General features: G+C 41.4%; 2 long non-coding RNA genes and 5 pseudogenes across 13 annotated transcripts, besides 4 other annotated features; 5 read left to right on the forward strand and 2 right to left on the reverse strand.

Moving 5' to 3' along the window:
- Positions 5,439-5,996: an enhancer, noted in NCBI's record as "H3K27ac hESC enhancer chr10:38644965-38645522 (GRCh37/hg19 assembly coordinates)". NCBI's record gives its function as "activates a minimal SCP1, AML or CMV promoter by ChIP-STARR-seq in naive H9 embryonic stem cells {active_cell/tissue: H9 hESC(naive)}" and the evidence as "EXISTENCE:reporter gene assay evidence [ECO:0000049][PMID:30033119]".
- HSD17B7P2 (hydroxysteroid 17-beta dehydrogenase 7 pseudogene 2) lies at positions 5,782-27,907 on the forward strand (annotated as a pseudogene). The gene is made up of 8 exons (NR_003086.1): positions 5,782-5,891; positions 7,714-7,917; positions 11,642-11,740; positions 12,898-13,012; positions 14,836-15,031; positions 19,355-19,411; positions 20,477-20,575; positions 27,387-27,907. The product of NR_003086.1 is annotated as a hydroxysteroid 17-beta dehydrogenase 7 pseudogene 2 (transcript).
- A 4,517-nt stretch (positions 27,908-32,424) lies between these two features.
- SEPTIN7P9 (septin 7 pseudogene 9) lies at positions 32,425-52,329 on the reverse strand (annotated as a pseudogene). 2 transcript variants are annotated; one of them, NR_027269.2, is made up of 4 exons: positions 51,971-52,329; positions 41,385-41,519; positions 40,243-40,308; positions 32,425-32,657 (listed from the first exon to the last, which is right to left on the reverse strand). The product of NR_027269.2 is annotated as a septin 7 pseudogene 9, transcript variant 1 (transcript). The 2 variants fall into 2 exon arrangements; NR_148868.1 differs by lacking the exon at positions 40,243-40,308.
- Positions 51,469-52,340: an enhancer, noted in NCBI's record as "NANOG-H3K27ac-H3K4me1 hESC enhancer chr10:38690995-38691866 (GRCh37/hg19 assembly coordinates)". NCBI's record gives its function as "activates a minimal SCP1, AML or CMV promoter by ChIP-STARR-seq in primed H9 embryonic stem cells {active_cell/tissue: H9 hESC(primed)}" and the evidence as "EXISTENCE:reporter gene assay evidence [ECO:0000049][PMID:30033119]".
- Positions 52,341-53,212: an enhancer, noted in NCBI's record as "NANOG-H3K27ac-H3K4me1 hESC enhancer chr10:38691867-38692738 (GRCh37/hg19 assembly coordinates)". NCBI's record gives its function as "activates a minimal SCP1, AML or CMV promoter by ChIP-STARR-seq in primed H9 embryonic stem cells {active_cell/tissue: H9 hESC(primed)}" and the evidence as "EXISTENCE:reporter gene assay evidence [ECO:0000049][PMID:30033119]".
- Positions 52,567-84,740, forward strand: LOC101929540 (uncharacterized). 9 transcript variants are annotated; one of them, XR_007062117.1, is made up of 10 exons: positions 52,567-52,952; positions 57,033-57,142; positions 58,205-58,336; positions 61,630-61,845; positions 62,729-62,794; positions 64,946-65,004; positions 66,084-66,606; positions 72,170-72,400; positions 75,221-75,285; positions 84,702-84,740. It is a non-coding gene; the product is annotated as an uncharacterized LOC101929540 (long non-coding RNA). The 9 variants fall into 9 exon arrangements; XR_007062122.1 differs by having other exon boundaries at positions 72,170-72,325; XR_007062119.1 differs by lacking the exon at positions 84,702-84,740 and adding an exon at positions 84,230-84,525.
- Positions 52,656-52,905: an enhancer, noted in NCBI's record as "active region_3275". NCBI's record gives its function as "activates an Ori minimal core promoter by ATAC-STARR-seq in GM12878 lymphoblastoid cells {active_cell/tissue: GM12878}" and the evidence as "EXISTENCE:reporter gene assay evidence [ECO:0000049][PMID:35858748]".
- On the forward strand, positions 73,027-73,130 carry RNU6-1118P (RNA, U6 small nuclear 1118, pseudogene; annotated as a pseudogene).
- On the forward strand, positions 77,548-101,555 carry LINC00999 (long intergenic non-protein coding RNA 999). The gene is made up of 8 exons (NR_024497.2): positions 77,548-77,698; positions 84,532-84,655; positions 86,492-86,608; positions 86,946-87,153; positions 88,260-88,324; positions 94,819-95,009; positions 97,066-97,123; positions 97,217-101,555. It is a non-coding gene; the product is annotated as a long intergenic non-protein coding RNA 999 (long non-coding RNA).
- Positions 103,409-105,241, reverse strand: CICP9 (capicua transcriptional repressor pseudogene 9; annotated as a pseudogene).
- SEPTIN14P10 (septin 14 pseudogene 10) lies at positions 107,081-109,668 on the forward strand (annotated as a pseudogene).

Consider the following 144,179-nt stretch of genomic DNA (forward strand, 5'->3'; position numbering starts at 1 on the left):
TTTTAATTCTTGCTGATTTGTAATCTGGCCTTGCTTGGATATAACAGGAAAGATACTATCTGGATAAAGTTCTACAGTTTTAGAGAGACTATTAACACACTAATGTGTTCCTTTGTCATGAGCAATACCCTGACTACACTGCTTCTAAACTTTCTGATTTGTTTGGCTGTTTGGCATCTGAAACAATCCAAGACAAACTTAGAAAGATTAGGCAACACAAAAGACAGTAAGACCTGTTCATAGCTTGTTGCCTAGAAAACCAGGTAGCAGGATATTCTAGATGCTTCCTGCTGCTTCTACGTGAGTAGGATTAGCACTGGGGACAAAATAAGGAGTTTAGAGTAAACCAGTATTTCAGTCAAGAGTTAGTTGGCACTTAGTTAATGGCACTGGAAATAGCTTGTGGAGAGAACAGAATACAATGGTATAGACTCCTAATGTTTGATAAAATACTATTTTCAGCGTGGTAGAGAGGTTTTATTTGCCTAAATAGCTGTTATTAAATGGAATAACAACCACATTAGACCAAATTAATTGCAAACACAGCGGCAACCTGGGGAGAAGTTGAAACTCCAGTTTTGTGGATTACAGTTTTGAGTTTTATGATTGACATTTTTAAGTCCCCTATTTAAGGGGTCAAGATTATAACAATGTGTGTCTTATTAAGTCTCCAGGTCATTGTGAGCACTTAATAAATATTTGCTGAATGTTGTTTTTTTGAATGAACATAAGATAGAAACAAAAACTTCTCATCCAATTAACTAGAGTGAACGTAGGGAGAATTGTTTTGCTGTAACATGGAGAGTTTATTTTCAAATGAGGAAAGAGAAAAAATTACTCAGACTTGTTCCTGGTGAAGTGCATTCTCTGTTTGTATACTTTTTGATGGAGAAATTGATCTATAGAGCTGCTTAATTTTTTGAGGCATTTAGACAGCAATGAAAGGTAGTTCTCCACAGGACACCGAATCAAAAGGAGAGACCAGACTCTGGCCTCATATCCAGCCTATTTGAAACAAGCTATCTAGTTTCTCCTGCAGACACCTTGTCAACAACATGCAACAGTGTCAGGTGCCTTGCAGGAAAATAATCTGAGTCCCAAGCTAGCCTGTGCTCATCCACAATCACAATGAACATGTCAAGGAAGAATTTGCAGAGACTCAAGGGAAGCACAATGGGATAAGGTAATCACTTTCAGTGAAAAACTGTTTTCTTGAAAACAGGCTTGGACACAATTGAAAGCTGGCTTCCTGCAAACACGCCAAGAGTCTGTAATCTAGCCTATCCATTTTATGTCCTTTATTATTCATGGTATCCTATTCTTCTACCTTGTTGCCTGGTAACTTTTTCTGAGGACTGAGTTTCTGCAGCGATGTGGTGCACTCTTCCTGTGATGAAGAAATATCTGGGCCCCCTTCTGCAGGCTTTGGAAGATGATGTGTCTTGTCAAGGGGTAAAGGGCAAATGGATTTAATTTCTGCTTAAAACTATCATAGACGTTCCAAATAGAATATGTAAAATTTCTCTGTATTAGAAAAAGAAATGTGATACCAATTGTATATTTCCTTTTCTTTATTTATTCTCTGTAAGTCTGTCAGATGATAAATTGTAAATAACAATGATTAAAGAGTCATGCTACTGATGGATCTCCCTTTCTGTATAAACAGTGCCAGTTCTGGGCTTTGTAACCTTTGCTCTTTATAGTCTTACATCATTCCTGGGGAAGTGATGGGGCATGGGCCCAGAGCTGGGGTGTATGTGGTGTGGACACCTGTTTGTGGGGCTTTCCAACAAAGGATTATTTAAATAGACCTCTAACATATGAGTTGACTGTTTATTGGGAAGAAAGCATCTTGGTCTCTGATATATCCAAACATACGAGACACTGGGATTTTACGTCCTCACATTAATTAGTCCAGTTCTGGGGAATCCAGTCTAGAATTAACTGGTGATCCCTTATCGTTATGGTTACCGACTTGTCTTGTTTGATACACAGAAATCCTTTTTAAATCCAAATATAGTCTGTCTCAGACTACCCGCACATGCACAAACCAAAAAAAAACTATGAAAACCAGAATTTAGACTCAGTCATTATACTAGAGATTAGAATGAAACGACCCCAAACAACCCATTTCTTACCTGGTCTCTGAGAATAAGTTTATACTTTTAGTTTTCTGAGAATACTTCTCAGAATATGTGAGTTTTCTGAGCACATTTTTCAGCACGGGGCATGGTAGATAAATCACAGGCCAAGGTTTGGCAGGGATAGATGGGATCATTGTGTACCCTATTGTTCTTCTGATTTCCAGGAGAACAGAATGAGCCCATGCAAAACATAAACTTACGATGATTAAAAAAAACACACCTATCCATTCACTCATCAATAAAAACATATTATGATGGTTATCAAGCTGTGTCCTATGAGTGATAAAATATTTGTAAAATATAAAATTAAATGGCATCTATTGTGAACTCTATTCTAGTCTCTCTGAGCACCTCTAGCAGTTCAGCCCATCTTTCAAAAGTCATAACACCTTGAAAGCAGCAACTTTAGTGGAGAAAAAGGAAGAAGAGAGCAGTTTCATCACTTGGCTTGAATGAAAATCTTGGGGAAAGGAGAGACAGACGGTCTTGCTCTGAAGCTGTCTGGACTTCACTTAATTCAGTCTGTCTTAGGCTGGCGGTCATCCCGAGACTGCGGTAATGCTGAGCCTCCACAGCCCAGGCCCTCTCCCTTCTTTATAGAAATGATTTTTTTTATGGGACAGCCACACAACCTGGTCTTCTTATTCCTCATCACCTCTGAGCTCTAGGACATTTTAAAATGAGTCTTTGGGTCTAGACTCTCACAATTAGGCTTAATTTTACTCCATGACTTTCAGAAAATGTTGTTAAATTGTGGTCTCTTTAGAACAGTTGAAAGTGGGATAAGCGTAGGAGCTGAGTTCGACCCCCATGATATAGAAATTTTATTGGCCGGGCGCGGTGGCTCACGCCTGTAATCCCAACAATTTGGGAGGCTGAGGCAGGCAGATCACTTGAGGTCAGGAGTTCAAGACCAGCCTGGCCAACACGATGAAACCCCACCTCTACTAAAAAAAATATACATATATATATATATATATACACATATATACACACACAAAAATTAGCTGAGTGTGGTGGTGTGTGCCTTTAGTCCCAGCTACTCGGGAGGCTGAGGCAGGAGAATTGCTTGAACCCGGGAAGCGGAGGTTACAGTGAGCCGAGATTGCGCCACTGCACTGCAGCCTGCTGACAGAGTAAGACTCTGTCTAAAAAAAAAAAAAAAAAAGTTTTATTTAGGAATCTAATGTTCTAATAACCAGATTTGTTCTTTCAATCTAATTTTCTTGATATAGGATAAATGATTACTAAGTAAGTTGGTATCATTAATCAAAACCTCTAGAATCAAAAGCCAATATAAATTATCTCAGTGTTTTATGGATCATTGCTGTTCATAAATAATTAAAACACTGAAAGAGGCCATTAAATAAAGTATGTTCAGTAGCGTTTGATGTATGATACACAGTTTTATTCTGCATGAGCTGGGGCTAGTGATGGTCCCATTACCAGTCTACTACAAATACAGAAACCTAGAGTAAGCATTAGAAACCTTTATAGCAGTTTTGTCACTGGAAGGAGGGCCTTGAGTGTGAGTCATCCAGGTTTTTGGCCATTTGGAACGAAAAGTTGGACAAAATGCACAAAGTAACAAAGGTGAAGCTGCGAAAGCAAAAGCAGGGATTTATTAAACTGAGAAAGCACTCCACAGGGTGGGAGTGGGCCTGAGCAAGTGGCTCAAGGGCCCAGTTACAAAGTTTTCTGGGTTTTAAATAGTTCTTTTGAGGTCCCTATGCGCTACCCCTTATCTGGATGAAGGATTTGGTTTATGGCTAAGTAAAGGCTGAGGTGAATTTGTGCCCTATGCAGATGATGGCATGGCCCATGCTTAGTGGTTGGCCCACAGCCAATCCAAGGCACTTTCCCTTTCCATCTGAGACACGGTGGAAGTGTGGCAGGCCACGTCTCACTAACAACTGTTTCAGTACTGACTAAGTGGTTAAATATTGAAAGCCAGTGCCCTTATACAAAGGCTGGGGTGTAACAAAAGCCCATTAAGAATTTTGCCTAGGCCTTTCCTGGGCCTCTTAAAGCATACAAAATAAAGAAAGAATTCTTAACAGGACCCCTTTAGGATTAAACAAGTTTTATTGTGGTCTGAAGAAACTCCCCAGGCCTCCACAAACAAGTTTATTGGGGGGTCTAAGAGAACTCCTCAAACCTCCACCACTTAGCAGGAGAGAATACAAGGATAATCACCCCAGCACCTGGACCCATTTAGGTTAAGTAAATTTACTGAGGCTCCAGAGGAAGGTTTTCAGGACTCAGACCTTAGTTACAGATTAAAAGAAGTTAATCACTTATGTCTTTAGATAAATGCACACTTACACGTAGACAGTTCGCTTAGAAGGTATATAAGCTCTGAAAAACTGTAATTTTGAGTTGGTCTGGCGATAATTTCCAGGCCTTCTCCCTGCAACCGGTTACAGAAATAAAAACTCTCTTCCTCCCCAGCTCATCTGCATCTCGTTATTGGGCCTTGAAAAATAGCAGCCCAACCCTCAGTTTGGTCTGGGAACAGAAGGTTGTAGGGAGAGTAGCCTTTGATCCTTTGCTACTGGGGAGTGGGGAGATGGGGTTTTTCCTTCTGGTTTAGCTTTAGGAAGTTGGTGTTAATTGGCCCTAGGCTCTCGGCCCCCAGACCCAGGTGTTTTCCTTTTGATCCAGCTTTGGGAAGCCAGCACCAACTGGTCTCAGATTCCCTACTTCCAGCCCTTGCTGTTTTTCCTTGATTGAGCTTTAGGAAGTCAGCACGAAGTGGCCTTAAGTACCCTGCCTCCAAACCCTATTCTGCCTCATTTTGGCAGAGTACTTTTATATGTCTTGGATCTAATAATAAAATATCGGGGCTTGTGTTTTGTATGCCTTTTGCTTTTCTTTTTCTAGCACTTTTTTTTTTTGTATTTTCTAAAAGCACCCATCTGGAATGGCTTGGAGACAAAAACAGGTCCTTTAGCACAGTTTGAGATGCACTGATACAGAAGGTTACAGCACATTCTCAGTACTTCGGCGAATGAAGTTCTGAGATTCTGGTTCCACGCCACATTCCAAGTTTTGAATACTGGTAATTTAGGTCTGATTCTACATAAAGTTCTTAATAAAATCAGTGCTCATTTTCTCAAATAAGTTTCTTTAGAGGAGGAGGTCTGGGATCAAAAGTTGGGCTGTGAAGTGGCACAATGCCTGGATCTGTACATCCAAAAAGGAGTGGAAAATTAGATAATAATCGCCCAACTTTGGCTCCTAGACCCAAACCTTTTCTCTAGAATGGGCACTGGTGCAAATACCGTGAGGCCTTCCTGCAATGAAGTGCCAATCTCAGGCGCCAGGGCACAGACCCAGTGCGTGTCACAGATCCTGTCCTGAGTGCTAGGCCGGGTGACGCCCCCACCAGGATTAAAGATCAGGGGTCCGCTGAGCCCTAGGAAGCAGTGACAGACACCTGCGCCAAGGCGGAGCGAGAAGAGCCTGGAATGGCTCCGGGCTTTGCGTCACGCAGCTCCGCCCCTCGGCCTATCTCACCCGACGCCGTCTCCGAGGGCAGGGAACGGTTGGCGGACTGAGATTGGAGGGATCAGCTCAGACTCGATGACGCAACGGGAGGCGGGGCGTGGCCGTACTCTGATTGGTGACGGGTGAGGCGGCCCGAAATCGTAGGACTTCCGAAAGCAGCGGCGGCGTTTGCTTCACTGCTTGGAAGTGTGAGTGCGCGAAGATGCGAAAGGTGGTTTTGATTACCGGGGCTAGCAGGTGAGGCTCCTTTGTGTTGGCAGAGGCGGCAGCGGATCAGGGGTCCGAGAGAGCAGGGGTCTGCGACCCTCCACGAACGGACCCCGGAAGCGCCCGCCCCTGGCTTTGCCTAGGTTCCCCGGAGTCTGCAGCAGGTGTGGGGCATGTCGGCCTCTTGAGGTGCTCAGTAACTGGTGCTTTGTATTAAACATGACAGTGAAAAGGAAAACTAGAGCATCAGTAAGTGATGAGTGTCGCAGTGATGATCCTGAGGTTATCAAGGCAATGGGGTACTCAGGCGGGCTCCGCCCCTTTTCCATCTTTGCCTACTGTTCGTATTTATCGTCAGTGCCCAATAGTTTGCTCCTGACCACGTGATCATGTCTTATACTCCAGGTGTTTTGTCTGTACAAGCCTTTTGCCTACAAATTTGGACACCCATGAACATTAGGACGGTGGAGAGAAAACAATCCCGTTTCATTTAGCTCAGTGCTAGAGAGCTAACATACTCTTCAGAAACCCAGAGAAAATTAATCTTTTCCTATGAAGGCATGGTTGGGGTGCAGAATAACCAGCTCATAATAATTCCAGGGTTGCTCGTTTAGTCTCTCAGCCTCTTCTGTTGCTTGTTTTACCTGTCATTTGCACTTCTGTGAAAAATGTGTGGAGGATGAAGCCAATCAAACCATTTTTCTACTAGTTGCATTTGACATTTTTAAATGATTAAGACAGAGGACATGTTAAACATTTAAGATTGATCCACTTTGAATTATTTAACCACATGCATATTAACTAAGCCAGCTTGGTAGGTGTCTGCATTTGGCAACTTTTTAGCATACCCTCTCAAGTGACTTTAACCGTTGATTGGTGCTTCTTATGTGGAAGGTACTGAGTAAGTCAGAATTGATTTTGTCTGTTCCTTTTACATACATTGTGATATGTGCAATTGTATATTAAATGCCTACTGTTCTCATGTGAGGACAAATAAATATTTTTGATGCTTTGTTGTTGGTGCTAATAGATTACTGATGGTTCCAGGCTCTTTTTGGGTTTTAACTATTAACATATTTGCCTGGAATCAACTTAAGTCTTGAAAGAGAACTTATTACCCAGCTTTTCATCGCTATCAGCCAGGCTGGTCTGACTGCTGTCACCACTCCTATGCGGTTTTACAATGCTGGTTTTGAAGTTCTTTGTTTCCAAGTGGTGTACTCATCTAATATTTAGTGTATTCCTACCTTCTACTTAATCATGTTGAGTTCTTTCTTTTTCTATTATTTAATCATAGTTGTTGAGAGGGATTTGTACATCCTGCCATGTTACTGATGCCTCATCCTGAAAGATTCATCTCTTCCTTTATCAGAGATTTCTGGTGCTCCTTATGGTGTTTATGATACCAATAGGTGGTAGAGCCCTTGCCCCTGAGGAGCCTAGAGAGCAAAGTCAAAATGCACATAGGAAACAGCTAATAAGATGCTCTTTTGAGCCCTTACTGGTGATATATTAAATCATTTTCATGAGTGGCATAATAAGTACAAAATGAAAACCACTGGCAGGATAAAGCCCAGTAGTAGAAAAACTAAAGAACAATTCTTGTTTTCAGTCCAGTTATTTTGTCACTGAAGTTTTTCAAAACGAGAAAAACACAAACTAGGCTGTGTCTCAAGCAAGTGACTATTGGAGTGTAGGATTCCTCCCTTCTTAAATAATTGTTGAGTCTTTTCTTTCTATCTGGGCTTCTCATTGGAGGTCAAGTTGACACAGTTTTCTGAACCAGAGAGAAATGCCTCTACCTGATGCCATCCCAGATAACCCACATCTTGTGTCTGAATTGTCCTCCCAGTGGCATTGGCCTGGCCCTCTGCAAGCGGCTGCTGGCGGAAGATGATGAGCTTCATCTGTGTTTGGCGTGCAGGAATATGAGCAAGGCAGAAGCTGTCTGTGCTGCTCTGCTGGCCTCTCACCCCACTGCTGAGGTCACCATTGTCCAGGTGGATGTCAGCAACCTGCAGTCATTCTTCCGGGCCTCCAAGGAACTTAAGCAAAGGTATATCTCTTGCTGATGGATTTTTTTTTTCTCGTGTGATTGTGCAGCATAACACTTAATAAAATAAGAGAGGAAAGAAAAACCTAAAAAGAAACAGGTGCGGTGTAAGCAGTTATGTTGAAGAAGTCTGTATAGGGTGACCCACTGTGTCTCAGTACCACGTTTTCTTTCTTTCTTTTTTTTTTTTTAAAGAGATAGAGTCTTGCTCTGTTGCCCAGGCTGGAGTGCAATGGCGTGATCTCGGCTCACTTCAACCTCTGCCTCCTGGGTTCAAGTGATTCTCCTGCCTCCACCTCCTGAGTAGCTGGGATTACAGACATGCGCCACCATGCCTGGTTAATTTTTGTATTTTTAGTAGAGATGGGGTTTTACCATGTTGGTCAGGCTGGTTTCGAACCCGTGACCTCGTGATCCACCCACCTCGGCCTCCCAAAGTGCTGGGATTACAGGCGTCAGCCATTGCGCCTGGCCAGTACCACATTTTCAATCTCAATCATGATCATAATTATTTCATGGAGACTAATTTATAAGTACATCCTGATGTGTGATCAGTTGGTGCTGGGATTACAGGCATGAGCCATTGCACCCAGCCAGTACCACATTTTCAGTCTCAATCACGATCATAATTATTTCATGGAGACTAAGTTATGAGTACATCCTGATACATATCGATCAGTTGGTGCTGGGATTACAGGTGTGAGCCATTGCACTTGGCCAGTACCACATTTTCAATCTCAACCATGATCGTAATTATTTCATGGAGACTAATTTGTAAGTACATCCTGGTGTGTGATCAGTTGCACTGCCTTACGTTAAGGTAACTCCTTTGACATTTGAATTCATTTTTTACATCTTTCTTCACATAATGAATTCATTAAGTAGATAAGGCAAGTAGTGAGTGACATTTAACAAGTGAAGAAACTGAGACACAGAAATAAGGGTAATATGCCTGGGAAGGTCATCCAGTCTTATATTAGTTGGGTGGGTCCAAGACCCCAGGGCTTCTCCCTGCTTCCTAAGGAGTATTTTTTTTCCCTAGGCCAGTAAAGATTTGTTCACACCTTCACAGTAATTGGCATGTAATAGACATTTGATCAGTAGTTGGTATATGAAGGAATAGAGTCCTCAGATGTATAACTCCCCTGAAAGTGAACACAAAATTGCATGTAGGTGCACAATGCATTTTTTGGGCAGAGAGGGCTTTTTATTTATTTATTTGTTTTTAAATTGTAAGAGGAATTTATGATGAAAAAAGTCCAAGAACCCTGCACTAGTCTATGCTGCCCTAGGGCTATCTGGAATAATTAATTTTCAAATATTGAGGCACTTAAGAGACAAAGAACTACCTTGTTTCCTTGGACAGTAAAATGAAATGGGTAGAAACAAGGAAGGCCTTCTTGATGAAGACGTTTGCTGAATAAAAATACTTCGTATTTTATGTGAATTGATAATCATTTGCATTTGCCTGTTCCAAATGCACAAGTTACAAAGTGAAAGCTAGTTTTCTTCACTCCAGCTCTTCTCAGTGTGGCCTTAGTCCTTTGTAAATGTGGTTTCTCTCTCCAGTATTGCTGAGCTATTAGAGTTTTCTACCGCATCTTAAAGAAAAAAAAAAAAAAAAAACCTGAGGAGATTTTCTAGGTTCTGTTTTCACATAAATTTTGATATATTCCATATCCCCGACTCCTCCATAACTTAAGCATCTCCAGGGCTGTGAAACTGTATACTGAATGTCCTTATGGAGATAAAAACCATGAAGTTGAGAGAAGTTATGAGTTTTAAATCATGTTTACAGGCATTCTTTTCCCAAACTTTCTTAGCCAGCTGGCTTCTTACCTGCTTTGTTTAGATTTTGTTATATTTTCTTATTTGGAAGAAAAGAACCTTCATTTCCCAGTTAATAATATCCCATTCCGATGCAGTTTACTTTTGAGACCCAAAGTTTTAACATTTATAGTACTGACTATTCCCAAATGCCTTCAAAGGTTCAAGATATTCGGTACTTTATCGCAAGTTTAGTAATTTAGTATTTCGTAAGATATTTAGCAACTTAGCACAGATTCAAGGCAGTGAGGCTGTGGGGCAGAAGGGAGCACTTCAGGTGATAAGTGAGTTGTCCCAGGTACCTGTCATCAGCGTTTTAGTGAAGTTTTGAGGTATTTATTTAGTCCACAAAACAGCCTTTTTTTTGAGATGGTTGGTGTTATTCAAGTTTAGGAAATGATGGTTGTAGTGATATTCACAAGTTTGGAATATATGAAAGTGTCCAGAAAGATTCTTACTTATGTCAAGAAACTGCACCCAGTGGCTCAAATGGATCTCTTCAGTTCTAAGTCTGAAATAAACTAGAGCTAAAGAGAGCTCGAGAATCCCTTCTAATGGCTCAAGTAGCACCATCCCTGACACCTGGTCTTTCCATCTGTAGCATTCTCTTCTATTACATAGTGCAGATGAAAACTATTAAGAAATAGTGATGCTGTTTTATCCATATTAGAGCAATGTATCAATTATTTTATTGATGAGTGGTATGTCATTTTACTGAAGCCAGAGCTTAATTTGATGTCTTTACTAAACATTTCCTCTCCGTTCCTAGCCAAATATGTTAATATTCGTAGATAAAAGTTGGCAAATAAGGTAATAGAACAAGCAACAATGGATGAACTCACACTATCTTTGTGGCACTTACATGATGAACTGATGGTAATAATATCAGCATTTTAAATGGTCAATTTAATAATTTGAGTCATTTGTCAATTATTTATAGGATGATCAAGAAATGGTTGTATGTGATCCGTGTTGAAGACCATGTATGTATTTCAGGGTCCTAACTTTAGAAGCTATGACTCTTAATATCTTGGGTTATTCAGAGACAGTTTGGCACATAGAACTCTAGGAGATATTCTGAATATTTATGGTGTCTGTAAGTATCATGAGAGCAGGCTTTACCTGCCTTGAACCTAGTTCAAAATGAGTACATTTAAACCTATATAAGTCTTAGATGAAGAGTCTTAGATGAAGACTTACATAGGTTTAAAACTGAAAATGCTTTTTCAACTCAGCATTTCATATCCCTTCCATGACAAGTATTCAGGGGGGAGCCCAACAAGATTACCTTACCCCCATTCATCTTTTATAATCTCATTGTATTCTTACGAACTTTCATCATTTTAGGATGCATAGGACTTGTCCATGAACACTGAAAGGTTTCCACATGGATCTTCTGTTTTATTATATATTTTGGCATTCAGATTTCAGCATTAATAGATCAGGTCAGGTGAATATCAATAGTATATAAATTTTACTTGTCAACCAGAGGAGATGTGGATTTTTTTTTTTAAAAGCAAGAGACTTTGTAAGATGAGGAGAGTGGGTTTAAGAGTTAGAGGGTTGCTGCAATTCCTTATTGAGAGGACAGAGCTGGAAGGAATTATTGATCAGAGGTTTTACTTAAAGTCCACGATGACTCCACAGATTCTGTTTGAAGCCACTACCAAAGAAAGAATTCTCAAATGTTTACTGTAGCTAAAGAAAAACTGTTGAGAAAGAAATGCTGTAACTCTAATGTGCTATAAATTCTTCTGAGCTTGCTGTGGCTAATTTATTAATTTAAAAAGTATTTTTTGTCTTTCTTAGGCCTCCTTGAATCTAGTCACTCTAGAGATAGAATACACAATCTTGTCCTGATGTTTTTACTTGCAACTCACAATCTTGTTTGGTGGTTTAGTTGCAGGTTTCAGAGATTAGACCGTATATATCTAAATGCTGGGATCATGCCTAATCCACAACTAAATATCAAAGCACTTCTCTTTGGCCTCTTTTCAAGGTAATTTTCATTTTATGGATGAACTGATTGGAAGGAATGTGTTCATTTTTCTGCCTAGTTTTGATGGCGTGTTAAGTTGGGGGGATGAAAGGTAAGGGGTTGTTGAAAAGGTTGAAGACAGAAAAAGGAGATGTTGCAACCATTATCATGAAAGAAAAGCAATCCTCTTTTGTGGGGAGTGCTGAAAGTCCCATTTTTTATGGTATTCTAAGTCTCCAGGACATTCTAAATGGTTTAGAAGGTCATTTTTTGGTCTGCCTGGATATGCCTATTAGCAAGAACATTTTGAAATTAGGCAGAGTTCTCAGAGAGACTCCAATTTCCAGGAAAGTTACTTTGAACTATTTCCCAGATGTATGTCAGGTGCTCTGACAAGTAGGTTGGGGAAATGCAGACAACTAATGTTTCCTGGGAGATTCTTGTTACTCATTAGTGTAGTGGCTTTCCAAAATGTTGAAACACAACCAGGAGAATTCTTATTTATAGGAATAAATCTTACTTTGTGACCCAATACACTTATTCATAAATAGGCATTCTTACTATGTGCTGCTTACTATACCAATGCTTTTGCTTTACTTCTTTTCCATTAAAAGACAGACAGACAGACAGACACACACACACACACACACACACACACACACACACACACACACACACTCTCTCTGTCTCTCCCCACATTGATCTTGACCTACTAAATTGACCTCCCAGCAGAACACTATATTAATATGTTTGAAGAATTCCCAGTTAAACAAACAATCTGTTTAACTCTTTTTTTGACAGTTAAACATACTTCATGCACAGGAAAACTTTTTTCCCTTTGGCATAGCTTATTATTCCTTTAGAACAGTTTACCTGTAACCTGATTGGGAAAGAGGTGAAGAGAATTTTAGCAGCAGGTTTTTGAGAGACTCAAGTTCCTATTGGTAGCGTGAGCTATAAGTATGTAAGTATTTCTGTGAATTAGTGGGGGGAAGGAGGGTCTTTGGCATTTCATTTAATACAATAACCCAGTCTGAGAAATAGGTATTTTTATTCCTGTCATTACAGAATCAAGGGAGGTGTAGTTTATGAGTCGGGGGGATGGGTTGGAAAGTGTTTTCAGTATTTCCAGTTAAAGAAGCTTTAAAAAGTCATGCAATTATCTTCTGCTGTTTCAGAAAAGTGATTCATATGTTCTCCACAGCTGAAGGCCTGCTGACCCAGGGTGATAAGATCACTGCTGATGGACTTCAGGAGGTGTTTGAGACCGATGTCTTTGGCCATTTTATCCTGGTAAAGAAGCTGTGGGCTTAATAAGCTAATATTTGGTGTGATAGTTCCTGTAAAGCTCTGGGCACAGGGCATTATTATAGTTGAGCAGCCAGTTAACTGATTTAATCTCATGTTTGAGTTTTCTTGATTGCATTTGCCTTGTTTATTGTGAGCATGGAATACTTCTGGAAGCTTTCCTAGTAGATTTTTCTTTAATAAATGTACTAATAGTTTTTGATTTACAGAATTACTGCAAAGATAGTACAGAGACTTTCTGTATGCCCTACACCCAGTTTCCCCTATTATTAACATTTCGCATTGGTATGATGCATTTGTCGAAATAGATGAATCAATTCTGCTACATTATTATTAACTAAAGTACACACTTTATTCAGGTTCTGTTTTTGCCTAATGTCTTTTTTCAGTTCTAGGATCCCATTCAAGATACTACATTACATTTAGCAGTCATGTCTCCTTAGGCTCTTCTTGGTTGTGACAGCTTCTCAGACTTTCCTTGTTTTTGATGACCTTGACAGTTTTGAGGAGTACTGCTTAGGTGTTTTGTAGACTCTCTCAATCGGGATTTGTCTGATGTTTTTCTCATGGTGAGACTGAAGAATGTGGTTTTTGGGAGGAAGGCCACAGAGGTAAAGTGACATTCTCATGACATCACATCAAGGGTGTATTCTTTCAGTATGACTTCTCAGTGTTGATATTAACCTTGATCACCTGGCTTGAGGTCATGTCTGTCAGGTTTCTCCATTGTTAAGTTACTTTTTCTTTCTCCCTTTTCATACTCTACTTTTTGAAAGAAAGTTGGGCCGGGCACGGTGGCTCCTGCCTGTAATCCTAGCACTTTGGGAGGCCAAGGCAGGCGGATTACCTGAGGTTGGGAGTTTGAGATCAGCCTGACCAACATGGAGAAACCCCATCTCTATCAAAAAACAAAATTAGCCGGGTGTGGTGACGCATGCCTGTAATCCCAGCTGCTTGGGAGGCTGAGGCAGAAGAATCGCTTGAACCCGGGAGGCAGAGGTTGCGGTGAGCTGAGGTCATGCCATTGCACTCCAGCCTGGGCAACAAGAGTGAAACTCCATCTCAAAAAAAAAAAAAGAGAAAAAGAAAGAAAGTTACTATGTGCAGCCAATGCATACTGGCTAGTGCTCTACCTTCTTAAGAGAGTGGGTTATCTACAGAAATTATTTGGATTTTTTCCACAAGGGAGATTGTCAGTTCTCCTTTATTTATGTCTTTATTCAATCATTTATTGTATCCATATGGACTCATGTTTATGTATTTGCTGCTTTGAAATTATAAATACTATTTTATTTTCCTGCTCAAATTTTTTCAGTTTTGGCCACTGGGAACACTTTCAGTTGGCTCCTGTATCTCTTTGGCACACCCCCATTGTTATGGTTTTCTCTTTTTGTTTTAGCTTTCATTTTGAGCAGTTTCTTACTATCTGGCACTACAAGATGCGTCAGACTCATCTTGTGTTTTCCTTGTTCAGTCCTAGAATCAGCTACTTTTCTAAAGACATATGTTTTCTTTTATCAGAGAATGGTTATTAGAAACCAAGATCTGGGTGCTTATTGCTACTGAGATATCAGTGTCTTCTAAACCCTCTCTGCTGATAGACTAAGAGATATATATGTACATACTAACTCATGTATGTATACATATCTATAAATATTTTTCTGTGTAACTAATTCATGTCTCTTTTAGATAACTAGTTAATACTGATGTCTCTGACCCTAATCTCTTACCATACAGTACAGTGGTTTCAAAATTTTTATCTGTATTCTGTCAGTATATTTTAATACTTTTTTTTTTCTTTCACCCAGATTCGGGAACTGGAGCCTCTCCTCTGTCACAGTGACAATCCATCTCAGCTCATCTGGACATCATCTCGCAATGCAAGGAAATCTAATTTCAGCCTCGAGGACTTCCAGCACAGCAAAGGCAAGGAACCCTACAGCTCTTCCAAATATGCCACTGACCTTTTGAGTGTGGCTTTGAACAGGAACTTTCAACCAGCAGGTAAGGCCTGTCTCAGTGACGGAAATGGCAGAGGAGGGTTCTCTTAATTACCTGCTGTTGATTTCCTAATAAGGTAGCTGGCTTTCCACTAACTCTTGTAGTTTAGATTGATATTTGGTGTATATGAAAGTGTTAGGGCAGAGATAATTGGCTCCTGACATTATAGTTATAGGTAGTTCATTCATCATTCTGTGGTTCTTCAGGAATTCTAACTTATGTTAACAGAGTGACACTACTAAAAGTGATAATAGCTACTGTTTTGGTACTTGCTGTGTTTCAGGTGCTGTATTCGTCTGTGTATGTCATTAAATACCTGCCTCATTACATGGAGGTGGGTCTAAGTATTACCATTTTCAGATGAGGACACTAAATCTCGGAGAACTTAAGTCATTTACCTGATGGTCACACAACTTGTAAATGGTAGAGCTCAGAATTGAGCCCGAGGCTGACTTTATAGCTTGGACTTTTCCCACTGTACCATGCTGCCTCCTAGTGTTTGTCATAGCAGACGTTTATAGGACAGTCAAGTAGTTATAAAACCTTCTAGATAGTGGTGGTTTTAGCTAAGACTCCAGAGCTCTGTCTCTATGAGGATCTCAGTTTATGGGATGTTTTTCAGGGGATGGCGACCCTTGTTGGTCATACTGAGTCCTTGTTGCCACTATGGTTTGCAGCTTACTGCTTCTTTGTATGTCTCTGTTGCCCAGGTCTAAATTCTGACCTGAAAATCTCCAGTCTTCCCCTTGGACATTTTCTTTTGTTTGCTTTGATTAACAGCGTTGTATGAGTATGGGGCTATGGAGAAGTTTAATTTCACTAACATTTACAAAAGACCTATCATGTTTAGGGCACTGGGCCAGGTTTAGGGTTGAGGAGGAAAGTGAAATAAGAAGATGATCAAGAATTATGTTTTACTTCAACGGAGCTTCTTGGATCATGAATTAGACATAGAAATATAACTCTTACGTGATGGTCTAGACCTGGCTTATTCTGGAATTGCTACCTTTATCAGGTGTTATTCTGTGTTCTGGCTCTTAGAATGATGCCCCCCTTTTTTTTTTTGAGACAGAGTCTCATTCTGTTGCCCAGGCTGGAGTGCAGTGGCACAATCTTGGCTCGCTGCAACCTCTATCTTCTTAATTCAAGTGATTCTTGTGCCTCAGCTTCTCGAGTAGCTGGGATTACAGGGATGTGCCACCACACCCAATTTTTGTGTTTTTAGTAGAGACAGGGTTTTACTATGTTGGCCAAGCTGGTCTCGAACTCCTGACCTCAGGTATCTGCCTGCCTCAGCCTCCCAAAATGCTGGGATTACAGTGCTTGCACCCAGCCTGAATCATGCCTCTTATAAAGTTGAAGCTAAGAGCATACTTTCTAGAACTGAATTTGAATCCTGACTCTTTGTAACCCTAGGCATATTATTTAATCTCCCTATGCCTCAGTTTCCTCATCTGAAAAATAGGGATAGTAATAGTGCCTGCCTCACAGATTTATTGGGAAGATTGACTGAGGGGGATCTGTATGAAGCACTCACAGCAGTGTTTTGTATTCAGAATGTGAGTTTGTATGTACATGTGTCTGTACAAATATGTACATGTGGATATACATGAGTGTGGGTATGTATTTGTGTGCCTACCCATGTGTAGCGGGTTCATATGTACATGTACAGGTTTTGTGGGTGTGTGCACATGTGTTTGTGAATGTATTTTTTGGGTGTGTGCATGTGTGTAGGTGTCAGTGCATGTGGTCTGCACATGCATGTACATGTTCTTGTATTGGCTGTTAATATTGCAGGTTGGACTCAGCATGTTGGCCCAATTGTGCACCTCCTTCTGAAGTTTCTTGAGATGTTTAAAAACTTGTCACAACTGCTTCCTGATACTCTGAGAACTCCCTTTTAGAGGGATTAGCTTTTCCTTTCATAAAAAGGTCTGGGATTCTATTTAAGTCTCAATTATCAAGTAAGCTTTGGGATTTTATCTTTTACGAAGGAGGGAGATTTAGCTATTGCTTGTAAAATCTGTTGAGATTGGTTCTCAGCCAATGACTTTTTCTTCTTGGCCTTTATGAGGAAAGAAGCAGCTGAGAAAGAATAACATTACAGGATTCCTTTTGAAGCCCTGTGTTACTGGAAATGTTGTCAGGTTCTATATAGACTGCCTGATAGACTTTAATTATCCATGCATGCTCCCCCACTCAAGCTGTATAGAAATATTCAGGATCATCACAATTAATCCCTATAATTAAACAAATGGAAGGATACAGTCTTGGTTAAGATTGTCTTCTTCTTTCTTTTTTGTTTATCTCTCAACATCAGAGAATTATATACGTTGGAAACGCTGGATTTTAGTTTGAAGATTTCTTTGTTTAGGACAGAATAGTCCCCAAGTGATCCTAGGAAGCGCCTAGAATAAGAACTTTTCCTTAGCTGTTTTAGCGGCAGAGTACATTATTTGCTTAGGAAAAACTTTTGGACTATCATGAGGATAAGTCTTAGCTCTTGACTTTTTTCTAGAGGATTGTTGGTAAATCAAGGGGATTCTCAGGGATGGTTGATCCATGTCAGGCAGTGCCAAGCCTCTGCAGTACCAAATAAAGGATGAAAAGCCTCCAGGTTCTGTTGCTTAGGGTGCTGTCTGTCCGTTGAACTGTCTGTTAAACTGGCACTTCCTATTTTTTTATTTAAAAGAAAAAATGAGTTTAAAAATGATAAAAATGAGTTAAAATAGTCAATATCAAAATAAAGTAAAATGTATAGTATAAATTAAACTAAATAAAATAGTAAAACAAATCCCAATAAGAGGCATGATCCCAGGGCTCCAGGACTTAACTATAGATCACATAGGACCCTTTGGATTAACCTAAGCTCTGTGTTAATTGGGGCTCTCTTTGTAGGGTGGAACTTTCTAAAATGAGTTCTAGGCTAAGGACCTGATTTAGAGATCTTCAGTTGGAGAAAGTTTTGTGATAGCACATACAGCCTAATGCCGGGAGCACCCACCTCAAGCTAGAGGTATGGGTCTTATGTACTTGCAGGGAAACAGACACATACTTTAGGTTTAGCTGTCTATTTATTAGGCCAGAAACTTCTCGAAGGCAAGGACTGTACTCCGTACATCTTTTAATCTTAAATGCTCATTATGATTAAAAAGCTGATCTTCAGTTAAGCCAATAATAGGGAAAACTCAGATAACCAGGCCCTGCTTTTCTCCCCCAGCTTTAAGATTGGTTATTTTTTATACTGCAAGGTTCATGAGAATAGAGACTTTGTCCCACTAATTTTTGCATCCTGGGTGCCTCTCACAGTGGGTTCTCTTAATACATGATTCTTCAACATAAACGTTTTACCCAACTTCAGAGACAACTCAGAACATAAATTCTTTATTACCTGACTTCTGGCTCATGTACATACCTCTTTTATTAACTAGCATGTAGCTGGACTGAGTCAATATACACTGAGTTAAAGTCTCATTGCTACACCTCTCTGTTCCTAGGGTCTCTATTCCAATGTGGCCTGTCCAGGTACAGCATTGACCAATTTGACATATGGAATTCTGCCTCCGTTTATATGGACACTGTTGATGCCGGCAATATTGCTAGCAAGTGATGAATACTTCTTTTCTTAACTCATAAAAATCTCTTTTTGGGACCTAGAAGATATGTTTAAAGGTTGGGAAATGATTTAAGGAATTGAACCTGAATGCCATTTAACTTGAGGTTTTTGAACTTAATGTGAAACCTCTGCTTAATATTTCTAAGTGTTACTGCCACACCACCATTTGAGTGTCCACTTCTCTTTAAAGGAATGTTTCATTGCTCATGCACCACAGATCCCAAGAGTTCTGTAATCATATAATTTTAGAAAACCCATGTTGAACATTGTTAAACTGGACTTCTCTAAGTTTTCAAACTGATCCTGTGCATCAAAAGTTCCCAAGAAGGGGATAATTGTGTACTATGTAACTATACAACCATATTTTTGTTTTGTGATTTGAACGTCTTGCAGGACCATTGTTTCTGTGGCACATCTTGAAAAATGCTACTTTTAGGAATGATTCTCTCTTTAGGGCTCAGGAAGAAGTGTCTCTTCCTTAGGGCAGGCATAAAGTAAAGATCAGAAGTAAATAGGCCTTCATGTTAAAAGTAGTTGATTTGGAATAATGGAGATTAAATGATGTTTCTTTTTTGACTTCTTTATTTTTTGTTACTTAAAAAGTGTTCTATAATCAGAAAGGCAGGGTTTTTAAAAATATTTAAATGAATAATTCTTTCATGACTCTATTCTAAACCACCAAAAAATAACTGTTGTTTTCTTTTCTGCAGCTTCGCTTTTTTGCAAATGCATTCACTTTGACACCATATAATGGAACAGAAGCTCTGGTATGTTACTGAAGTTTTTATAACTTGTATGATGACTTAGCAGATGTGAATTATAGGTTCACTCGTAGTAGAAATAATTTCAACAGAAAAGATAATAAGAGAATAAGCTCTGTGAATAATTGAGGTCCCGTTTGGAACTAAAGTGGACTATAAGGCTAAGCACAGAACATTAGGAGTGAAGTTTGCAAGTTTAACATCTACCATGGCACTGGGCACCATGACTGTAGGGAAAGCACTTCTTTAGAGGCAAGATACACCAGCAGCTAGAGGAGAGACAGAGCAATGGGAAGCTGGAGGGACAGGCAGAGCAGGACGGTGACTGCACAATCAGTCTGTGATTTCCCGTGGAGAAAGAGCATTTTGTGGGTCAAGAGCCAGGACAACAAGGTTCAACACCATTCCCCTCTATAAAGATTTTCTTCCCTCTCTTAGAAGATCAAGTTGTTATTTTATTAGGAAGCCAGTGGAGTTAAATCACACGTGGCAAATGGGTTGCATGTGTCTCCTCATCAATGGCAGACATTACTAATGGGCTATAATACTCCTTTCTGCTATACACACGTGATGTCTCTGAATATTCTTCAACCCAGAGCTCCAGAGGCAGCCTCTACTAACGGTTCAGAATTGTCATACATAAAAAGTCCATTGTATCTGAGTCAGTTCTTTACATTTGTCTCCCTCATTCCATTGAACTCCTTCAGGATTTTTGCTATTCACTTTGGAAACCTGAGGACCTAGCATTGTAGTACTTAGTAGATTCTTAAATCTTAATTGAGATTAGCTAAGGAAAACATAAATGGAATTGGCTTTGATGCTCTTGTTTTGGTAAGTGTTACAGAAATAAATACATTTATTGTGGGAATACAAATTGGTTGTAGAAGCAAGTGCTTTTAAACTATATTTTAATTGGTTCTCAATATATTTGCCAAACCATTCACTGATGATATTTGAGAGGATGTTTATAATTTGTCTGGGGAGCTCTATAAAGTGCAGATAGTGACTCTCCACCAGCCTCACTCACCTTGGGCAGAAGAAACAAATCATTGACACATCCTTCCTTTCCAGGTATGGCTTTTCCACCAAAAGCCTGAATCTGTCAATCCTCTGATCAAATATCTGAGTGCCACCACTGGCTTTGGAAGAAATTACATTATGACCCAGAAGGTAAATGTGCTTACATTGTTGCACTGATGTTTGCTGTTGGGTTGATGAATTAAGCCCGTGTTCCTGACCAGCCCCTCAGCCCCCCAGCTTCGCTTCTCTGGGTACTCACTGTTCACCAGCATCACACGGGCCTGATTTTATTTCATCCTGCTCTCTCCTGCTTCTCGCACATCTTATTCCCCCGACTTGAGCTGCTCTCAGCCTCTCGATGATTGATTTGTGCTCATCCTTCAGATCAGTTTATCCCATAGCCTTTAGTGACCCCGTAGACTGGGCCTGGGTGCCTCTGTAATAGGCTTTCTTGACATCTCATACCTGTTGCAGATCATGCTTGTTCACCTTCGGGTTCCCCTGTCAGAATGTAAGCTCTGTGAGGAGGAGGGTCGTACCCCATTTCCTAGCAGGCTGCCTTACACACGGTAGACGCTCAGTAAATACGTTGCAAGTTGAATGAAATATGAAGTGTTTTTCTGTGTGAAGTTAACTTCCCTTTGAGTATTCAATTCTGCTTGTGACAATTGTCAGCTTTAATAGATGGTGTTTTGAGGAGGAACAGAATAATGTGCAGAAAAAAAAGTCAGTACTGTGTTTTTTAGACTTGGTATAATCTAAAATGAAATCAAACATAGAGTTACATACTGGGGAATAAGAAAATTTATTTTAAACTAAGAGAACTACTTTGTTGTACTTTTGTCATGCGTAAGGTTTATTTCAGCCCCTGATTTTCCACTGTCCAGCCTGTTGTGAGGAGACATTAGCATAAGATAAAATGAGATTGAGGTGACTGTTATCGCAGGTAAGTCAACTAACTGGCATTGATCTTGGCCTCTGTTAGTAGCATGAGTTAAAAGGGGAGCCATGCACTTGGCTTCCTGTGCTATCTGTTCACTAAAAGTGAACCTTCCAGGTTTTTCAAAATATGTTCTGTGGGATACTAGTTTCCTGAGAAGATTTGCAAGAAGTAGTTCCTCTAGCAAGTAAAATGGAACCATGCTTCATATTACATTCCCCTCTTTCAGAGACTTGTACAGCATACATCAGCAAAGTAAAGGCTGTGAGAAGTTGAAACAGTTAAGAAATGTGTGTGAAATATTTTATCCTGCTGTTTTCAGTACTTCACCATGAATTTTTTTTTAAAGCAAATTTTACATAACCTGTAACATCCCTTTGGGGAATTCTATTGTAAACTAATAGCTTACTTTAGGCTAGCAGGGTGTATTTGAACTTACTATCTATTAACTTAGAATGAATGATTTGTTTATCAAGGGGAAAATGTTTAGTTGTACAAACTGACATACTCATTAGCATTTTATGGAAATGCATTGAAGAAAGTATTTTAACCTTTGATTAATTTGGGGAAGTCAGCTTTCTCTTCTGTTAAAAGATGGGGTTGAACTAGAAGAGTTCTGTAATGCTTCTTCCAGTTCCATTATGGAAAAACTCTAACTTGATTGAAGATAAATGTTACTTTCTTTCTTTTATTTTAAATTATTATTATACTTCAAGTTCTAGAGTACATGTGCACAACGTGCAGGTTTGTTACATATGTATACATGTGCCATGTTGGTGTGCTGCACCCAATAACTCATCATTTACATTAGGTATATCTCCTAATGCTATCCCTCCCCACTACACCCACCCCACAACAGGCCCCAGTGTGTGAGGTTCCCCTTCCTGTGTCCATGTGTTCTCATTGTTCAGTTCCCACCTATGAGTGAGAACATGCGGTATTTGGTTTTTTGTCCTTGTGATAGTTTGCTGAGAATGATGGTTTCCAGCTTCATCCATGTCCCTACAAAGGATATGAACTCATCCTTTTTTATGGCTGCATAGTATTCTATGTGGTATATGTGCCACATTTTCTTAATCCAGTCTATCATTGATGGACATTTGGGTTGATTCCAAGTCTTTGCTATTGTGAATAGTGCCGCAGTAAACATACATGTGCATCTGTCTTTATAGCAGCATGATTTATAATCCTTTGGGTATATATCCAATAATGGGATGGCTGGGTCAAATGGTATTTCTAGTTCTAGATCCTTGAGGAATTGCCACACTGTCTTCCACAATGGTTGAACTAGTTTACAGTCCCACCAACAGTGTAAAAGTGTTCCTATTTCTCCACATACTCTCCAGCACCTGTTGTTTCCTGACTTTTTAATGATCGCCATTCTAACTGGTGTGAGATGGTATCTCACTGTGGTTTTGATTTGCATTTCTCTGATGGCCAGTGATGATGAGCATTTTTGCATGTGTCTTTTGCTTGCATAAATGTCTTCTTCTGAGAAGTGTCTGTTCATATCCTTTGCCCACTTGTTGATGGGGTTGTTTGTTTTTTTCTTGTAAATTTGAGTTCATTGTAGATTCTGGATATTAGCCCTTTGTCAGATGGGTAGATTGTGAAAATTTTCTCCCATTCTGTAGGTTGCCTTCCTCTGATGGTAGTTTCTTTTGCTTTGCAGAAGCTCTTTAGTTTAATTAGATCCCATTTGTCAATTTTGGCTTTTGTTGCCATTGCTTTTGGTGTTTTAGACATGAAGTCCTTGCCCATGCCTATGTCCTGAATGGTATTGCCTAGGTTTTCTTCTAGGGTTTTTATGGTTTTAGGTCTAACATTTAAGTATTTAATCCATCTCAAATTAATTTTTGTATAAGGTGTAAGGAAGGGATCGAGTTTCAGCTTTCTACATATGGCTAGCCAGTTTTCCCAGCACCATTTATTAAATAGGGAATCCTTTCCCCATTTCTTGTTTATGTCAGGTTTGTCAAAGATCAGATGGTTGTAGATATGCGGCATTATTTCTGAGGGCTGTGTTCTGTTCCATTGGTCTATATCTCTGTTTTGGTACCAGTACCATGCTGTTTTGGTTACTGTAGCCTTGTAGTATAGTTTGAAGTCAGGTAGCGTGATGCCTCCAGCTTTGTTCTTTTGGCTTAGGATTGTCTTGGCAATGCGGGCCCTTTTTTGGCTCCATATGAACTTGAAAGTAGTTTTTTCCAATTCTGTGAAGACAGTCATTGGCAGCTTGATGGGGATGGCATTGAATCTATACATTACCTTGGCCAGTATGGCCATTTTCATGATATTAATTCTTCCTATCCATGAGCATGGAATGTTCTTCCATTTGTTTGTGTCCTCTTTTATTTCATTGAGCAGTGGTTTGTAGTTCTCCTTGACGAGGTCCTTCACATCTCTTGTAAGTTGAATTCCTAGATATTTTATTCTCTTTGAAGCAATTGTGAATGGGAGTTCACTCATGATTTGGCTCTCTGTTTGTCTCCTATTGGTGTATAAGAATGCTCGTGATTTTTGCACATTGATTTTGTATCCTGAGACTTTGCTGAAGTTGCTTATCAGCTTAAGGAGATTTTGGGCTGAGACAATGGGGTTTTCTAAATATACAATCATGTAATTTGCAAACAGGGACAATTTGACCTCCCCTTTTCCTAATTGAATACCCTTTCATTCTTTCTCCTGCCTGATTGCCCTGGCCAGAACTTCCAACACTATGTTGAATAGAAGTGGAGAGAGAGGGCGTCCCTGTCTTGTGCCAGTTTTCAAAGGGAATGCTTCTAGTTTTTGCCCATTCAATATGATATTGGCTGTGAGTTTGTCATAAATAGCTCTTATTATTTTGAGATATGTCCGATCAATACCTAATTTATTGAGAATTTTTAACACGAAGTGCTGTTGAATTTTGTCAAAGGCCTTTTCTGCATCTATTGAGATAATCTTGTGGTTTTTGTCTTTGGTTCTGTTTATATGCTGGATTACGTTTATTGATTTGCGTATGTTGAATCAGCCTTGCATCCCAGGGATGAAGCTCACTTGATCATGGTGGATAAGCTTTTTGATGTGCTGCTGGATTCGGTTTGCCAGTATTTTATTGAGGATTTTTGCATCAGTGTTCGTCAGCGATATTGGTCTAAAATTCTCTTTTTTTGTTGTGTCTCTGTCAGGCTTTGGTATCAGGATGATGCTGGCCTCATAAAATGAGTTAGGAAGGATTCCCTCTTTTTCTATTGATTGGAATAGTTTCAGAAGGAATGGTACCAGCTCCTCCTTGTACCTCTGGTAGAATTCGGCTGTGAATCTGTCTGGTCCTGGGCTTTTTTTGGTTGGTAGGCTATTATTGCCTCAATTTCAGATCCTGTTATTGGTCTATTCAGGGATTTGACCCCTTCCTGGTTTAGTCTTGGGAGGGTGTAAGTGTCCAGGAATTTATCCATTTCTTCTAGATTTTCTAGTTTATTTGCGTAGAGGTGTTTATAGTATTCTCAGATGGGATCGGTGGTGATATCCCTTTTATCATTTTTTATTGCGTCTATTTGATTCTTCTCTCTCTTCTTCTTTATTAGTCTTGCTAGCAGTCTGTCAATTTTGTTGATCTTTTCAAAAAACCAGCTCCTGGATTCATTGATTTTTTGAAGGGTTTTTTTGTGTCTCTATCTCCTTCAGTTCTGCTCTGATCTTAGTTATTTCTTGCCTTCTGCTAGCTTTTGAATGTGTTTGCTTTTGCTTCTCTAGTTCTTTTAATTGTGATGTTAGAGTGTCAATTTTAGATCTTTCCTGCTTTCTCTTGTGGGCTTTTAGTGCTATAAATTTCGCTCTACACACTGCTTTAAATGTGTCCCAGAGATTCTGGTGTGTTGTGTCTTTGTTCTCATTGGTTTCAAAGAACATCTTTATATCTGCCTTCATTTCGTTATGTACCTCGTAGTCATTCAGGAGCAGGTTGTTCAGTTTCCATGTAGTTGAGTGGTTTTGAGTGAGTTTCTTAATCCTGAGTTCTAGTTTGATTGCACTGTGGTCTGAGAGACAGTTTGTTATAATTTCTGTTCTTCCACATTTGCTGAGGAATGCTTTACTTCCAACTATGTGGTCAATTTTGGAATAAGTGCTGTGTGGTGCTGAGAAGAATGTATATTCTGTTGATTTGGGGTGGAGAGTTCTGTAGATGTCTATTAGGTCTGCTTGGTGCAGAGCTGAGTTCAATTCCTGGATATCCTTGTTAACTTTCTGTCTCGTTGATCTGTCTAATGTTGACAGTGGGGTGTTAAAGTCTTCCATTATTATTCTGTGGGAGTCTAAGCCTCTTTGTAGGTCTCTAAGGACTTGCTTTATGAATCTGGGTGCTCCTGTACTGGGTGCATATATATTTAGGATAGTTAGTTCTTCTTGTTGAATTGATCCCTTTACCATTATGTAATGGCCTTCTTTGTGTCTTTGATCTTTGTTGGTTTAAAGTATGTTTTATCAGAGACTAGGATTGCGACCACTGCCTTTTTTTGTTTTCCATTTGCTTGGTAGATCTCCCTCCATCCCTTTATTTTGAGCCTATGTGTGTCTCTGCACATGAAATGGGTCTCCTGAATATAGCACACTGGTGGGTCTTGACTCTTTATCCAATTTGCCAGTCTGTGTCTTTTAGTTGGATCATTTAGCCTATTTACATTTAAGGTTAATATTGTTATGTGTGAATTTGATCCTGTCATTATGATGTTAGCTGGTTATTTTGTTTGTTAGTTGATGCAGTTTCTTCCTAGCATCGCTGGTCTTTACAATTTGGCATGTTTTTGCAGTGGCTGATACCGGTTGTTCCTTTCCATGTTTAGTGCTTCCTTCAGGAGTTCTTGTAGGGCAGGCCTGGTGGTGACAAAATCTCTCAGCATTTGCTTGTCTGTAAAGTATTTTATTTCTCCTTCACTTATGAAGCTAAGTTTGGCTGGATATGAAAATCTGGATTGAAAATTCTTTTCTTTAAGAATGTTGAATATCGGCCCCCACCCTCTTCTGGCTTGTAGAGTTTCTGCCAAGAGATCTGCTGTTAAGTCTGATGGGCTTCCCTTTGTGGGTAACCCGACCTTTCTCTCTGGCTGCCCTTAAAAATGTTATTTTCAAAATGTTCAAAAGTTTATTTAATTTTTAGCCTTTCAATTTTGTGAACAAAGAGGCTGTTCTTGAAGTTTAGGCTCTGTGTTGGCTTGATAAAAGGATATCACTATTTTAAAAGGGCTGAAAGTTTGCCTGTACATACTGTCGAGATTTTCTGCATGAAACACAAGAATGTAAAATAACTATAGATTAAACTAGATAGAATCTTAAATTTCTTGCCTGTAAAAGCATTTAGGAGAGAGGCAGTCTCAGGCTGCCATGGCAAGTCCACAAATTGTCAGGTACTCAAGTTCCTTGCAATCACCACCTGGCCATCTTTAGGGCGTGGCCCTCAGGCTTGTGGCTCGAGAGTGGTATGGAAGAAGGGAAGAAAAAAGGGATGCTTTATTTCTCTTGAAGAGACTCCAGGTATTATTTACATCTCACTAGCCAGAACATAGTCTCATGGCTCTGGCACCCATTGTTTCAATGGGGGCTGAAGTATCGTCTTATATCCAGAGGGCAGTGAGCCCAGCTAAAACCAGGGCTCTTTTACTAAGCCAGATTGATATTAGGAAGTGAGTAGTCGTTAAAAATTCACAAAACTCTTGATTTTTCTGTTTTGTCCTTTGATAACACAGTTGGTTGGTGTCTTCTGTTACTGGGCATATAAAAGTTGGGGGAGATAGCAAAACTCAGATCTTTCAGTCTTGCTGTTTAAGGGAAGCATCAGTGGGTTTGGTTGGTGAGTGTTGGAACTGAGACTGAGATTTAGTATGTCTTCAGGCTCTCAGCTTCTTCCACGTGTCTGCCACCGTGGCCCTTTCTTGCTGCCTCCTTTCTTTTTATTTCATATATTGAATGCCTTTTTTTTATACAAATACTATTCATCTTATTTTTCCTTTCTAGACATCTCTATGTTTGCTTCTTTTCCAGATGGACCTAGATGAAGACACTGCTGAAAAATTTTATCAAAAGTTACTGGAACTGGAAAAGCACATTAGGGTCACTATTCAAAAAACAGATAATCAGGCCAGGCTCAGTGGCTCATGCCTATAATTCCAGCACTTTGGGAGGCCAAGGCAGAAGGATCACTTGAGACCAGGAGTTCGAGACCAGCCTGAGAAACATAGTGAGCCCTTGTCTCTACAAAAAGAAATAAAAATAATAGCTGGGTGTGGTGGCATGCGCATGTAGTCCCAACTACTCAGGAGGATGAGGTGGGGGGATCTCTTGAGGCTGGGAGGCGGAGGTTGCAGTGAGCTGAGATTGTGCCACTGCACTCCAGCCTGGGTGACAGCGAGACCCTGTCTCAAAACATATATATATTTAATATATATGTAAAGCCAGAGCTGACAATGACACTCTGGAACATTGCATACCTTCTGTACATTCTGGGGTACATGGATTTCTACTGAGTTGGATAATATGCATTTGTAATAAACTATGAACTATGACTCTCTTTTCCTTCCTTTTGGAATTATCTCCAAGACTGTGTATGTGTATGCATATGAGAAAAAGATTGGGCCGGGCACGGTGGCTCAAGCCTGTAATCCCAGCACTTTGGGAGCCTGAGGTGGGCGCATCATGAGGTCAGGAGTTTGAGACCAGCCTGGCCAACATGGCAAAAACCCATCTCTACTAAAAATACAAAACTTAGCCAGGTGTGGTGGCGTGCACCTGTAATCTCAGCTACTTGGGAGGCTGAGACAGGAGAATCACTTGAACTCAGGAAGCAGAGGTTGCAGTGGGCCGAGATCGCGGCACTGTACTGCAGCCTGGGTGACAGAGCAAGACTCCATCTCAAAAATAAAAAATTGATTAAGTAAAAATATTAATTAGTTATTCTCTAGAGTGGTATCACATCAAAATTATTAGAGTTCTTTTCTGAAAGATTTTATGTAAAAATAAAAATTATTCGAGTCACCCAACAGAGTATCTGTTTATATTATTCTGCCAACTGGGGCCTAAGCTGTGCTCCATGGGACAAGAGGTGGACTTGAATAATTGTGACACAGGCACACACTGCTCCTTTCTTTGGCCTGCCCCCAGCAAAAGGAAGTACTGCCCACTATCTGAGTGGCAGTCGGAACTTCGTTGCTTTATGAGCAATTTTTTTAGCTCTTTTGCCTTATTTCTTCCTCCATATGTTGCTTCTGACAATCTTAAGATTGTTAGAATCCTAACAATCCTCATGTGGGTGCCCATGTGGTTAATAACAAAAACCAAATAGATAGATGTTTGGGTCACTTGAATTATTTCTTGTTTAAAAAATATCTTTTATTGATTCTGAGGGAGTTCATGCTAATATTGGGCCCGACCCTTAACACTATTTGCATATTTATTAGTGACCAACACATTTTCATGATCATATCTTAATAGTTGTAAACTTGCAGCAAGAAATTATTCACTCACATTAAGTTTCAATAAAATTTTCTAACTGGGTAACTGCTGGTGTAAGGTACACTATAGTGAGGATTTAGTTTACATGTATCAGATAATCATGCAAACTTTATAAATTTTCAAAGAACCACACCCCAGGCCTCATTTGATATGAAGAAAAATGATAAAATGCTGTATATTTTTACTTTAAATATAACCAATGTAATGCCTGAAATCTAAAGTCAGTAAAATTTTGAATGACTTGACAAAAGTAAAAAATGATATATAATTTCCTCACAGTTTAAAGTATGAAGCTTTTGGTTCTAGTTTCTCTAATTTTGTTGTTAAAGGTTTTCTATAAACATTCTGTAAGTGAAAATGAGAGCTGCACACCACTGTGTCCACCGTCTTTGGGAGAGAAGGGTGAAGTTGACCTGAAATCAGAGCTGTTTTTCACTCTTCCATTCACTCACATTGTAAATTTGGAAGAAGCACATTATCTGTTGTGAATCTCAGGTTCCTCATATGTAAAGTGGAGTGGTTATCTTTTTGCTGCTTCTACTCATGGGTATGGAGTGAAGATTTAATGCAATAATATATGTGAATGAATAAAGAGCTTTTTTTGGCACATTGTAATAATTTTTACTGGAGATTGAATATGCCAGAGTATCATGGTTCAAATGCTACGGTGTAAGGCACTGAGTGATCACTTCCTATCTGGTAGAGTTGGTTAATTTTCCAAGTTTGACCCGGAAGCAGCATCTGATCAAGTGGGAGGGCATGGTGGGAGGAGTATGGGCTTTAGGGCTGGGAAGACCTTGGATCAGATTAGGATTTAGCCAGTTAACTATCTGTATGGAGTTCGAGACCAGTTGTATAACTTTGGGCAAGTTACTTCAATGTGTACCTCAGTTTAATTACATAAAGTATTGATGCCAGTGCCTACCTTGCAGAATTGTGATAATATCCTAGTAGGTGCACAGTCAATGCAAATTGGTACTGAATTCTGTTCTACGTTAAGTACCCAAAAGGAAGCTTTAAACATGAACCAATCTTGATTTCACGTCATTGATGATGTGTCACTAGGTTGGTGCTGTGCGTATTTTCTGAGCCATTTTATCCAATTTCCTCAAAATAGGGAACACTCCCTTCCCACACTCCCAAATGATGTACCTGTATAATTGGTTCCTTTCATTAAACAATCCTAGGTTTCACTGTTTTTGTATCTGACTGGAGTAGTAAGTTAAAGATTCAACTGCTAGGAAGTTGGATTTCAGCAGATGCCTGCTTTCTGCCTTGATCTGGTACATTTATTTTGATTTCCAATGGGTTCAGTATAATTCATTCATTCCACAGATGAGCACCGACCACATGCCAGGCACTGCTGGGTTTTGAGGATATAGAAGTTAACATATGAATGATAGAGTGAGACATCTCAAATGCTTCTAGGCATTCTAGAAAGAATTGAGAACATGGGAAAGAGGCAACTTTGAGGAGATGAAGGCTGAGTTTTTTTTTTTTTTTTTTTTTAGAATTGATGGAAGCCATGATCATCAGATTCAGGAAAAATGGCAAGTTCCACACAAGATAGACACAGATAAAGAAAAACCTAGACATAGTGAAACTGCAGAGAACCAAAGAAACTAACTTGCAAAAACAACTGGAGACAATAGATTATTGACAAAAATCACTGGGTGGATTAGCTAATGCCTATAATCCCAGCACTTTGGGAGGCCAAAGTGGAAGGATAGCTTAAGGCCAGGAGTTAGAGACCAGCCTGGGCAACATAACGAGATGCTGTCTTTACCAAAAATAAATCATTTCTTTTTAATATTGTTGGATTTGCTTTGCTAATATTTTATGGAGAATTTATGTGTCTAAGTTCATGAAAGATATTGGCCTGTACTTTTTTTTGGTTTTGACTGGTTTGGTTATTTGGCAATAGCAACCTCATAAAATGAGTTGAAGTGTTCTCTCACCTTCTGTATTCTGGAATATTATATAACATTGGTGTTAATTCTTCTTTAAATATTTGGTAGAATTCACCAGTGAAACCATCTGGGCCTGGAGATTTATTTTATGAATCTTTAAAATTATGCATGTAATTGTTAATGATGATAAAACTATTCAGATTTTCTGTTTTATCTTGTGTTTTTGTCATTTGTACTTTTTAAGGAATTGGTCAATTATTTCTAAGTTTTCAAATTTATTAGCATAAAAGTTGCTTGTAGTAGTATTTTCTTTTTAATGGCTACGAGATCTGTAATGATGTTCTGTATTTCGTTCTTGATGTTAATGTCTTCTCTTTTTTAGTTTTTGTCAGTCTTGCTAGGAGTTTCTCAATTTTAATGGTATTTTCCTAAGAACCAACTTTTTGTTTGGTAAATTTTCCCAATTGTTTTCCTATTACCAATTTCACTGATTTCGGCTCAGATCTTTTCTATTTCCTTCCTTCTGCTTGCTTGGATTTATTTTGTTCTTCTTTCTCTACTTTCTTGCTGTAAAAAAATTATTAACTTGAAATTTTTCCTCTTATCATAAGCATTTAGAACTATAAATTTTCTTCTTAGCACTATTCTAGCTGCATGCCAGATTTTTTGACACATTCTTTTTTATTAAGTTGTATATATTTTTATTAACTTCCTTTGATACTTTCTCTTTACTCATGGATTATTTAGAAATATTGTTTAATGTACATATTTTTAGAGATTTTAAAAAACTTGTTATTGATTTCTGACTTTTTTTGTTTTGATTTCCAGTTTTATTCTATTACAGTCAGAGATCACATTCTGTCTGATTTCTATACCGTTAAATTTGTTGAGGTTTGTTTTATGGCCTAGGATAAGGCCTGCTTTGGTGAATGTCTCATGGGCTGTCCTCCACACTGTACCTGCTGTTGTTTCTTCTTCGGAATTCTAAGGTAATTGGTTTTTTTTTTTTTTTTGCCTTTTTTCCACAGTTAATAGTTGTTCTTCAGGAAGGATGGTCTGTAGGTGGGGTACATTGCTATAATTAAAAGCAAGACTTCTCCGCACTTTTTAGTTCCATCTTTATTTCTGTATGATTTTACTTTCTTCTGTTTCTTTCCTGAGTATAATCAGTTTTTGTTTTATTTCTTCCTGTTCTTTGTCCATTTCTGTTTTTAAAATTTTTGATCCATAGTATTTTTTAATATCTCCAAATGCTTGTTTAAGGATATTTAATTCTGTTTCATTGGGTTAGTATTTTCTTCTCCCTTGTAGTTGTTTTCTTGGGCATGGGAGATGGTGGTTATTGTGGTTGTCAGCTCAAACTTTTTTTCCCTCATTTTGTTTGCTTCACTTCTCAGCAAAGTCTTCTGGTCACCCAGTCTAAAATTTCATCATGCCCCTCATATCTTCTAATCTTTCTTATCTACCTTTTTTTTTCCTTTTTGCTGCTTATTACTATCTAACATATGTATTTTACATATCTTGTCTATTGCCTTTCAACCTACCGAAGTATAAGCTCCAAGATGATTGGGACTTTTAAAAAAATTGTTTCGCCACTATTAATGCAAGGCACATAGTAGGCACTCGATTACTGCTTGTTGTATAAATAAATATATGAACAATTGATTAAACAAAGGTTTATTTGAATTAAGGTATCATGAAATGGTGTTTGCAGTACCAAGTCAGAGTTTATTGAGGTTCTGTCTGCTGTCATTGTCATGTTAGAATATTGCCTTGTGCTGATACAATTCCTTCTCATGAAAAACAAAAAACACTAAGAACAACAAGAATGTAGAATGAGTCTTATTCCTACTAATGGAACTCCACGCAATAATCCATGTTTCTTGTCTGCCACCTGAAAATGTGAACAAATTTCATTATCCAACAAGTCTCATTTGCTTATTATTTTTAATAACTATGACAATATACATAAAGGACTGTTGAAAATGGATAGTAATCCACTGGGTTAAAGAGAGCTCATCTCACCATTGCTGGAGGTTATTCCTCACTGTCTCATTTGACTCCTGTTTCAAAGAAGGGAATTATGGGAGGTTTTATAGCAGTTTATAGTGGAAAAGAGAAATTTCAGAGACTCTGGATGTTCAAGAAACATTTTTTGTTAGTGACTCATAAATAGGTTTAAATGTGGGTAGTTGACATAGATGATGCTTTAGATATAGGCTATGCGTGGATTTATTTTCTTTCTTAGGCTAGGAAGTAACTATCCCACCCTGCTGTATTTAACAGTCAAAATGATTCTATATTCTCTATATCTTTGATTGCAAAGTGATCTCTATTTATAACTATCATTTATATTCTACATTTGAAAGAAATATATTCACAAGCACCCAGGAAAAAAATGATTTATTATATATGCCATATGAGTAAGAATTAATTACTTATCATTTATAACAATGTAAAAAATCCTATCCCACACATTAGTTATGAGCCAGGCCGGAGGTATGGGGATTTGAAAAGAGATATGGATGATAGGAGGGAAAGGAAATGAAGGGAGAGTGTTTGAGTTAAGGCAGTAGTTTCCCCCTGCTTGAAACTGGAGGCAACTTCATTCCAGAGAGATCTACAGAGAAGTACAAGTTCTCTGTTATAAGGGGCTAAAAATAAATCACTTTATTCTTGGCCATCAAGGACTTAGTTCCGGCACATGATAGGAATTAGAGCTAGATTTTAAAGTTCAGGGTAGAAGTGGATGAAAAAAAATAGCAAATAATCAGCCACAGATAGAGCTGCCAGATTCTTATTGAGAGAATGGATGAATGGTTGTCCAGGAATAGGGTTATCATGACCAGGCGATGCTTCTCCATGTCCAGAAACTAAAATTTCTACATCAACACAACAAAAATCAAGAAGAAAATGTATGAGTTATTGGAAGTAAAACCAAGGGCTTAATTTGATTAGATCCACCAAACTTATCCTGCCCTGCTTGCTTTGGGTTGTTTGCTTGTTGCTTTTGTTTTTGTTTTTCCCTGAAGCTGAAGGCATGGTAGCTGAAGTCTGCACCACCGAATGCTGTAACTTAACCTTCACTGGCTACTTTACAGATAACATAAGTCACATGGTAGTGGTCACTTCAGTTGTTTTTTAGGAACTTAGGGCAGCTCCTGTCCAGTTCAAACCAGTTGAGACCACGTACCCTTCAACTAGGCATGTGCAGGTACCTGAGAGGGAAACTTTTGATGTCAGAGGCAAAAACTCCATTCTCAGATCATGCTAATGCTGATCTGAGACATATATCCTGTGAAATGCCATGAACCCTGATAATGCTGGCATAGATCACTGATTACCTCATTTTAACCCACTGCCAATCACCTTTCCCTATGCCTTAGACCACCTGCTTCTCTAATCCATAAATATTTCCTATCTTTGGGGAGGCAGATTTGAGAGCTGTTGTCCACCTCCTTGCTGGGATGCCTAATTAATCTTTTCTTTTGCAAAAACCCATTGTCCCAGTAATTTATTTACTGTGCAGGTAGAGTGAACCTGGCTGGTATCAAAAATACACAAAGAGACATCAACAAAATGATAGTATCATGATAACTGTCCTATACATAATACATTTTAATAACTTAAATACATGATTTCTTCAGTCATCTAGAGTTCTGTCTTTCTCTGTTACTTTTAGTAGGTCAGACAATTGTTCAAAGTTTGCAGCAGCTTGAAAGCAAATTCTTCAGTGAAAGGTGCCAGGTCTCTAGAGATAACAAGAAACTAGGTCTTTCTTACGTGGTTCTCATGGAAGTGATGGTGGGAGGGAGAGGCTGCTGGCCTTGCTCCAATGCCTTCAAGCCTTCCTGGAGTTCACCGTTTTTTTCTAGCTGTCATTCCCACATTATGATGAGTGTCAAACCTCCAAGATTAGGACCCTTTTCTGTTTTCCAGAGGGTGAGCTCTTCATGGGACAGCCATACTCCCAAGTTTCCACTCACTTTCTTACGTGACACCTCTGAGTCCAGGAACTTTCACATTGAGCCTTTGGGTCTGGCCCTGGAATAAGACTATTCTTATTTTCAGAGTTAGAGTTGTCAAATACTGATCTCTTGTCTTGAAAGGAGTTGGAGTGGGAGAAGGGTAGGGACTGAGTTCCTCTCAAATAATGAACATTTCTGAATTATCCAAAAATCTAAATGTCAAACAACCAAACAAATTGGTAGTATCAGTGATTTATTCCAAATAATTTTGGGACAAGTGGCTAGTAACCGGGAAAAAAAAAGTTGGAGCCTTCTATCACTGCTGTAGTAGGCAGAATTTAAAATATCCCCCATGACCTTTGCCCAGTTACTCTCATGATTGCATTGTTATGTGGCGCAGTTGTTATTAAAATAGGGAGATTATCCTGGATTATTCAGGTGGGCCACATGAGGCCTTTAAAGCTGTAGAGAAGGAGCAGAAGTTAAGTCAGATCTGCAGCTATAGTAGTGCTCTCCTGTGGACCCTGAAAGAGCAAACTACCTTCTGCAGAAAGGGCTACCTGACGGGATAGTGGGTGACCTCTAAAAGCTGAGGATCCCTCCCTCTGTCTTCCATCCCCACAAAGTTTATAAACTGCAAGAAAGTGGGACTGTGGACCTACCAAGCAAGGAACTGGTTTCTGCAAAGGGTCTAAGTGAACTTGGAAGCTGATTTGACCGAGAGCCTGCCTGGCTTTTATTTAGCCTAGTGGGACCCTGAGCCAGAAATCAGTCAGGCTATGCCAGGCTTCTGACCTACAGAACTCAGATAATAAACGTGTATTGTTTTAAACTGCTAAATTTGTGACAATTTGTTACAGCAGCAATAGAAGACTAATACAATTCTTTACACCCAAATAAATTCCATATGTATCAATGATGAATAAATATGATTACAAAATAATTAAAATTTCCTGTACAATAAATTATCACAAATAAAAATCAAAATTCAAATAACAAGCTGGGAAAATATTTGTAACATAGAAGCCAATTGGATAATTAACCTACTATTTAAATAATGTGCACAAATCAATAGTAAAATTTATTCTCACCCATAGTAAAATGAAATCAAATTAAAAGCACATGAGTTATCACCTTTTTGCTTATCATATTATCAAACACCAAAAAGTTTTGTTCAGGGTGTGAAAGAACAGGCACTTTCATTTCATATTGTTTGTGATGTAAATTGTTAATTCCTTTGAAAAGCAATTTGACAATACCAAAATTTTAAATGCACATACCTTTAATAATTCTACATTTTAAAATTTATCCTAAAGATACAACTCATTAATGTACCTAAAGATATTTATACAGGACTTCCATCACTTATGCAAAATGTGTACTAACCGTGCTTTAGAATTTAAAATTGCTTAGAGTTTAGAAAGATAAGTTGGTGCATACAATACAGTATGTTTTGCAATAATTCTACTGGGACCTGGGATAACAACCTGCAATCAAACCTAGCTATATGTTAGCAAAAAAGATACATGAATTCACATTAAGTAGTAGAAGTAAAGATGATAAATAGCCTCACCTCAGTACAGCTATAGTTCAGCTGCCAAATGAGTGTGCCAAAAATTTGAAAAGACTAAATTTTCATAGCTGTTTGGACTTTAGAATAGTGGGTAAAGGATTTTAGATCTGTACAAGAACAATTCATTGCAGCATTTTTTTCCTGTAATTTTCATGGAAATTTAGATAGTATCTGTCTCCTAATAGAAAATAGCACTTGAAAGTGACATTGAAAATGGCATTTGAAGGGTTGATATAATTCAGACTACTTTGGTTAATGTTTCTGTTCCTTTAATAAGCTCCAATGGAGATCAGAAATAAGAACATTTTGAATGTTTTTTTCTACATTATTTTTTCTGGTCATTTGCCCAGTTAGATGATGGAGTATGGATCATACTTAGGAGAATATGTGCAGTTTGCTGAAGTGTTCTAAGTTCTTCACTCATCCATATGGCTAATTAACCCAAACTTGGGCAGAGGTATTAAGTGATTTCCTTCTCAAGAAAAAGTCAAGGGTATTAATGTTTCACTACCCTCTGGTTGTTTTTTGCTCCCTCCCTTTTAACTTTCTTTGAAAGATGATTTGAAGGTGTTTTCATCCATTTTGTGTTGCTATAACAGAATATCTGAGACTGGGTAGTTTATAAAGAACAGAAACTTATTTGAGACTGGATAATTTATAAAGAACAGAAATTTATTTCTCACAATTGTGAAGGCTAGGATGTACAAGATCAAGGTGCTGGCATCTGGTGGGGACCTTCTTGCTGTACCATTTCATGGCAGAAGGTGGAAGGGCAAAAGAGGACCAGTCCTGTCTGTGAAGTCCCTTTATAAGGCCATTTAATACAATTCAAAAGGGAGGAGCCCAGTGGTTTAAATACCTCTTAAAGGCCCCACCAACAGTGGGGCCAACAATACTATCACATTGGCCATTTAGTTATGTTTAGTTTTGTTTTGAGACAGAGTCTCACTCTGTTGCCCAAGCTGGGGTGCAGTGGTGCCATCTTGGCTCATTGCAACCTCTGCCTCCTGAGTAGATGGGATTACAGGCCTGCACTACCACACCCGGCTAATTTTTGTATTTTTATTAGAGGTGAGGTTTCACCATGTTGGCCAGGCTGGTCTCAAACTCCTGACCTTAGGTGATCCGCCCGCCTTGGCCTCCTAAAGTACTGGGATTACAGTCATGACCCACCAAGCGCGGCTGGCCATTTAGTTTTAACACCTGAATTTTGGAGGGAACATCTTCAAACTATAGCAGAGGGAGTGTGGAGATACACAATTTTGTAGGCTTATTAAGGAAACTGATAAATTATGGTTCCTCTTGAGGAAAGAGTACATGCTACCAACCTAAAAGGAAGAGGCTGATGCACAAAATATAATTTGAAGAGTTTACTTGAGCCAAAGTGAGGGCAGCTGCCCAGAAGACTTAACTAACCTTGGATATGAGCTCCCTTCAGCCTTTGTTACAAACAGGCTTTTAAAGGCAAAAAGGGTGACAGAGTAGGCTGATACAAAGTTGTTTGTCAGGAATTCTGTTTGGTTTGCAGAAATAACATTGATAAGTGATTGGCTATTTTTTTTTGGTGTGGTATTTTAAATGTCATTTTCTTTTTTTAAAAATGTACTTTAAATTCTGGGATACATGTGCAGAACATGCAGGTTTGTTACATAGATATACACATGATTGGCTGTATGTTTTTAAGCTATAGGATGTGGGTTATAGTGTCCAGTGTGACATTATTAGGTTAATGTACAGCTGTTTATGGCAATAGTAAGCGGTTTCAAGAGATGAATACATAGCTTAAAGTGGGGAGTTACAACATGATTGCTGTCTCATTTTCATGCCCTCCCCAGCCTGATAATTTAAAAGGACTTGCCTTCCTCAGATGAAAGAACTTTGCTTTCTTCAGTGCAAAGTAACTATATAACAAAATATAAAATAACTGCATAATAACCATATAACCATGAGGAACAAAATATAACAAAACATCAGCAACAGAAAACATTTAGTTCACATGTGTATTACATTCTGGTTGAATTTTTTCCCTCTGTCCCTTTAGATTTATATTGGCTAGTCTTTTCGTCAACAAATTTAGTTTTTAAATCTTGTTTTTAAGCAATAGAAAATCCTTTATCATTTCTAGAAGATAAACCCACAGCAGAGAGAAAAGACTATTTAGCCTCAAATTCTACAGCATTATAAACAACTACAGGGAAAATGACAAATTTTTTTTTGTATGTATGTATGTATGTATTTCTAAGGGAAAAAATCCTTCTGTATAAAACTCACTGGATGACACCAATTTTTCTAAAAGTGGGAATCAATACTAGAAGGATAAAACACCATTTTAAAATTCATGTTCCAAGTCAGTATTTTACTTTAATAACAGTTACAAAATAGTGAACAACGCACATGAAGCGATAATAGCCGAAATCATATATCAGCCATGCATGCAGTTCATACTTGGTAGAGGGAGGTAGGAGGCACTGAAAGTGCACTGTTGGACGAATTTATAATCACTCTAAAAACAAAACCCTCTAAAAAGGGAACCTAGGGACTACCCAGACAAGATGGAAAGGCTCTGATTCATTTATTAGACTGCATAGAATTTCAGTCTGTAGTGAGCAGGGTACCTGGAACTCTATACATAAAATTCTGTGTCATATTCTTTTTTTTTTTGAGATGGAGTTTCACTCTTGTTGCCCAGGCTGGAGTGCAATGGTGTGATCTCAGCTCACCGCAACCTCCATCTCCCAGGTTCAAGCAACTGTCCTGACTCAGCCTCCCTAGTCGCTGGGATTACAGGCATGCGCCACCACGGCCAGCTAATTTTGTATTTTTAGTAGACACGGGGTTGCTCCATGTTGGTCAGGCTGGTCTCGAACTCTCGACCTCAGGTGATCCGCCTGCCTCAGCCTCTCAAAGTGCTGGGATTACAGGTGTGAGCCACCGCGCCCAGCCTCGTATTCTTTCACTTAATCCACAATATCATGTACCAATGGGCAAAACTTTGCTCCATTTCTAAAAATAGTTAAACTGAGAAATTATTCAAAGGTACATTTTTATATATAAGATATAGCAATTTTAAACATCTTACCCCTTGTGATGAATAAGAAATGGCACAAAGCCACTACATATCATTTGAATATAAAACTTTTTTTCTTTTAAAACAGCTCTCATTTCCCATGCAATTTTAAGAAATAAAATTTTCCCCAAGGGGATGGCAGGAATGTGATTTCATGAGAATTACTATAGTTGGAGAGAGTCCAGAAAATCTAAAATAATAAAATTGGTTATAAGCTGACAAATTTTATTGACTTAACTGCAGGTTAAGATTTCACTCTGCTGGCTTTCAGAAAAAGGCCCTGACAAGTTAAATGAGAATGATTTAAAAATATAAGTTCAAAAAGCTACACAAATACTTATAAAAGGTTATACAGTGTGTTGTATTTTTGAGATGACTTTTTTTCGAGCCTGTTAAGTCAAAGAGTCAGTTTAGTGATTTAAATATGTAAACTGAGAACACCATAAAATGATGGACTGGATTAAGAAAATGTGGCACATCTACACCATGGAATACTATGCAGCCATAAAAAAGGATGAGTTCATGTCCTTTGCAGGGACATGGATGAAGCTGGAAACCATCATTCTGAGCAAACTATCGCAAGGACAGAAACCCAAACACCGCATAGGTGTTTCTCACTCATAGGTGGGAATTGAACAATGAGAACACTTGGACACAGGGCAGGAAATATCATACACTAGGGCCTGTCGTGGCGTGGGGGATGGGGGAGGGATAGTATTAGGAGAAATACCTAATGTAAGTGACCAGTTAATGGGTGCAGCAAACAAACATGGCACATGTATACATATGTAACAAACCTGCACATTGTGAACATATACCGTAGAACTTAAAGTATACTACTACTACTACTACTAATAAAAACTGAAATTACCTCAACAAAAGGCAATGCCAGGTAGTTACAAACATGTACTACCCAATCCTGCCTGAAGGTGGGAGTCTTCAGTTATGTAATGGTTTAGGGCACAGCAAAAAAAAAAAAAAAAAAAAAAACAAGAGTATTAGACGTAAAAGAAGAAACATTTTTACCCCACTCCAATATGACAGTGCAAAAATATAAGTATATAATTAAGGCTCCCTTATCCATCTAGAGTGATAATGGGCATTGACCCATCTATAAAAACAAACAAAAAAAAGAGAGCGAGAAGCCAAAAATGGAAGAGAAAGGTATACCTGAAGGAATTGGTTTACTCTACTGTAACGTTTGAGTGTTAGATAACTTAATGCTATGTAGCCTGATGCTACTACAGTTCTTTTGGTGGAGAGATGGTGGAGTTACAATCACCAGGTGGCTGAATTATGTATGCTGAGTTACTTACCCAAAGGAAAAGACTGAGGAAGAATAATTGGAAAAATCTGCAGTTACAAATGACACATATATGTACTCAAAATGAAAGGGGAAGTACAAAGAACAAAAAAGGGAGTACAGGCTAACTATAACAAACAGAAAGAACAATCACATCAGATTAATGTCTAGATTCTTAGGTCTTATGTCCTAATAAACAAAAGGTTAGTACTGACAACATGATACTTAAACGACATGTCTATGACAGCTAAGGTGAAACAGAAGCCAAACAGATTTCTTGCAGAAAGAAATGGCACAAGAAAACATTGGCATGCAAGTGCTTTTGATAACCATCTCTTATGAGACATAATAAATAGTATCTCTGGATTTATTTTGAATATGTCTAACTGGTTTGGCTGCTTCTCTTTATTTGGTAGTTCAACGTGAAAGCTAAATTTGCCACATTGAGACCTCAAACCATGGTGGCAACACTGTTTATTTCCATGAAGCAGGGAAAATCCTTATGAATAAGAACTAAGGAGTAAAAGCACTGTTAGCTTACACAGGACTTAAAAAGGCTTTTCAACTAAGACATTTCTACATGAAATTTGGTACTTAATAATGGGTATAGTTGTATGTACTTCACAAACTTAAAGATTACTCAAATATGCACATAAAGGTAACAGTAAGCAACAACAACAAAAAGGAATCAGAAGTATCAGGTTACTGACCCATGTCCTGAAGGAGCAATGAAGTATAAACAACACTGCACCCTGTTACCAGGCATCTGACATCTGTTCACTCGCGATTCTGCATTTAGGTAGTCCTCAAATTTACTATCAATATAATTGATAGCAGGCTGCCAGCTATAGAATGCAAATAAACAAAACAATTAAGTTGCAATACTACATATGAATTAACTGATGACTGTTAAAGGACAATAATCAATATTTTCAAATAGGCAAAATGAATTAACCAATGGAAGATATGTCAAGTTATTCTATATAAAGATTCAAAAATATAAATTGTGTTGAATAAATCTTTATTCATTATTTCAAAACTTTCCAAATGAAAGAAAATATTTATTGTTGAAACACAGCTAAATTATTAGCATACTATTGGCACTAGTAAGTGTATTAATAACACACTTCATAATATGAAAACAATTATATTCAGTTTCAAATTTCAAAGGAGAGATTACTTAAATAATATAAAAACTTCATGATGAACTTAGGAGTTTTAAGAGTTGACAGAAAAATACCTCAAAAACAATGTAAATTCAAACAAAATTAAAGTTATTTATAAAATACTAAGATAATTACTTCAGACTAAAATTTCATAGTTTTCTTCACTTAGGACTTATGGAAAAACTGAAGGTCTAAATATCAGGTTTAAATTAGGATTGAGATAGAATTTATACAAATGGATAAAATTAAAGCAAACCGTTTTAAATTTCTTACAATAATGAGAATTCTTCTATCTAGCTACGTTATTTTGGAATATGTCTTAAAAACAATTTTATGATAGGTATTATCTCCATTTTATCAAAAAGTAAATGGGTTCAAATAAGTTAAACTTCTTTGTTTAACTTTGAATTTAAACTTTGTCAAATAAGTGGCAAAGTTGGTATACAAACCTGTCATGTTACTTGAAGTTTGGTGACCTTTGCTAAGAAGAGTTTTAAAATGTTAAGAAGAGAAAGTTTAACCACCCCAGTACCCCAAATACACTGGAAAGTTGTGAGGACAAATCCTTTTTACCAATTACTATTATCCACTGCATCTCCAAATCCTGGGGTATCAACTATTGTAAGCAGCAACTGAACACCACCTTCTTTGATTAAAACTTTGGATTGTTCCATCTATAAGAGTAATTGGTGCAGATGTTAATATCATACATTACACCAGTGATTTCTTACCAGGGGTGATGGTAGGGATGTTTGAGTTTATCTACCTACTCCCACATTTTCTTTAGGATCAATGATTGTGGGCATTGGGAATCCAGATTATTTGAAAGAAAAGCATATATACAAATAGTGTGCCAATCTCTTGGCAAATTAATACTGGGTTTATGAGTCATACTTGGTATAAAGAAAGACAGAGGAACTGATAAAATTCTGATCACCACTAAAGACATGTAATACATAACTTAAATGTGCATCTAATAATACAATTAAGCAGTTTGAGTGATTCAGTCATTCACAGAGTTCAAATGTAATTAACCAGGCAAGAACATTTAATCTACCGTTTATAGTAAATGTCTTCCTGGACTATTCTCTATCAAGTTTGGCCCAAACCACTCACTCAAATGAACTTACTATCATTCCTAAATCTTTCTCAGCATGGATGTAATTACCCTTATATTTATGTTATGGCTAGGATCCAATCCTCTTCTCAAATGCGATACTCCACATTCCGGAAAATGTAATCAGCAAAGGTCCAGACAGTTAATAAAAAAAAGTGTATTCTGGTAGGGTGAAATCTTACTGATTATTGGACTTAAATGATAACAACAGTTCCTGGAACAATTTAAGATATTCTGTAACCTCAAGCTCTGTATCAGGAGATGTATTATCATTCATCCTGGGCATATGCTGCTGTTAAATGCAAAGTATCAGTTTTCAGGAGCCCAAGATAAAGCAAACATGGATTCAAATAAAAAGGGAATAATTCCTTCATAAGATAGGCTTTCTCCTGATACACATTTATATCAAGTCCTTTTTAAGGCAAGAGGCTCCAAGTATGCTGATAAGCTAATTTACAAGACAAAAAGTTTGGGACACTTTTAGAGATAGCCTATTTCCTTTTGGCATGTTTTATAGATGCTACCTAATGCATGAAGAGACTAACATGCGGAGACTAAGATTGCTGAGCAAGAAAAGTCTGTAGCCACACTATCCAATAACACTTTCTGAGATGATGGAATTGTTGTGTATCCACACTGTCCAATATGGTAGCCACTTGCCCATGTGGCTACTTATTCCTTAAAATCTGACTAGTGCAAATAAGGAACTGATATTTAATTTTATTTAATTTGAATTAACTTAAATAGCCACATGTGGCTAGTGACTACTGAATACACAGCAGAGGTCTATAGCAATCAAGAGTTTTCTGTTAAAAGAATTTTATTATCAAGAATAAAACTTATAAAACTGAAAAAAATTGCCTGAGATGTGGACATGCATGACTTATCTTTTAGAGAAATGAGATGCCAAAGTCTTATCTTTTAGATTAATGTTCTTCAAACTGCTTTGATCCTGATACAAACTATCAGTGAAAATTTTGCAGATCCAAAAGATATTTACCCACCAAATATATACTATTGGCAATCTGAATATTAAGTATTAATATGTATTATCATTTATCTGTAGATTAAAAGTAAACATCAATAAATAAGAGTTGTAATAGTTTCTGATCATTCTCAGTATCAGTGATGGATGCATATCATTTAGAAGATCACTGTTACATACCACATAACTAAGATAACATGTCTATTATCAGGTTACCCTAATAACATGAGAGAGGCAAAATGACTCAGAGAAAACAATCAGATTCATCAGTGTGAAATCATGAGAACCAAAGGAAAAAAAATTTTTTTTTTTAGTCAGGGTCTCACTCTGTTGCCCAGGCTGGAGTGCATGGTAGATCATAGCTTACTGCAGCTTCAAACTCCTGGGTTCAAGCAATCTTCCCATTTCAGCCTCCCAAAGTGCTGGGTCAAAAAAAATTTTTAACGATATCATCTTATCTGGTTTAGGAAGTTTACATTTTCTTTATCTGGTGATCTTCTAGTCAAAGGACAACCCAGTCAAATCTAACATCTCAATATCTTGAATTCACCTCCATCTCCTTTATAAAGACAGATCATTTATTCATGGTAACTGTGGCTGAAGTAGAAATATCCACAGTAATTATACCACTCCTTTACCCACTTACTCTTTTAAACAACATAGTACTGTATTCTAGAAAGAGATACAAAAATATAGTTAATTTACATGAATCATCTCCCAATTTTACTTAAAAATATTTCTGGTTCCTTTATTACCAAATGAAGCCCATTCTACCTTCAGTAATATGCTGTATAACAAATACACATTTTAACCTAACAGCTTAAATTTTAAGATATTTCCCTGTTTAAAAAAAAAATCAGTTCAACAACTTAATTACTTATTGACTTGCTAAGACAAATGAAGATTTGTATTTTACACACATAAGGAATGTTTATAAAGCTTCTTTTCTTTTCTGGCCTATGAAATTCTGTATGTCCATACATGGTCAAATACAAAGAAGTCAGCGACATATGGAAGAGATCCAGAAAACATAACTGCAAACTAGTGCCATTCACAGGATCCAACTGGACCCTATCATCTGCTTTTACAAGTATCCTCATGGGATCCATGGAAAACAAATTAGTTCAAGTCTAAGAATTTCAGACTTTCCCTAACAAATCTATTCCAAATGGCCACTTTCCCATGCACTTTCCTTAAGCAGGCCACATCAACATCTTTTATGGCATCACTCAGGGTTCTCTAAGATTAGCTGCATAATTTAATAACAAAAAAATGAATCAAGAACATTTTCAAATGTTTTTCCCTGAAAAATAAATAAACTAAAACTATCATCTATGAATCATCTATGTATAATTCATCTATTGAGACCTCTTTTGGCATCCGAGATTCCAGAAACCAAAGGTACTCATTTTCTAATACTGAGTGTATACAGTATACAAGAGTATTAGTATACTGAGTTTTCAGTTTTACAATCTGAGGAAAAAAAGTCAAACAATGTTGATTATACAGCTTCATATACACTAACCTTTTCTAACTTAATGTTTACATGCCATTTATTAAGGTAAATTAAGAAGTTATTTAATTAAGCATATAACATTTTGAAGAGAGGGTTAAAATTTTCTGTCAAGAACTTACCTCTACCTACACTTGCTCAAGAGGTAGCATTACAGCCAAAACTCTGAAGACATTGGAATGGCCTGAGATACTCCACTTAGCTCAAACACAAAAACTATCTATTTCCCTTATTTATTGGCTCAAAAGACAAATATCATCTTAAATGTTTCATGGTGTTCCACAAGAAAATGAAAGAGGAAGTAACCAATAGTAGAACAGTTATGCCTGAAGAATACTTCCTTCTCATGAAGACCCAGGACTACTTTACTAAGAAGAAAGTTGATCCCAAAACTCTAATTTGGCTTTCTATTCTGAACCTCTCCACTCCTCATATCCCTGTCTCCTTATTGAGACCTCAAATCCCTTGCCCCTCTCATTTTCTATTAGCAACCTCCTTCCCAAAACCTTTATTTCTTTCCCTTTCCAACTCAATTCCCATTCTGGATTAACCCATCTTTCTATTCCTATACCATAAAATTCATGACCTTCAACCTCAAAAAGAATTTCTCTGCTAATATTCCTCTTATGTGCTCCTTAGTCTCATGCCTCTCCCATTCCCTAATAGGCTCTTCCCAAGCCCGTGCCTGTCACAATGCTCAGTGAAGTACCTCACATCACCACTTAAAAATGAGACCATTCCCAGTCTGTCTGAATCAGCACTGTACCTTCCATGGTACAGTGTGTGTGAAATTTATCTTTTTCCTAAAGCTAATTTCTCAATCTATTCTAGGGAACTGATTAATTTCCATTTTAGATTCATCTTGACAACCGTTTACACTATTTCCCCTATATCTTCAAGACTACTGGGCTTGGTAAGGAGCCAGCCAACTATTAAAAAGATTACATTCTCATTTTCTAACTATATTCAGGCTTCTTGAATGACTCTGACCCTGTCCGTAATATGGCATGTTCTTTCCTAACTGGGCACAAGAGTTTAGATTATCTTCAGCTAGTTTTCAGTATATAAAGGAATACACCTCCATGGTTCAATCAGGAAAGAGGACTTCTACAGGATTCTACTAAGGATCAATCTGGTTCTCAAATGTTACAGGTCTTCTTTTTGGCACAGAAAAGATATTTAACAGTGGTGCACAGGCCTGTCTTAAAAATCCTACTAGAGATATTCTCACCTCCATTACCCCTTTGTTTTCAAGATAAAGAGAGTTTCCGGGAAGATATTCACAACAGAAGAGGATATTTTTGAAGTGTTACTTTAAAGGAAGGTAAAATGGGTTTAGGCAACTTATTTTGAAGCTAAGCCAATGTAAGAATTCTAAAATAAATTGAGGGCATGTCACATCTTTAACAGATGCTCACCTGGGGAGAAAATGTCTGCAATATCTAAAATGTAGGGGATTATTAGATTTTTCAAACTCTTATAAATCAGCAAGAAAATGACAGAAAATATTAAGATTACCAAAAGACTTTAATGAAATCTGAACAGTTATTGAGTACAAAAGACATGTTCAACCTCACTAGAAATCAAATAAACTCAAATACCTTTATATCTTTATGCACACACAACAGCAATGAGTGCCTAAGTCTACTAAGACATGCACAAGAATGTTCCCGTTAGTAAAAAACTGAAAACCCAAAGGCTTATCTACAATAAATAATAAAGGATATACTGATACATTCACACAATGGAGTATTATACGACGATGAAAAAAACAACTACACCCAACATGAGTAAATAATACAGACAGAATCTTCACTGAAAGAAAACAGATACAAAAAAGTATACGTATATAACGTTCAAGAACAGGCAAATTTATGGAGAAGGCATTCAGTAAGGTGTTTATCTTTGGGGGTTGTAATACTGAATGCGAGTGAGCACATGGAAGAAACTAGGGTTCTGGAAATGAACTGTATATTAATTTGGATAGTGCTTAGTTTTACCTTTCATATCTAAATTCATAAATACTTAAGTGAAGGTATTCATAATAGATACCCAAATTAAGAAAGTTCAAAGTTCATTTTCTTGCTTAGGTTTAAAATTTCCAATATTTATCACAAAATAAATAAGCAGGTAGGATCAAGTTTTTAGAGTAGAATTTTGCAGGTAATTTTAAATCTCAAGCCCTATGAAGGTTACTAAAAAAAAAAAAATTCCTAAAATAGAAACATTAAAAAGGAGAAATAAGATATTTACTTCACAAAATTACTCCTTTGGGGTCTTGCAGTATGATATATATGAGTTACTGCTCAGAATATATAGACTGTCCTCCTATCCTGTGCACTGGGATGATCACTACCACTTCTTCAAATCCAGCTAAAAGCATCATGGCCTCAATGAAGCCTACTCCAGCCAGAACTGTTCATGTGCCTCCTCTCTGCTCATGTCCTATATATTACCTAAGCAGAGCTCACCAACAATATTTTTCATCAACAGCTTAGAGCAGCGCTGCCAAATAAAAATACCATGTCGGTCATGTAAGTAATTTAAAATTTTCTTAGTAGCCACTTTTAAAATAGGAAAAAGGTGAAATCAGTCAATTTTATTTAACCCGATACATCCAAAATATCACTGCAGTATACAATCAATATAAAAAATTACGGAGATTTTCTTTTCCATGCTCAGTCTTAGAAATCTGTGGCATATTTTATATTTGCAGAACATCACAATTCAGACTACCCACATTTCAAAGATTAATAGCCACATGTGGCTACAGGCTGCTGTACTATTTAATAAAAAGTGCATATCTAGAGTCTAGCCCCTTGCTTTATAAAGTGTGATCTACCATCCAGCAGCATCAGCATCACCTGGGATCTTGTTAGAAATGTAGAAAGGCAGCCCATCTCAGAACTACTAGAAGAAATAAATTTAACAGGATACCCAGGATTGGAATGCATAGCAAAGACTGAGAAGCAGTAAATTAAATCACATATAGCTTGGGAGTCTTACCGAATTGCTATTGCCATTCAACTATGATATGGTATTATCCCACTGACTAATATGGAACACTGTATTTAAATAACAATAGTTTTTCTATGAATCATGTTTTCTCTACACTGTCCAATGCAATTTTCTACAATGATGAAAATCTTCACATATGTGCTGCACAAAATGGCAGCCACTTGCCACAGGTGGCTGTTGAGCACTTGAAATGTATCTGGAGCAAATGAGAAATTGCATTTTAATTTAATTAATTTTAATTGATTTAAACATGTGGCAAATGACTATCATACTACATAGCACAACTCCAGGGGAATTGGTTACTATGTCACAGTGTCATCTCTAGGAGAATCCTTAGGACAAATTTGGAAAGTTCTAGTCAAGATAATTCTTTTGATTAACTGTACTTCTTCTGTTTTTTTAATTTTATGAAGTCATATTTACCATCTTACACTGGCTAAGGGCAAATTTGCATCTTACCTCTAAGGAAGCATAATAAAAGTTACAACACATGCTTTGTGTGTATTAATATTATTCCAGCTTATCATCAATTAAAAATACCAATATCTAGACCTGTACAGGTTTTTTAATTCTCTGAGAAGGACCTGGATACTCTGGAGAATACAAATCTGTGAGGAATAATGAGTTGATTAATGTCAACTTTCCCAGTCCAGATTCGTCTAAAAGAAATAAGGGAAAATATCTGTTAAACTCACCCACTTTACCCAACCTTAAATATTCAACAGATGCTGTAATTGAACTTGCTTTATGCAAGTATTTCTTGGTGAGACAATGAAATGACATTAGAAAATATGCTACAAAGAATAAGTATCTTGTCCTCAGTTTCTTAGCTATCAAATTAAACTCACGTTTCCAAGGATTCTTTTCAGCCTTCTAATTATACCACTTATATTCATTAAAAGTAATGTATCTAATAATTACATTTTTAACAGTAATGTATTCCCAAAGAAAAAAGTCAGTCATTATTTAAAAATCCAAGTTGGATTATATATCACTGCTTCAGTGAAATAAAGTTTTTCTTTATTAATAGACAATAATGAATGAATAATAAACAAGAAATCATGCAGCTATAAAAAGCAAAAATCTGCTAATACAAAGAATAATTAATCACAATGAACATCTCTGTATAAAATTCAAAATCACAAAAAATACTTTCTAATTTCGCCGCCCATCAGCCTAAATATAAGGGTGATTCTCCACAAACCAGAATCCAAAAAAATCTTAGGTAATTACTTTTTCTACCACTTCTACTCAAGGTAGGAGGTAGACACGAAGGAAGCTAGGGCATGATTTCTACTCTGACCACATACTCTTTTTTGACTCTCCGTGTTTAGTCCAATATACATAGTCCAGTGTATAGTAATTATTACAAGTATACCAAAATATAAATGGCTTCAAGGTATATATAACCTAAGGTTAAAACAAATTATAAATCAGATTATGATAATTAACATGGCACAGAGTTAAAGTATTTATTGTTAATAACTCACTTAGCATAATAGGCATGTTTAGCCTAAGTAACTGGTGTCACAATATTTTTATGCCTAGGAGGAATTCTTTTTATATAGCTCTCAAAAGAGATAAGATTCTCTCCACGTGGTTTGGGCTTACTCCTTTGACTGAGAGCATGCCACTTTTTACTAGAGGTTGATGTATGACTCAACTTAGAGTTGAGGATGAAAAGTGGGGATCATAGCACCTGCCTATACCCTGGTACAGATCATATGATGTTGATTTATTTATTTGTGGAGTCAGGGTCTCGCTGTGTTGCCCAGGCTGGAGTGCAGTGGTACGATCATGGCTCACTGCAGCCTTGAACTCCTGGGTGTGGTGGTGCACACCTGTTGTCCCAGCAACTCTGGCAGGCTGAGGCAGGAGAATCGCTTGAACTCAGGAGGTGGAGGTTGCAGTGAGCCGAGATTATGCCACTACACTCCAGCCTGGAGACAAAGTAAGACTCCATCTCAGGAAAAAAAAAATTTAATTTAAAAAGTTCTAGTATCTAAAATGAGCAAAATCGCCAGGCATGGTGGGTCACACTTGTAATCCCAGCACTTTGGGATGCAGAAGTGGGTGGACCATCCGAAGTCAGAGGTTGAGACCAGCCTGCAGTGAGCCGAGATTGCACCACTGCACTCCAGCCTGGGAGACAGAGTGAGACTCCATTTCAAAAAAATTAGCCAAGCGTGGTAGCATGCACCTGTAGTCCTAGCTACCGGGGAGGCTGACAGGGAAGGATTCCTTGAGCCCGAAGGTCAAGGCTGCAGTGAGCCTTGTTTGCACCACCTCACTCCAACCTGGGCAAGACCCCATCTCAAAAAAGAAAAAAAAAACACAAAAACAAAAAACAAAACAGAACAGAACAGCATCACTTCCTTATCATTAGTTTGAAGGAAGTGAATTGCCTGTAAAATTTTCCATTTTCAAAAAAAGTATTAAAATATAGTGTAAAGCCAGTCACGATGGCTGTAATCTCAGCACTTTGGGAGGCTGAAATGGATTGCCCCTGGAGGTCAAGGCTGCAGCTGACCGATCCTCCTGCCTAAGCCCGGCAAGTAGCGGAGACTACAAGTGCGTGCCACCATGCCCAGCTAATTTTTTGTATTTTTGTAGAGACAGGGTTCCACCATGTTGCCCAAACTAGTCTGGAATTCCTGAGCTCAAGCGATCCACCTGCTTCCGCCACCGCCTCTGCCTCCCAAAATGCTGGGATTACGGGCGTGAGCCACCGGGCCTGGCACAATTACTTTCTTCAGTCTGAGCATGAGTGCTGGAAGAAAAGCTCTCACTTATATATAATTTTTTAGAGACAGAGTCTCCCTCTGTTACACGGGCTGGAGTGCAATGGCGCAATCTCAGCTCACTGTAACCTCAACCTCCAGTGCTTGATCGCTTATATAATCTCAGCTCACTGTAATCTCAACCTCCTGGGCTCGATCGCATATATATACACACATATATTTGTTTGTTTAGACGGAGTCTTGGTCTGTTGCCCAGGCTGGAGTGCAGTGGCGCGATCTCCGCTCACTGCAACCTCCGCATCCCGGGTTCAAACAATTCTCTGCCTCAGCCTCCCGAGTAGCTGGGATTACAGGCACCTGCCACCACGCCCGACTAATTTTTGTGTTTTTAGTAGAGACGGGGTTTCAGTGAAACCATGCTGGCCAGGCTGGTCTTGAACTCCTCTCCTCGCGATCCCGCCTCGACCTCCCAAAGTGCTGGGATTACAGGCGTGGGCCACCTCGCCCAGCCGACAGATTATATTTTCAAAAAGATGTTTTCTTTGTTTCCTAGCCCCTTCTACCCCGCTACAAAGTTTCAAAGACTTAATGCTATTACAAAGGGCCGTCAGAGGTCAAGCTCAGGGTTGCAGCTCCCTCATGCCGGGCAGCCTCAGAGGGGCCGACCCTACCCAGGATGAGCAGCGCCAGATAGCCGGGGACGCTCCCGGGGATCCACGGGCCCTGGCTGGGGGAGGCGTTGTGGGGCGCACGTACACAGGCTCAAGTGAGGCGAGTGGGCGGCCGGGGCTGCAGCTGGTGCTGGCCATTGAGGAGCTTCTGCGCGACAGTGCGATCGGTTGCACCTTCTGCGACAGGTGCCGGCCGGTTGGCGCGCAGCGCCTGCTAGCGCAGAGTCTGGCCCTTGCTGCGCCCGGCCCCGAAGACCGGGAAGTCGTAAAGCTCCTCATCGCAGCTTATGTGTGGCGGCGGCCGGGCCGAAGCCTAGCGACACAGAACTGCCAGCTCAGCAGCCGGTTACATCTCGCCCGGCAACCCATAGGCAGCGTCCGCTCATGCGCGCTCCTGGAAGACCCAGCAGCCCCGCCATGAGTTCCGATTGGCTCCGCGTGAGTGGCGGTCCCCTGTGACGTCGCAAGGGCGCGCCTTCCGCGGCGCCGCAAGGGCGCGCCTTCCGCGGCGCCGCAAGGGCGCGCCTTCCGCGGCGCCGCAAGGGCGCGCCTTCCGCGGCGCCGCAAGGGCGCGCCTTCCCCGGCGCCGCAAGGGCGCGCCTTCCCCGGCGCCGCACGGGCGCGCCTTCCCCGGCGCCGCACGGGCGCGCCTTCCCCGGCGCCGCAAGGGCGCGCCTTCGCCGACACCATAGAGGTGGGCCTTTGGCGAGTCACAGGCGCGGGTGTTCGGCTACGTCACTGGGGCGCTACGGTGCCTGGAGCTGGGCAGTCTTCTCGTCAGAGTGGGGACTGGTAAGAGCGACCTCACCGCCAGGTCCTGTGTGTTGCCGGCTGAAGAAGGGTAGCTGAAAAATTCAGACCCAGCACAGTGTTTATGTTGGTCAAAAATAGAAAACTATGTCTGCCGCGGCCGAGGCAGGAGGACCCTTCAGGCCAAGAGCAGCCTAGCAACATGGCGCAACCCCATCTCTGTAGTCCTACCTCAGCCCCCCAGCTACTTGAACCCAAAGGTTCAAGGCTCCAGTGAGCTATGATCCCACCACAGCATTCCAGCCTGCGAGATTGAGGTAAACCGTGTCTAAAAAAATTAAAAAAACTATCCAAGTGTGCAACAGGGAGGGACTGCTAAATAAAACATGAGGCTGGCTGGGCCCTACTGTAATCCCAGCACTTTGGGAGGCCAAAGCGGGAGGATGGATGGCTTGGGCTCAGGAGTTCGAGACCAGCCTGGGCAACATGACGAAACCCCGTCTCTACAAAAGATACAAAAATTAGCCGGGTGCTGTGTGCACCTGGCCTAATTTTTGTATTTTTTTCTAGAGATGGGGTGGGCGGGGGGTCTCGCTATGTTGCCCGGGCCAGTTTCGAACTCCTGAGTTGTAGCGATCTTCTCAGCTTGGCCATCAGAGTTGTCGGGATTACAGGCGTGAGGGACAGCGCCCCACCTGGGTTAGGCTACTTAATAACATAAGAAAGTGCTCCGCCAGGCTCAGTGGCTGACACTTGTAATCCCAACACTTTGGGAGGCCAAGGCAGGTGGATCACCTGAGGTCAGGAGTTGGAGACCAGCCTGGCCATGGTGAAACCCAGTCTCTACAAAAAATACAAAAATTAGCCGGCCGTGGTGGCGCATGCCTGTAGTCCCAGCTACTTGGGAGGCTGATAAAGGAGAATTACTTGAACCCGGGAGGCGGAGGTTGCATTGGGCTGAGATCGCACTACTGCACCCCAGCCTGGGCAACACAGCGAGACTCCAAAGTTTGACACCAGCCTGGGCAATGTAGTGACACCCTGTCTCTACAAAACAAACAAAAACCCAGGCATAACTGTGTCCACCTGTGGCCCTAGCTAGTTAGGAGGCTGAGGCAGGAGGATCACTTGAGTCCAGGAGCTCAAGGCTGCAGTGAGCTATGATAATCCCACTGCTTCCCATCCTGAGCAATAGAATGAAAGCATGTCTCTAGCTAGCTAGCTAGCTAGATAATTGATATGTAGTTTTGTATCAAATTTTTTCCCTAGATTTGAGCATGTTTTTCTAAAGTAGCATTCAACACATCAGCATTTTACAGTGTTATTATTTGTTAATATGATTATGTTTTTCTGAAATACAGTGTCCTTTACAAAAGCAGTTTTGTCGTTCAAAGCACATAGATAAGGCCCTCAAGTGAATTTGTCTGATGTTGGCGACCTTGGTACCATTTTGTCCACTTGATTGGAAAAGCCAGTCAATAATTTCAGGTCACTGTTGGCCTTAGAAGAAGAGCCCAAAGGCAACAAGCAAAGGCGCTGGTGTCCAGTCACCTTCTAGAAGCATTTTCACTTTCCCTTAAGGTTTCCCTTGATGAACATAGAAGTACTGTATGTAGAATTGACCCAGTGCTGCCCTGGCAACTTTGTATATTAGGCCAAATTTACATTTCTTACCTTTATGAGAGGCACCCTGGTAGGCTAGTGGAGTTACCCACAAAGTCTGATCTCAGCTGCACTGTCCAGAGATGCAACACGGTCCAATCAAATAACATTCTCTGAGCCCGTTTCTTTAGCTGTGAAAGAAGAATAACATACCCATCTAAAAAGGCAGCTTATTGTATTTGATTGGTCTTTTATTTTCTATGAAACTGTGTTTAACACAGTAATTATTTTCATTTGTGTACTACATTTGTGTTGTGTTTTTGGTTTTAGTTTTGTTTTTGAAATGGAGTCTTTTTTTTAGTGGTTTTTTGTTTTGTTTTGTTTTGTTTTTGAGATGGAGTCTTTCTGTTGTCACCCAGGCTAGAGTGCAGTGGCGTGATCTCCGCTCACTGCAACCTCCACCTCCCAGGTTCAAGTGATTCTCCTGCCTCAGCCTCCTGAGAAGCTGGGATTACAGGTGCCCACCACCACGCCCAGCTAATTTTTTAAATATATTTTTAGTAGAGATGGGGTTACAACATGTTGCCCAGGCTGGTCTCAAACTACTGACGTCAAGTGATCCACCCGCCTTGGCTTCCCAAAGTGCTGGGATTATAGGCATGAGCCACTGCGCCTGGCTTGTTTTAAAATAAGGGTTTCTTGGCTAGGCATGGTGGCTCACACCTGTAATCCCAGCACTTTGGGAGGCCAAGGTCAGTGGATCACCTGAGGTCAGGAGTTCGAGACCAGCCTGACCAATATGGAGAAACCCTGTCTCAACTGAAAATACAAAATTAGCCAGGCGTGGTGGTGCATGCCTGTAATCCCAGCTACTCAGGAGGCTGAGGAAGGAGAATTGCTTGAACCCGGGGGGCAGAGGTTGCAGTGAGCTGAGATCGCACCATTGCACTCCAGCCTGGGCAACGAGCAAAACTCTGTCTCAAAATAAAAAAAAAATTTCTTAAAATGATATTTTCAGTATTTTATAGATGATGTGTAAGCAGCAATCTTAATAGGATGTTACCCGACACTTTGCGAGACTGGCAGCTGATTTCATCCAGATGTCTCTAATTCTTTTTTCTTTTTCTTTTTCTTTTTCTTTTTCTGTTGTTGTTTTTTTTTTTGACAGAGCCTTGCTCCGTCCCCCATGCTGGAGTGCAGTGGCACGATCTCGGCTCACTGCAACCTCCACCTCCTGGGTTCAAGCAATTCTCCTGCCTCAGGCTCCCGAGTAGCTGGGATTACAGGTGCGCACCACCCTGCCCAGCTAATTTTTTGTATTTTTGGTAGAGACAGCATTTCACCATGTTGGCCAGGCTGGTCTCGAACTCCTGACCTTAGGTGATCTGCCTGCCTCGGCTTCCCAAAGTGTTAGGATTACAGGCGTCAGCCACTGTGCCTGGCCCAGATGTCTCTATTTCTAACATGAGATGTATTGCAGGATCATAGCAGAGTGAGTTGCTGATGTATCCAGAAGGAAACGAGCATGGAACTCTCATGACAGCTGTCCTGAGAAGTGTGTGTGTGCTGTGCTTGAATATCTCACTGCTCATTTATACACAGGCTTTCTGGTGACTGAGTTAACAGTATCTGTTTCATAAATAATGTAGCCCTCTTTCTTTCTTTCTCTCTCTCTTTTTTTTTTTTTTGAGACAGGGTCTTGCTCTGCTACCCACGCTGGAGTGCAATGGTGCAGTCTCAGCTCACCGCAACTTCAGCCTCCTGGGTTCAAGCGATTCTCCTGCCTCAGCCTCCCAAGTAGCTGGGATTACAGGCATGCGCCACCATGCCTGGCTAATTTTTTCTTTTTTTTTTTTTTGAGATGGAGTTTCGCGGTTGTTGCCCAGGCTGGAGTGCAATGGCACAATCTCGGCTCACCACAATCTTTGCCTTTCAGGTTCAAGGGATTCTCCTGCCTCAGCCTCCCGAGTAGCTGGGATTACAGACATGTGCCACCACACCCAGCTAATGTTGTAGTTTTAGTAGAGATGGGGTTTCTCTATGTTGGTTAGGCTGGTCTCAAACTCCTGACCTCAGGTGATCTACCCGCCTCGGCCTCTCAAAGTGCTGGGATCACAGGCATGAGCCATCACTCCTGGCCTAATTTTTGTATTTTTAGTAGAGAGAGGGTTTCACTCTGTTGGCCAGGCTGGTCTCGAATTCCTGACCTCAAGTTATCTGCCTGCCTCAGCCTCCCAAACTGTTGGAATTACAGGCGTGAACCACCATGCCTGGCCAGCTCTATTTCTTTAAGCCTACATGTTTTGCACTTGTTAAAAGTATTTGAACATACAATTACTCAGCTTCCCTTGTTTACGTGTGAATTTTGTATAATCTTAAATATTTTTTCCAATCTAAGCTTTATTTTATCCCGTTTCTTCTATATTTGTATAACTTTAGGCGGCTATCTTCATTGAAAGTTTTTTCTCAAAAGCCTTAAGATAGAACATAGTTCTTGGCAGCAATTTGAAAGTTATTTGAGGAGAAGGGGAGACTTACAATGATGATTCAAATGAAGGAAACTAAAAAGTAATGAAGCAAGGCAGAGGAAAAAGCAGTATTCACTTGAGTACATCCCAAAAGAATAACATTTCAAATGTAACTAGAAAAAAGTATGCTGAAGTTCGCAATACAGAAATAATTATTAATAAGATAGCTTTAAAGCCCTGCTCAGCTTTTGAATGTTGGGAATTGACCCAGAGGTGGCTGTAACCTAAGATGGTTCCTTCAGTAATGACCATTTTTTCTTTTTCAAGATGATGATTATTCCCCACCTTCTAAGAGACAAAGACCAACGATCCACCACAGCCACCAGTCCCAGAACCCGCCAATGCTGGGGAATGGAAAATGAGGGAGTTCAACTCTGGTAAGGTCTCAGCGAAATCCATGACCTTTTCCTTTATCTTCTGGACTCTCAGTGTGACTGATGAAAGTTATCACAGGCTCTGCAGGGGGAAATGGTTTAGCATGTGTTACTACATCTTAATCACATCTTTGTAAAGCCGGGAGCATTTTACAAGTCACGTTACAGACATTGTTTAAACATAGTCTGTATTTACCAAAGTATAGGACATTGTATCATCTCATATTAATTAGTTGGCTCAAAATTAGTGCTAATGACTTAGTAATTCAGTGATTTCTGTCAGCTTTAAAACCTTTGTTTCAGAACTATTTCACCTCTTGGTTTTCATTTTTGCTGTGTGTCACTGCCTGCCGGCTGCTAATTTATTAACTCCCAGTGAATCATGTGTCCTGTGAAGGGACTGAATATTAGTGGCAATCTATGTTGATGATTTGTATTTTGAATAAATAGTTTGAATACATAGAACATTAAGCTTGTATACATTTTGAAAATAGTATTTTAATATTCTACTGTGTCATAGTTACAATGATTGGATATATATTGAATTTATATGTACTTTAAGTTGTTATGTGTTTATGGTCTTTAGCATTCTAACGTGCAATTGTATATCTGTTAAGTCTTTTTTTTTTTCAAGATTAGACTGATTTATTGAGGCATCTGTTTGATGCCACATTAAGTGGCCCAGGCTTTGTGTAGGGGTTGAGGTTAAAGCAGGAAGAAGGGTGGTGAGAGGCGGGGTACCAGGATTAGGTTGGAATACCTGGGGGTGCTCTGAGGCTCCCCAAGTTTCCCTGGTCTTGGCCGGCTGTGCTGCTGGCCTGGGCATCTGATGGGCCTGCAAGGGTGGTCCAGGGGCTAGGGCAGGGACTTTGGAGTCACGCCGTTGGCTTTGAATCCAGACTCCTACACTTGGTAGCTGTGAACTCTCCATGCCTCAGGGACCTGCAGAACTGAGCTCTGTCTGAGCCAGGTTCCATCCAGGCACTGCGGATCCATCCAGAGGGGCACTGCCTCAGGTTGCTCGCTGTTCACTGCCTTCTCAAGCAGACCCTTGTCTCCTTCTAGGCCCTCACAATCCAGTGGAGGAGACGAAACTCATCTGCCTCTGTCCCTCTGGGCACGCCTCATGCCAGGTGCATCTGTGGACAGGGGCCATGCTCCTGGGCTTCCAAAGTTGGAGAAAGCTGCCAGGCTCAGGTGGGTACATCACAGCAGCTGCTGCCCTCTGAACACAGTGACAAAAGAACACTCTGGGCCTGGAGCCCTGGTCTGGGGCATTGGGCAAGGCTGTTGCACTTCTCTGATCCCATTTCCCCATCTGGAAAGTGCGCTGATTGTATCTCCCTGTGGGCACTGAGGGCTCAGTGTTAGTTTGAGAGCCAGCATCTGGGATTTGGGCTATAATTCCCCGTCAGCCCCATAGCTGCAGGGAACCAGGGACTTTGTTGGGATTACCCTAGGCATCAGTTTAGCTTCCTGCCCCTGGCTTGGGCTCAGCACCTGAAGTATTGTAGGGGGTAGGTAGTCCTGGTGGGGGCTGGGGCTTTTACTCAGACTGAGGTCACACCCAGAGCCAGAAGTCTTGGTGCCTGCTCTGGGCAAAGTTGCCAGCCTGTGCGACAAGAGCGAAACTCCGTCTCCAAAACAAAAACAAAAAACCTTGTATCATTTCCAGGGGCTCACATCTCCCTAAGGGCCTGGTAATTGGCTGGCTCTGGCCTCCATCTGGCCCTGAGGGTGTAGGTAACACCCCACCTTACCTGGTTTCTTCCTGCCAGGGCCAATCTTCAGACTTCAGGACTTTGCAGCCTATCCCACCTCCCCTCTGGCCAGCCTTGAGCCCTTGTGGGTCCAGCACTTTTTCCAGGCTGTCTCCTGGTTGTCCTTCTGCCTCGAGGCCTGGCTCATGCTGCTCCCCCTCCCACTCTCCAAGACCCACAAGGACCACTCCACACCCAGCTCAGCCCCTCCCCTCAGATAGTCCTTTCTCTTTCCTCAGGTGGCCAGGTGCATATCTTGTGTGAGGACCTTCACTGTATCTGGGAATGCCTACTGGTTACCTCGGTAACAGAGAACAAGGCATTTACCTGATATGAGTGTCTTGGTTCACTGTCTACATGGCTAGGGAGGGAGTCAATAATAGGCTTTTCACTTGCTGCAAGGGCCAGTTCTCCTGGCCCCATGGCTCTAGGGATGGAGGACGCTGCAGGAGATGCGCCGCTCACTTCCCAGCTGAGGACTGTGGGTCATCTCAGGGCGATTTCACAGTCCCCACATGCCCCACCCCCTCAGCTCTGCAAATACCAAGCAGTGCAGCCTGCCTAGGGGATGATGGGCTCGAGAGTGCCCAGGTAGTGCCCAGAGTGCCCTTGGCAGGCCCCTCACCTAGCTGCTTCCACAGCTCTGTAGCAAGAGTTCTAACCTTTTTTGACCGTGAAGCCTGCTGAGAATAAGAGCTGTGGACTGTTTTCCCAGAAAGGCATGTACATGCTCTCCACACAAAACCTTTCATCGTGGCCAAGCACAGTGGCTCATGTAATCCCAGAACTTTGGGAGGCGGAGCCAGTCGGATCACCTGAGGTCAGGAGTTCAAGACCAGCCTGCCCAACATGGCGAAACCCTGTCTCTACTAAAAATACAAAAAATTAGCCAGGCGTGGTGGCAGCCACCTGTAATCCCAGCTACTCTGGAGGCTGAGGCAGGAGAATCACTTGAACCTGGGAGGCGCAGGCTGTAGTGTGGTGAGATCACGCCACTGCACTCCAGCCCGGGCGACAGGAGCGAAACTCTGTCTCAAAAAACAAAACAAAACAAAACCTTGCATCCTTTCAGGGGGCTCACACCTCCCTAAGGGCCCAGTAATTAAACCCTTTGGGCCTGAGGGTGAGAAACTTTGTCTGAGTTCTTCCCCGAGTGATCAGCCCAGGGGTAAGGAAGGAGAAGCCAGAAAGCAGGACCCATGAGAAGGGCCCCCTCCTGGAGTTTGAGGCCCACTCCCTCCTGCCCCTGCCTCTCCTCTGTCCAGGACTCCTCCCTGCTCTGCCCCACTCCTGGGGCCATAACCATGGGGAGCTGTGGTTTTCTACAGGCCCCTGGGCACAAAGTGGGCAGGCTCACCTGGAGGCGAGCAGAGTAACATGGCAGGAAGTGAGGGGGAAAGCCGCCCTGGAACTGCGCCTCTCTGCCCCCTGATGTCACTGGCGTGCACTCCTCCCTCCCGTCACTCAGGCAGTGGCATGAGTTCCATGGGAGCGCTGTCCTGCTCCCTCTGCTGCCTCTTTTTTTTCTTGGGGCTGCCATAACACTTTCCCTTCCCCAGCCCTGCCAACCTGGTGGGACATTGGGCTTCCCTCTCACAGGGTCCTGGGGACAGGCCCATCCTTTATCATACCCACAGAGAGACCCTTTTTTTCTTCAGGACCTGGGGAGCAGCCAGGTTCCATGAGTTAAATGCAGATCTGAACCAAGCTGGGATTGGGGTACACACTCTCCTCTACTGAAAAGTAGCTAGGGATTCCAACTAGGTGAGAAGGAGAGTGGGGCAGAGCCACACCAAACAAGGACTGATCACCTGGAAAAAGCCTACCATCAAAGGTCTTGGCAAATGCTGGGTGCAGTGGCTCACTCCTGTAATCCCAGCACTTTGCGGGGCTGAGACAGGTGGACTACTTGAGGCAAGGAGTTCGAGTCCACCCTGGGCAACATGGCAAAACCCCGTCTCTACTAGAAATAGAAAAATTAGCTAGGCATGCTACACTCCTGTAATCCCAGCTACCCAGGAGACTGAGGCAGGAGAATCACTTGAACTGGGGAGGCAGAGGTCGAAGTGAGCCGAGATTGTGCCCCTGCACTCCAGTCTGGGAGACACAGTGAAACTGGCCTCAAAAAAAAGAAAGAATATGGCCTTGGCAGAGAGGGGCCAGCCCAGCAGTGCCTTCCCTTGGGTTTCTCCTGTGTAGGCCTCTGCCATGAGGAGGTGCTTCCTTCTGCCTGTCCATGGCCCACAGCAATGGAATGTCTGCTTCTGGGGGTTGGGTGGGAGACTGCTGGCAGAACTGGAAAGCTTCAGATGGGGTTTTTTTGTTTTGTTTTGTTTTCGAGATGGAGCGTTGCTCTGTCACCCAGGCTGGAGTGCAGTGGTGGAATCTCAGTTCACTGCAACCTCCGCCCCCCTGGGTTCAAACAATTCTCCTGTCTCAGCCTCCTGAGTAGCTGAGATTACAGGCATGTGCCACCATGCCCGGCTAGTTTTTGTATTTTTTGTATAGATGGCATTTCACCATGTTGGCTGGGCTGGTCTCGAACTGCTGACCTCAAGTGATCCACCCACCTCGGCCTCCCAAAGTGCTGGGATTACAGGCATGAGCCACTGAGCCCAGCCCCTTCAGGGGTGTTTTGAGGCTTCACTACAATACTAGTTTCCTGTGGCTGCTGCAACAAATTACCACACACTTAGTGACTTAAAACAACCAAAATGTATTCCTTTACAGGTCTGAAGGCCAGAATTCTACAGTAAGTCCTACTGAGTCAAGGTGGGAGCAGGGTCGGTGGCTTCCGAGGCTCTGCGGGAGAATCCGTTTCCTGGCCGTAGAGGTGGCCTGCACTCCTCAGCTTGTGCTGCCCGTCTCGAATGACTGGAGTTTCCTGCTTCTGTCACTACACCTCCCACCCTCTCCATCACCTGCTCTGCTCTTATAAGGATCCGAGTGAGTACATCAACCGCAAAAGCCAAAGACCCTTTAACTTCATTATATCTGCAAAGCCCCTTTTGCCATATAAAGTCATGTTCACCAGTTCCCGGGATTAGGATATGGGCATCTTGGGGGCATCAGCCTGCTACAGCTAGGCTGCAAAACTGTTACACCCTCCTGGTGTTTCAATGATTGGGAGAAAAAGGGTTGGCATTTTTTGCTTAGGGATCCTTCTTAAACTTGTATCTGTAAGGTCGGGGGTCCCTCTTAACCTTGTGTTTTTGTTTTTGTTTTTTTGAGGTGGAGTCTTGCTCTGTCATCCAGGCTGGCAGTGGCGTGATCTTGGTTCACTGCAATGTCTGCCTCCTGGGTTCAGGTGATTCTCCTGCCTCAGCCTCCTGAGTAGCTGGGACTACAGGCGCCCGCCACCATGCCCTGCTGTTTTGTATTTTTGGTAGGGAAGGGGTGGGGGTGGGGCTAGGGAGGGGGGTTTTGGCTATGTTGCCCTGAGCTAAAAGCGATCCACCTGCCTCTGCTGCCGAAGTGCTGGGATTACAGGCCTGCACCACTGCACCCGGCTGCTGTAAAGTCTTATTTCACACAGCTGAGACATGTTTTAGGAAGTTTGCTAAAAGACCCCTGGAGACCGCCTCATTGTGACCTCCCTGTTATTGTGTTTAATTTGATTGAACTTTTCTGCCCTCCTGCTTTTCAGCTTCTCTAATAGTCTCCCATTAAACCAATTCTAAGAACCACCAAAAAGGGGAAATTTTTTCTTGAAAGCAGTAAAATGATATGGACTGTTAGAATGTAAAATATATGAAATAATTCATTATACGTTAGTGCTGCTCTGACATAGGGACGTATTATTGAGAAGCAACTTTTGCTTGATTTTCAGAGAAATGGAATCATCGTATCGCTGATCTGCGTAAACAAATTGAAGAATTGTCTGAAAGAAAATATGGTATGTCTAAACTGGAAAAGTCCTGTAATCTTATGTTCATGGGCGTTTACACAATGGAGTTACTGTTCATCATGGGGGTACCGTGGACAAGCCCAGGGCTGCCGGCGAGTCATGCTATCCTTACACGTTTCTCCTTGTAAGGTGCTTTGTAGTGTCTACACACTTTGTTTCTAGATTGCTGCAAAGCTGAGGAAAAGTTATATTTCTTTAGTTATTAGTTAGCATTTCTTTTAAACTTTCAGTATGGAGATTGGAAATTTATTTACATATTTATTGCAAAGCCCTGGATCTTAGGGATTTCATTGAATTATTTATTTATTTTTTTTGAGACGGAGCCTCACTCTGTCGCCCAGGCTGGAGTGCAGTGGCACGATCTCGGCTCACTGCAACCTCCGCCTCCTGGGTTCAAGCAGTTCTCTGCCTCAGCCTCCCAAGCAGCTAGGATTACAGGCACCAGCCACCACGCCTGGCTGATTTTTGTATTTTTAGTAGAGACGGAGTTTCATGATCTTGGCTAGGCTGGTCTTGAACTGCTGACCTCCTGATCCACTCACCTCAGCCTCCCACAGTGCTGGGATTACAGGTGTGAGCCGCCATGCCTGGCCAAATATTATTTTTTTAAATGAATTGTTTCTCTTAGTCTGCTTTGTTAAATTTGGAATTCATCTGGGCGCAGTGGCTCACACCTGTAATCCCAGCACTTTGGGAGGCCAAGGCAGGCAGATATCTAGGTCGGGAGTTCGAGACCAGCCTGACCAACATGGAGAAACCCCGTCTCTACTAAAAATACAAAATTAGACGGGTGTGGTGGTGCATGTCTGTAATCCCAGCTATTTGGGAGGCCAAGGCAGGAGAATTGCTTGAACCCAGGAGGCAGAGGTTGTGGTGAGCCGAGGTTGCACCATTGCACTCTAGCCTGGGCAAAAAGAGCAAAACTCCATCTCAAAATAAATAAATAAATAAAATGTTCAGTACTCACCAAGGTGCCCCTATTGTCTCTACTTTTATCTTGATGCATCACTGAATTGATGTTAGATTTCAAATTCATCATTGCCCTGATACTATTCTATCCTGAAGCCACCTTTATATAGTGATGAAAGAAATTAGCGATTTGTTATTATCCTCTCTCTGTTGGTATACATCAGATGCTCACCTAAAAAGAGCAACAACCAGTGGAAAACACATGATGTTTTTATTTGGGTGACTATTTACTTGTAACCTACTAGCAAACTATAAAATTGTATGGTATGCAGAATTTTAACTGAATTGCTTTAAGTGAACATTTAAACATGATAAACAATATTGATGGTATTTATGTTAATATACTTAAAATGAACATTTTTCTTCATCATGAGTAATATAACCTACTCCTCAATGAAAACCTAGCACTAAATTTGCTAATGAATTCAATAACATTTCCATAATATTTTTAGTTACATGCTTAAGGTTCTCTTAGTGTTTCTCCCACTTTTTAATAGCTTATGCCTTTTTCGCCTTTCGTTTTTTTTGGTTCATTTTAAAGCAAAAATCTCACAACATGTGATATCTGGAAACACTGTAACCTAGTGGTAAGACCATAGGCCCTGGGGACACAGGCTGGCCACGTCTCTTCTCCTGTCTGAGCTTTAGTATCCTCTTTTGTGGTCATGAGAACTGAAGATCTGTCCCAAAGATTTGATAAGATAGTAAAGTGCTTCACATAATTCCAGACATATAAATACACAGTAAATGCTTCCTCCTTATATTTTTATTGATTGATTGATTGAGACAGAATCTTGCTCTCTTGCCCAGGCTGGAATGCAGTGGCGTGATCATGGTTTCTGCAACCTCCACCTCCTGGGTTCAGGCAATTCTCCTGCCTCAGCCTCCCGAGTAGCTGGGATTACAGGTGCCTGCCACCATGCCCAGCTAATTATTGTACTTTTAGTACAGACGGGGTTTTACCATGTTGGCCAGGCTGGTCTCGAACTCCTGACCTCATGATCTGCCTGCCTCGGCCTCCCAAACTGCTGGGATTACAGGTGTGAGCCACTGTGCCCAGCCTGTCTTTTCACACCCGCAGTTCATGATGAAATATTAAATATGTACTAGTGGATATTACTTTGCTGAATATTGCCTAGTGAATATTAAGTATTTATTCTCACCTTTCAGACATGAACTTATGAATTCAACAGGTAAAGATTTACAACTTGATAAATCAACTTTGTGAGGTAAGTCTTCAGTCTTAAGTCAGATTAGAAGATTATGTGAGGTAATTAACACTTAACATTGATTTAATGGTAGCTTCCACATGAAATAGTATGCCTCTAAGTATTAATTATGTCCTAGGACAGGAGAATTCATGTTGTCAAAATTCTCATACTCTCTAGAACAATAAACTTATTTTCTTTTTATTAGTAAATATTGCATTTATGGGTAGACAAAACTGAAAGAACAATATTTGTTCTACTTTTGAGATGCAAGATTCATCCGGCATAATGCATTGAACCGGTTGTTATTGAAGTCTACACCAGTCAACTGAATAAGCATTCATCAAATGTCCATGATATGCAGGACATAAGTTTTCTTTTAGAGTATGGAACCATGCATATTATCTTTTAATTAGATGATTTAGTTAGACATGTTTTTAAAGAACTAGAAATATAATTGATTTTCTTGTTTTGGCTCTGGAGTGGAGTGGGGACGAAACAGAATGGATTCACACTGTTTAGATTTACTAAAATGGAAGGATTGCAGCAAGATCATATCCCTAGTCTCCCCATAGCAAATGTCACCTGCTAGCTGTTTTTTTTTTGGAGGTTGAAGTTTTGTTCTGTCGCCCCCGCTGGAGTGCAGTGGTATGATCTCAGCTCATGGCAAGCTCACCTCCTGGGTTCAAGCAATTCTCCCTGCCTCAGCATCCTAAGTAGCTGGGATTACAGGCCTCTGCCACCATGCCTGCCTAATTTTTGTATTTGTAGTAGAGTTGGGGTTTCACCATGTTGGCCAGGCTGGCCTTGAACTCCTGACTTCAGGAGATTCACCCGCCTCAGCCTCCCAAAGTGCTGGGATTATGGGTGTGTCACTGCACTTGGATTTAATGGAATATTTCACTACAGACTTTGGTAAACAGAATATTAGCATTTTTGGTGTTCTTTTTATTTTACTCATACTATTTTTCTTTGGACTCAATCACAATAACAGAATTAAAGATCAAAGTGTAAAAGTTAAAGACCAGTACAGATTCAATAATTATTCTTTTCTACATACTGTGTTTAATTGATATCCCTTTTTCTTTTTGTTCTTATAGCTCGAGCTGTAAAAGCCAAAGGTCCAGTGATGATCCCATACCCTTTTGTCCAGTCTCATGTTGAAGATTTTTATGTAGAAGGCCTTCCCAAAGGAATTTTTTTTTTTTTTTTGAGATGGAGTTTTCACTCTTATCGCCCAGGCTGGGGTGCAATGGCGCAACCTTGCTGGTCACTGCAACCTCTGCCTCCTGGGTTCAAGAAATTCTCTTGCCTTAGCCTCCCAAGTTGCTGGGATTACAGGTGCCCACCACCACACCAGGCTAATTTTTGTATTTTTAGTGGAGATGGGGTTTCACCATGTTGGCCGGGCCAGTCTCGAACTCCTGACGTCAAGTGATCTTCCCGCCTCGACTCCTGACATCAAGTGATCTTCCCACCTCGGCCTCCAAGAGTGCTGAGATTACAGATGTGAACCCATGCCTGGCCAGGAATTTTGTTTTTTAGGAAGGCTTTCTACTAATGGAATTCCTGGCCTTGAGAGGATGTTACTTTCGAAGGAAAGGATTTTTTTGTTATTAAAAGGTAAGATTCCTGGATTCTTATTGGACTGTTATCTCTGTTATGAGTAATCCATCTTTAGTCATTCACCACTAGGGTTGTATTTAATTAAGTCTGAGTTATTTTATGGTGGTTTTGTTTTGTTTTGTTTTTACTGAATTTTTTTCTCATTGCCGTGGCTTGAGGGCAATGGCGTGATTTCAGGTCACCACATTCTCTGCCTTCCAGGTTCAAGCAATTCTGCCTCAGCCTCCTGAGTAGCTGGATTTACAGGCATGTGCCACCATGCCTGGCTAATTTTTTGTATTTTTAGTAGAGATGGTGTTTCACCATGTTGACCAGGCTGGTCTAGAACTCCTGACCTTGGGTGATCCACCCGCCTCGGCCTCCCAAAGTGCTGGGATTACAGGCATGAGCCACTGCGCCCAGCCTGGGCCTGCTTCTTTCTCTTTTTCTTTTTTTTTTCATTAGCAGCTTAAAATTGGTGCCTTATTCAGACACAGGCAAAAGGACATTAGCCCAGCTTTGGAAATAGGTGTGAGCCCATATATGATTTTCCTAGTTTCTCCTCCCCCTTTGCTTTTTGCTCTCTTAGTATATTAATTGTTTTCACTCTCTGAATCTTTTTTCCCCATTTCTTTGGCAGACATTTTTACTTGTCTTGGAAGAGTAGGTGAAGAGCTGTTTTTAGGACTCTTTGAAAGGGTACAGTATGGGTGACAGTCTTGGCTAATGGTAACATCCAGGGAGCTGGGGTCAGCGTGAGCAAATTAGCAAAGCACTGGCACTCAGTGGCAGGAATACAAGTGACTGCAAAGTGTTAAACACATCTGGAAAGGGATACTGACATCATCCTCAGAATCTGTGGGGAGTTCACATAGCCAGTTAAGACCCATTCCTCTTTGACCCTATAAAGATTCTTTAAAGAATAATACCCTTAGTGGTTTTCTAGCCAGCTTGCCTGCTCATTTATCTTTGAGAACGACATGCCTTGTGGAGCTCCACAGGCCCCAGAGGGGTATGGATTCTGCATTTGAAAGTGCTGGAGCTGAGAGACTGGGTCTTGGTGGACCCCAAGAGGCCTGTTTCTCCTCTACTCATTGTTCTATTTTTTCCCAGCAGCTGGCATTGCTGTTTAAATGGGTTGTTCTTTGCTGTTTTAAGTTGTTTCATAGTGGTGTGTCAGGATTTGGGTTTTCTTAATACTTTCCAAGCTGGTGACTTGAGTGGTGCTTAGGGAGGAACTGTTTTAGGGCTGTTCTGGAGCTATAGAGGTCAGGTGTCTAGATACTCCCAGCTTGTCTGTTGAGGAGAATGCTGTTCTCATTGTGCTGCCTTTGGTGGTGCTGTGTGTGGCTCTTTAGATGTGGGTGGAGGTGAGCTGGGGGAGTTAATGAGATCTTTTTTAGGTGCTTTTGATAAAGTAGCCTGCACTACAGGATTCACTGTGACTTTTTTCCTTAACCTATGCATTTCTCTCTGCTAGCTTTTGCTGTCTTTCTCATGCCTTTGATTTTCCCAGCTCCTCTTAGTTGAATTAACCTAAGTGCTCTGCTATGGTTTAAATGTGTCCCCCAAAGTTTATGTGCTGGAAACTCAATCCTCAATGCAACAGTTGGGATGTGGGGCCTAATAAAATAGCCTTCATGAATGAGTTAATGTTGTTATTGTGGTAATAGATTAGTAATCACAGAGTGGGCTTATTATAAAACAGAGTTCAGCCCCTTTTGCCCTCTTGCTTTCTTGCACTCTCTTTTCCTTCTGCCTTCTGTAGTGGGATGATGCAGCAAGAAGACCCTTACCAGATGCAGGCCCCTCAACCTTGGACTTCCTAACATCCAGAACTGTTAAGAAATAAAATTTATTCCTTTCCTTTCCTTTTCTTCCTCCTTTCCCTTCTCCCTTTTCTTCCCTTCCCCTTCCTCCCTCTCTCTCTCCCTCCCTCCCTCCCTCCTTCCCTCCGTTCCTCCTTCCCTCTTTCTCTCTTTCCCTTCCTTCCTTTCCTTCTTTCCCTTCCTTCCTTTCCTTCCCTCCTTCCGTCTTTCCCTCCTTCCCTCCTTCCTTCCTTTTTTCTTTCCTTCCTTTTTTCCTTTTTATAAATTATGCAGTCTGTGGTATTCTTTTATAGAAGCATGAAATGGACAAAGACTCCGTTTTCAAGAGCAAGCACTTTTGTAGTTTCTGAGTGAATTATGACTGCAAAGGAAGTTCTATAGGTAGCCTCAGATCCACTACCTAGGAAGCATGCTACCAAGCAGACCTAGGATCTAGGATTTGATCAAGTGCTGGGCAACATGATACCTCTGCAATTTAGCACCTCCCTATATACCTCCAGTTGGCTCAGCCCATCAGGGCTAAAACTACCCCTCATATCCTAGTGTCTCTTGTAGGCAGAAGCCTTGCCTAAACCCTAAGCTGCTTGGCTCACATTCTGTCTTGTGCTTTTTTTGTAGGGGGTTCAAATATACACAAAAGAAATATGTTGAACCTCCATGCACCCAACCCGCAGATTAAGCAGTTACCTCCATTTTTCCAGATTTGTTTTGTCTGCTTCAATCTCCCTAAAAATTTATGTTTGTACAGGAAAGACTGAATAAATAGCTAATTCTCCACCCTACCTCTCATCTTAAGTCACTTTTCAGAGTAGTAAGTTAGTGACCTAGTAACCTTCCCTCTAATGACCAGTAGTTTTTTTTCTGAATACCATTATGAACTCATAGATTATTGTTTGCATTTGATGTATTTCAGGCCATTACAGTCTTTATTGTTTTGGATGCTTTCATTGTCTCATCTAGGTTAATAATTATCTCTTCAAGTTGACTTTCATGTCTTTTTGACGGGATCCTGTTGGACTTTGATGGCTTCCTTGCTTTCTGGCAAAAAAGATGTTCCAGGATCAATATACTGCACCATACATGGAGTCAGCCATTTCTCTAGGGAACCTTGATTCCTTTTAGTAGAGAACACAGTTTGAGGTCTTGGACTGAATGACTTTTGTGAACCTCCTCTCCTGAGACTACAGCCTGCATCCCTGCATATAGCCCGTTTGGAGCTCTTGCTGGGCACCAACAGATCTCCTAAAACTGCTATGTAGTTCTGCCTCACTCTTACAAAGATTCATCTCTTGAGAGTTTTGTGCTCTACCCTCAGATGTGGTCTTTCTGGTTCTGAAGCTTTTGCTTCAGTCACCCTGAATTTTGCCAGCCCTATGCATGCTATACCTTGGATTGCCAACTTGCCCTCACTGAAGCCAGTTTCTCAGGTTAGAATAGTTGCCCCAACCCATGCCTAATACTCTAGTAAATAAGGTTCTACCTGGGCTTACGTTAACTTTTGCTCCTTTGGGCCCTGTGTTCTACCAGCATTCCATTTATCTGAAACTGTCCCTCACCTTAAGAACGTATCTGTTCTTTAATGATTTACTGCTGCTTCCTGGGCTCGAAAGAATCCAGTTCAGGAGTTTCTGTTTTAGTTTGAGATCTTATAGTCCTGTCTCATCAGGTTGGTGTCAGCCCAGCTAGGATTAGGCAGAATTGGGTGGGGGCTGTAGTGCATTTTTGGCACAGCATGTACCTATCTGACTAATTCTCTGTCTTTTCTTTCCTGTTGTAATTCATGGGTCTTAGCATCTTCTGAATGGTGTTTAGTAGGTCATCCTGTTGATTTCTTGCTAGGGAGTAGCATACTCTGGCTCTGTACCATTGGCCAAGGGGCTTAAGGATAGATGAAGGGCTGCAGTTTTGTTAAATGGAACAATATGAAGAGATGGCATTGTAAAAAAAAAAAAAGGCTTGGCAGCAGGGCCCATTTGAATGGTTGGTCCTTGGCTCCTTTGTTGATATAGGCAGATCCTTGATGGGAATTTGGAATGATCCCAAATATTGTAGATCACTGGTACATCAAGTCATCCTCAAGGTTGTCTGTGTAACGGTCTTGAATGATATTTTGTCAGTCTTTGGAGATTCTCTGTATAGGATTTAATCATTTAGTTATTTCAGTTGAGCCTGTTTAGTTTCTTTGCAAGGAGATAAGAAATGTGAAAGAGATGCAGACATTAGGGAAAAAAAGTCAGGAGCCTTGTTTCCCCATCCTCTACTTGGGTTCTGGAACTAGACTCATAGGTGAGTAGTGAGGAGCTGGGCCCAAGCACATTAATCCTAGATCTAGCTATGCTTTGCACTCGCTCCAGTTCTTGTATCAAATTCACTTCAAGCCACCCAGAGTAGTATGTAGAGGAGTCATTCAGGACTGTGCTTATACTTCATTGTATCAAATGGGAGATCCAGTAATTTATAGCCTATTGTTTCTGGAGCCTGGAGATGGCTCTGCATAAGATTTGCTGAAGCAAATTTTATTACATTAGAAGAGAACCTAGCTGGCTGCATCCTACACTGGAAGCTTTTAGATGCTAATAAGGAGGTCATGTAAAGGTCACAGAATGACTCTGGAATCCATTCCCCGCCAAGAAAGAATAATGACATTCTATGTTGGCCTCTTTTCATTTCCCTTTGATTTTGAGTAATAAATTCTCTCCTCACTTCCCAGTTGAACTGTTTGGGAGTCTCTATTCCCTAGAAAGACTCTGGTCACATACCCATCAGATTAAATTAGGTGAAAACTCTTTGGCCTTTATGAATGTTGAAGAATTCCAAAGGGCTAATGGAAATTCTTCTGGAAGTAACTGCAACCTCTGCCTTCCGGGTTCAAGCCATTTTCCTGCCTCAGCCTCCCGAGTAGCTGGGATTACAGGTGTCCACTACCATGCCCAACTAATTTTTGTATTTTTAGTAGAGATGGGGTTTCACCATGTTGGCCAGGCTGATCTAGAACTTTTGACCTCAGGTGATCTGCCCGCCTCAGCCTCCCAAAGTGCTGGGATTACAGGTGTGATCCACCGCACCCAGTTAAACTTCAGTTTTTCATGTTCCATGCGTAGGTCAGGGTCTTAGGGAGTGATTCATTCTAGCAGAACTCCCTGGATTTTAAGGCAGATGTTCCATTTATTAATTGACAAAGGAGGCATATTTTTCCCCTGGTAACCCAAAGATTTAGGTCATTTTCCCAGAGACTCCATTTCCACTGTGAGGGTTCTTGGAAAACTAAGCAGAGGATGAGGAAAAGTCTATGAACAAGCTTGCTGGTCTCTCCCTGTCCTACAAAAGAGTATACCTCTTCTGTAACCAGAAGGCCCTTTTGATTAGTCAAGGCTGGACAGACTGAGATTGTGTGTGTGTGTGTGTGTGTGTGTGTGTGTGTGTGTGTGTCTTGAGACAGGGTCTCACTCTGTCACCCAGGCTGGAGTGCAGTGGTGAGATCAGAGCTCACTGCAGCTTCCACTTCCTGGGCTCAAGTGATCCTCATATTTCAGCCTCCAGAGGAGCTGGGACTATACGAATGTTTTACCGCACCCAGTTCATTTTCTAATTTTTTGTAGAGATGAGGTTTCACTGTGTTGCTCAGGCTGGTCTTGAACTCCTGGCCTCACGGAATCCTCCTGCCTTAGTCTCCCCGTGGGCTGGGATTATAGGTATGAGCCACCTCACCTGACCTGCGACGATTTTTCAACAATGTAATTTCTCTTTTACAGAGCCACCTAAGCTGAAGATTCCCTTGAGAACAAGTACTGTCCTGCGGTTTCATGGCCTTTCTTCCATTTGTGGTTCTTGTGAAGTGGAATTTAAATGACATCAAGATGGATAAACCCTAGTTTCCCAGTGCTGGAATATAGAAAATGGATGGACAAGTAAATCCCACTCAGCACCCATAGTCCAGGCATGGGGATCTCAACACACCTGAGCCCCAGACATCACCTTTCATTGTGAGTAGCTCTGAGATGACACTTCTGCTGTTCCCAATTCCAGCATTAATTGGATTAGTTATTTTATGAAGAATTTTCATATGCCACAATCCTGACCATATCTTCAAGTGAACAGAAAAATTCTATTAAAAAGTCAACCTTCTGTCTCACTCTGTTGCCCAGACTGGAGTGCAGTGGTGCAATTATGGCTCACTGCAGCCTCAACCTCCTGGGCTCAAGCAATCCTCCTGCCTCAGCCTCACAAGTAGCTGGGACTACAGGTGCTTGTCACCACACCTCACTAATTTTCCCATTTGTGTTATATGTGGATTCCACGGGACTGACTTCGAAAACTTGAGTATGCGTGGATTTTGGTATACACAGAAATGGGAGAGCTGGAACTAATCCCCCCATATACCAAGGGACAAATTGTATCTGTTTTTACAATTATACAGTAGGAGACATTATGTTCCATGACAATGGTAATTTTTAATGACAGTTTTTAATTGAGTGAAATTACCATAAAAATAATAATAGTAGCAGCTAATATTTACTGAGCTGTTACTAGGTGCCTATAAATAGCATAGATTTTTAAATTCTCCATAATTCTTCCTTATTTCACTTAACCACTCTATTTTAAATTACTCATGCTTGCCTCAGTAGCACACATACTTAAGTTGGAACAATAGAGAGATTGGCACGGCCTCTGTGAAAGAATGACATGCAAATTTGTGAAGCATTCCATATTTTTTTAAAAAAAGAGAAAAAAATTACTCCCAGATTTTCACTGTGTTTGTGCATATGACCTTTTGTTTAGGTTGAATTGTATCCAAAGATGAAATTTCCAGAAGTGAGATTACTGTGAGTCACAGGGCATGAACATTCTTATTACCCTTGATGTAAATTGCAAAGCTTTCAGGCATGGTGGCTGTCAGCCTGTAATTCCAGCACTTTGGGAGGCTGAGGTGGGAGGATTGCTTGAGGCCAGGAGTTGGAGGAGGCAGTCACTGTCTGTATGATTTAAAAAAAATTTCCAAGCTTTATGCTGGAAGGCTTATATACATTTTAAACACCACTAATACTACAAGAAAATGGCCATTTCACTGCACCTTCGCCCACACAGGTATTATAATTTAACAAGTTATTTTCTGTGTGATAAATGAAAGACCTCATATTATTACTTTGTCACCCATTCTTTTTTCTTTTTTGAGATGCAGTCTCGCTCTGTCGACCAGGCTGGAGTGCAGTGGTGTGATCTCAGTTCACTGCAACCTGTGCCTCCCAGGTTCAAGTGATTCTCCTGCCTCAGCCTCCTGAGTAGCTGGGATTACAGGCACATGCCACCATGCCTGGCTAATTTTTGTATTTTCAGTAGAAATGTGGTTTCACCATGTTGATCAGGCTGGTCTCGAACTCCTGACCTCGTGATCTACCCGCCTTGGCCTCCCAAAGTGCTTGATTACAGCTGTGAGCCATGTGCCCAGCCTATTTGTCACATATTTTATCTTTCCTTATGTTAGCTTATTAGCTTTATTTCTTTATTGTCCTTTTTTTTTTTTTTTTTTTTTTTGAGATGAAGTATCGCTCTGTCTCCTAGGCTTCAGTGTAGTGGCACAGTCTCAACTCACTGCAGCCTTGACCTCCTAGGCTCAGGTGATCCTTCCACCTCAGTAGTTGGGACTATAGGCACATGCCACTATGCCTGGCCAATTATTTTTATTTTTTTATTTTTACTAGAGAGGAGGTCTTGCTTTGTTTCTTAGGCTGGTCTGGAACTCCTGGCCTCAAGCAATCCCCCCACCACCCCCTCCCAAAGTACTGGTATTATAAGCATGAGCCACCATGCCTGGGGTATCTGTGTCTTTTCCATTTATTTATAGAGTTACTTTGTCTTTTACTAATTCAATGATCTGTTTAATCTTTTATTAAATTATAAAAATAATAAATACTTTTAAATAAGTGAAAAATGTCCTTCACTCTTTAGACCCATAATCTTATCTCAGGAAATAATTGCAATTGAGAAAATGGGCCATATCCTTCAAGATACGTACATGGTGATTGAACATCACTTCATATTTTCATATTTCGTGGACATTTGTGCCAATACCAATTGATCTATCTTAATCCTTTTCATGGTTGCATAATATTTTATTATATGGATGTATCACAATTTACCAGTACCAGTCAACTGCTGGAGGCATTTAGGCTCCTTCTAATATTTGCTTTGAGCTCTTTATATAATTAAAAATTAACCCCCTCAGCCAGGTGTGGCAGCTCACACCTGTAATCCCAGCATTTTGGAAGGCTGAGGTGAGAGAACTGCCTGAGTATAGGAGATCACCACCAACCTGGTCAACATAGTGACACTTTGTCTCTACTAAAAATTAAAAAAAAAAATGAGCTACACGTTGCAGTGCACACCTGTAGTCCCAGCTACTGGGGAGGCTAAGACTGGAGGATCACTTGAGTCTAGAAGGTTGAGGCTGCAGTAAGCTATGATCACACCATTGCACTTTAGCTTTGCTAAGAGCAAGACTGCATTTCTTAAACAAAATAAAAATTAGATGGGAATATTGCTCAAGCCCTGGAGGTTGAGGTTGCAGTTAACTGTGATTGCACCACTGCAGTCCAGCTTAGGTGATGGAGCAAGACCCTTTCTCTAAAAATAAAATAAAAATTAACCTTCTATCATATTTCCCAGTAACACCTTCCCTCCTACATTTCTCCTAGAAGCCCTTAAATTTTGTTTTTCACATATCGTTTAAAACTTTTAAGTGCTGATGTCTGTCTGTGTCATCCCTCTTTTTTTTTTTTTTTTAAATGTCTTTTTGTCACTTCTAGCTGGACCTACCATGAAAGACTTCTGAATCCAGGAAGAGAAACTGACTGGGCAACATGTTATTCAGGTACAAAAAGACTTGGACTGTAACTCAAAAATGATCAAATAATAGTGCATGCATCAAGTGCAATGGGAAGCTCTTCTGGAGAGGGAGAGAAGCTTCCAGTTAAGGTGACATTGAAGCCAAGTCCTGTAAGATAAGGAAGAATTGTATGAGAGTGGGGAGGGAAGGGGGAGGTGGAGGGATGGGGATTGGGCTGGGATGGGATGGAGTGAGCTGCCCAGGCAGGGAAACCAGCACTATACAGACCTGAACAATGAAGATGGCACATTTTGTTCAGGGAATGGTGAATTAAGTGTAGCAGAAATGCTTTGTAGAGACAGTAATTTACTTGTATGGAATTTTGCCCAAGAGACCTCATTACAGTTTCTAATTTTTTGATGTTATCATGCATCACTGCCCTTGTCAGATAGTATCATGATCACAGTAACATCAAGCATAATATTTCATTGATTCTCACAAAAACAGGTGGGTGCCACAGTTATCCCCATTATATGCACAAAATGATGAAGACTTGGGGTTAATGAGTGATTTGCCCAAGCTCACCTGAATATTAAGACTGAATCAAATGTTAGTCTGGTCTGACTTTAATGCTTGCCTTGTTCATGAGCACCATGCATTGCCTCTCCTATGCAGTTAAGCAGTTAGACAGGTGAGAGAAGAGCCCGTGTGATATCGGGGGAAATTCACCCCTGATATTTCATGTAGGTTCTTTTCTGTTTTCCCTGAGTGTCGGCCGATCTGAGAAATAAAGGGAAAGAGTACAAAAGAGAGAAATTTTAAAGCTGGGTGTCCAGGGGAGACATCACATGTCGGCAGGTTCCGTGATGCCCCGCAAGCTGCAAAACCAACAAGTTTTTATTAGTGATTTTCAAAAGGGGAGGGAGTGTACGAATAGGGTGTGGGTCACAGAGATCACTTGCTTCACAAGGTAATAAAATATCACAAGGCAAATGGAGGCAGGGCAAGATCACAGGACCACAGGACCGGGGCGAAATTAAAATTGCTAATGAAGTTTCGGGCACGCATTGTCATTGGTAACATCTTAGGAGAAAGGGTTTGAGAGCAGAAAACCCATCTGACCAAAATTTATTAGGCGGGAATTTCCTTGTCCTGATAAGCCTGGGAGTGCCACGCAAGCCCAGGGCTTATTTCATCCCTTATCTACGACTGTAAAAGACAGCCGTCCCCAAAGCGGCCATTTCAGAGGCCTCCCCTTAGGGATGCATTCTCTTTCTCAGGGATGTTCTTTGCTGAGAAAAAGAATTCAGCAATATTTCTCCTATTTGCTTTTGAAAGAAGAGAAATATGGCTCTGTTCTACTCGGCCCACAGGCAGCCAAAGTTTAAGGTTATCTCCCTTGTTCCCTGAAATTGCTGTTATCCTGTTCTTTATTCAAGGTGCCCAGGTTTCATATTGTTTAAACAACTTGTGCAGTTAACGCAATTATCACAGAGTCCTGCGGGGACATTCATCCTCAGCTTACGAAGATGACCAGATTAAGAAATTAAAGTAAGACAGGCATAGGAAATCACAAGGGTATTGATTGGGGAAGTGATAAGTGTCCATGAAATCTTCACAATTTATGTTCAGAGATTGCAGTAAAGACAGGCCTAAGAAATTATAGAAGTATTAATTTGGGGAACTAATAAATGTCCATGAAATCTTCACAATTTATGTTCTTCTGCCGTGGCTTCAGCCGGTCCCTCCGTTTGGGGTCCCTGACTTCCCGCAACACGTTTTTCTCTACTCACAGGCTTCTGACCAAATGTGTGTGCAGAGTTTCTACACCAGTTCTCCAACTCTCTGGATACCAACCGCGTATCCCACAATTCCATTCTGACACTACCTAGAGTTAGCGCAGAACCCACAGGTTAGGGGCTCAGTCCCACAAGACCACCCTCACTTCAGATGCCAGTTGCAAGTCCTAGGTTGTCACCTGTATTTTGACCAACCAGTTAGAAATCAGGGTTTCCCATGACCCTCTTCTTGAGTTTAATTATTTACTAGAACAACTCACGGAACTTAGAAAAACAGGTTTTTTTCTTTTCTTTTTAAGAGACAGGGCCTCGCTCTGTTGTCCAGGCTGGTGTGCAGTGGTGCAATCATAGCTCATTGAAGCCTCAACCTCCAGGGCTCAAGTGATTCTCCTGCTTCAGCCTCTCAAGTAGCTGGAATTACAGGGTTCCCACCACCACATTTGGCTAATTTCTTTTATTTTTTGTATAGATGGGGTCTTCTTATGTTGACCAGGCTGGTCTCAAATTCCTAGGCTCAAGTGATTCTGCCCACCTCTGCCTCCCAAAGTGCTGGGATTATGGGCATGAGCCAGCGCATCTGGCCACCGTATTTTCTATTACTGGCTCAATGTAATGGCTCCATCTCAGGAACAGCCAATGAAAGAGATGCACAGGACAAGGTAAGTGGGGAGGGGCACAGAGCTTCCATGCCCTCTGTTGGGCACACTACCCTCCCAGGACCTCCTTGTGTTTAGCAACACAGAAGCTCTCCAAACCCTGCTGTTTGGGTTTTTATGGAGGCATGATTGATAAAATCATTGGCCATTGGTAGTTAAGTCAATCTCCAGTTCCTTTTGCCTCCTGGAGTTCAGCAGGTGAGGCTGAAAGTTCCAAGCCTCAAAAAATGTGCTGGGGCCAGGTGCGGTGGCTCACTCCTGTAATCCTAGCAGTTTGGAAGGCTGAGGCACATGGACCACTTGAGGTCAGGAGTTTGAGACCAGCCTGACCAACATGGTGAAACCCCGTTTCTACTAAAAATAACAACAATTAGCTAGGCGTTGTGGCACATCCCTATAATTCCAGCTACTCGGGAGGCTGAGGCAGGAGAATTGCTTGAACCTGGGAGGTGGAGGTTGTAGTGAGCTGAGATTGTGCCATTGCACTCCAGCCTGGGCTACAAGACCCAAACTCCATTTTAAAAGAAAAATGTGGTTGCTTTCTCTGGCAGCTAGCCCTCCTCCTGAAGCAGTCTAGGAGCTTGCAGCCACCCTGTTAGCTCAACAGCATCCCACATGCATTCTTACCATGCTGCAGTTCTGGAAGACCTTAGAGGCCCTTGTGTCAGGAACCTGGGACTAAGACTAAATATCAAAACAGAAAATGCTCCTATTACCTCTGTCACGAAGGGCTTTATAAGAGCTTTGGAAGCTCTATGCCAGGAACCAGGGGCAGAGACCAAATGTATATTTCTTTTCAGTCTCACTCTGCCACTGAGGCTGGAGTGCAGTGATGTGATCATAGCTCACTGCAGCCTTGACCTCCTAGGCTAAAGCAATCCTCCCACCTTAGCCTCTCCAGTAGCTGGAACTACAGGCATGCATCACCATGTCCAGCTGATTTTAATTTTAATTTTGTAAAGGCAGGGTCTTCCTATTTTCCCCAGGCTGATCTCTAACTCTTGGCCTCAAGCAGTCCTTCCTCTTTGGCCTCCCAAAATGTTGGGATTACAGATGGGAGCCCCCATACCCACCAATCACAAGGATCTTTATAAGAGAAGGAGGTAGGAGAGTCAGAATTAGAGAAAGTGATGTGGTAATGGAAGAAGAGGTCAGAGAGGGAGATTTGAAGATGCTGCACTTCTGGCCTTGAATATGGAGTCACGAGGTAAGTCAAGGAATGGGGGTGGCTTCTAGAAGCTGGAAAAGGCAAAGGAGCACATTCTGTCTAGAGCCTCCCCCAGAAGGAATGCAGCCCCTCTGACACCTTGACTTCAGCCTTAATAGACCTAGTTGGGCTTCTGGCCCCCAGAACTGTAAGATGGTAGATTTGTGGTGTTTGATGCCACTGAATGTAGGGTACTTTGTTGTAGTAACAACAAAAAATGAACATGAAGCTGGGACCTCATGTTACAGTTGCTCACGCCTGTAATCCCAGAACTTTAGGAGGCTGAGGTGGGAGGATTGCTTAAGCCCAGGAGCTTAAGACCAGCCTGGGCAACATAATGAGACCTCATGTCTAAAAAAAATTTTTTTAAAAGGCCAGGCGCAGTGGCTCACACCTGTAATCCCAGCACTTTGGGAGGCCGAGGAGGGTGGATCACGAGGTCAGAAGTTCAAGACCAGCCTAGCCAAGATGGTGAAACCCCATCTCTACTAAAAATACAAACATTAGCCAGGTGTGGTGGTGGGTGCCTGTAATCCCAGCTACTCGGGAGGCAGAGAATCACTTGAACCCAAAAGGCAGACATTGCAGTGAGCCAAGATGGCACCCTTACACTTCAGCCTGGGCGACCGAGACTCCGTCTCAAAAAAAAAAAAAAAGCCATGTGTTGTGGCATGCAGCTGTAGTCTCAGTTCCTAGGGTGGCTGAGGCGGGAGGATTGTTTAAGCCTGGGAGGTTGAAGTTGCTGTGAGCTGTGATTGCACCAGTGTACTCCAGCCTGGGCAATAAAGCAAGACCTTGTTTCAAAAAGAAAGAAAGAAATGAGCATGGTAGGAATGGGGACAGATGGCAGTGTTAAGTAGAGTGGTCAGGGTTGGCCTCATAAGTGAATATTGAGCAAAAGTTTGAAGCAGGTGATGGAGCTGGCCAAGGTGCTGAGGGAAGAGCATTGTAGGCTGAGTCAACAGGATAAAGGCATTAGAAGGAAACTCTCTGGTGTGTCTGAGGCTCTGGAAGGAGGCCAGTGGAGCAAAGAGATAGAGGGAGTGAAGTCAGCGAGGAGGCCAGGGAGTTGCTGGGCTGGGATTGGTACAGATTGTGTAAGCCCTGGGACGCTATTGCTGGGGCTTTGGCTTTTACTCTGACTAAAATGGGAACCACCGAGGGCTTCTGAGCAGAGAGGCGATGTGATCTGTCTCCTGATTTAAAAGCACGAACTGGCTGCCAAGTTGAGAAAGACTATGGGAAGATTTGGGTAGAAGCATGGGGGCCAAGCTGTGGCAACATCCCGGTGGGAGATTATAGTGATCCTGACTGGGTTCACGGTGGTGGTGAGAGATGGTCAGAGCCTGGATACATGTTGAAGTCAGTCAGTAGGATTTCCTGACAGACTGGATGTGAGCTGTGAGAGAAGGCAGTGGTCAAGGTTGACTTTGATTCTGATTGAATTATTAAGTAATTTTAAAAAACACTACTGCCTTTCCCAATCCTACCAAGTAAAGGATGCTAGATAAAAGAAATCTCAAGTCAGGCCAGGTGCAGTGGCTCACACCTGTAGTTCCAACAGTTTGAGAGGCAGAGATGGGAGTATGTTTTAAGGCCATGAGTTTGAGAGCAGCCTGGGCAACACAGCAAGACCTCGTCTCTACAAAAATAAAAAAAAATAAATTTAATAAAATAAATATAGCCAGGCATGATGGTATGTACCTATGGCCCCAGTTACTCATGTGGCTGAGATGGGCAGATCTCTTGATTCTAGGAGTTTGAGGCCAGCTTGGGCAACATAGCAAGACTTCTCTCTCTACAAAAATGAAAAAAATGCCTGACATGGTGGTACTTGCCTGTATTCCCAGGTATGGGGGCAGCTGAGGCAGGAGCATCTCTTGAGCCCAGTTGGTCGAGGTTGCAGTGAGCTATGATTATACCACTGCACTCCATCCTGGGTGACAGAGTGGGACCCTGTCTCAAAATACAAATACAAATGAAATCTCAAGTCAGACCAGTCCCTTCTAGGCTATGTAGGCCTTGTAACCACATAGCTGCATGATCGGGTTTGTGTGGCTGTGGATGAGGAGACCCCTGTCCAATTGTTGGCTATGTAATCAGTTTATTTTTCAATATAGTAATCAAATATATTTCATCATACTTGATGGTCTCAGATATGTGTGGATTTTGGAATTCCCCTTGGAACAGGTTGTAACATCTTATTGGCTCCATAATTCCATAATTTTTTAAATCTGATCAGTTTTTAATAAGATCAGAATTGATATTAGACTACTTAATCGGTTTTGTTAATGAGAAAATGAAATTGTGTTGTTTGCATTTTATCCAAGATGGGTGTCATATTGGCTAAATCTCATCAATACTTGAACAAATGCAAAATTAGAGTTTCTTTATCATGAAACACGATGTAATTCTTGAAGAAGATGCCATTTCTTTTTTTTCTTTTTTTTTAAGCTAAGAGTCTTTCTCTTGTCACCCAGGCTGGAGTGCAATGGTGCGATTTTGGCTCACTGCAACCTTCACCTTCTGGGTTCAAGCAATTCTCCTGCCTCAGCGTCCCGAGTAGCTGGGATTACAGGCGCCCGCCACCATACCCAGCTAATTTTTGTATTTTTAGTAGAGATGGGGTTTCACCATGTTGGCCAGGCTCCTCTGGAGCTCCTGACCTCAGGCAATCTGCCTGCCTCAGCCTCCCAAAACTCAAGGAGTACAGATGTGAGCAACCATGCCCGGCCTCCATTTCTTTTTTGTAGTCTTTAATAAACAGCTGCTATCATTGCAGACTTGCTATTTAGGCACTTAGGAATTTTTCACTAGAAGGCATGTAAATAAAGACCATGGGCATTTGTAATGAATTTAGGGTTCATTCTTTGACTACATGACTGTCCCCAGAGCTGTAACTTTATTGAATTTTTTAGAAGCCATTTAGCTAGCAACTGAGCCTAACCAGCCACTCACCGTCATTATTCAGTGCTCTTTTATTATTGTCTATTTCTCCTCCAACTTGGCTACACTCACAAAGTGATAAAAACTTGCATTTGTTTTCTTTCCTTTTCAGAGACAGCGTCTTGCTCTGTTGCTCAGGCTACAGTACAGTGACATGATCATGGTTCACTGTAGCCTCAAACTCCTGGGCTCAAGCGGTTCTCTCACTTGAGTCTCCCAAGTAGCTGGGACTACAGACATGTGCCACCATGTCCAGCTAATTTTTTATCATAGAGACGGGATCTTGCCACGTTGCTCCGACTGGGCTCAAAACTCCTGACCTCAAGTGATCCTCCTGCCTCAGCCTCCCAAAGTGCTGGGATTACAGGCAGGCATGACCACCTGTGCCCAGCCCCCTATTATTATTATTATAAATAATAGCTTTATTAAAATATTCACATACCATTCACTTTATTTATTGAAATCTGCAATTCAGTAGGTTTTAGAATATTCACAGAGCTGTGCATCGATCACCCACAGTCACTTTTAGAACCTTTCATTACCCTATAGAGAAATCCATACCCCTTAGCCACTACCTCCTACTCTCCCCACCTACCTTCGCCCCAGCCTTAGGCAACCATTGATTAATTTTTTGTCACTATAGATTTGCCTAATCTGGACAAATAGAATTGTACAATATGTGATCTTTTGTGGCTTTTTTTCCCTCTTAGCACAGTGTTTTCAAAGTTCCTTTATGTCATAGTGTGTATCAATATTTCATTCCGTCTATGGCAGTATTCCATGGTAGAGACACACTGCATTTTGTTTATCTGTTCATCAGTTGGTGGATATTTGGGTTGTTTCCATGTATTCCATGTATTGGTCATTATGAATAATGCTGCTATGAAGATTGTTGTACAAGTTTTTGTGTGGACATATATTTTTATTTTTCTGGGATATATGCCTAGGAGTGAAATTGTTGCATTATAAGATGACTGTACATTTAGCCTTTTGAGAAACTGCCAGACTGTTTTCTAACATGGCTACACCAGTTGGGTACAATGGCTCACACCTGTAATCCCAGCTACTCAGGAGGCTCAGCTAGGAGGATGGCTTGAGCCCATGAATTCAAGACCAGCCTGGGCAAGATAGTGAAACCCTGTCTTGATTTTTTAAAAATCCAATTAAAATGACAAGAAAAGAAATACCCAAACAAAATGGTTACACGATTTTATGTTCCCGCCAGTAATGTATGTGGGTTCCAATTCCTCCACATCTTCACTGACATTTTTTTTTTTCTAGATAGGGGCTTGCTCTGTCTCTCAGGCCGCAGTGCAATGATGCCATCACAGTTCACTGCAGCCTTGACCTCCCAGGCACAAGTGATTCTCTCATCTCAGCCTTCTGAGTAGCTGAAAATTACAGGTGTATGCCACCATGCCTGGCTAATTTTTATATTTTTCTGTAGTGATGGGATTTTACCATGTTGCCCAGGCTGGTCTCATACTCCTGGCCTCAAGTGATCTGCCCACCTCAGCCTCCCTAAGTTCTGGAATTACAGGCTGCCACCATGCCCGGCCTCCACCAACATTTGCCATTATCTGTTTTTTTTTCTTCCTTTATACCTTAAAGCAGTATAAGAACAAGTGTCTTCAATTATAGGAAACAGTATAATCCCAGGGCATTGGGAGGCTAAGACAGGAAGATGTCTTGATGCCAGGAGTTTTTTTTGTTGTTGTTGTTTTTGTTTTTGTTATTGTTGTTGTTGTTGTTTTTGACAGAGTCTCGCTCTGTCACCCAGGGTGGAGTGCAGTGATGGGGTCCACTGCATCCTCCACCTCCCAGGTTCAAGTGATTCTCCTGCGTCAGCCTCCCGAGTAGGTGAGACTACAGGTACATGCCACTCCTGCCCAACTAATTTTTGTATTTTTGATAGAGTCAGAGTTTCACCATGTTGGCCAGGCTGGTCTTGAACTCCAGACTTCAGGTGATTTGCCTGCCTTAGCTTCCCAAAGTGCTGGGATTACAAGCATGAGCCACCATGCCCAGCCTGATGCCAGGAGTTTTAGACTAGCCTGGGCAACCTAGCAAGACCTTGTCTCTACAGAATATTTAAAAATTAGCCAAATGTGGTGGTGCCTGTGTATAGTCTCTCTCCCTCTCTCTCTTTTTTTTTCTTTCTTTTTGTGACATGGTCTGGCTCTGTCACCCAGGCTGAAGTGCAGTGGTGTGATCATGGGTCACTGCAGCCTGAAACTCCTGGGATCAAGTGATCAATCCTCCCACCTCATCCTACCAAGTAGTAGGGACCACAGTTGTATGCCACCCAGGTCTTGCTATGTTGCCCAGGCTGGTCTTGAGCTCCTGGCCTCAAGCAATCCTCTCACCTTGGCCCCCCACAGTGCAAGGATTACAGGTATGAGCCACCATGCCTGGCCCCTACCCTGCCTATTGAGAACCAAAAGAAGGATCCAAATTCTCCTTAGCTCAACTCGAGCCATTTCCTGATTGCTTCATCAGCAAGGACCTGGTTATTGGGCTGTCCAGGCCTCCCAAGCAGCACAGAAATGAGGTGAAGGAGTTTTCCTGCTGCTCCACTCTGTAAGGAGTTGGAGGGTGATGTTTACTCGTTTGCAGAGAGAGATGCCTTGTAGGCACCTCAGGATGGAGAGGACCCTGATTCCAATGTCCTTTTTTTCTTTAGAAACAGGACCTTGCCCTGTCACTCAGGATGGAGTTCAGTGGTCCTATCATGGTTCATTATAGCCTCAAACTCCCAGGCTCAAGCAATCCTACCATGTCAGCCTTCCCAGTAGCTGGGACTACAGGTAAGCATCGTGACACTCAGTGAATTTTGTTTTTATTTTGTTGTAGAGATGGGACCTCAGTATGTTGCCACGGCTGACCTTGAACTCCTGCACTCAAGGGATTTTCCTGCCCTGGCCTCCCGAAGTATTGGTATTACAGGCATGAGCCATTGTGCCCACCGTCTCTGGTTCTTAACCTTCTGCCTCCCTCTTCCAGTTTTAAAGAATGCTTGTAATTACACGGGCTCTCCTAGATACTCCAGGATAGTCTTGTTTTAAGGTCAGCTGATGAGCAACATTAATTTTATCTGCACTCTTAATTCCCCCTTCCTATGTAATTGTGCTGTGTAACATAGGACATGAGCAATTGCTGGCAGTGGGGGTTATTATTTTGGCCACCACAGTAACTATTTTATGCCAGGTACTCAGCTAAGCACTGGTGAATTAAGCATGAATAACACACACTCCCTAATCTCCATCCATTCATGGGAGGAGCACCTCACCTGCCATGCTCCTGAGAATCTCAGGAGTCAAAGAAGTCTTCTATGAGGAGGTGATGCCAAAGCAGACAAGTGACAGAGGAGTCAAAGCTAGCTAGGAAGAGAGTAGAGGTTTAAGGGGAAGCATATTATAAGCAGAGGATATTACCCACTTCAGAGACTCCCAGAGGAGAAAGAGTGTGCGTTGAAGGGGCAGATGAGGCTCAGTTGGACTTCATAGCAGATGAAATGGAGAGGGGCAAGCAGTAAGGCTGCCTTGCAAGGCAGGGCAGAGCAGGGGCTGTTAAGGAGTTTGGACTTAATCCCTGAGGCAAGGAGAAGTGATGTAAATGGAGTAACATGATGAGATTCATGGATTAGAGACATGGCTCAGGCTGCTGTAGAGAAGGCACCAGGGAGAGCAGATGGCTCAATGGGTGTGCAGGAGACCTCTCACTGAGTTTAGGGAGAGGTTTTTAAAACAGAAGAAGTTTGAGTAATTTAAATGATGATGGGAAGGAGCTAAAAGTGGGGGATAGGTTAAAGATACAGGGAAGTGGGAGGAAGAACTGACAAGTGAGGTTCCAGAGAGGGCAGGAGAAGAGGAGATTCCCATAGGGGGATTAACACTTTCTTTTCTTTTTTCTTTCTAAGACAGGGTCTCACTCTGTCGCCCAGGCTGGAGTGCAGTGGCACAATCTTGGCTCACTGTAGTGTAGACTTCCCAGGCTCAAGGGATTTCTCCCACCCCAGACTCCCAAGTAGCTGGAACTACGGGTGTGCACCACCACCACACCTGGCTAATGTTTCTTTTTTTGGTAGACACAGGGTCTCACTATTTAGCACTGATTGGTCTCCAACTCCTGGCCTCAAGTGATCCTCCTGCCTAGGCTTCCCAAATTGCTGGGATTACAGGCATGAGCCACAATGCCTGGCCTCTGCTAGTTCCGTATTCTCTAGAGTTGTCTTTACTTTGTGCTAGTGTGTCCCTCATTGTGCTGATCCTCTGTAAAAAGTAATACCTTTTTTTTTTTCCGAGATGGAGTTTCACTCTTGTTGCCCAGGCTGGAGTGCAATGGCGCTATCTCGGCTCAGCACAACCTCCACCTGCCGGGTTCAAGCGATTCTCCTGCCTCAGCCTCCCGAGTAGTTGGGATTACAGGCATGTGCCACCATGCCCAGCTAATTTTGTATTTTTAGTAGAGATGGGGTTTCTCCATGCTGGTCAGGCTGGTCTCGAACTCCTGACCTCAGGTGACCTGTCTGCCTTGGCCTCCCAAAGTGCTGGGATTACAGGCATGAGACATTGTGCCTGGCCAAAATTAATACTTTTTATATTAAATTTACATATATATACGTTTTTTCTTTTTGATACCAGGTCTCACACTGTCACCCAGGCTGGAGTACAGTGGCACAACCTCTGCTCACTGCAGCCTCCACCTGCCAGGCTCAAGCAATTCTCCTGCCTCAGCCTCCCGAGTAGCTGGGATTACAAGTAAGTGCCACCACACCCAGCTGATTTTTGTGTTTTTTGTAGAGATGAGGTTTCGCCATGTTTCCCAGACTGTTCTCAAACTCCTGAGCTCAAAGCAGTCCACCCACCTTGGCCTCCCAAAGTGCTGGGATTACAGATGTGAGCCATCTTGCTCATTCTAGTTTAAACTTTTGAGTGGTTTGTGTCTCCTGATTGGACTCCTACAAATACAGAATTGATGCTAGGAAGGGTACCAGGAGATAGACGCACACAGATGGGATTTGGGAATAGGTTTGGTTATCCAAGGAGCAGTGCTGAGCTCCTTGCTAATGGGATATGGGATGCTGATGATTTCCAGGAAGTGACCTCACAATGACTCAAGCTACCACATGCTGTTGATTGTGAAATGCCAGTTGAAGCATATGTCCTGCGAGCTTAGGGGTGCTACAAGTTGACCACTGCAGCAGTAAAGATGACTCTGAAGAATGGCGTGGGATGGATCCTTTCGAATGCACTTGAGCAGCGGTCTCCAACCACAGGGCCACAGAGCTGGAGGTGAGCAGCAGGTGAGTGAAGGGAAACTTCATCTGTATTTCTAGCCCCTCCCATCACTTGCATGACCACCTGAGCTCCATGTCCTGTCAGATCAGCAGCAGCATTAGATTCTCATAGGAGCACAAACTCTGTTGTGAAGTGTGCATGCGAGGGATCTAGGTTGTGTACTCCTTATGAGAATCTAATGCCTGATATTCTGTTACTGTCTCCCATCACCCCAGATGGACAGTCTAGTTGCAGGAAAACAAGCTCAGAGATCCCACTGAGTCTACGTTATAGTGAGTTGTAGAATCATTTCATTATATGTTACTATGTAGTAATAATAGAAATAAAGTGCACAATATATGTAATGCACTTGAATCATCCTGAAATTATTCCCTTACTCCCAGTCTGTGGAAAAATTGTCTTCCACACATTCACTCTGTTTTTTGGTAGAGGCAGGGTCTTAATATATTGCCCAGGCTGATCTCAAACTCCTGGCCTCAAGTAATATACCTCTCTCAGCCTCCCAAAGTGCTGAGATTACAGGCATAAGCCACCACCCTCAACCAAGACTTTCTTAAACCAAATAAAAATTAAGTGAGATTACTTGAGCCCAGGTGGTCAAGGCTGCAGTGAGCCTGATTGCACCACGACTCCAGCCTAGGTGACAGAATGAGACTGTCTCAAAAAATAAAATAAATAAAATAAAATAAAATAAAATAAAATAAAATAAAATAAATAAAATAAAATAAAATAAAATAAAATAAAATAAAATAAATAAAAAAAATAAAATAAAATATAAAATAAAATAAAATATAAAATAAAATATAAAATAAAATAAAATATAAAATAAAATAAAATATAAAATAAAATAAAATATAAAATAAAATAAAATAAAATAAATATAAAATAAAATAAAAAAATAAAATATAAAATAAAATTAAAATAAAATAAAATAAAATAAAATAAAATACAAATTAACCCTTTATGACATTCCCAGTAACTTTCCCTCCTAAGTGTTCCCCACAAGTCTTTGAATTCTGTTTAATTTTCACATAACATTTAAGACATTTAAGAACTTATGTCTATCTGTGTCATCCCTTTATGTCAAAAGATGTCTTTTTGTCACTTCCAGCTGGATCTACCATGAAAGACTTCTGAATCCAGGAAGAGAGACTGACTGGGCAACATGTTATTCAGGTACAAAAAGATTTGGACTATAACTTAAAAATGATCAAATAATAGTGCATGCATCAAGTGCAATGGGAAGCTCTTCTGGAGAGTGAGATAAGCTTCCAGTTAAGGTGACATTGAAGCCAAGTCCTGAAAGATGAGGAAGAGTTGCATGAGAGTGTGGAGGGAAGGGGGAGGTGGAGGGATGGGGAGTGGGCTGGGATGGGATAGCGCAAACTGCCCGGGAAGGAAAACCAGCACTGTACAGACCTGAACAACAAAGATGGCATATTTTGTTCAGGGAATGGTGAATTAAGTGTGGCAGGAATGCTTTGTAGACACAGTAATTTGCTTGTATGGAATTTTGCCTGAGAGACCTCATTGCAGTTTCTGATTTTTTGATGTCATCATCCATCACTGTCCTTGTCAAATAGTTTGGAATAGGTATAATGATCACAATAACCCCAAGCGTAATATTTCGTTAATTCTCACAGAATCACAGGTAGGTGTCACAGTTATCCCCATTTTATGAATGGAGTGATGAAGCCTTAGGAATAATGAAAGATTTGCCCAAGCTCACCTGGATATTAAGACTGAGTCAAATGTTGGGTTTGGTCTGATTTTAATGTTTGCTTTGTTCATGAGCACCACATATTGCCTCTCCTATGCAGTTAAGCAGGTAGGTGACAGAAAAGCCCATGTTTGTCTCTACTCACACACTTCCGACTGAATGTATGTATGGAGTTTCTACACCAAATTCTTCAGTGCTCTGGATATTAACTGGGTATCCCATGACTTTATTCTGACACTACCTGGAGTTAGCACAGACCCCACAAGTTAGGGGCTCAGTCCCATGAGGCCATCCTCACTTCAGATGCCAATGGCAAGTCCTAAGTTGTCACCATACTTTTGACCAACCTGTTACCAATCGGGGGTTCCCATAACTGTCTTCTTGGGTTTAATAATTTGCTAGAACAGTTTACGGAACTCAGAAAAACAGTTTATTTTCTTTTTTTCTGAGAGAGAGGGTCTTATTTTGTTGCCCAGGCTGGTGTGCAATGGTGCAGTCATAGGTCATTGCAGCCTTGATTGTCTGGGCTCCAGTGGTTCTCCCACCTCAGCCTCCCTAGTAGCTGAGACTACATGCCTGCACCACCACATCTGGCTAGTTTATTTTTTGTATAGATGGGGTCTTGTTGTGTTGGCCAGGCTGGCCACAAATTCCTGGTCTCAAGTGATCCTCCCACCTCAGCCTCTGAAAGTGCTGGGATTACAGATGTGAGCTACCACATCTGGCCAGTTCATTTCTTATTACTGGTTCATTGTGAAGGATACATCTCAGAAACAGTCAATGAAAGAGACGTGCATGCTGGATGCAGTGGCTCATGCCTGTAATCTCAGCACTTTGGGAGGCCAAGGTGGGAGGATCGCTTAAACTCAAGAGTTTGAGACCAGCCTGGGCAACATGGTGAAAACCTGTCTCTATAAAAAATTAAAAAAAAAAAAAATAACCGGTGTGGTGGTGTGCACCTAGAGTTCCAACTACTAGGGAAGCTGAGATGAGAGGATACCTTGAGCTGGGGACTGGGGAGGCTTAGGTTACAGTAAGCTGAGATTGTGCCACTGCACTCTAGCTTGGACAAAAGAGCCTGATCCTGTCTCAAAAAAAAGAAAGATACTCAGGGCAAGTTAAGTTCGGAGGGGCACAGAGCTCCCATGCCCTCTGTTGAACATGCGGACCCTCCCAGCATCTCCTGTGTCCAGCAACCCTGAAAGCTCTGCAAACCCCGTTCAGGGTGTTTATGGAGGCTTTATTATGCAAGCATGATTGATAAAATCTTTGGCTGTTGGTGATTAAGTCAGTCTCCAGCCCCTCTTCCTCCTGGAGTTCAGTGCATGAGGCTGAAAGTCCCAAGCCTCTTACCATGTGGTTGCATGGTAATCAGCCCTCCTCTTGAAGAAATTTAGGAGCTTGCAGTCACCCAGTCATCTCAACAACATCCCCAAATGCATTCTTACCATGTTGGAGATCCCAAAGTTCTTAGAGGCTCTTGTGTTAGAAACCTGGGACCAAGACCAAATATTAAAACAAAAGATGTTCCTGTCACATCTATCACTGAGGTCTTTGTAAGAGCTTTAGAAGCTCTATGCCATGAACCAGGGACAGAGATTAAATATATGTTTCTTTTCTTTTTTTTGAGACAGAATCTTCTGTGTCATCCAGGCTGGAGTGCAGTGATGTGATCATAGCTCACTATAGCTTTGGCCTCCTGAGATCAAGCAATCCTCCCATCTCAACCTCCCAAGTAGCTAGGACTACACATGCATGTCACCCATGCCCAGCTCATTTTTGTAGAGTCAGAGTTTCGCCATGGTGGCCAGGTTGGCCATGTTGGCCAGATGGGGTCTTCTTTTGTTGCCCAGGCTGGCCACAAATTCCTGGGCTCAAGTGATCCTCCCACCTCGTCCTTGTAGAGATAAGATTTAGTTATGTTGTCCAGGCTGATCTCAAACTCCTGGGCTAAATCGATTGTCTCACCTCAGCCTCTTAAGTAGCTGGGACTACAGGCGCATACCACCATGTCGGGCTAATATTTATTTTTATTTTTTTCTAGAGGTGGGGGTCTCACTGTATTTTTCATGCTAGTTTCAAACTTTGGGCCTCAAGTGATCCTCCTGCCTTGACCTCCCAAAGTGTTGGGATTCTGGGTGGGAGCCACCATGCCCAGCAATCACAAGGGTCTTTATAAAAGAAAGAGAGTAGGAGATTCAGAATTGGAGCAGGAGATGTGGTGATGAAAGCAGAGGTAAGAGAGGGAGATTTGAAGATGCTTCACCTCTGGCTTTGAAGATGGAATCAGGGGCCGTGATCCAAGGAATGGGGGGTGGCTTCTAGAAGCTGGAAAAGCCAAGGGAACATATTAGAGTCTCCAGAAGGAATGCAGCCCTGCTGACACCTTGACTTTAGCCTTAATAGACCTAGTTTGGGTGTCTGGCCCCTAGAACTGTAAGATGGTAGATTTGTGGTGTTTTAAGCCACTAAATATAGGAAACTGCAAACTACGTTGCAGCAGCAAGAAGAAATGAACATGAAGCCAGGCATGATGGCTCATGCCGGTAATCCCAGCACTTTAGGAATTTAGGCAGGAGGATCACTTGAGGCCAGGAGTTCAAGACCAGTCTGGGCAACATAGTAAGACCTTGTCTCTACAAAAAATGAAAAAATTGGCCAGGTGTGGTGGCTCACACCTGTAATTCCAGCACTTTGGGAGGCTTAAGCGGTCAGATTACCTGAGGTCAGGAGTTTGAGACCAGCCTGGCCAACATTGTGAAACCCCGGCTCTACTAAAAATACAAAAATTAGCTGGGCGTGGTGGCACGCACCTGTAATCCCAGCTACTTGGAAGGCTGAGGCAGTAGAATCACTTGAATCTGGGAGGTGGAGGTTGCAGTGAGCCGGGATCGCACCGTTACACTACAGCCTGGGCAAGAAGAGTGAAACTCTGTCTCAAAATAAAATAAAATAAAATACTAAAAAATTTAGCCAGGCATGGTGGCATGAACCTGGAGTCCCCGGTACTCGGGAGGCTGAGGTGGGAGGATCGCTTGAGCCTGGAAATTTGAGGTTGCAGTGAGCTGTGATTTCGCTACTGCACTCCAGCCTTGGTGACAGTGAGATCTTGAAAAAAAGAAAGAAGAAAGTAAAGAAAGAAGAAATGAGCATGGTGGGCATGGGGACAGATGGCAATGTTAAATAGAATGGTCAGGGGTGGCCTAAGTGAAAATTGAGTAAAGACTTGAAGGAGGGGAAGGAGGTGGCCAAGGTGCTGAGGGAAGAGGATTGTAGGCAGAAACAATAGAATAAACTGTCTGAGGTGTGTCTCCGGCTCTGGAAGGAGGCCCATGGAGCAGATGGAGAGAGGGAGAGAATTAGGGGAGGGAGCCAGGGAGTTGCTGGGTGGGGATCAGTACAGATCACATAAGCCCTGGGAGGTTATTGGTGGGGCTTTGGCTTTTACTCTGACTCAGATGGGAACTGCGGGAGGGTTCTGAGCAGAGAGGTGACATCATCTGTCTCCCGATTTAAAAGTATTCTCTGGCTGCTGAGTTGAGAAAGACTGTGGGAAGATGTGATAGAAGCATGGGGGCCAAGCTTTGGCAACATCCAGGCGGGAGATGATGGTGGTCCTGACCAGGGTCGTGGTGGTGTTGAGAGATGGTCAGAGGGGAGAAGTAGGGGAGGAGGCCAGGGAGTTGCTGGGTGGGGATCTTTAGTAGATGTCGAAGACAATCAACAGGATTTCCTGACAGACTGGATATGGGGTGTGAGAGAAGGCAGGGGTCAAGGTTGAGTTTGATTGTTACTGAAATTATTAAGTAATTTTAAAAAACACTACTGCCTTTCCCAATCCTACCAAGTATGGGATGCTAGATTAAAGAAATCTCTTCAGGCTCATTGCAATGGCTCATGCCTGTAGTACCAGCTGTTTGGTAAGCAGAGGTGCGAGTATCTTTTAAGGGCAGGTGTTCAAGACCAGCCTGGACAACACAGCAAGATCTGCTCTTTACAAAAATATTTTTCAAAATTAAATAAATGTAGCTAGGCATGGTGATGTGTACTTGTAGTTTCAGCTACTCAGGAGGCTGAAGTGGGCAGATCTCTTGAGGTCAGGAGTTTGAGGCCAGTTTGGGCAACATAGCAAGACCCCTCACTCTACAAAAAAATTAAAAAAACCAGGCATGGTGATACTCAACTGTACTACCAGCTACTGGGGAGCTGAGGCAGGAAGATGGCTTGAGCCCAGGAGGTCGAGGCTGCAGCGAGCTGTAAGTGCACAGCTGCACTCCAGTCTGGGTGACAGAGCAGGACCTGTCTCACAATACAAATAAAAATACAAGTAAAATAATACCTCAAGTCAGAGCCTTTTGGCTCTGCAGCCCTTGCAACCCCTCAGCCGTGCAGTGGGGTTTGCGTTGCTGGGAATGAGGAGACCCCTGCCCGGTGTTGTTGCCTGACTAATCAGTGTTTTAAAACATATATTAATCGGGGTGGGCGCGGTGGCTCACACCTGTAATCCCAGCACTTAGGGAGACCCAGGCAGGTGGATCACCTGAGGTCAAGAGTTCAAGACCAGCCTTGCCAACATGGCGAAACTCCTTCTCTACTAAGAAAATACAATAATTAGCTGGACATGGTAGTGGGCGCCTGTAATCCCAGCTACTTGGGAGGCTGAGGTAGGAGAATCGCTTGAACCTGTGGGGCGGAGGTTGCAATGAGCTGAGATTGAGCCACTTCACTCCAGCCTGGGCAAAAGAACAAGACTTTGTCTCAAAGAAAAAAAAAAAGTATTATATCAACATGTAATGGTTTTATTATTAATATGTAATGAATACTAAATATTTTTAAAATTTTATATCAACATGTAATGGCTTTAATATGTGATGAATAATATTTTAAAAATTGTGTCTTATTTTCTGGTTTTAATATAATTATCTACAGAAAGAGTCTTAGAGATCTTCAATAAAGTTAAAAAAGGTAAAGGGATGTTAGACCCCAAAAGATTGAGAATTTCTAGTTTAGAAATATTCAGAGTAAGCCACATACAACTTGCTACTTGAACTATTTTTTTTCTTTGTTTTTTATTTTAGGAGATGGGGTCTCACCCTGTCACCCAGGCTTGAGTACAATAGTGCTATCACAGCTCACTGCAGCCTTGAACTCCTGGGCTAAGGATCCTCCTACCTGAGCCTCCTGAATAGCTAGGACTGTAGGTATACATGACGATACTTGGCTAATTTTTAAATTGTTTTGTAGACATGGGGTCTCACTTTGTTGGCCAGGCTGGTGTCAAACTAATGGCCTCAAGTGACCCTTCCACCCCTGCCTCCCATCCTAGAGGTATGTGCCACCACAAGGAGCACTTGTTCAATTTTCTAAAGAAAAAATTTCTAAAGTAAGGCTGTGGGATGATGGCAGGAAGATAAAAGAAAAACAGAAGAATAAGTTAAAATGACTTATTCACACATATTCTTTTGACAGCAAGAAGAACTTTTAGTATATACATTCCTTACAAACAAACAAAAGGCAGATAAACAATGTTGTGTAGGAACTTCAACACACACTGTACAATATTCCCACTTTGCTGACATAAGTTATGGAAATTTCGTGGTTTACTTGAGTGTCGCTACCAGTATTTTGCTTCTCTGATGATTTTTATCAACTTCCTCATCTGTTAACTTCTCTCCAAGGTATGTCATGTCACGACATACTGCCGCTGCACGAACATGGCCAGTGTCTTCCTATTAAACATGTAGAATGCTTTCCTAATTTCTCTTTTTACTCTCTGTCTTTGTGTTTTGCATTTTCCTTACTTTTATTGTCGGAAACTCCAGAAAGTCAATCGTACTAATTTATCACGATTTGCTTTATTAATTTATACTTTGGTTATATGGAATTTTGCCCAACAGACCTCATTACAGTTTCTAACCTGTTTTATTTTGTTTTTTTTTTTCTGAGACAGGGTCTCCCTCTGTTGTCCAAGGCTGGAGTGTAGTAGTGCTATCGCAGCTGACTGCAGCCTCAACCTTCCAGGCTGAAGCGATCCTCCCATCTCAACCTCCCACGTGGCTGAGACTACAGGTGCTTGCCACTATGCCCAACTAATATTTGGAATTTTCGTATACGTGGATTCCAGAGGGGTGACAGCAAAACGTGAGTAAGCATGGATTTTGGTATATGCAGAGATGGGGGGCTGGAACTAATTCTGTATACTGAGGGACGGCGACTGTATATGTTTTTACAATTACGCTGTAGGATACATACTGTTGCATAGCCTTGAAAATAATAATTTTTAATTGAGTGGAATAATAATATTGATAAAAGTAGCAGCTGGCCAGGTGTGGTGGCTCACACTGGTAATCGCAACACTTTGGGAGGCTGAGGCAGGAGGATGGCTTGAGGCCAAGAGTTTGCGATAGGCCTTGGAAACAAAGAGGGAGTCACCATCCCTACAGAAAAATACATGAATTAGCCTAGTGTGGTGGCATGTTCCTGTAGTCCCAGCTACTTGGGAGGCTGAGGTGGGAACATCACTTGACCCCAGGGAGGCTGAGACTGCAGTGAGTCATGATCAGGCCTCTGCACTCCAGCCTGGGTGACAGAGTGAGACCCTGTCTGAAAACAACAAAAAAGTAGCAGCTAACATCAACTGACCTTTTATACCAGGTGCCTATTGATATCATAGTTTAATTTCTTATAACTGCTTCTTATTTCACTTACCAACTCTGTCTTCAGTTACTCCCAGATTTTTACTGTGTTTGTACAGATGACCTTTTGTTTAGATTGAATTGTCTCCCCAGAAGTAAGATTACTGTGAGACATGGTGAATGGACATTCTCATTACCCTTGATGTAAATTGACAGGGTTTTGGGTGCCTCCCAGCTATAATCTTAGCACTTTGGGAGGCTAAGAGAGGAGGATTGCTTGAGGCCAAGAGTTGGAGGAGGCTGTATGGCAGTATGGTGAGACCCTGTCTCCATTATTTTAAAAAATTGACAAGCTTTACCCGGGAAGGCTTATACACAATTTAAACACCCCTCATAGTATAAGAGAGTGCCCATTTCACTGCACCTTTGCCAGCACAGGGTATTATAATTTAGTAAGTCATTTTTTGTTTGATTATTTTAAATAGATAAAAGACCTCATATTACTTTACTTGTCTCATTTCAACATCTTTCCTTAGCTTATTAGCTGTATTTCTTTTCTGTCTGTAAATGATTGTTGTTTTGTTCTTTGAGACAGGGTCTTGCTCTGTCACCAGGCTGGACTGTAGTGGCATAATCATACCTCACTGCAGCCTTGACCTCCCAGGCTCAAACTTCAGCATTCTGAGTAGCTGGGACTACAAGTGTGCACCACCACTCCCAGCTAACTTTTTTCTTTTTTTTGGATAGAGACAGGGTCTCACTGTGTTGTCCAGACCGGTCTCTAGCTCCTGGCCTTAAGCAATCCTCCTGCATTAGCTTCTCAAATTGCTGGAATTTCAGGCATGAGCCACCATGCCTGGCCTGGGCTAGTCCTGTATTCTCTAGAGTTTTCTTTACTTTGTGCTAGCCAATCTCTCATTATGCTGTTCACCTGTTCTAATGAATAATTCTCCATATTAAATTTTACCACTTTAAACTCTTGAGTGTTTTATGCTTCCTGATTGGACTCTGACTAATATGTTAGGAAGGGTCCCAGGAGATAAACCCACACATGGGATTTGGGCATAGGTTTGGTTTCCCAGGGGGCAGTGCTGAGCTCTTTGCCAGTGGGAAATGGGATGCTGGTGATTTCCAGGAAGTGACCTCACAGTGACTCAAGCTACCACTTACTGTTGATTGTGATGAAATGCCAGCTGAGGCACATGCCTTGGGAGCTAAGTGGTTGCTGCCCTTGACCACTATGAAGACTGGTGTGGGAAGGGTCGCTTTGGATGCACTTGAGCAGGGGTCCCCAACCCCTGAGCCATGGAGCCGTAAGGAGCCACACAGCAGGAGGTGAGTGGTGTCGAGTGAGGGAGTGAGGAAAGCTTCGTCTGTATTTACAGCCACTCCCCTTTGCTCACATTCCCGCCTGAGCTCCACCTTCTCAGATCAGCAGCAGCATTAGATTCTCATAGGAGAACGCACCCTGTTGTGAACTGTGCATGTGAGGGATCTAGGTTGTGCTGTCCTTATGAGAATCTAATACCTATTGATCTGTCACTTTCTCCCATCACGCTCAGGTGGGACCATCCAGTTGCAGGAAAACAAGCTTAACATGCCCACTGATTCTACATTATGGTGAGTTCTATAATTATTTTATTATATATTACAGTGTAATAATGGAAATAAAGTGCCTAATAAATGTAAACGTGCTTAAATCTTTTGGCCCAGCTCCTACCTCCCGGCAGCATCTCCAGGCCCAGAACTTTCTCCAGTCAGCCTCTACAGACCAAGCTCATGACTCACAATGGCCTATTTAGGCCCATACCCTACCTCACGGCAGTCTCCGCAGATGAGCCTACTGCCTCACAACAGCCTCCACAGGCACAGCTCCGTCGTTACAATGGCCTCTTTAGACCCAGCTCCTGCCTCCCAGCCTTCTCTCCAGGCCCTGAACTTTCTCAAGTCGACCTCACCAGGCCCAGCTCATGCTTCTTTGCAGCCTCTCCAGGCCCAGCTCCTGCATCTTGGTGACCCCTCCAGGCACAGCCTCTGCCTCCCGTCGGCCTCTACAGTCCCAACATCTGCCTCACAGCAGATTCTTCAGGCCCAGCATCTGCCTCACTGTGGACCCCCCAAGCCAAGCTCCCAACCTTTCAGCAGCTTCTACACACCCAGCTCCTGCCACCCAGTGGCCTCTTTAGGCCAAGCTCATGCTTCACAAGGGTCTTTCCAGGCCCAATTTTTGTCTCATGGCAACCTTCCCTGGCCAGATTCCTGCCTGTCTCCCAGCAGCCTAGACAGGCCCAGGTCTTGCCTCACACTGGCCTCTCTACATCCAGCTCATGCCTCACGGTGGCCTCTCCAGGCTCAACTCCTGTCCCAGGACGTCATCTCCGGGCCCAAAACTTAAAGTCAGACTCTCTAGTCCCAACTGCTGCCTCCTGGTGGATTATGAAGGCCCAAAATCTCCTCAAGTTGACCTCTACAGGCCCAGCTCCTGCCTCCTGTCAGCGTCTACAGGCCCAACCTCTGCCTTATGGGGGCTTCTCCAGGCCCACCTCTTCCTCTTGGCTGGGTCTACAGGCACAACTGCTGCCTCACAACAGCCTTTTTTGGCCCAGTTCCTGCCCAGCTCCCAGCGGCCCTGGTAGACCCACAACTTCCCGAAGCCAAGCTCCCCAGGCCCAGGTCAGGCCTCACGGTGGCCTCTCCAAGCTCAGCTCCTGCCCTCCAATGGCATCTGCAGGCCCCAAATGGTCTCCAGTCGGTGGGCTCCTCCACGCCAAGCTTGGGCCTCTTGGCGACCTCTGCAGGCCCAAGTTGTCCTGAAGTCGGCCTCTCCCGGCCCTGCCTCCCAGCAAGTAAGCAAGCTCTTTTGGCTCAACTACTGCCGAGCTCCCAACCGCCTTTCTAGGCCCCGAACTTTCTCCAGCCAAGCTCTTCGGGCCTACTTCCTGCCTCCCGGTGGCCTGTACAGGCCCAGCACTGGTTGGAGAACAGCCTCTGCAGGCCCCACTCTTGCCTCCCAGGGGCCTCTCCAGGCCCAGCTCTTGCCCCCACGGCGGCCTCCCGGGGCCAAGTCCCTGCCTGCCTCCCAGCAGCCCGCATGCGGCCCAGCTCCTTCTCACAGTGGCCTGTTGATGCCCAACTCATGCCTCTGGCACCCTGCCCAGAGACATGAGCCCCTGCCTCTCACTGGCTCCTCCCACGCTGAGACAGGTCAGCGTGAGCCCTTGCCTCACACCGGCCCCTCCCACGCTGAGAGGTCAGCATGAGCCCCTTGCCTCACACCGGCCCCTCCCACACTGAGAGAGGTCAGCGTGAGCCCTTGCCTCACACCGGCCCTCTCCCACGCTGAGAGAGGTCAGCGTGAGCCCTTGCCTCACACCGGCCCCTCCCACGCTGAGAGAGGTCAGCGTGAGCCCTTGCCTTACACCGGCCCCTCCCACGCTGACAGAGGTCAGCCTGAGCCCCTTGCCTCACACCGGCCCCTCCCACGCTGACAGAGGTCAGCCTGAGCCCCTTGCGTCACACCGGCCCCTCCCTCGCTGACAGAGGTCAGCGTGAGCCCCTAGCCTCACACCGGCCCCTCCCAGGCTGACAGAGGTCAGCGTGAGCCCCTTGCCTCACACCGGCCCCTCCCACGCTGACAGAAGTCAGCCTGAGCCCCTTGCCTCACACCGGCCCCTCCCTCGCTGACAGAAGTCAGCGTGAGCCCCTTGCCTCACACCGGCCCCTCCCACGCTGACAGAGGTCAGCGGGAGCCCCTTGCCTCACACCGGCCCCTCCCACGCTGACAGAGGTCAGCCTGAGCCCCTTGCCTCACACCGGCCCCTCCCACGCTGACAGAGGTCAGCCTGAGCCCCTTGCGTCACACCGGCCCCTCCCACGCTGACAGAGGTCAGCCTGAGCCCCTTGCCTCACACCGGCCCCTCCCACGCTGACAGAGGTCAGCAGGAGCCCCTAGCCTCACACCGGCCCCTCCCACGCTGACAGAGGTCAGCAGGAGCCCCTTGCCTCACACCGGCTCCTCCCACGCTGACAGAGGTCAGCCTGAGCCCCTTGCCTCACACCGGCCCCTCCCACGCTGACAGAGGTCAGCGGGAGCCCCTTGCCTCACACCGGCCCCTCCCAGGCTGACAGAGGTCCGCGGGAGCCCCTAGCCTCACACCGGCCCCTCCGACACTGACAGAGGTCCGCGGGAGCCCCTTGCCTCACACCGGCCCCTCCCATGCTGACAGAGGTCAGCGTGAGCCCCTTGCCTCACACCGGCCCCTCCCACGCTGACAGAGGTCAGCCTGAGCCCCTTGCCTCACACCGGCCCCTCCCACGCTGACAGGTCAGCCTCAGCTCCTAGCCTCACACCGGCCCCTCCCAGGCTGACAGAGGTCCGCGGGAGCCCCTAGCCTCACACCGGCCCCTCCCACGCTGAGAGAGGTCAACGTGAGCCCCTTGCCTCACACCGGCCCCTCCCACGCTGACAGAGGTCAGCGGGAGCCCCTAGCCTCACGCCAGCCCCTCCCACGCTGACAGAGGTCAGCGGGAGCCCCTTGCCTCACACCGGCCCCTTCCACGCTGAGAGACGTCAGCGTGAGCCCTTGCCTCACATCGGCCCCTTCCACGCTGAGAGAGGTCAGCGTGAGCCCCTGCCTCAACAGGCCACCGTGAGGGAGGAGCAGGCTTGCACGCGGGCTGCTGGGAGGCAGGCAGGGACTTGGGCCTGGGAGGTCACAGTGGGGCGAGAGCTGGGCCTGGAGACACCCCTGGGAGGCAACAGCGGGGCCTGCAGATGCTCTTCTCCAGCCGGAGCTGGGACTGTTCAGGCTACTGGTGGCGGGATGTGGGCCTGAGAGCTTGGTTGCAGAAACTTCGGGGTCTACAAAGGCCGGCGGGAGCTGAGCCAAAAGAGCTTGTTTGCTGGGAGGCAGGAGCTGGGCCGGGAGATGCAGCCAGGAGGAACAGCTGGGCCTGAAGAGGCCCCCATGTGGGAGGCAGAGGCCGGGCCTCCTCAAGTCGGCCTCTCCAGACCCACTTGCAGCCTCCCAGCGTCCTCTCCGGGCCCAGCTCTTCCTCCCGGCTGCGTCTCCAGGCCCGACTCTGGCCTCCCAACAACGTCTTTGGACTCAGCTCCTGCCCAGCTCCCAGCGGCCCTGGTAGACCCACAACTTCCTGAAGCCAAGCTCCCCAGGCCCAGCTCAGGCCTCACGGTGGCCTCTCCAGGCTCAGCTCCTGCCCTCCGATGGCATCTGCAGGCCCCAAATGGCCTCCGGTCGGTGGGCTCCTCTAGGCCCAGCTTGGGCCTCCCGGCGGCCTCTGCAGGCCCAAAACGTCCCGAAGTTGGCCTCTCCAGGCCCAGCTCCGGCCTCCTGGCGGCCTTTGCAGGCCCAAGTCGTCCTCAAGTCGGCCTGGAATTAGGCCTGGAAGAGCAGCAAGTCAGCCTCTCCGGGCCCAGCTCCATCCTCTCGGCGGCCTCTCCAGGTGCAAAACTTCCTCGAGTCAGCCTCTCCAGGCCCAGCTCCTCCTGCCTCCCAGTGGCCTCTTTCAGCCCAGCCCAGCCCAGCTCATGGCTCTCGGCAGCCTTCCCAGGCCCCGCTTTTGACTTTTGGCGGCCTCTTCAGGCCCAGAACTTGCCCTCCAGTGGACCTTTGCAGGCCCGGCCTCGGCCTCGGCCTCACAGCGGACTCTCCACGCCCAGCTAGCTCTCACCTCACTGCGGCCTCCCCAGTCCAAAGCTCCTGCCTTTCGGCCGCTTCGGCAGGTCCAGCTCCTGCCTGCCAGTGGCCTCTTTAGGCCCAGCTCATTCCTCACAATGGTCTTCCCAGGCCCCGTTTTTCCCTTCTGGCAGCCTCTTGGCCTCTAATTTGTTTATCTTTTGTGTATAAATCCCAAAATATGGAATTTTGGAATATTTCCACCATTATATGAATATTTTGGTAGGTAATTTATTTGGAGTTAGTTTCTGCACCATGCCCGAATTTTTTATTTTATTTTCCTTATTATTTGGTGTTAAACAGATTTAATGACGGTCATGGCAACTTTTTGGCACAATGAAAAATATCGCCCATGATTAATGTGTTCTGTTCTGGGGAAGGGGGCAAAGGCAGGGTGAATCACTTTCTTAAAAAGTATAGCTCAAGTTGGGAGTGCAGAGGGAATGGGGAGAAAACCCTCCCGCTGCCTGTGTCGAAGTGCAGGAGCCCCCACCCCCATACTCACCTGAGTCCAGCCCCTCTGGGGAAAGAAGGGGTGCATGAACTCCCCCTAGTCCACAGGCGCCTCCATGTGGCCCAAGGCCCTCTTCACACTCCATCTTGTAGCCCCAGCAGGAGCTATTTTCCGAAAAGTGAAAAGCTCTGAAGGTCCCACAATTCATGGTATGTACAGGGGCTCAGAGGAGGGAAACTGCCCAGTTTTCCCCCGGCACAGCTGCAGGGGTAGGGGGTATAGATAAGAGGAGCAGGCCTTGGCCAGGCGTGGTGGCTCACGCCTGTAATCCCAACACTTTGGGAGGTGGAGGCAGGTGGATCACGATGTCAGGAGATCGAAATCAGCCTGGCCAAGATGATGAAGCCCCGTCTGTACTAAAAATACAAAAATTAGCCGGACGTGGTAGCGTGCACCTGTAATCCTAGCTACCCGGAAGGCTGAGGCAGGAGAATGGCGTGAACCCGGCGGGAAGAGGTTGCAGTGAGCCAAGATCGCACCACTGCACTCCAGCCTGGGCGACAGAGCAAGACTCGGTCTCAAAAAAAAAAAAAAAAAGAGGCAGGCCTTATTCCGTCCTAAACTCTTTACCTGGGAGAAGATAACCATCCTGCCCTCCATTGCTACCCCCACATACTGTCCATGTTCTCAGGGGGTACTGTGAGTCCTGGGATCTTCTTTCGGGTCAGCCACGTGCCTGTGGTAGTTATGGAGACCCCCAGGTGTTGAGGCAGGGCTGGGGTGTCCCCTTCCAACCAGGCTGTCAAGGCCCCAACTCTGGGGCAGAGGCAGTGGCAGGGCAGCCAGGGTTGCCCCAGAGCCTGAGCAGGGTGAGGTGGGGTCAGGCAGGGCTGGGAGTCAGGGCAGGGGCAGCAGCAGTGGACCCGCTATGCACACATCATCTTCTCCAAGGTTTGTGTGCAGAATATCCTGCCCATGCTGCCCCAGCAGCTTCAGTTGGCACCTGCCCCAGTCCAGCCTCTGGGAACCATGCAGTGGCTCCCAGCGGCCCTGCAGCCACCACCAGCATCCGTTTCACCTGCAGTTGAAGATCCGTGAGGTGCCCAGAAGATCATGCAGTCATCAGTCCCACGGAGCAGCCCGCGAGGCTGAGGCTCCTCCCACTGGACCGCCCCCCAACTGGCACCACTGCTGCCCCTGCCCCTACTCTCAGCCTCATGTGACTCTCGGGCAGAGACAGTGGTGGGGCAGCCACGGCAGCGTCAAAAGTCTGAGCCAGGTGAGGTCCGGTCAGGACCCCCACAGGGCTGGGAGTCAGGGCAGGGGCAGAACAAACCTTGGAGTGGAAGATGTGTGCATAGTGGGCCTGGAGGGTGGCTGTGGCCTAGTGGACAGGAAGAAGCAGTGGGCCTGGAAGAGCTGCATGATCAGGGCCGGCACTGGTCCAGGGCGCGTGCAGTGAAGAGGACAGTGCCTTCTCGGTCTCCGGTTCCCTGAGCCTGTCCTCGGCTTCTCCACCTGTACAGGCAAAGGGGAAGCTGTCCCCATCACACATGGCACACTTGGGGGTGTTGGGCTTTGGGCTGCAGCTGGAGCATCTTCTCATCTTGCGTTTGGGCGTGGTGGGGTCTTCCAGTGTGGGATCCATGTCCGTGGGGTTCCCTCTGCCCCGACCCCGAAAGACCAGTCAGTTTCTCTTCAGGATCTGCCCCCCGGGTGGCTCAGCCCAGCTCCTGCCTAGGAAAGCCTTAGTGTTGGGAGGGACCCTGATGACTGAGGAGCCTGGTAGCTCCAGGTCGCCCACACTTTCAGGTCTCTTGCACCAGAAGGTGGCGGGATCCATTGGGAGGAAACAGGTCGCCTTGGAAGGCATCCCTGGGCCCCCATCCCCAGGGGTAGGGGCCGTAGGGGGCCCACTCTGCTGCCTTGACCAGACTCCTGGGCTTCGAAGGCTCCCGGGCCCAGTAAGAAGGAGGTGGGTGCCAAGGTTGAGGAGGAAGCATCCGAGTATGTGTAGGAGGAGGACAGGGTGGGACCATAGACTTTGCCAAAAGCTGCAGGTGGATCGGGGGACCCTGGGGGCTCAGGATCCAGCAAGGGGCAGCAGGAGTAAAGGAGGAAGGAATGACAGGTGCAAATACCTTCCCACCAAAGCCCTTGTTGCCCTGTGGCTCCTCCCCAGAGTTGTCCCCACTCTGTCGGTCACTCACTCCTTGAACTTGAGATCGGTGTCAGTGGTGCTAAAGCCATCATCAGCAATGACATCATCACCCCCTCCTCCTCATGGATGATCGTGTGCGCCTCATCACTCGCTATGTCCTCACTGGCCATGTGCTGGGAATGAGCAGCTCAGGTGGGCAGCAGCAGGGCTGCCCACTGGTCACCTCCCTCACCAGGGGCTGCAAAGTGGCCTGGAGCTCCATACTGAGTAGAAGGCTTTGGGCCAGAGTATGATGCATTGCCAGACACCACCTGTGTCAGTTCCTGTAGTGCCTGATGATCTATTTCCCTGCCATCCAGGCTGTGTACCCCCCTGTGGGAGAAGGCTTGGGCCAGGCTGAGCTAGGTTCCCTGACTGTGTGCAGCCGTTCTGCCCCACAGAAGCTGCTCCTTGGTATCCGAGCTCTGGAGTGTTTGGGCTGCAACTGACAGGAATTCAGAGGACACCCCAGGGGCAGTGGCAGTGCCCGTCTCTGATATGCTCCACTCCCACGAGCCCTTGTTACACTCCTGCTAGCCCCTGGCTTGTGAGCTTGGCCTCTGAGCTGGACTTCTTTCGGTCCTTGTTGCAAGTGGGCCACCTTCACCTGGAAGGCCAGGTCGTGGTATTTCTGTGTCTCATTGGGCCCCAGGGTGTACCACCACTCGTTCAGCATCTGGCTGACAGTCCGGTTATCCTGGTTGGGGTGACCCTGGTGTGCCCTGCCAGGGCCTGGTGCCGCTTGCTGAAGATCATGACCGCCACTCATGGGCCACTGGATGTGGTCCTTGTCCCATTTGTTGGGGCTGCGTCCATCCTTCTCAGAAGATGAGTCCTGTTCCTTGCGCAGGGCACTGAGGGACTGGGCCTGACATCATCTGAGTGGTAGAGGCAACTGGGTGTCAGGAGACATGATGGAGAGGAAAGCATCATCATGGTCATTCTCTGTCTCACTGTACAGCAGGGACTCCCCTGAGGGGCCCAGGGCTCCTCCTCCATGGTGGGAGGTGAGCTTTTACCAGGTTCCACCACCCCCAAAATGTGTGGGGTTGCGGGCCCTGGGCTTTCAGGGCAGGTGGCTCCAGGGAGCCACCCAGGGTCAACACTCCCCGTCCCACCTGGTGGATGCTCATGAGCAACAGCTGCCAACTTGGCAGGTTGTTTTCTCTGGTTGGAGGCCACTGAGTGACTGGCAGGTTGCTGGGCCTCGTGTGGCTGCAGGGAGGGGTCAGGAAGGGGATGGAGTACCAGGGGAACACGGCCACAGAGTGACCTTCCACATTCCTCCACACAAACATGCTGAGGCCACGGGAGGCCTCACTGAACGCAGGCCTGGGGGCCGAGTACTTGGTCCGGGCAGGGGGTTCCTGGCAGGGGCTCACACCTCCTCGCCCCCTCCTCAGCCAAGGTGGCTTGGGCCCAGAGAAGGGGGGGTTGGAGAGGAGCAGAAGGCCAGGCCTCAAGTTTTATTTTTTTTTTGTTTTGTTTTTTGTTTTTGAAATGTAGTTTGACTCTTTTCACCCAGGCTGGAGTGCAGTGGCACGATCTCAGTGGCCTTCATACCTGGCTAGTTTTTTGTATTTTTACTGGAGGTGGGGTTTTGCCATGTTGGCCAGGCTGGTCTTGACCTCCCATCCTCAGGTGATCCACCCACCTCGGCCTCCCAAAATGGGATTACAGGCATGAGCCACCGCTCCCAACTTCATTCATTTTTACTTGAAAAACTCCGTTAAGCATTTTTTTAAGGTAGACCTAGTGGTCCTGAATGCCTTCAGCTTTGTTTGTCGAGGAAACACATTAGTTCTTCTTTCTTTCTGAAGGACAGCTTTGTCAGACATAGTATTAGTTGCTGGCAGTTTTTTTCTTTCAGCACTTTGAATGTATTATTCGATTCTGTCCTGACCTGCAAAGTTTCTTTAACTTTTGACTATTTGATTATATTGTGACTTGGTGAGTATCTATTTGGTTTGAACCTCTTTAGGAATCTTTAAGCTTCATGGATTTAGATGTCTAAATCTTTCCCATGATTTAGGCAGTTTTCAGCCATTCTTTAAATAAGCTTTCTTTTCCTTTGTCTACTTTCCTTCTCAAACTCCCATAACCTGACAATGGTTTGCCTAATGGTGTCTTGTTGGCTTTCTTTTCTCTGTCTTTTTTTTTCTTTTTTTTTTTTTTTGAGACAGAGTCGTGCTCTGTCACCCAGGCTGGAGTGCAATGTGTGGTCTCGGCTCACATTGCACTCCAACCTCCGCCTCCTGGGTTCAAGCGATTCTCCTGCCTCAGCCTCCCAAGTAGCTGGGACTACAGGTGTGTGCCACCACACCCGGCTAATTTTTGTATTTTTAGTAGAGATGGGGTTTTGTCATGTTGGCCAGGCTGGTCTTGAACTCCTGACCTCTTAATCTTCCTGCCTTGGCCTCCCAAAGTGTTGGGATTACAGGCTTGAGCCACCACGCCCAGCCTTCTTTTCTCTTTTTTATTCTTTTTTTCTTTGTCCTCTGACTGGATAATTTCAGAAGATCTATATTCAAGTTTACAGATTCTCTCTCCTGTTGAAGTTTACTATTGTGTTATATCACCCAGTCTGGTCTTGAACTCCTGGGCTCAAGCGATCCTCCCACCTTGGCCTCCCAAAGTGCTGAGTTTACAAGCATGAGCCACTGCATCCAGTCAGTCCCAGCACTTTGGGAAGCTGAGGTGGGAGGATCACTTGAGCTCAGGAGTTTGAGACCAGCCTGGGCAACATACTGAGAACTTGTCTCTATATTTAAAAAAAAAAAAGTCTTTGGGAGGCCAAAGCGGGAGGATCACCTGAGGTCAGGAGTTCGAGACCAGCCTGGCCAACATGGCAAAACCCCATCTCTACTAAAAATACAAAAATTAGCCAGGTGTGGTGGCACACGCCTGTAGTGGTGGTGCATGCCTGTAGTCTCAGCTACTCAAGAGGCTGAGGCAGGAGAATCACTTGAACTGGGAGATGGAGGTTGCAGTGAGCTGAGATTGCACCAGTGCACTCCAGCCTGGGCAACAGAGTGAGACTCCATCTTATAAAAGGAAAAAAGAAAAGAAAAATTCCATATCTGAATGTTTACTCCTGAGTTTTTGAGATTGCTATTAAGATCGTGCTCTACTGTGATGATTTGGGTTTGTTTGATAATCAGAAAAAAGCATATTCTTTTGGGTGTTCAGCCACACTGCTTTGGTGTCACAACTGCACATTGGTTTCAAGCTGGAGGACAAGTTCGAGCATCTTAAAATGATTCAACAGGAGGAGATAAGGAAGCTCGAGGAAGAGAAAAAACAACTGGAAGGAGAAATCATAGATTTTTATAAAATGAAAGCTGCCTCTGAAGCACTGCAGACTCAGCTGAGCACTGATACAAAGAAAGACAAACATCGTAAGAAGCAATAGTTTCTCTTACTATTCTGAGAGCCTTATCATTCTACATCCCATCTTCCTGTGAGATTGTCTTTGTAGCATTTAACTCTAATTGCAGTTCTCATTTTAAAAATTGGCTTGCTTATTGTATATTTTCCCCAACTAAAGCGTGAACTCCTAGCAGGGCGTGGTGGCTCATGCCTGTAATCTCAGCACTGTGGGAGGCCAAGATGGGTCGACTACCTGAGGTTAGGAGTTCGAGACCAGCCTGACCAACATGATGAAACGCTGTCTCTACTAAAAATACAAAAATTAGCTAGGCGTGGTGGCTGGGACCTGCAATCCCAGCTACTTGGGAGGCTGAGGCAGGAGAATCACTTGAACCCTGGAGGTGGAGGTTGCAGTGAGCAGAGATCTCACCATTACACTCCAGCCTGGGTGACAAGAGCAAAACTCCATCTCAAAAAAAAAAAAAAAAAGGGTGAACTTGAAGGCAGGTCCTGTGTCCATCTTTTCAGATTCTGTATCCCAGCACTTAGGACATAGACAAACACGAAGATGACAATCAATATTTGCCAAAATGAAAAAACAAAAGAAATATGTAACATCATGTAAAAGAAGATGGTTAGGTGGAGAAATTTCTTTACCATAGTCTTGCTTGTGGATCCAGTAGTGACTTTTACATTTTATATCTAAATAGAAGCTGGAGGCTTTGTTGGGACTCATAGGCATAAAATATTATGTTATTTATTATAGAGTTAAATGCTACAAAGACAAATCTAATTAATAGGCCTATTTTCCTTTTTAAATTCTACTCATAATTTCTTCATAGTTTTTATGATAAAAGGTTGGATTTTGATTAGAACTCCCATGCTTTTGTGTCAGAATTAAAACTGGTATTAGAATAAATAATTCAAAAGCTAGAGAAAGAGTACAATGAGAAGCCATGAGTTGCGTTTGAATTATAATATTATGTCTTACAGATTTGGGGTATATGCTAAAGTTACCAAAGTTGTAGAAAATAAGGCCGGGCATTGTGGCTCACATCTGTAATTCCAGCACTTTGGGAGGCCGAGGTGGGCAGATCATTTGAGGTCAGGAGTTCAAGACCAGCCTGGCCAACATGGTGAAACTCCGTCTGTACTAATAGTACAAAAATTAGCCAGGCGTGATGGTGTGCACCTGTAGTCCTTGCTACTCAGAAAGCTGAGGCAGGAGAATCGCTTGTACCCAGGAGGCAGAGGTTGCAGTGAGCAGAGATTGTGCCACTGCACTCCAGCCTGGGTGACAGAGTGCTATGAGTCACCACACCTGGTATGAGCCACTGTGCCTGGCCCACAATGACTTTTACACAAGTTGTTAAGTCATCTTACAGATTTTATAATTTGGGGGAAGAAAAGTTTTACTAAATGGTCTTTTAATGGAAACTCTACAAGAACCAGAATCTTTGCTTTGTTCACTTATGTATCTATTCCTAGGCCTAGAAAAATGTCTGACACATAGCGGCAATTATTCATTGAATAAATGGACCCAGCGATAGTACATTACCTATGCTATATGCATACATTAAAGATGTAGATTATCGACTTTCAAAAGATAATTAATGTAACTTCTTACTGCTTCTGAACATGTTTGTGAGTTATATTGCTGAGGGACCTTTATCTTCTCATTCTTTCATCTTAACCCAGTGTTATAAAATTGAAATCACCAATATTATTCCATATCTAAAATTAATATCTACCCTGTAAAAAATATCACTCTGCTGCATTTGAGAATAGACTTTTTAGGTAATAATGATGCAATCCATAGGGTTTTTTGGGGGCACAGAGGTATTCATGCTAACAGAACATTTTATTTTCTATTTTCCCAGAGCTGTAAAACATGAAATTAGGGTAGTATAAGGCATATTTTTACTCTTTTTATAATTTTTTCTAAAAAAAAATTAGTGTTTGTTCCCTATATAACTTTTAACTTTATAGGTAAATATTTGTCTCTTTCAGCTCCAGTTTTATGTGAAATAGAGTTTTCAGATTTATGTAGCATGGAAAGTTTTAATACGTCAGAGTTACTGATTTTTGCCTATCATTTTCTCAATTATTTCTTTTTTATCTTTAGTTGATTTTTTTGTAGTGACACATCTTGTTTCTAGTCTCATTTCCTTTTGTTTATATTCTATGTATATTTCATTTTTGGTTACTATGAGAATTACATATAACATCCTAGAGTTATAACATTTTAATTTGAATTTATTTCAACTTAAGTTCAATCACATACCAAAATTCTACTGCTATATATATAGCTCTACTCTTTTTATGTTATTGATGTAACAAATTATATCTTTATTCATTGTATACCAGCTAACAGATTTACAATTACATTTTATGCATTTGCCTTTTAAATTATGTAGAAAATAAAAAGCAGAGTTACAAACCAAAATTATAATAGGACTGTTTTTATATTTGTTTATGTATTTACCTTTACCAGAGAGCTTTGTATATTCATACAGCTTGCTTATTTATATAGTTATTGCCTAGAGTTCATTTATTTCAACCTGAAGGACTTAACACTTCTTGAATGGCAAATTCAGGGATAAATGGATTTTTTTTCAGTTTTAAAAAAAAATCCAGAAATGTCTTAATTTCTTCCTCATTTTTGAAGGATAAGTTTTCCAGCTATAGATTTCTCAATTGACAGGTTTCTTCATTATTTTAAATATATAATCCACTGCCTACTGGCCTTCAAGGTTTCTGCCGAGAAATCAGCTGCTAATGTTATCTGGATCCCTATCTGTGAGAGTTGCTCTTCTCTCTGAGTTTTCAACATTCTCCCATTATCTTTTTTTTGTTTGTGTTTGAGACAAGTATTTGTACATATTCATGGGATACAGAGTGATATTTTGATACATGTATACAATGTCCAATGATCAAATAAGGATAATTAGCATATCCATCACCTCAAATATTTGTCATTTATTTGTATTGTGAACAGTCAACATTCTTCTAGTTTTTTAAATTTATAAACATTTAAATTTTATTACAGAAATTTAAATTTTTTGATTCTGAAAAAGTCATATATGTATGCAACATCTTTTTATCATTTATTTATATATTTATGCATCTTTCCTTTTAGTTTTGACAGAGATTTTCTATTTTATCATTATTTCAAAAGAACTCTTACCTGTATTTATTTATCAATTATATTTCCCTTGTTTTTTCCTAGTATATTAATTTATTTACTTATCTTCTAAAAATCCTCCATATAATCTGTTTATTTTGTTTCCTTTCTATAATTTCTTCAATGATTAGTTCTGTTCTATTTTCCATTAAAATATTTAAATCTTGTATGAATTTTTGTCAGATTAGAAATTTAGGGCATTTCTTAATTTCTCTATATTCTAGTTTTGACTTTTTTTTTTCTTACCTAGGAGGTATTTAGAGCACATTTTAGATTTTTTATTTTGACTAATCATTTAAAATGTATACTAATCTTCAATTTAAATAAAAAACTGGCCTATAGTGACAAAAATTACAAATGAGCCTAACAAATTATCAGCTGTGTTTATATGTATAGGCATGCACAGATTTTAGTAAATATGTACATAGTATATTGGTGAGCTTATTTTTATCATTCTTAACTCATTGTGTAGTCTAAACATTGGGGAAAAAATAAAATACAATAATCAGATGGTGTGAATAAGAAAATTGTTCTACTGTTTGTAAACCAAGCAACTGTTTTAACTACTCCCCTCTTCCTGATTGACTTCTAAAAGGGATTAATCCATATTGGGTCCTATCATATATGTCACGGTATAACATCTCCAGCTATAAAATGGAAATTTGAGAATAACTTTGCTGCTACTCAGATACATTTTATTTCAGAAACATACACTAAGGTGTTGCTGTTGGATCTTTCCAAAAACATATTCACACAGAACTTTCAATCACACTGAGCCATATTTGAACAATCTTTCAAGGTCAGCTCTGGCATAAGCTAACATTATACCATTTAACTCAGAAATTTCTTTAGTGTTTGATTAATGGGTTTATGTTTGATATGTAATGTAATTTTCTAATGCTAAATCAAGTGGTAATTTTGTTAGTCAAGTTGATTTAGTGGCTTGGGAAGAAAGCTTTTAATGTTCCCCTAATTTTTCTTACCTTTGACATGATCCTTCACATGTCTTATTTTGCTTAGTGAGTTTTCTTTCTTTTTTTTTTTTTTTTGAGACAGGGTCTTACTCTACCACCCAGGCATGAGTGCAGTGGTGCGATCACAGCTCATTGCAGCCTTGACCTCCCAGACTCAAGCTATTCTTCCACCTCAGCCTCCCAAGTAGCTGGTACTACAGGCACATGCCACCAAACTTGGCTAATTTTTGTATTTTTTATAGAGACAGAGTTTTGCCAAATTCTCAGGCTGGTCTGGAATTTCTGGGCTCAAGTAATCCTGCCTTGGCCTCCCAACATGCTGATATTACAGACATAAGCCACAGTACCTGGCCAGTTTTCTTTTTTAAAAAATCTATTGGTTATTAATTTGAAGCCTTCCTTTTCATAGCTGTGCTCCTTAATTGGGAGCAAACATGAATGGACCACAACTGAGCCAATTTTCTATATACGATCTTTGCCATCCTAATTTAAAGGAATATTAATTCTTTCTTTTCCTCTTTCATTCCACAAACCTGTATTGACTACATCTAAGTTCTAAATGGTGCACTGGATGTTGAAAAAATTGATGATGAGCAAGAACAAAATTCCTCCTTTCAAGAGACTTACAGTTCAATATGGGAAATATAATTTTTTAAAATATAAAAGTGCAATTGTGTTACATGCTGTACGAAGTACATGTTGACATGTGAGCATATAATAAATGGGCTAGAGGCCAGAGGATTGCCAAAGAGAATGGGCCTCCTGCTGAGATGAAAAGTTGAGGAGGGATTAGTTGGTGAAAGTGGAGGGACGATCCTTTCTAGGCAGGAGGAAGAACATGCACAGAATCTCTGAGGTGTGATGCAACAAAGTCTATATAAAAAACTGAAGAAAGGTCTAATGTGGCTTAAATACAGAAGCTAGTAGGAGAGGAGTTGAAAAGAGACTGGAGAAGTAGAAAGTGTCTGCATTCTGCAGGAACTTATATTGTATAAAAAGAATTTCTCTTTTTTCTAAGTGCAATGTGAAGCCAATGAAGTGCTCTAAACGGGTGATGTGATTTGATTGAATTTATTACTTCACTTAACAAATATTCATTACATGCCCACTGTTTGTCAGATATTGCTGTAGCCCCTGGTGATACAGTAGGGAATAAAACAGGCAAAAATCCCTGTCCTCTTGCAGCTTATAATGGACTGCAATGTTTAATATGTCAGAGGAGGTCCACGGAGGAGTGACTTCTAAGCAAGAATCTGAAAAAAATGAGGATATCTAAGGAGGGAACAAATGGTTCAAAAGCCCTATAATTGCAAGCAGGCATGATGAAGCAATTGTAGTTGTCGTGACTCTCAACACCGTGGAACTCAAAGGAGATGGAAAGATTCTTTCTCTCTATCCTATATTTTCTCTCTTTCTGTCTATATATATAGAATATGAGACATTTCCCTAATCATTTATGTGTAATTACAATTACATATATATATGTATGTAATATATAAACATATATATGTAATTGTAATTACACATAATGATTAGGGAAATGTCTCATATTCTTCTACTCAGAAATAAGCAATATAGCAATTACTGTTTTTTACATTTTACAGTTACAGTTTCAGAGAAAGTTTGATATTTATCAAAAATTTTTCAATGTATGAACTTTTTCATTTGACAAACCATAATTGTACATATTCTTGGGATACAGAGTGATATTTCTTTACATGTATAGAATGTGTAATGATCAAATCAGGGTAATTTCCACTAATTTAAAATGCCACCTTTATGTTATTGTAATTTATATATATTCTATATATATATACACACACACATATATATACATGTCCACATACAGTGTGTGTGTGCACATGTACACACATGCATATGTGTATATAATGCCCAGTATAAGCAATGTGCACAAATAAAATTAGCTAACAGAGATAGTATAGAGTGAGAGGAGAGGGAGATTAATCTTCGAGGAAAAGCACAATTTTATGGCTGAATGGAGAAAGCTGAGGTGGTTTCTAAGATGGAGAATAAGACGAAAAATGTAAGTACATTGTTTGACTGAATTCAAGAAAGAAGGGTAAAAGAGAAGTAAGTAGTGGTCTTATCATTAAATGCCACAGAGAGGTAAAGATAAAAACAACATATTGTTTTGGGTTTAGTAATTTAAGGGTTACCAAATTCCGTTTTGGAGGAGGAACAGATTCCATGTCCACTAGAATGGAATGAACAAGAAATGGAGGAGGAAAATAGGTAGTTTTTCAAAAGTTTTCAAAAATATGAAAAGAAGAAATGAAATGGTACTTGGAAGAGATTGTTGAAATGGGAGAGACTATGGTGGCTTGTTTAGAAGCAGTTGAGATAGATCCAATTGAGATAGAGATATTGAGTATATAAACAAAAGAATGACAAATTAATAGTGTAATGGATAACTTGACTTTGGCAAATATTGTGAATTTTTGTGAAAGTACAACTAAAAGGCAATGTCACTCCAATAATCACCAGAGTAATCAATTTGCTTATTGCTGTCCCTTTAAATATAGTTCTCTGGTATCAACTAACATGTTTTTAACTAATGATGCTTCTTAAAGAAAAGGGAAAAGACCTTTTTCTTTCTTTCAGTCTTCAATGATTCACTGCTTCATCTCGCTCCACCAAAGATAAATGAAATCTACATCTCTTATACATTAACAATGCATGACAATTTATAAATAGCTAAATTTTTGGAGCTAACTTTAAGTACCTGAATGGAATTTAATCAACCCACTAATCTCCTTCTCACTTCTCAGTTATTTATCAAGTTTATGTCAAGGGACAAGGAAAAATTATCCAAACATTGTTTAAAACAATCATCATTAATTAGTAACACTTATCCAGGGGGGTTTTTAACCTTTCCCCCACTCAAGGATTATTCTAATGTCAGAGTAGAATAAAAAATAAGTGCAGCGATGCTGACTCTTCCAAGCTTAACATTTCTCACAAGTCAATTAGCTTTGTACTGGGAGGAGGGCGTGAAGGGCTGCTTGCGGTAGTTGTGTAGCAGCAGCACAATGGCCGCAGACAAGGAAAACAGTTTCTAGGAATTCCTCGTATATAATTTTATATTTTTGACAAGATTAATGACCCATGCTCCCTTCCTCTCCATTTCTTTTTTTGGAATTCTGTTGGTATGTAGTTACTATGTTTTATTAAAGGAAATTAGCCTTATCTCTTATTATATTTTATTAAAGAAAATTATTATATTATTCCTTTATATTTTTATTAAAGGAATTTATTATTATTATTATTAAAGGAAATTAGCCTTATCTCTTATTATATTTTTTATGACCTTCAAAGTAGTGTCTCTGCTTAAAAGTGTACCTTGGCCGGGCGTAGTGGCTCACACCTGTAATTCCAGCACTTTGGGAGGCCGAGGCAGGTGGATCACGAGGTCAGGAGATCGAGACCATCCTGGCTAACACGGTGAAACCCCGTCTGTACTAAAAATACAAAAAATTAGCAGGGCATAGTGGCGGGCGCCTGTAGTCCCAGCTACTCGGGAGGCTGAGGCAGGAGAATGGCGTGAACCCAGGAGACGGAGCTTGCGGTGAGCTGAGATCGCACCGCTGCACTCCAGCCTCGGCGACAGAGCAAGACTCCGTCTCAAAAAAAAAAAAAAAAATGTGTACCCTGAAGCACACATCAAGCGACATGTAGAGTTCATAAATTCTGGCCAAATGGTCATACCTCAAACCTAATCAGCACTAAGGCTCTTTACTTGCACTGACAAATATGAATGCTGGGGAATTTGGAAATGATATATAATATATAATATTATATATATAATAGATATATAATATATAATATTATATATATAATAGATATATAATATATAATATATATAAAATAGATATATAATATTATATATATAATAGATATATAATATATATATAATAGATATATTATATATAATAACTTTCCATGTGATTTTCCTCTTAATTTTTTTTCTAGCTGATCCATATGAATTCCTCTTATTAAGAAAAATAAAGCATCCAGGATTCAATGAAGAACTGACTATCACCTTGTTAATCATTCAGAAACATGTTGCAGACTTAAGCCATTTTTGATATACATACTGAAACAATTACTTGCTAAGAGCAAACTTGAAGGTATGGATAAGGCCCTGAGTCATCTTCCTGAGCTGAATGATAGTTAAGCTGAATGTACGTATAAAATATGATTTTCTAACCACTTGCTCGCCAACAAGGAAAACTTTTAAGTAGAGCAGAACCTGAATAGACAATATATTTCTTTCTTTTGGTAGAAAATGATTTACCATCACTGTCTAGTTAATTGTAGACTAGGTAATTTTAAATTTGTGATTTATTGCTGGAGACATTTTCTTCGGTACTGTAAAGTGTGTGTCAAAAAAATAGCGATTTTGGAGGATTAGGGGACTTTGATAAATTGCCTGCAATTCTGGCAGTATGAACTGCATATTAATTTTCTCTTTCAAGAACATTTTTATTTATTAATTCCTTACAAAAACTACCTAAACTTTGGAACAGCTCTCAATTGCCTGTATTCTTTTTTTTCTTATTATGGTACTCTTCTAGAGATTTGGCTTGCATCTATGAATAAGCCAGGACATCTTCAGAAATTGTCTGATTAAAAACACCACCAATGGAGTTTCATTAAATTTGTATTGCTCTGACTAGTGAAACACACACATCTATGTTGCTTAGGATATTTTACTGCAGTTTGAGTTGTAATAATAGCTCTGTTTATGATCCGTCAGTCACTTGAATCTTCTCTAAGGCTTTGTATGTTAGAAGTTAATTTGCTTTCTTACAAGGCCACATTCTATCTTGTAACTAAACAACTGAATTTTATGTCTTAGCGTAGATGGTTTATTACTTTCTGGTTTTTCTTTAGTAAGAATCCTATAAAAACACTAGTATTTTTCTCTGAGTTTAAAATTCAACATATGCCTACTGATATGGTTAGGCTTTGTATCCCCACCTGAATCTCATCTTGAATTGTAATCCCCATAGCCCCCATAATCCCCACATGTCAAGGGAGAGACCAGGTGGAGGTAATCCCCTTTGCTGTTCTTGTGATAGTGAGTTCTCACGAGATTTGATGGTTTTATAAGGGATTCTTTCCCCTTTGCTCGGCACTTCTTCATGCTTCCTTGCGAAGAAGCTGCCTTGCTTCCCCTTTGTCTTCCGCCATGATTGTAGATTTCCTGAGGCCTCCCAAGCTGTACTGAACTGTGAGCCAATTAAACTTCTTTCCTTTATAAATTACCCAGTCTTGGGCAGTTCTTTATAGCAGTATGAAAACAGACAAATACACCTACTATGTAAAACTTAAAATACAAAAAAACAAAACATTATCTCACTAATATAGGAGCTAATATTTTGGTGTACTTTGTTTAGTGTTTTATATTAAAAATATGTACATATATATTTATATATAATTAAGAACATTTATGTACAATCGTGCATACATCATGTACATACATCTACTTAGGAAAATAGCTATGTAATATACCATTACTCAACTAGATTATAATTTTTTCTCCATTTCTTTATTGTAAGTTATTTATCATTTTCTACTTTTTTGTTTTCTCATTTTTATTGCATAATATTTAATTATGCAAAAAATACATTAAATACATAGAAAATATATAATGTAGCTATAAGAATAAAGAACGATGGTAAAACAAATGCTAATACCCACTACCTGACTTAAAGAATATGATACTATTTTTTTCCAATTGAAATCCCCTCAACTACTCAGAATTACTGCTATCCCTTTTATCCTTTCATTAATTTTCTTCTAGTTTTCTCACATGTGAATCTATTTCTAAATACATTTCTTTATTTTGCAAGCTTTTGGACTTCATATAAGTGTAACCATATTGTATATATTCTTCTTCAGCTTCTTACTTTTTCACTAAACAATATGTTTTGCTGATACTTACATTCATATGTACAGTAATAGTTGATTTATTTTAATGGCTATATATTATTCCATTGTTAGAATACACCAGGATTTATTTTTACTTATTTTTTTTTGCTGGAAAATTGGGTGTCTTTTTTATTTTTTGATATAACAAACAATGTTGTAATCATTTTGTATTTACTTCCTAGTCCACTCCTGTAAGTTTCTCTTGAGTACATACTAGCAATGAAGATGCTGAGTCACTGCATATACATACTCACAACTTTATTCTATAATGTAATATTCTATAAAGTAGCTGTATCAGTTTATACTTTAACCAGTAATGGACAAGATTTTCTGTTACTTCCCATCTTTGTTAATTATTACTTTTAGACTCTAACTTTTATCAGGCTCATGGATGTAAAAAGCATCTCAGGGTGGTTTTAATTTGCATTTATCTGCTCATCTATGAAGATGAGCTTCTTTTCATATAATTATGAGTCATTATTTTTGTTTTGCCTTCTTTTGTTTATGCATTTTGCTTGTTCTATGTCTTATTTTTCCTGTTGATTTTTGGGAGTTCATATATATTCTAAATGTATATTTATTCACTCATATATATGTTGCAAGTATTACAGTTTATGATTTGTCACCTTATGATATCATCCAAATAGAGAAGCTTTATATTTTGATGTAGTCATATGTTCATTTTTCCTCCTTAATGTTTGTTTTTCTTGGTTCTATGACCTACCAAAAGTAACAAAAATTCTCATTTATTTTTAATCTAAATGTTTTAAGTATTTTCCTGGAATTCACCTTGAATTGATTTCTATTGGAGATAGGTATCCAATCTAATTTGCCTCATATGGATAACCACTTGTTCTATTACTGCTGTAACAAATTTCTACAAACTAAGTGACCTAAAATAACACAAACTTATCATCTTACAGTGTACACAAGTCAGAAAGCAGGCATGAATTTTAGTGAACTAAAATCAAGTTGTCGACAGGCATGTTTCTTTATGGCGGCTAGGGTAGAATCCATACCCTGGCCTTTTCTATCTTCTAGAGAACATCAGCATTCCTTTTCTCGTTGCCTCTCCTCTCTCTTTTTAAAGCTGGGAATGTCACATTTCTCTGACCATTCTTTCATTGTCACATCTCTCTCTGGACTCAGCTAAGAAAGGTTCTCCATTTTTAAGAACTCATGTGATTAGACTGGGCCCATCTGGATAACCCAGGAAGATCTCTCCATCTTGGTTTGCATTCTTAATCACATCTGATAAGCCTTTATTGCATTCAGTGTAACATATTCACAGGTTCCAGGGTTAGGCATGGGGATCTTTGAGGGCCATTATACTCCCTACCACATTATTTGCCTAGCATCTTTCATTACATTGTCCATCTCTTTACTTACTGATTTCTAATGACATCCAAATCAGTTACAACATTTTATGTAAGCATTGTTTTTATTTTTATGTTATTCCACTAGTCTATTTTTCTACTCATGAATTATGGTACATGAGTTTATTTTTGCAACTTTAAGCTCAATAACATGTTTTAAGATTTCCTCAACTTTCTTTTTCCACTTCTTCAGAAGTTGACTCTTTTGGCCCTTTGGTCTTCTATACACATTTTAGAAATGCTTTGTTGAGGACTAAGAGGAGTGCTAAGATTTTGATAGGAATTTCATTGAATTTTGAGTATATTGCCATGCTACAATGGTTAGTGTTTTATACATGAAAATAATATATCCCTTCCTTTTTTCCTAGTATCATGAGATGTTTGTTAGGCATGCATGAATATTGAGTTGTATCAAATGTGTTTTTCTGCATTATTGTGGTGGTGATGTGATTTAGCTCCTTTAATTAGTTAATGTAATGAATTACATTTGTAGATTGCTCTAACTATTGAAACAAGCTTGAATTTCTGGAATAAGCCCAATGTGATATTTATTCAACAAATATTCATTGAGTATACCTAGTATGTAACATGCCTTAAGAATACACCAGTGAACCAAACAGAAATATCTGACATTACAGAACTTAACATTCCAGTATTTGGAGACAGACGATAAAAAAGTGAACATGTATATTTACAGTTTGTCAAGGAATGATAAATGAAGACTCTTAAAGTAGATGGGGAATTGGGAGTGAAGTCTGTAATTTAAATAGGGTGGGCAGGAAAGCTTCACAGAGAATGGGACATTTAAGAATAGACTTGAAGGACAGGCAAGAGCAATCTCTATGTTTATATGGGAGAAAAGGTTCCAGGCAGATGCAGTAACAATGGCAAATATCCTGAAGTAGGATCATGCTGGAGTTTTTGTGGAGCAGCAAGGAGGCTAGTGTGACTGCCACAGAATCACCCAAGGGAAGATGAGAAGATCAGACCAGACCAGCATTTGGGCATCTAATGGGAAAAGTTTCTCAAGCCATCATAAAGATTTCACTTTTACTATAAATACTATGAGAAACCATGGGATGTTTTACAGTAAGAAAGGTGGCATAATATGTTACATGTTTTAAACAAACTCTATAGCTTCTGAGTTGAAATAGATTGTAGGGGCTCATGGCAGAAGCAGAGGGAACATTTAGGAGGCTACTGTAAAGAATATCATGAAAAGAACAAACAACGCTATGTAACATGCTTAAATGGACTGAAGAAGATGTATAAAATCAAAATGATGTTACCTTCACACCTTGAATCAGTACAATAACCCCCCCTCCCCAATCACAAAAGAAAAACTAAACACAAAAACCAGGCTTTGGTTGCTCAGACAATTTTACAGGTGAGTTCTAGCAAACATGCAAAGAACGTTTAATTGCACTGTTACAGAAATTCTTCTGGAGAAAAGAAAATAAGACACATCACCCAACTAATTTCATGATAACAATGTCAATGTATAATAACAGAAAAAGAGGATCTCCAAAGAAATACATTTATTTGGAAATAAACAAGGATTATAATCTGAGATATTTGTGCTATGATCAATCATAGGTGCATCCCAAGAGGTTGAGGTAAGGAAAATATTTAAAGACAAAAAGAAGTCTATGCAAGCTGTTTTGAAACAAACATCATTGGTCACAGGGCCTGATGCAGGAGCTGGTGTTAACTTACTGGCAGAAACAGCCATTGCTAGGCAAGTGTTCTTGTGAGGGTGGCTTATCTGAAATGCTGCAGTCTTGAGGAATTTTTTATGATAGGTCCTATTATAAAGACACCTACAGGATGAGCTGGACAAACAGAATGTGAGTTTATAGAAAGTCCTTGTGATAGTGCTTATTGTGGACACACAAGATCCCCTTTTTCATGACCCGGCTCCACTTTGCTTTGGGTCTGATGTAAGTGACTTTGCCTTGTCATTGGCAACTTTCACTGTAGTATAATCTGCACATTAAAGTTACCTAACAATAGTACAAAGAAAGAAAATTAAAGGTATATCTCTTTCAAAAACATAAACCCCAAAATTGTTAGGAAATTGTAGTGAGTATAAAAGATAATTCATTATAATTGACATCTCAAGCTTCACAGAATTCTGACCTTTGCTACACTCTCATCCACAATCTTTTTCTCCTAGTAAATGGCAGCTCCTTCTGTTAAGTTGCTGAGGCTTCTTATTGCTTTTTTCTCCAAATAACAGTCAGAACTGAACAACTGTAATCATCCTAGTCCATACAATTGTTATATTTTCATTTAAAGAAGATCAATGTGTGATTCTTTTTTTATATATTTCTGGACAATTCTTTATATTTTAATAATAGTCAGAATTTGATCAGGAAAACAGAAGACATCCTATGTATTATAATGATAAAAGTTTAATATTAATTAGGGCCTTATGTTATTATTGGAAGAGCTTGGTGAATAGATATTAGAAAAGCAGCTAGACAAAATCAGAAGAGGTCTGCTTTATATCAGAGATCTTAGTCTGACAGTCTAGAGTGTGGGCACAGAACCCAAGCTTATAGGAATTTCTGAAAGGTCTGTAAATCTTATCCAGATGGACAGTGGGAGCTCATAAAGAATTCTGCAAGCCATCACATCTGTCAAACCTGCTGTGTCTAATCCTTAAGCCTGCTTTATGTGAAGACCTCCTCTTCACTCCTCACTTCCAGCTCTCATGAGTTTCCTTCATAGGCAAACCCAAACCTGGAACAATGTGCCTGAAGACTTCGGGTGACACAGTACCCAGACTTAAATAGGAGGGGAGCCATGGTGGAAGTGGCCATCCAGCACAATTTTCTTGGTCTTTACTTATAGTTTTGATTCCTTAAAAAAATTAACCACATTAAAATATGTGTTTCATAATCTACATCTAATAATACAAATATTTGAAGTCTTTTCAAATTTGAATATGCTACCCATGTTGCTGCTGCCCCCATTTTGTGTGTGTGATTTTTGTGTGTGTGTGTTAGAAGCTCATGACCTTTGAAACCTGCTCTTATGAGCTTGCTTTGATGATTTATTTGTCCAGAGAGGATTTTTTTTCCTACCTGGCATTTTGGACTGCTATCAACCTGAGACCACTTTGAATTAAATTCTCAGCTTGCAAATTTGGAAGCCACACAGATTGTGTGAGTTCAGGCTGAAACCTGTTTGAGAGCTGGATTCTGGCTATAAACTCTACAGGGAACATTTTCTCTCTCCACTCAGAGCTGAGACCATAGGTAAATTTATTTGCTAGCTCTCTTTTCAAGTTTATTTTATTTATTTTTTTAATTTCTAGTACACGTGCTCACTGAAGGTGTAATACTTAAGTGAGAATCTCAAAATCAGTTGTGTTCTTTGTATGACCCTGGTTTTGTTTCCTCCTGCTCTCTTACTTTCAATGTGTCTCAATATGTCTGCTGATGCTATGGTCATCTTAAATTTTGACTGAGGGTGGATCTTCTTCCCAGCTCACTCACATGGTTCTTAGCTAGATTCAGTTTCTCTCCATTTGTAGGACTGAGGACCTCAGTTCTTCACTTAGGGTTGGCTACAAGCAATCATCAATTTCTTCTAACAGGACTTACACTGGGCCACTGACAGCATGCCAGTTGGCTTCATTCAAATGAGAGGGCAAGAGAAAGAGAGAGAGGGAGAGGGCACAAGATGAAATTCACAGTATCTTATAATCTAATCTCAGAAGTGGCATCTCATTACTTTTGTTCTATTCTATTCAATAGAAACAAGTACCTGGGACCAGCTTATACTATAGGACCAGCTTATACTTATATAAGGGTATAAATACCAAGAGGTAGAGATCATCAAGAGCCATTCTGGTAGCAGCCACAATATCTTATCCAGAATATTTCTTATTCAGGCCTTCAAATGTGCCGTCTTTTCTGGTCTAATGGAAGTAAACCTTCCTTCCATACAATTTCTTCTCCTAAATTGTACTCTGGCTCTCTTATCACATACAAATGTCTATGTTAGGTATTTGTGTCTGTCTTGATTCTTGGTAGGCTTCTAAACTCTGTGAATGTTGGACTGTGATGTAGATATCATTTCACCGCACACTCTGTAACCACCAAACCTTAGCAGCTTATTCAGTAAGCACATACTTGGCTCTTAATGAGTATTGCTTAAATTGATGAATTGAATTAGTATTTTACCTTCTCTGTTGCTTAGCTAAGCAGAAGAATTTTTCATTTTTTTTAATTTAGTGACTGGTTCTATTAAAAGTTACCTTTGTCTATATCATTTTGTTATACTAAAGCACAAATGTATAAGGTCAAAAAACATTCTCAAGATTTTGTTTAAACCACAGCCCTCAGTTGTGTATATTTATCTCTTGTTTTCATATGCAAGATTTCTCCTGAAATGGGCAACAATTACAAGAGTTTTTTCCCTCTTCTGAACGAAGAAAATAAATATTTAATTCACAAGTTTAGAAGAGTGAACCTGAAAAATCACAGGGCTAGGTGGGTTATGAGGCCTACTGGTACATGATAGTGTTGAATGTGGATTAGAATGAACTCCGTGGAGTAGAATCTCAGACCATAGGCAAACATTTACTTGTTTTAGAATAAGCACATTTGAGTCTGCAATAAGTATTACTATTTTTAAGTTGAAAATGTAATTGGTTTCTAATAATAACCATATTGGCTAGCATTATTTCAATCGTGTTTAATGTTTTCCAATGTCATTTCATGTCAGATATCTCTCTTGATTCTTAGTAACAATTTGGACAAGACAGCAAATGCTATTGTCCAAGTTTTCTAAAGAAGAATCTGAAGTGAAATGATATCAAGAGACCTATCAAGACCTGTATCCAGGAAAAGGTAAATCTGAGCTGAAATTGTATCCGTTGTAAATTACCTACGTGACATACCAGATAGTGTTCATGATCCATTTAGTACTCTGTTCTAAAAATGAAACAATATCCATTTATTCATTTGTTCATTTATTTAGTGTTTGTTCAGCCCTTACTGCATATTCCAGGCACTATTCTGACTGTGGCAGGAGTGAACAAACAGGCATGGTTCTTACTTGTATGTAATTACAGTCTTATAGTGAAAACAAGTGTTAAACAACAAAATCTCCCAATTATTTTAAAATTATAAACTTGATTCGATACTATGTGGCCATATAATTGTTCCTAATTTGGTTGGAGAAGGGAGGCAGTTAGGGAAGCCTTCCCTGAGTTAGTGCCATTCAACCTGAATTATGATAGATGATAAGTAATTTGTCAGGGGAAAAATACTCCAGGAATAAAGAACAGGTACAAAGGTCAGGTTCTGGGAAGAGCTTGTCTTGGTCCAGGAATTAAAAAATGTTAGAGTGGCTGGATCTGGGAAGGAGACAAAAAGTTATTAAATGAGGCAGCAGGCTTCAGCAGGTGCCACATTGCTCAGGGCCTTGTAGGCCATGCTAAGGATTTGGGATGTTAATGTCAGTACAAACAATTGAGTCATAAGCAGAAAGTAAAAGCATGATTCCATCAAATGTTTTTCTCTAAACAGTAATTTTATAAATACAGGTTAAATGTGTGTTGTCCCAGCTACTCAGGAGGTCCCAGCTACTCTGTATTCTTTTTCAACAAATATTAGGTGCCTACCATTAGCCAGGTACAGCCCTTAGCTACTTTGAATGAAGCATATATTACAAACTGGCAGAATTTCTTAAACAAAGAATCTAGAGATTGTTTTTACACCATAATCTCGGTATTTTATAAATTTCTTGAAATTATTTTTATTTACACTGCTTTGCAGAATTTTAACTGGCTTTGAAATAAACAATGACAATAGTCCTCCATGTTACTAGTTTCAAATTTTCCCAATACCTACTAAGACATTACTTAATCCACAGATTTATTGTCAATAGTTTGTATCAAATTGTGATAACATATTTGAAATTAATATTTCAAATTAAAGCAAAATCACAAATTTATACTTTATATTATGAATGAGATTCACAAAAGGAGCATGATAATATATTCTGTTGTCATCGCATACAAAATAATAACATATAGAGTATGAATCAATAATTTTTCAAATACAAAGCTTTTACAATTAGGAATACAAAGAAATCATAATTAGGAATACCTCTACAATATTAACACACAATAGTGGTAACACTTGCAAAATGATGGTGGTGGTTTTTTTTTTTTTTTTTCCCCGACAGAGTCTTGCTCTTGTTGCCCAGGCTGGAGTGCAATGGCGTGATTTTGGCTCACTGTAAACTCCACCTCCTGGGTTCAAGTGATTCTCCTGCCTCAGCCTCCCTAGTAGCTGGTATTACAGGTGCCTGCCACCACACTCAGCTAATTTTTGTATTTTTAGTAGAGATGGGGGTTTCACCATGTTGGCCAGCCTGGTCCCGAACTCCTGACCTTAGGTGATCCACCAGCATCGGCCTCCCAAAGTGCTGGGATTACAGGTGTGAGCCACTGCCTCCAGCCAGTGGTGGGTTTCATATCTCAATGTGGACTTTTACTAACTCCCGATGCCTCAGTTTCCTCATCAGTTGAAAGGAATGAATGAAAGATATGTGTTTTTCATATTACCAGGTAGATGATAAGATGATTTTAATTTTCTTTTTTTTTTAACTTTTATTTTAAGTTTAGGGGCATTTGTTACATAGGTAAACTGGTGTCACAGGGGGTTATTGTACAGATTATTTCATCACCCAGGTATTAAACCTAGTACCCAATAGTTATCTTTTCTGCTTCTCTTCCTTTTCTCACCCTCCACCCTCAAGTAGACCCCAGTGTCTGTTTTATTCTTTGTGTTCATTAGTTCTCATCATTTACCTCCCACTTATAACTGAGAGTATGCTGTATTTGGTTTTCTGTTCCTGCATTAGTTTGCTAAGGATAATAGAAGGTCCATCCATATTCCAGCAAAAGACATGATATCATTTTTTAATGGCGGCATAGTATTCCATGGTGTATATGTACCACATTTTCTTTATCCAATCTGTCATTGATGGGCATTTAGGTTGATCCTATACTTTTGCTATTGTGAACAGTGCTGCAATGAACATTTGTATGCATGTGTCTTTATGGTAGAATGGTTTATATTCATCTGGGTATATACCCAGTAGTGGGATTACTGGGTCGAATGGTAGCTCTGCTTTTAGCTCTTTGAGGAATCACTATTCTTTGCACAATGATTGAACTGATTTGCACACCCACCAACAGTGTATAAGCATTCCCTTTTCTCCATAGCCTCACTAGCATCTGTTATTTTTTGACTTTTTAATGATAGCCATTCTGACTGGTGTGAGATGGTATCTCATTATGGTTTTGATTTGCATTTCTCTAATGATCAGTGGTGTTGAATTTTTTTTTGTATGTTTGTTGGCTGCATGCATGTATTCTTTTGAAAAGTGTCTGTTCATTCCCTTTGCCCAATTTTAATGGGATTGATTGTTTTTCTTTTGTAAATTTCTTTACATTCGAAATGTTTTTATTATTAAGTTGAGGTGCCTCATTCTTAGTATGGTTTTTCACTTTAAAATCCATAAGGGTGGACATGGTGGCATATGCTAGTAATCCCAACTACTGGGGAGACTAATACAGGAGGATTGCTTGAGCCCAGGAGTTCAAGGCTATAATGTGCTATGATCATGACGGTGAACAACCACTGTACTGCAGCCTGGGCAGAGTGACATAGTGAAACCACATCTCTAAAAAAAGAGAAAATGTAATTTAAATCTTTAAATACATATGTATATGTGTGTATATATGTATATATATTGCATATATGAAAAATGGTTTGTAGTTTCCATTCACAGCACATAGTAAAATGTCTTAACCTCCTCCCTCCTCCCTATGTGTGTTTTTCTAAGTGTGTGTCTTTTTTACCTTAATTTTTCTCTTAGTGTCTCATAGTCTTCCTAGGTCTCCCTCTTTCTTCTGTCTTTCACACACACACACACACACACACACACACACACACACGCATACACACATGTACCTTGAAAAATAGCTTTTCTTTTTCTTAAAACTTCCCAAAGCTTTCATAAAATTAGCCCTCAGGCACTCTTACGTATCTCATCCACTCTTCTTCCTCTTTCCCCTTCCTGAAGCCATTTGTAACTTACTCTATTACACTAGGAAGGGGAAGCAAATATTCATATTATTTTCTTGTTATATCCTTAACATTACTAGACCTTTGTGGTTTCTATGGATGAGGGACATAATATTTATTGATTTATTCTAAACTTCAGTCACTCATAATATACCCTTTTATTCCTCCTTCTTCTGTGATATTGGGAGTGTATAGTTGTCATTGTGACAAACCCTTTGCTGTCAGTATCTAAAGTGGATGGGGAGAAAAGGAGGGCTTTGCCAATCATCATCTCCAGTGCATTTCCCACTGTCAGCGTCATTGTCTAATGCTGTTTGCATCCACACAGCCTAAGGGAACCGTTTAAGTGAGTGACTCCCTCCCTTCACTTCAGCCCATCACTTGAGCATTTCTCTCCCTTGAAAAAAGACAAGTGGTGCTTCTAAGACTTGAGTAATTCTGAATATAATTGAGGACTAGATGTCCCTGTTTTATATCCTACAGGGCTGGCATCTCTAATGCTGAAAGTACAACAAAGTGCAGTGGTAGTCACTGAGTGTTCAGCCATGCTGGGTCATCAAAATAAAAGGAGATCGTCTTCCCATTCCTATCAATGACCTCATCTCTACCAGATATATAACTGGAAAAACAATGCATTTGCTTAAACATCCACAGTGAGCCACATTTGTTTGGTATTGTGGGGAAATGATGGAGAAGCATCCTTGTTTATTAAGGATCCAATTTTGATAGGCTGAGGCATATTTTTCCTCCCAAGTCTGCACATGGTCATGCATTAAATATTAATGAGCATCTTCTCTCTATCAGGCTTTGGGGGATATGTTCACCTCTTGGGAGGTGAACATGATAAATAAGATCCTTTCTCTCATGTAGCATTCTCTCCATTCTTTTTTTTTTTTTTTGATAGGGACTAGCTCTGTCACCTAGGCTAGAGTGCAGTGGTGCAAACATGACTCACTGCAGCCTTGAACTCATGGACTCAAGTGTTCCTCAAGTGATCCTCTTGCCTCCACAACATCCAGCTAACTTTTAAAAAATTTTTTGAAGAGAAGGTTTTGCCATGTTGCCTCAGCCTCCTGAAGTGGTGGGATTACAGGTGTGAGCCGCTGCACCTGGCCACATTTTCTTTCCATTCTTATGGAAGGCAGTAGTCAGCAAAACAGTTAATCAATTGAGAATATATTAGGTTGTTATAGGAACCATGAAAAAATAAAATAGAGTGTGTAAAGAAGGCTTGATGGCCAGGAAGCTTTTACAGGGAAGTGACATTTGAACTGAGACCAAATACTTAAAGAAGCCAGTTCTTTGAAGAGTTGATGGGAAAGTATTCCAAGAAGTGGGAATGGCAAGGGGAAAAGACTTAAGATGTAACCCCAGAATGATTAAGGAGGAGGATGGTACAAGAGGATGTCAGAAACATAGCCAGGAAAGAGAGCTATGCTTAAGTATTAGGATTTTATTCTTTGCAAAGGAAAAGCCCATTAAAGCTTTAAAGCAAGGACCTAAGAGTTAACATAATTTTTTAAGGTACCTTAAAAATTTTGCTGAATGAAGAATTCGTTGAAGTGAGTCAGGAATGTATGATTTTGGACAATTGACACAATGCCTGAGGCATAGTTTCTTCATATGGAAATTGGAGACAATGATCATATCTACCTTAGCAGATTATATAATGAATTATTTTCCTAGGGCTCCTGTAATAAAGTACCACAAACTGGGTAACTTAAGCAACAGAAATTTATTGCCTCACAATTCTAGAGGTGAGAAGTCCAGATCAAGAAGCTGGCAGGGCTGGGCTGCCTGAAAAGATGCTAAAGAATGAACTGTTCCAGTCCTCTTTCTCTCCTTCCAGTAGTTCCTTGGCTTGTGACAGCACAGTGTCAATTCTCATATGGCATCCTCCCCGTGTGCCTGTCTCTATGTCCAAATCTCCCTTTTATTTAAGGACAGAGTCACAGTGGATTAGAACACCCCTATAACATGAAGATTGCACGAAATTATGTACATAAATAATTCAACAACATAGCTTCCAAATAGAAAACACTCAGCCTTTGTCATCTCATCATTATTTGTTTACACATTTGTATTATTGGTATAGCTCTAGTCTTTTGAAAGGTGCAGTTACTCATCTTTGTGTTTTCCACTCCTTTATAGCTAAGTGTAAGGTGCTTTTGCAAAATCCAGTACTGCATATTTGAGAAATACTTTTTATTCCTACACATACTACATATACTGTTACACAATTTGATTTTGTGGGTCTAATGAAGTTGGTCTTTCTATGAGTTCCTATGGCTAAAAATAGTCATAATTGTGTACTCCCGTAAATTGTTAGAATGAAGGAAAATACTTTGAGTGAAATTATCAATCTGGTTTTTCTGACTTCAGCTGTGTGTCATGTTTGGTTAGTCAAGAGAAGCATCTAATGTGAGGCCCCTGGAGGACAGCTGATAAGTAAGCATACCAAGTAGAATGGCTACTGGAAAAAGTGTGCCAGCTAGAGAGAGAGAGAAAAGAGAGAGTTAATTTACCATTTGCTCAAGTAAGGAATGATCCACAAATTCAACTAAATCTAAGTAGTCTTAAAGGACATGTCATTGACAGATTTATCTTCTAGTCTCCCACTTTGTCTAACACTGCTTCAAAACAAAGCAATTTACTGAACCCAGTGGTCTCATTATTCTGGAGGTTTATAAGGTTAAAAATACCTGGAGTTTTGGGAGCAGCAATAGCACTGAAGTGGGATATTAGTAGTGATGCATGTGTTTGCAGCACCTGTGAACACACAGAAACTGAAGTTTGAAGGCTGATGACCCTGAGTTAGGGCAAAAGATAAAACTTTTTATTAGATTTTTTTAATGTCAAGAAGAAAATTATTTATCTCCACATTTCTTGAATATTATCCTCTTACAATTAGGTCAATGATTCTCACCCCAGTTATATATTAAAATTACCTGGAGATATATAAAAACTATCAATGTTCTACTCTTCTACAGATTAAATCATCATCACTGAGGGTGGCCCTCCAGCAACCAGGTTTGAGAACCACTTTAGACCAGAATTTTTCTCTGTGCCATTCAGTAATGACAATGATAGCTGTAGGATATGCAAATTGCAGAAAGACAACTGCAAATGATTTAGCTTATCCCCAAACAGCTGAACTATCTTAAGCCTCATGGCTACTTTAGAGTGACCAAATCCATGTAGATGCCAGAAGTTGTGTCATACACCTATTTCAAGGGACACATAGAATTTACCTATATATACCTACCTCAAGGGTCATGTCGGTTTACCATTCCCCTAAACAACAGCTTAATAGTATAAACTGCTGAACTGCTGTCTGCCTAATATTTATTGTGGCTATACTTCTTCTTTTCTGTATTAAAGGCCACTGCTTTTCCCAGCTTGCTCTTTGTTCTCCATCATCTGTTGTGGGTCAATTGTGCTTTCTGTTTTTAACATCCGTGTTGCTGAAGTCATTTCTCCAATTCATGATCCATGAAACTACTTCAGCAGTGAAAATGGCGCCCCTCAGGTTCAAGTCAACATTTTTATATTTCCCTCTAGGTCAAGATCCAAGCTATGGAAGAAATCAGGATATGTCAATTTTCTAGAGCAGCCAAGTTTTCTAAAAGTCTACCTAGCCATGTAGTTATGTAGTCTCACTCTCACTTAAACAAAGAAAATTAAAAAGCACACCAGAAAAGACTTTTCTTGTTAAAAACACATGTTTATTGTAGAAAATATAGTAAGGAAAAAGAAGAAAATATAAGGCAACTAGAATTTCTCTAGTTAGAGATAACTATTATTTATTTGAGTGTGTGTATATATCTATATATATATATATATATTGACATTCAGCTCTTATGTACTAGATACACACATCTACTGTTTCATAAGCTTTTTTCACAGAATAGATTATAATCAGTTATGTTTGTTATCACCACAACATTTTCTTCTTGAAGACCTTCTGGAATGAGGCATTTGCTTTTCTATCTAGAGACCCTATCCTTTCAAAAGGTCCTTTCTCTGTGGAAAGAGCTATTCTGGCCACAGTTACTGCCAAGAAACGAGGTGTTAGAAAAGGCCTAAAGTTAAGTGCAGAACTGCTGTGTTTTGATGAATATTCTGTTGTTTTGAGAGGAGGTAGAAGCATTCTCAGCTTCAGGATATTTGCTCACTACTCATTAGTCTCTCTGAGAAGTAGCAAACTTCAAAGGTTAAGTATGAAGAAATGAATTGTGTAATGCCTAGATGTCAGTAGCGGAGAAGGTATCTGAGCAAATTCAGAATTTTATCCCTGTCTCCATGGGCCTAGTGTGAAGAACAGTCATTTGTGTAAGTGGGTCTTTGTGTATATGGTACTGAATCAGGTCACTGAGTCAGAAACTTAGAGCAGTAAGGAAAGTGTGGTGCTCTCCAGTCCAGTGTTCTGGAATTTATTCTGCAGTGGCCCCCAACAGCAGGTGGCAGCCTTGTCCATGATTGTATTCTTAAGTGACATGGTATTACTCTTTCTATTTGCAATCCATTTCACTGATGGATAGTTCTAGAGATCTGAAATATTGAGATTTAGCTCAGTGTTGTTTATATGAAGATAAATTCCGCTTTCCAACAACTCTCTTGTATGTGTCTAACGTCTGCCGCATGGAATGTCACAGATTATGCTTCATACTTGTCTTCCTGAGTCTTCTTTATCCCGAACACCCTGAGTTTTTGAATGGTTGACATGCCAGCTGGCTTTCTGCAGATGTACTTCTCGTGTGTAAATTTCCTTCTCTGTGAGGTATTCATATTGAACATGACCTCCAAGTGTGTTTGGGTCTGTGCAGAAGACAATAGGACTGTGATTTCTGATGATTAAAACCTGGATTGTATGTTACTGTGATCAGACCCTGAGACTGAGTTAGCAAGTTTTATAGCATCTGAGTCGTTCTGTTGGAGGAAAGTGCATGTGATGGGCATTTGCTTGCTTCCCCACAAGATTCTCTACCTTCACCCTTCCTGCAAGATTCCCTAGGAAGCTGACTTCTGCTGAATGCAACACTCAGGTTATCTGCTTCCTAGATTCTAGTTGAGTTTGGTCCATGGGAGGCCTTGGCAGAAATTTTGAGAGTAAGAGCAAATAATTACTTAACCATTAGAAAAAAATAACATGAATGTGTCCTTCTATCCATGGCCTCAGTTCCTGTTGGGGAGCCTCGGTGCCAATCCCTCGGTGCATCACCATTTCTAATTAGTTCCTGTTTTAGTCTGCTTTTGCTTGTGTGTGTGTGTGTGTGTGTGTGTATGTTGTTATAAAGGAATACCAGAGGCTGAGTAATTTTAAAGAAGAGAGGTTTATTTGGTTCACAGTTCTGAAGGCGTGCAAGAAGCATGGTGCCACCATTTGCTTCTGGTGAGGGCTTTAGGCTGTTTCCACTCATGGCAGAAGGGGAAGGGAAGCTGGCATGTGCAGAGATCACATGGCGAGAGAGAGGGTTTTGTGCCAGGCTCTTGTTAACAACCAGCTCTTGTGGGAATTAAGAGAGCTAGAACTAGGTGGGCACGGTGGCTCATGCCTGTAATCCCAGCACTTTGGGAGGCCGAGGCAGGCGGATCACCTGAGGTCAGGAGTTTGAGACCAGCCTGGCCAACATGGTGAAACCCCGTCTCTACTAAAAATACCAAAAATTAGCTGGGCATAGTGGTGGGCACCTGTAATCCCAGCTACTCTGGAGGCTGACACAGGAGAATGGGTTGAACCCGTGAGGTGGAGGTTGCAGTGAGCCAAGATCGCACCACTACACTCCAACCTGGGCAGCAAGAGTGAAACTACATCTCAAAAAGAAAAAAAAGAGCCAGCAAGAACTCACTTGGATGGCACCAAGACATTCGTGAGAGGTCCACACTCAGGACCAAAACACCTCCCATTAGGCCCCCCCTCCAACAATGGGGATCACATTTCAACATGAGTTTGGAGTGGTCAAATATCTAAACCCTAGCAGTTCCCTTAAATGGAATGGAATGGTCTCGAATGGAATGGAATGGAATTTAATGGAACGGACTCTAATCGAAAGGAATCTCATGGAATGCAAAGAATGGACTCGAATGGAATAGAAAGGAGTGGACTTGAATTTAATGGAATGCAATGGAAAGGACTGCAATGGAATGAAATGGAATGGCCTCGAATGGAATGCAGTGGAATTGAATGGTCTCGAAAGGAATAGAATGGAATGCAATAGAATGGACTCAAATGAAATGGAATGGAATTCACTCCAATGGAATTGAATGGAAAGGAATGGAAAGGAATGGATTGGAATGGAATGGACTCAAATGGAATGGAATGGAATTGACTTGAATGGAATTGACTCGAGTGGAATGGAATGGAATTGAATGGAATGGAAAGGAAAGGCATGGACTAGAATGGATTTGAATGGAATGGAAAGGAAAGGAATGGACTAGAATGGAATGGAATGGAATTATCACAAAAGGAATGGAATGAAATGGAAAGAAATGGACTCAAATGGAATGGAAAGGAATGGAATGGACACATATGGAATGGAATGAAAAGACTGAAATGGAAAAGAAAGGAAAGGACATGGACTCGAATTGAATGGAAAGGAATGGACTCGAATGGAATGAACTTGAATAGAATGGAATGGAATGGACACGAATGGAATGGAATGGACTAGAATGGAATGGAGTGTAGTGGAATTGACTCGAGTGGAATGGAGTGAAATGGAATGGACTCGAATGAAATGGAATGCAATTGAATGGACTCGAATGGATTTGAATGGAATGAAAAGGACTTGAATGGAATGGAAGGGAAACGAATGGCATGGAATGGAACGGAATGGAATGGAGTGGAATGAAATGGAATGGACTCGAATGGAATGGAATGGACGTAAATGGAATAGAATGGAATGGAGTGGAATGGACTCGAATGTAATGTAATGGAATGTAGTCGAATGGAATGAAATGGACACGAATGGAATGGAATGGAATCGAATAGAATGAAATGGGATGGAATGGATTTGAGTGGAAAGGAATGGAATTGAATGTACTCAAATCGAATGGACTGGACTGGAATGGAATGTAATGGATTTCAGTGGAAAGAAATGGAATTGAATGTACTCAAATGGAATGGAATGGAATGGAATGGACTCGAATGGAATGGAATGGAATGGATTCGAGTGGAATGGAATGGAATTGAATGTACTCAAATGGAATGGAATGGAATAGAATTGACTCTAATTGAATGGAATGGAATGGACTCGAATGGAATGGACTGGACACGAATGGAATTGAATGCATTGGAATGGACTCGAATGGATTGTAATAGAATGGACTCGATTGGAATTGAGTGGACTTGAATGGACTCAAATTGAAAGAGTTGGAATAATCTTTAATGGAATGAAATGGAATGGAATGGAATTGAGTCAAATGGAATTGACTCCAGTGGAATGGAATGGACTTCAATGGAATGGAAAGGAAAGGAATGGAGTAGAATGGAATGGAATGGAATGATCACGAATGGAACGGAATGGAATGGAAAGAAATGGACTCAAATGGAATGGAAAGGAATGGAATGGACTCTAATGGAATGGAGTGCAAAAGACTAACATGGAAAAGAATGGAAAGGAATGGACTCGAATGGAATGTTCTCGAATAGAATTGAATGGAATGGACTCTAATGGAATGGAGTGGAATGAAATCGACTCAAGTGGAATGGAGTGGAATCAAATGGACTCGAATGAAATGGAATGCAATTTAATAAATTTGAATGGAATGGAATGGAATGGAATGGACTCGAATGGAATGGAAGGGACATGAATGGCCTGGAATGGAATGGAATGGACCCGAATTGAATGGAATGGAATGGACACGAATGGAATGGAATGGAAAGGAATGGAATGGAATGGAATGAAATGGAAATTACTCGAATGGAATGGACTCGAATGGAATGAAATGGAATGGAATGGACATGAATGGAATGGAATGGACCCGAATTGAATGGAATGGAATGGACACAAATGGAACGGAATGGAAAGGAATGGAATGGAATGGAATGAAATGGAAATTACTCGAATGGAATGGAATGGACTCGAATGGAATGGAATGGAATGGACATGAATGGAATAGAATGGAATGGATTCGAAAGCAACGGAATGGAATGGAATGAACCCGAATGGAATGGAATGGATTGGAATTTATTTGAATGCAACGGAATGGAATGGAATGAACTCAAATGGAATGGAATGGAATGGAATGGGAACGGCTTGAGTGGAATGGAATGCAATGGAATTGAATGGAATGGAATGGACTCGAATGGAATGGAAATGAATGGAATGGACTCGAGTGGAATGGAATGGAATGGAATCGACTCAAGTTGAATGGAATGGAATGAAATGGACTCGAATGAAATTAAATGCAATGGAATGAAATCGAGTGTAAAGGAATGGAATTTCCCCGAATGGAGTTCAATAGAATGGAAAAGATTCGAATGGAATGAATGGAATTGAAAGGTATTTAATGGAATGGAATGGACTCGAAAGTAACGGAAAGGATTGGAATGGATTGAATGACTGGAATTGAATGGAATGGACTCGAATGGAACGGAGTGAAATGGACTCGCAGTGAGTGGAATGGACTCGAATTCAAAGGAATGTAGTAGACCAGATTGGAATTGAATGGAAGGGAATGGATTGGAATGTAATGGAATGGAATGATCTTGAATGGAATAGAATGGAATAGAATGGATTGGAATGGAGTGGAATGGTTTGGAATGGACTCGATTGGAATGGAATGGAATGGAAGAGACTCGAATGGAATTGAATGCCATTTAATGGTTTGGTGTCTATTGGAATGGAGTCTAATGGAATGGAGGGGAGTCGAATGGAATAGAATGGAATGGAATGGACTCGAAAGGAATTTAATGCAATGGACACGAATGCAATGGAATGGAATGGACTGGTATTGAATGGAATAGAATGGAATGGAATGGAATGGACTTGAATGAAATAGAATGGAATGGACTGGAATGTACTCGAATGAAATGGAATAGAATGGAATGGAATGGATTAGACTCGAATGGAATGGAATGGAATGGAATGTACTAGAATGAAATAGAATAGAATGGAATGGAATGGACTCGAATGGAATGGAATGGACTCGAATGGAATGGAATGGAAAGGTATTGAATAGAATGCAATGTAATGGACTCGAATATAATGGAATGGAATGGAATTTAATGAAGAAGAATGGACTGGAATGGACTAGAACGGAATGGACTCGAAAGGTATGTAATGTAATGGAATGAAATGGACTCGAATTGAATGGAAACTAATGGAATGAAATGGACTCAAATTGAATGGAATGGAATGGAATGGAATGGAATGGAATGGAATGGAATGGAACGGAATGAAATGGACTCGAACGGATTGGAATGGAATGGAAGAGAAGAGAAGGGAATGGAATGGAATGGAAGGGACTCGAATTGAATGGAAAGAAATGGAATGAAATGGACTCAAATGGAATGGAAAGGAACGGAATGAAAATGACTCAAACAGATTGGAATAGAATGGAATAGAATGGAATGGAAGGGAAGGGAAGGGAAGTGAAGGGAACGGAATGGAAGGGAATGGAATGGAATGAAATGGAATGGAAAGGAATGGAATGGAATGGAATAGAATTGAATGGAGTGGATTAGTGTGGAATGGATCGGAGTACAATGGAATGGAATGGAATTGAATGGACTCGAAAGGAATGGAATGGAAAGAATGGAGTCGAATTGAATGGAGTCAATGGACTCGAATGGAATGGACTCCCATGGAAACGAATGGAATGGAATCAACTAGAGTGGAATTGAAGGGCATGGAATGGAATGCACTCCAAAGGCATGGAATGGAATTGAATCGAATGGAGCAGAAAGTAATGGACACGAATAGAATGGAATGGAATGAAATGGACTCGAATGGAATGGAATGGAATTGAATGGATTCGCATCGAATGGAATGGAATGGACTCGAATGCAATGGAATGGAATTGAATGGATTCGCATCGAATGGAATGAAATGGAATGGAATGGACTCGAATGCAATGGAATGGAATAGACTCGAATGGAATGGAATGGAATAGAATGGAACGGAATGGAATGGGATGGAATGGAATGGAAGGGAATGGAATGGAATGAAATAGAATGGAATGGAATCAAAAGAAATGGATTGGATTGGAACGGACTCGAATGGAATGCAGTGGAATGGACTCGAATACAATGGAATGGACTCGAATGGAATGGAATTGAAAGGAAACAACTCTAGTGCAATGGAATGTACTGGAATGGAATAGAATGGAAAGGAATGAAATGGAATGGCATGGCATGGAATGGAATGGAATGTACTCCAATGGAATGGAATGGAATGGAATGGACTCGAATGGAATGGAATGGAAAGGAATGGACTCGAATGGAATAGAATGCAATGGAAAGGAATGGACTTCAATGGAAAGGCATGGACTAGATTGGAACGGAATAAACCCGAATGTATTGTAATGGAATCAAATTGAATGGACTTGAAAGTAATGGAATGGAATGGACTGGATTCAAATGGAATGTAATTGAATGGAATGGACTCGAAAGGAATGGAATGGAATGGACCCGAATCAAGTGGGATGCAATGTAATGGAATGGAAGGGAATGGAATAGAATGGAATGGAATGGACTAGAACGGAATGGAATTGAATTGAATGGGATCGAAATGAATGGAATGGAGTGGAAGAATAAGAATGGAAAGGAAAGGAATGGAATGGACTAGAATGGAACGGAATGGAAAGGAACAGAATGGAATGGAATGGAATGGGCTCCAATGGAAGGGAAAGAACTCGAATGGAATGGAATAGTACGGAATTGAATCGAGTGGAATGGAAGGAACGGAATGGAATGGACTCTAATGGAAAGGAATTGAATGGACTCGAATGGAATGGAATGGAATGAAATCAACTTGAGTGGAATGGAATGTAATGGAATGGAATGGACTCAAATGGAAATGAAAGGAATTGACTCGAAAGAAATAGGAAGGATTGGACTTGAATGGACTGTAATGCAATGGAATGGAATGGAATGGAATGGACTCGAATGTAATGGAGTGGAATGGAATGGAATGGAATGGACTCAAATGGAATGGAGTGGAATGGAATCTAATAGAATGGAATGGAATTGAATGGACTCAAATAGAATGGAATGTAATGGTATGGAATGGACTCTAATGGAATGGAATGTAATGGAATGAAATGGACTCGAATGGAATGGAACAGAATGGAATGGACTCGAATGGAATGGAATGGAGTGGACTCGAATGGAATGGAATGGAATTTACCCAAACAAAATGGACTGGACTCGAATGGAATTGAATGTAATGGAAAAGACTACAGTCAAATGTAATATAATAGAATGGAATGGACTCGAATGGAATGGAATAGAAAGGAATGGACTCGAATGAAATGGAATGGAAAGGAATGGACAAAAATGTAATGGAATGGATCCAATGGAATGGAATCGAATAGAATGAAAAGGAATGGACCGGAATGGAATGGAATGGAATGGATTGGAATGGAATGGAATGGAATGTACACGCATGGAAGGGAATGGAATGGAAAGGAATAGATTGGACTCAAATGGAATGGAATGTTATGGTTTTGAAAGGAATGTAAAGTAATGGAATTGAATGGAACTGAAAGGAATGGAATGAAATGGAATGGACTCGAATGGAATGGAATGGAATGGAATGGAATGGTATGGAATGGAATGGAATGGTATGGAATGGAATGGAATGGACTCGAATGAAGTGGAATGGAATAGAATGGAATGGAATGGACTCGAGTGGAATGGAATGGAAAGGAATCGACTTGAAAGGAATGGAAAGGAAAGGAATGGATTCGAATGGAATGGAATGGACCCGAATGGAATTGAATGGAATCAAATGGAATGAAATGGACTGGAATGCAATGGAATGAAATTAAATGCGCTTGAATGGAATAGAATTTAATGGGATGGATTGGACTCAAAAGGAATGGAAAGTTATAGATTCGAAACGAATGGAATGGAATGGAATGGACTTGAATGGAATGGAATGGAATGGAATCTAATGTAGTACAATGGAATGGAATGGAACAGACTCGAATGTAGTAGAATGGGCTCGAATGGAATAGAATGGAATAGAAAGGAATGGACTTGAATGGAATGGAATGGCACAGACTCGAATGGAATGGAATGGAAAGGACACGACTGTAATGTAATGGAATCAAATGGATTGGACACGAATGCAATGGAATGGAACGGAATGGAATGGAATGGAATGGAACCGAATTGAACTGAATGGAATGGAATGGAATGGAAGAGAATGGAATTGAATGGAATGGACTCGAACGGAAAGGAAAGGAATTGAATGGACTCGAAAGGAATGGAATGGAATGGAATGCAATGGAATGGAAAGTGATGGAATGGAATGGAATGCACTTGATTGGAATGGAATAGGATCAAATGGAAGGTTAAGAGTTCGAGTGGAATTGAATGGTATGGAATCGACACAAGTGGAATGGAATGGAATGGAATGGACATGAAAGGAACAGAATGGAATGAAATTGAGTCGAGTGGAATGTAATGTAATGGAATGGAAAGGAATCAAATGGAATGGAAAGGAATTGACTCGAATAGAATAGGAAAGAATGGACGCAAATGAAATGGAATGCAATGAAATGGACTCTAATGGAATGTAATGGAAAGAAATGGACTCAAAAGGAATGGAATGGACTCGAATGCAATGGAACGGAATGGAATTGAATGTGATGAAAGGGAATGTAATCGAATCGAATGCAATGGAAAGGAATGGACACTAATGGAATGGAATGGAATGGAATGGAATGGACTGGAATGGAATGGAATGGAATGGAATGGACTTGAATGGAAAAGAAAGGAATCTAATGGAATGGACTCGAGTGAAATGGAATGGACACGAATGAAATGCAATGGAATAGAATGGACTAGAATGGAATTCAGTGGAATTTAATGGAATGGAGTGTAATGGAATGGAATAGGAATGGACTCGAATGGAATAGAATGGAATGGACTCGAATGAAATGGAATGCAATGGAATGGACTCGAATGGAATGGACACGAATGCAATGGAATGGAATTGAATGGACACGAAAAGAATGGAATGGAATGCAATGGAATGGACTCGAATGCAATGGAATGGAATGGACACGAATGGAATGGAATGGAATGGAATGGAATACAATAAAATGTACTCGAATGGAATGGAAAGAAAGGAATCGAATGGAATGAAATGCAATGGAATGGACAAGAATGGAACGGAATGGAATTGACTCGAATGGAATTGAATGGAATGGAATGGACTCGAATGGAATGCAATGGAATGGACTCGAATTTAATTCAATTGTTTCAAATGCAATGGAATGGAATGGAATGGACTCAAATGGAATGGAAAGGGCTCGAATGGAATGGAATGGAATGAAATGGAATGGACTCAAATGGAATGGAAAGGAACGGATTCGAATGGAATAGAATGGAATGGAATCAAATGGAATGGATTGGAATTAAATGGACTCGAATGGGAAGGAATGGAATGCACACGAATGGAATGAAATGGAATGGAGTCGAATGGAATGGAATGGAATGCAATGGACTCGAATGGAATGGAATGGACTCGAATGGAATGGAATGGAATGGAATGTACGCGAATGAAATTGAATGGAATTGAATGGAATGCAATGGACTCGTATAGAATAGAATGGAATGGATTCGAAAGGAATGGAGTGGAATGGAATGGACTTAATTGGAATGGAGTCGAATGGACTCGAATGGAATGGAATGGAATTGAATGGACTCGAATGGAATGGAATGGACTCGTATAGAATAGAATGGAATGGATTCGAAAGGAATGGAGTGGAATGGAATGGACTTAATTGGAATGGAGTCAAATGGACTCGAATGGAATGGAATGGAATTGAATGGACTCAAATGGAATGGAATGGAATGGAATGGAATGCAATGGAATCGAATGGAAAGGAATGTAATGGAAAGAAAAGGACTCGAATGGAACGGAATGGAATGGAATGGACTCAAATGGAATGGAATGGAATGGAATGCAATGGACTCGAGAGGAATGCAATTGAATTGAATGTACTCAAAAGGAATGGAAAGGATTGGAATGCAATGGAATGAACTCGAATGGAATGGAATGGAATGGACTCGAATGGAATGGAAGGGAATGGACACGAATGGAATGGACCGGAATGGAATAGAATGGAATGGAATGGAAAGGATTCGAATGGAATGGAAAGGAATGGAATGGAATGGACCAAATTTAAATGGAATGGAATGGAACGGAATGGAATGGAATGGAATGGAAGGGAATGGAATTGAATCAATTCCAATGGTATGCAATGGCATGGAATGGATTCGAATGGAGTGGAATGGAATGGATTCGAATGCAATGGAAAGGACACGAATGGAAGGGAATGGAATGTAATGGACTCGAATGGAATCGAATGGAATTTAATGAATGGACTCTAATGGAATGGAATGGAATGGACTCAAAAGGAATAGAATGGAAAGGATTTGAATGCAATAGAAAATAATGGAATGGACTCGAATGGAATGCAATGGAATCAAACGAAATGGAGTGGAATGGAATGGAGTCTAATGCAATAGAACGGAATTTACCGGATTGAACTCTAACGGAATTTACCAGATTGAACTCTAACGGAATGGACTCTAATGAAAGGGAAAGGAATGGGCTCAAATAGATTGGAATAGAATGGACATGAATGGAATGAAATGGAATGGAATGAATTGTGGAATGGAAGGAATGGAATGCCTGGAATGGAACGGACTTGAATGGAATAGAATGGAATGGAATGGACTGGACTCGAATGAAATGGAATGGAATGGAAACGAATGGAATGGAATCGAATCAAATGGAATGGATTGGATTGGACTCGAATGGAATAGAGTGAAATGGACCAGACTGGAATGCAATGGAATGCATTCGAGTGGAATGGAATGGAATGCAATTGACTCGAAAGGAATGGAGTGGAATGGATTCGAATGCAATGGAATGGATTGGAATTCACTTGAATGGAATAAAATAAAATGGAGTCGAATGTAATGGAATGGTCACGAATGGAATGGAGTGGAATGGAATGGACTCGAATGGAATGGAAAGGAATGAACTCGAATGGAATGGAATGGAATGGTGCGGAATGGACTCAAATGGAATGGAATTTAATGGACTCGATTCGAATGAAATACAATGGAATGGACTCGAATGTAATGGGATGGAATTTAATGGAATGGACTCTAATGGAATGGAAAGGAATGATTTGAATGGAATAGAATGGAATGGACTTGAATGGAATGGAATGCAATGGATTCAAATGGAATCAAATGGAATTCAATGCACTCAAATAGAACAGAATGTAACGGAATGGAATGGACTTGAATGGAACGGAAAGTAATGGAATGAAATGGACTCAAATGGAATGGAATGGAATGGAATGGACTCGAATGCAATGGAATGCAATGGAAAGGGATAGACTCGAATGGAATGCTGTTGAATGGAAAGGACTCGAAAGGAATGGAATGGAAAGGAATGGAATGGAATGGAATCCAATGGAATGGAATGGAATGGAATCGAATGGAATGGAATGGACTCGAATGGAATGGAAAGGAATCGACTCGAGTGGAATGGAATGGAAAGGAATGGACTCGAATGGAATGCAATGGAATGGTATGTACTCGAATGTGATGGAATGGAATGGAATGGAGTGCACTCCAATGGAATGGAATGGAACGTACCCGATTGGAATGGAATGGAATGGAATGGATTCGAATGGAAAGGCATGGAATGGAATGGCATGAACTCAAATATAATAGGATGAAATGGAATGGATTCGAACGCAATGGAATGCAAAGGAATGGACTCCAATGGAATGGAATGGAATGGAATGGAATGGAATGGAATGGAATGGACCTGAAAGGATTGGAATGGCATGGAATGGACCCGAATGGAATAGAATGAAATGTAATGGAATTGATTGGAATGGAATGGAATGGATTGGAATGGAATGGACTGGAATGGAATGGAATGGTATGGAATCGAATGGATTGGAATGGAATGGACTGGAATGGAATGGAATGGTATGGAATGCAATGGACGTGAATGGAAAAGAATGGAATGAAATGGAATGTATTCAAATGGAATGGAATGGAATGCAACCGAATGGAATGGAATTGAAGGTATTGAACTCGAATGGAATGGATTGGACACGAATGGAATGGAATGGAATAGATTGGACAAGAATGGAATGGAATGGAAAGGAAAGGAATGGACTTGAATGGAATGCCGTTGAAAGGAATGGACTCGATAGGAATGGAATGGAGAGGAATGGAATGGAATGGAATAGAATGGAATGGAATGGAATGAAATGGACTCGAATGGAGTGGAATGGACTCAAATGGAATGGAATGAAATGGACCAGAATGGAATGGAATAGAAAGGAATAGACTCGAATGGCATGGAATTGAATGGAATGGACTCCAGTGGAATGGAATGGACTGAACACGAATGGAATTCAATGGAATGGACTCCAATGGAATGGAATGCGGTGGAATGGACTCGAATGGATTGGAAAGGAATGGAAAAGAATGGAATGGAACAGAATGTACTCGAATGGAAAGGAATGGAATGGACTCAAATGGAATGGAATGGACTCAAATTTAATGGAATGGAATTTAATGGAATGGACTCTAATGGCATGGAAGGTAATGGAATGAAATAGACTCGAATGGAATGGAATGGAATGGAACGGAATGGACTCGAATGCAATGGAATGCAGTGGAATGGTTTCGACAGGAGTGGAATGGAATGGAATGGAATGGAGTGGACTCGAGTGAAAGGGAAAGCAATGGAATGGAACTCGAATGGAATGGAATGGAATGGACACGAATGTAATAAAATGGAGTGGAATGGACTCGAATAGAATGGAATGGATAGTAATGGACACGAATGTAATGGAAAAGAATGGAATGGACTTGAAGTGAATGGAATGGAATGGACTCAAATGGAATGGAATGGAACGGTATGGACTCGAAAGGAATGGCATGGAATGGACTCCAATGGAATGGAATGGAATGGAATATACCGAATGGAAAGGAGTCGAATGGATTGGTATGTAATGGACTCCAATGGAAAGCCATTGAATGGAATGGCATGGAATGGAATGGACTCCAATGTAATTGGATGGAATGGAATGCATTCGAATGGAATGGAATACAAAGAAATAGGCTCCAATGGAATGGA

This window comes from Homo sapiens, chromosome 10 (assembly GCF_000001405.40).
Source record: "Homo sapiens chromosome 10, GRCh38.p14 Primary Assembly".
Taxonomy (NCBI): domain Eukaryota; kingdom Metazoa; phylum Chordata; class Mammalia; order Primates; family Hominidae; genus Homo; species Homo sapiens.